At 33.2% G+C, this 139,565-nt stretch overlaps 18 protein-coding genes and 2 pseudogenes across 26 annotated transcripts; 9 read left to right on the top strand and 11 right to left on the bottom strand.

Moving 5' to 3' along the window:
* Nucleotides 1-3,605: 3,605 nt before the first annotated feature.
* LOC106778251 (15-cis-zeta-carotene isomerase, chloroplastic) lies at nt 3,606-6,578 on the bottom strand. The gene is made up of 4 exons (XM_014666194.2): nt 6,092-6,578; nt 4,771-4,917; nt 4,419-4,628; nt 3,606-4,115 (listed from the first exon to the last, which is right to left on the bottom strand). The coding sequence occupies exons 1-4, from the start codon at nt 6,509-6,511 to the stop codon at nt 3,780-3,782; spliced, it is 1,113 nt and encodes a 370-aa protein (XP_014521680.1). The 5' UTR covers nt 6,512-6,578; the 3' UTR covers nt 3,606-3,779.
* Nucleotides 6,579-7,305: 727 nt separating this feature from the next.
* On the top strand, nt 7,306-8,825 carry LOC106778277 (rho GDP-dissociation inhibitor 1). The gene is made up of 5 exons (XM_014666220.2): nt 7,306-7,663; nt 7,762-7,828; nt 7,939-8,157; nt 8,245-8,369; nt 8,451-8,825. The coding sequence occupies exons 1-5, from the start codon at nt 7,412-7,414 to the stop codon at nt 8,529-8,531; spliced, it is 744 nt and encodes a 247-aa protein (XP_014521706.1). The 5' UTR covers nt 7,306-7,411; the 3' UTR covers nt 8,532-8,825.
* Nucleotides 8,826-11,222: 2,397 nt separating this feature from the next.
* Nucleotides 11,223-15,645, bottom strand: LOC106778294 (MACPF domain-containing protein At1g14780). Of its 6 annotated transcripts, none has more exons than XM_022776137.1 (9): nt 15,526-15,645; nt 15,318-15,406; nt 14,991-15,227; nt 13,549-13,787; nt 13,168-13,372; nt 13,008-13,085; nt 12,723-12,906; nt 12,303-12,469; nt 11,223-12,179 (listed from the first exon to the last, which is right to left on the bottom strand). In XM_022776137.1, the coding sequence occupies exons 4-9, from the start codon at nt 13,785-13,787 to the stop codon at nt 11,484-11,486; spliced, it is 1,569 nt and encodes a 522-aa protein (XP_022631858.1). In that variant the 5' UTR covers nt 14,991-15,227; nt 15,318-15,406; nt 15,526-15,645; the 3' UTR covers nt 11,223-11,483. The 6 variants fall into 6 exon arrangements, with proteins under 6 accessions (XP_022631858.1, XP_022631860.1, XP_022631857.1 ...); XM_022776139.1 differs by having other exon boundaries at nt 14,991-15,158; XM_022776136.1 differs by having other exon boundaries at nt 15,503-15,643.
* A 3,408-nt stretch (nt 15,646-19,053) lies between these two features.
* On the top strand, nt 19,054-20,328 carry LOC106778296 (oil body-associated protein 1A). The gene is made up of 3 exons (XM_014666237.2): nt 19,054-19,215; nt 19,454-19,857; nt 19,940-20,328. The coding sequence occupies exons 1-3, from the start codon at nt 19,082-19,084 to the stop codon at nt 20,125-20,127; spliced, it is 726 nt and encodes a 241-aa protein (XP_014521723.1). The 5' UTR covers nt 19,054-19,081; the 3' UTR covers nt 20,128-20,328.
* Nucleotides 20,329-20,477: 149 nt separating this feature from the next.
* LOC106778295 (30S ribosomal protein S1) lies at nt 20,478-26,472 on the bottom strand. The gene is made up of 10 exons (XM_014666236.2): nt 26,107-26,472; nt 25,678-25,837; nt 25,059-25,120; nt 24,506-24,665; nt 24,297-24,417; nt 23,475-23,556; nt 23,013-23,116; nt 22,239-22,317; nt 22,084-22,134; nt 20,478-20,740 (listed from the first exon to the last, which is right to left on the bottom strand). The coding sequence occupies exons 1-10, from the start codon at nt 26,377-26,379 to the stop codon at nt 20,657-20,659; spliced, it is 1,176 nt and encodes a 391-aa protein (XP_014521722.1). The 5' UTR covers nt 26,380-26,472; the 3' UTR covers nt 20,478-20,656.
* Nucleotides 26,473-27,405: 933 nt separating this feature from the next.
* Nucleotides 27,406-30,626, bottom strand: LOC106778272 (probable pre-mRNA-splicing factor ATP-dependent RNA helicase DEAH5). 2 transcript variants are annotated; one of them, XM_014666215.2, is made up of 3 exons: nt 29,041-30,626; nt 28,179-28,869; nt 27,406-27,988 (listed from the first exon to the last, which is right to left on the bottom strand). In XM_014666215.2, the coding sequence occupies exons 1-3, from the start codon at nt 30,551-30,553 to the stop codon at nt 27,604-27,606; spliced, it is 2,589 nt and encodes an 862-aa protein (XP_014521701.1). In that variant the 5' UTR covers nt 30,554-30,626; the 3' UTR covers nt 27,406-27,603. The 2 variants fall into 2 exon arrangements, with proteins under 2 accessions (XP_014521701.1, XP_014521700.1); XM_014666214.2 differs by having other exon boundaries at nt 28,179-30,626.
* A 2,058-nt stretch (nt 30,627-32,684) lies between these two features.
* On the bottom strand, nt 32,685-39,922 carry LOC106778315 (phytoene dehydrogenase, chloroplastic/chromoplastic). The gene is made up of 14 exons (XM_014666265.2): nt 39,689-39,922; nt 39,226-39,588; nt 38,753-38,841; nt 38,569-38,626; nt 38,144-38,299; nt 37,443-37,591; nt 35,438-35,557; nt 35,112-35,325; nt 34,907-35,009; nt 34,668-34,715; nt 34,187-34,232; nt 33,670-33,857; nt 33,223-33,385; nt 32,685-32,948 (listed from the first exon to the last, which is right to left on the bottom strand). Exons 2-14 carry the CDS (start codon nt 39,548-39,550, stop codon nt 32,889-32,891), a joined length of 1,719 nt encoding a protein of 572 aa, XP_014521751.1. The 5' UTR covers nt 39,551-39,588; nt 39,689-39,922; the 3' UTR covers nt 32,685-32,888.
* Nucleotides 39,923-41,255: 1,333 nt separating this feature from the next.
* Nucleotides 41,256-50,822, bottom strand: LOC106778290 (DNA topoisomerase 3-beta). 2 transcript variants are annotated; one of them, XM_014666232.2, is made up of 15 exons: nt 50,701-50,822; nt 50,551-50,607; nt 50,045-50,148; nt 49,455-49,548; nt 48,271-48,370; nt 47,338-47,569; nt 46,238-46,400; nt 46,026-46,145; nt 45,703-45,782; nt 45,322-45,600; nt 44,617-44,785; nt 44,244-44,372; nt 43,962-44,174; nt 43,255-43,434; nt 41,256-42,216 (listed from the first exon to the last, which is right to left on the bottom strand). In XM_014666232.2, the coding sequence occupies exons 1-15, from the start codon at nt 50,728-50,730 to the stop codon at nt 41,575-41,577; spliced, it is 2,592 nt and encodes an 863-aa protein (XP_014521718.1). In that variant the 5' UTR covers nt 50,731-50,822; the 3' UTR covers nt 41,256-41,574. The 2 variants fall into 2 exon arrangements, with proteins under 2 accessions (XP_014521718.1, XP_022631853.1); XM_022776132.1 differs by lacking the exons at nt 48,271-48,370; nt 49,455-49,548; nt 50,045-50,148; nt 50,551-50,607; nt 50,701-50,822 and adding an exon at nt 47,764-48,251.
* Nucleotides 50,823-51,909: 1,087 nt separating this feature from the next.
* Nucleotides 51,910-58,576, bottom strand: LOC106778289 (kinesin-like protein KIN-12B). Its single transcript, XM_014666230.2, has 16 exons — nt 58,104-58,576; nt 57,878-58,015; nt 57,611-57,694; nt 57,389-57,505; nt 57,239-57,298; nt 57,097-57,150; nt 56,918-57,010; nt 56,376-56,471; nt 56,003-56,148; nt 55,460-55,609; nt 55,243-55,372; nt 54,163-55,152; nt 53,979-54,077; nt 53,734-53,886; nt 52,733-53,650; nt 51,910-52,462 (listed from the first exon to the last, which is right to left on the bottom strand). Exons 1-16 carry the CDS (start codon nt 58,395-58,397, stop codon nt 52,160-52,162), a joined length of 3,825 nt encoding a protein of 1,274 aa, XP_014521716.1. The 5' UTR covers nt 58,398-58,576; the 3' UTR covers nt 51,910-52,159.
* Nucleotides 58,577-62,600: 4,024 nt separating this feature from the next.
* LOC106778276 (cysteine proteinase inhibitor B) lies at nt 62,601-63,424 on the bottom strand. The gene has a single exon (XM_014666218.2). It carries the CDS (start codon nt 63,350-63,352, stop codon nt 62,960-62,962), a length of 393 nt encoding a protein of 130 aa, XP_014521704.1. The 5' UTR covers nt 63,353-63,424; the 3' UTR covers nt 62,601-62,959.
* Nucleotides 63,425-70,271: 6,847 nt separating this feature from the next.
* LOC106778299 (protein transport protein SEC23) lies at nt 70,272-76,363 on the top strand. The gene is made up of 12 exons (XM_014666240.2): nt 70,272-71,150; nt 71,236-71,409; nt 71,994-72,155; nt 72,740-72,882; nt 73,035-73,110; nt 73,258-73,430; nt 73,536-73,617; nt 73,955-74,032; nt 74,655-74,816; nt 74,900-75,163; nt 75,378-75,482; nt 75,660-76,363. Exons 1-12 carry the CDS (start codon nt 70,410-70,412, stop codon nt 75,804-75,806), a joined length of 2,307 nt encoding a protein of 768 aa, XP_014521726.1. The 5' UTR covers nt 70,272-70,409; the 3' UTR covers nt 75,807-76,363.
* A 1,354-nt stretch (nt 76,364-77,717) lies between these two features.
* On the top strand, nt 77,718-84,881 carry LOC106778263 (protein PRD1). Its single transcript, XM_022776142.1, has 9 exons — nt 77,718-78,321; nt 78,897-79,009; nt 79,115-79,290; nt 79,857-80,165; nt 80,487-81,450; nt 81,545-82,253; nt 82,876-83,156; nt 83,326-83,992; nt 84,334-84,881. Exons 1-9 carry the CDS (start codon nt 77,872-77,874, stop codon nt 84,574-84,576), a joined length of 3,912 nt encoding a protein of 1,303 aa, XP_022631863.1. The 5' UTR covers nt 77,718-77,871; the 3' UTR covers nt 84,577-84,881.
* A 91-nt stretch (nt 84,882-84,972) lies between these two features.
* On the bottom strand, nt 84,973-87,206 carry LOC106778307 (pentatricopeptide repeat-containing protein At4g14190, chloroplastic). The gene is made up of 2 exons (XM_014666252.2): nt 86,752-87,206; nt 84,973-86,267 (listed from the first exon to the last, which is right to left on the bottom strand). The coding sequence occupies exons 1-2, from the start codon at nt 87,127-87,129 to the stop codon at nt 85,140-85,142; spliced, it is 1,506 nt and encodes a 501-aa protein (XP_014521738.1). The 5' UTR covers nt 87,130-87,206; the 3' UTR covers nt 84,973-85,139.
* On the top strand, nt 87,007-89,269 carry LOC106778308. The gene is made up of 2 exons (XM_014666253.2): nt 87,007-87,108; nt 87,391-89,269. The coding sequence occupies exon 2, from the start codon at nt 87,814-87,816 to the stop codon at nt 89,005-89,007; it is 1,194 nt and encodes a 397-aa protein (XP_014521739.1). The 5' UTR covers nt 87,007-87,108; nt 87,391-87,813; the 3' UTR covers nt 89,008-89,269.
* A 2,747-nt stretch (nt 89,270-92,016) lies between these two features.
* Nucleotides 92,017-93,910, bottom strand: LOC111240663. Of its 2 annotated transcripts, XM_022776144.1 has the most exons (5): nt 93,813-93,892; nt 93,651-93,693; nt 93,408-93,527; nt 92,701-93,147; nt 92,017-92,588 (listed from the first exon to the last, which is right to left on the bottom strand). In XM_022776144.1, the coding sequence occupies exons 1-5, from the start codon at nt 93,813-93,815 to the stop codon at nt 92,338-92,340; spliced, it is 864 nt and encodes a 287-aa protein (XP_022631865.1). In that variant the 5' UTR covers nt 93,816-93,892; the 3' UTR covers nt 92,017-92,337. The 2 variants fall into 2 exon arrangements, with proteins under 2 accessions (XP_022631865.1, XP_022631864.1); XM_022776143.1 differs by having other exon boundaries at nt 93,651-93,910.
* A 5,803-nt stretch (nt 93,911-99,713) lies between these two features.
* LOC106778306 (xyloglucan endotransglucosylase/hydrolase 2) lies at nt 99,714-101,199 on the top strand. Its single transcript, XM_014666251.2, has 3 exons — nt 99,714-100,035; nt 100,353-100,546; nt 100,665-101,199. Exons 1-3 carry the CDS (start codon nt 99,772-99,774, stop codon nt 101,029-101,031), a joined length of 825 nt encoding a protein of 274 aa, XP_014521737.1. The 5' UTR covers nt 99,714-99,771; the 3' UTR covers nt 101,032-101,199.
* Nucleotides 101,200-105,614: 4,415 nt separating this feature from the next.
* Nucleotides 105,615-107,475, top strand: LOC106778252 (crocetin glucosyltransferase, chloroplastic). Its single transcript, XM_014666195.2, has 2 exons — nt 105,615-106,860; nt 106,974-107,475. Exons 1-2 carry the CDS (start codon nt 105,838-105,840, stop codon nt 107,358-107,360), a joined length of 1,410 nt encoding a protein of 469 aa, XP_014521681.1. The 5' UTR covers nt 105,615-105,837; the 3' UTR covers nt 107,361-107,475.
* Nucleotides 107,476-109,807: 2,332 nt separating this feature from the next.
* LOC106778303 (receptor-like kinase TMK4) lies at nt 109,808-113,468 on the top strand. Its single transcript, XM_014666244.2, has 2 exons — nt 109,808-112,224; nt 112,818-113,468. Exons 1-2 carry the CDS (start codon nt 109,968-109,970, stop codon nt 113,327-113,329), a joined length of 2,769 nt encoding a protein of 922 aa, XP_014521730.1. The 5' UTR covers nt 109,808-109,967; the 3' UTR covers nt 113,330-113,468.
* Nucleotides 113,469-116,389: 2,921 nt separating this feature from the next.
* On the top strand, nt 116,390-123,059 carry LOC106778293 (annotated as a pseudogene).
* Nucleotides 123,060-126,338: 3,279 nt separating this feature from the next.
* On the bottom strand, nt 126,339-129,350 carry LOC106778292 (annotated as a pseudogene).
* Nucleotides 129,351-139,565: the final 10,215 nt, after the last annotated feature.

Here is a 139,565-nt window from a genome sequence, read left to right as displayed (position 1 = left end):
AGAAAGCGATTGAGGGAAAAAAAGTCAGAATTATTTCTTTTTTGCAATACTGAGTCATGCACAGAAAGAGAAAATGAAAAGCGAGACAATGGTATAATTAATTTTGAGATGATAAAAGTGATGTTAGAACTTGCGAAGATGAAGTTGACCGGTCTGAATTCTTCAGTTGAGTGCATATAAATATCTAACTACAAAATCAAGTGAACAATATATTCTTCATAAAAGCTGGAAGGCATAGTGAAGACCCACTGTGCATTTATTTTCATGTACATGTCAAACGATTCAGTATGCATTACTTTTTAATAACAGAAATACTTAGTTAACAAGTTTCAAATTGGACCACATTACACATATATTTGCATAGTGGCTGTATATATATTTGCAGCAGTTCTTCACTTCATGACTTGGAATCCCTTACCACATGTCATATCATACCTAAACTAAAATCATAACATGAATGTGATTAAAACAAAAATAATAACTTTTGTGGGTGTATAGTTACTACCTAACTCACAAGCTTGCGTATTATAAATCTGATGCTACTGAGCTTAGCACCAGTCCAGATGATGATAACGATGATGGGTATAAAATCATACCTTATCACATGCCATCATACCTAAACTAAAATCATAACATGGATGTGATTAAAATAAAAATAACAACTTTTATGGGTGTATATTAATGGGTGCGGATCGCACCTGGGTTCTATTTTAAGAGAGCTTAAAACAAGAGTGCAGGGTTCTCATGTTTCTATTTAAATTAGTTTTATGAATTAAAAGTTTATTTAAAGAAAATATATTTTCACACACTATTACACTCATTTTACATAAATTTTTTTTTCATTCCATTATTATAAAAATCATAAAATCATCTCATATGAGTATAAATGTGTCGGTCGGTCTATCATTGTCAGTGTATTTAATATTTTAACGAATAAAGTTTTCTACATTGAACCTAATTTATTTTACTAAATTTTCTTATTACCCTTGTGATCAAAACGCAATATAAATTTCCTTTCTCTTTTCATGTTTCAGAGTAGAGTGAAAAGCTTAAGAGAAGAACCATGTTTCGTATAATTATTTTATCCAAAAAAATGTAAATTTTTGTTTAACAGAATTTAATTTCAAATACAAAACCAAATCTTTTATGTTTTTTTTTATCTCAAATTCATCAAAAAGTAATTCTTCACATGAGATATCTTTTTCACTGAAACTGCAAATGAAAAGTGAAAATTATAGCCTCCAGATGCATTTGAAGATGTAACGGTGATGCATAGTTTTGTTGAAGAAAAGTTGTAATATCTGTTTTTCTTGAATGGTTGCTAAATTAGCTGACCGTTTGGATGATGAGCTTAGTAAACTAACTCTAATTGATTTAAATTAAAGCAGAAGAAGAAGTACACAACATTACTTCACATGTAGAATGTACAGATTATCGGGGAAGTTCGTCCCCTTCTAATTTCTTCTTTTTCTTTCATTTTTATGGCGATGATGATGAACGCTAAAAATGATAGCAGAATTTTACATAATTTTTATGAGATGGACAATTCAAACATTGTGGAAGTGCCTTCGGTAGCTTACCATCTTTGAAGATCTTGAGAAAGGCTCATCGTATGAATGTTAATGTCATTATTTTCTTCTTGGTGGCTGGTAGGCTTCCATTCCTTTACTAGAGGAACCCAGACATTGACTGCATGACTCATATCAAAAGCAGTGCAATGACGTGCCAGTTCAGCCACTTGATATATGTTTTTCATGGTTTCCTCGTTAGGATCGAGGGTTTGATCAACAGCCTTCTTGTTAATCAGCACCCTACGAAACCAAGAAACCAGGTGAGACCTTTCTTCAGGCACAGTATTGTCCAATGCCTTTCTACCTTCTTCTTCTTCTGTCGTGACGCCCTTCCACTAACAGAAGCTGGTCCCCGACCACCAGGACAGCGTGGGACTCAAGGCTTTGGCGAGCTTGGACATGAACGCGGCATCGTGGGCAATTGCAATGGCGGTGGAAAAGAGAGAGTGAAAAAGAAAAGAAAGAGCTGACAGACTGGAGGTGGCCATTTAAATTTGGGAGAAGGGGGAAGACTAATGGTTTGATGCGTTTGGTTGCTTTTGAACTCGGCATCCTCGGCAATGGCTTTCTCGTGCATGGCTATGGTTCAGTGCACAAACTCAAAACAATGTTTCTCTCCCTCTCTGAACATCTGTCAATACAAAACTCTCAATTTCACACAACTCTCTCACGATGGTTTTCTTCCTTTCTTCTCTCTACACCTCTGCCTTCATTTTATAATGAATGAATGAATAAAAGAAGAGAAGATGATGAAGTTTACAGCTAGGCATGCCTCACTCCACCAAAACATGACAGCTGTGTCTGCGTGTGAGAATAAACCACTCGTGCAACCATTAATATATGAATCCAGATGTGAAAGACCAACTAACTATTGGCCACATTGGAGTATTTACTCCCTTATCAACCAACCACATTTCATACCTTCTCTATTCATGCATTATGAGATTAACTCTCACATTAAACTACACCCATACTTAGTAAATATATAATTTTTTACCTTCTAATTACTTTATATAAAATTAAGTTAAATTTAAAATTCCTCAAAACTTAAATCTACCTTCATTACATTACATTACATGCTAATAACAGTTGATCGTCATTACATTACATTACATGCTAATAACAGTTGATCGAACTGTCAACGTTTCTAACAGATTCTCTCAAAATTCAAAAGACATTGTCACAATTAATCGTTAGTTTAATATTTCTACATTTGACCTGAAGTAAGAAAAGTTTAGCCATTTTTGCTTCTGGGCATTAATAATCATTCCTTTTTATCTTAAATTACTCATCAGTGTACAAGACGTGAAGAAGTGCATGATGAAGGGTGTGATGTAACTTATGAATATGAATGTTGGAGTACGTTGAGGTGATGAACAACGAAGTGAACAATGCCAAATTCAAGATAAAAACATGATGGGGACCCACCAGTCTACCACTCTGCACTGCCATTGTGCATGGGCCAAACAACCTGATGAACGTGGTTGATCACAGTGTATTGTGAAAGTGATTGAGAGATTGGTGTTGGAAGAAAGATGGAAAAAAAAAAAAGAGAGAGAGTTGAAAGTTGAATCCAGCATGGGCAAAGCAGCATAGAGATGTGAGATGCTTTTCCATTTAAAGGTGAACAACATCTGCATCAATAATAATAACACCTACATAGCATTCCAAATTTGGCATTGCCATTTAAAGATGTCACATTTATGTTGCAGAGTCTAAGATGAAGCAGCTATGTTGATTTAAGTGTTTGTATTCTTAAAAGTGCTTTTACACAAAAATAACATGAAATAAACTGAAGAAAATCTGACAACTAACACGTTCGTTAAAGCAATTATTAAAACAGTGGTGGATGCAGTATTATGATGTTCTGAATATCCCTCTCCCTATTTAATTCTGTTTAATTCTGTTTATATTTCTATTAAATAATAATTAGTTATGATACTGAGTTCTCAGTCACACTTCTATTAATTCGGGATATTTTTCAATATGATTGATTGCAAATTGAGAACATTTAACATTTTTAGGGAAAAAATATTGAAGGAGCAGTTTAGTATGCACTGCTAGCGAACATGTACATTTACTCCGTATAGTTTTTCAATTCATTTCTTTTATATCCTTTTATTTTATTTGATTTTTTTCTTTGATCTCTTCATCTGCGTCTATAGATAAACAGTAGATTTTACATAAAAGGGACAGGATGTGTTGTGTCTACCAATGAAGGTTGAAACTAGCAGCCTGCATAAGCGGGTGTGCAAAGTAAGCTCCTAAGGTAAGTGCAGTAATTGTCAAGTATGGCAGTCGAAGAAACTCCTTGTAGAAATCTTGAGGTAACTTTTGTCTGCCATCAAGAATTGCTGCAAAAGGGACAACACTTGTTCGACTCTTAACTAATTCAAAATCCTCCCCAAATTTTATAGCCAGTCGTCTGTCTCCATTCCAGACACCAAACAGATGGTGTGCAATTAAGCCAAATGAGGCTGCAACGGCCACAGAATTTCCAATCCAAATCGTATGAGCAAGACACCAGATAACCTGCCCAACCATCTGAAGAGCAAACGTCAAGTGCAAGAAATGTATCTGAAGTAAAAGTAAATGGGGCAAGGGTTTACATTGCGCAAGACAGAATTAAGAGGGTGTTTTCAGAAGATTTTAGTGAGGTGTTGCCACTCCAACTATATTAGATTATGCAGCAAGAGAAAAAAGAAAAGAAAAAGAAAAGAGACGCATTACCAAAGAAAGAAGAAAGATTTGAATCAGAAAAAGTTTATTCATTGGCTCAAATTATGAAAACAACAAAAATCATGAACTTCACAGAATTTATCAGTGTCAACGGTATTAGATGGATACCTGTGGATGCCTGGTTATTCTTATGATCCCAGTTTCCCATAGATGTAGTTTAGGCTTGTCAACAGCTGCTACCTCTAAAAGATTGAAAGTTGAAGGGTATAGGAAAAAGAAAGAAATGAAATTTGAAATCCACAGAAGTTGATGAAGCCCAGGAGCATCCTGGACCTGCCAGAGTTGAAGTCCATCATATCTGTGATTAATAAAATACACCTGTATCATGACAGAAAATAAGCAAAGTAATTTAGTTTGAATCAACTTCAAGCTTTCTCTTATTACAAAAATATGCTATAAATCTAAATTAAATAAAAAGAGATGGACATCAGTTATTAGGGGATACAGAGCAGTAACTCACAACAGTACTGACAGCCAAGGGTAACGATAACCCTGCAAAGAGTACACGGAAAGGTCTTTCTCCAATGAGTTTCTCGCCAGTGTTCCTGAAGCTAGCCAAGCCACTGTGGACACCAGCAAAGATGAGAATCAGCATTAGCATTACCACCTGCAGAATACCATGAAAAGAGTTAGTAAACAACCAAGCACTACTGCAACCTTCAAATGTGTTATTTAAATGAAACAGATACTATTACATCTTTGAAGTGAGTTAATTGAATGATACAGACAACTAGACAATCCGTACAACTAAAAGAAAAACAAAGATCTGCTTATGAATTGTGTTAAGAGGGTGTGTGGCTACAAAATAAGCACCTTCGTAATGATCTCAAGCCATTATGTAAAAAACTGGACTTAGCTCTTTACGTTATACATGGTCGTAGTTCCACCCACCTTTTGTAGGCTCCTAGAGAAAAGGTTGATGGTACTATGTTGTTTCCCTTTGGCCATGATTAGTCCAGTGATACTGTCAAGTTTGTATTGCAAACTATTTTCACATGTAGAATGTACAAATTTTCGGGGAAGTTCATCGCCTCCAACTGACACACTTTACTTTTACTTCTTTTTTCCCAGGCAAGTTGGCGTACTTTTCAACAAACACCTTTCCACTTTTTCTTAAGGATAAACAAAAATTACCAGTGGGTGAAGAGTAAGAGCCAGACTGTATAAACTTAACAAACACTTATAGGAGAACAAAATAAAATGAATTAAATTTCTGCCACAAGTTAAAATCAATATACCTAGACTTGGGAACAAGGTCAAAGAAGGAACTTCAGAAAAAACTTGAGTAGCACAACTTAATTATAAATTATAGGGAATTTTGATTCGTTTTCATCCTTGATTCATTTGACTTTCTTCTCCTCACAGTGCTCGTTAAGGAGTTTTATTCAAACTGGCTCAACGACAAGGGGAAAGGTCTTCCAAATTCAATCCAATTCCACGACAAGCTATTCATTTGAGCCGTGTGTGCACTCCACTCTCAACAATTCAAAGAAAAAAAAAACATGGACCTTGTTCAGACCCCTTTGAGTGCGGAAAGAGGCGGTCATATACATTAACATCACTTTTACAATTGAAAATGAAAAGTCAACCCACCCTTCCTTTTCATTGATTCTAAACACATCCATTCGCGCAAACATACCCAAATTTCAAAGAAAACAAGAAATTATCCGTTTTTATTTCTAAACACACTAGGGACTGGTAAGTAAGCTACCTCGGTTGTAGGAACAGAACACGGAATACAAAATAGTGGAAATTGTTGGAAAAAATTAAACGACCGTAACCTCATGAGAATCGGAAAGCGTTGAAACGGCGTCAATGAAAGCTTTGCCGTAGCCAGTTGAATTGTCAATCCATGCGACGTTGAGAACATAGAGAACCACTCCCAGAATGGCCGAGAAATAAATCCACGAAGATATTTTCTGTTCGCCCAATTGAAACACGGCAGAGTCCTCCCCAACGAGCCCTAACTCCGTCTCGTTCTCGCTCTCGCTCTGTTTGATTGAAGTACGGAGAACGAAGTGGCGACCATAAATCGGCGATTTTGAATGGGAAAGAAGCAAATTGGAAAAGCATTGAGAGTTAAAATTTAGGTTTGTTTTGGGGATTGAATTGGAAGAAGAGAGAGGAAAAAAGGATGGACGACGCTGGGCATACTTGGAAAACAGAGAGACTGAAGTAGCCACCACAACAGAGTTTGCCATCTTACTTCTCTTCTTTTCCCCTCTGTTTTCGGAACACTACTTCGATTTCACTCACAAAGATAAATAAGCAAACAAATATAATTCATACTCAATTTAACTATTTCCACTGTCAAATTTAAAAATGTCATATTTATACAATATTAGGTTCAATTATTATTGATATCGACTTAATATCTTAATATGTAAAACAAACAGTATCTCAATAATAATTTATCTTAATGAAAAAATTAAAACCGAATAATATTAAGTTGATAAACTTGTTAAATGTTCATGCTATCATAACTTCTTTTTCTTAATTAATAATTTACTTTAAGATCTTTAATTCTAGTGAATAAAAAACTTAACATAGTACCTTATATTAAATGAATATTAACACAGTCTCAAAATCTGATTAATCTCTTGTTTTGAAATTATTTTAATTTTGACATAAGATATACCTCTCTATTTTGATATATGATATTTTTTGAGTCGCTGTAATTAAAGGGTGTTGTTACAGAGAGTGAGAAGATGTAGGTAATATTCAGGCTCAAAGTTTATAAAATTCCTCGTATCAGAGCGACAGCAATGATTCTAGCAGGAGTATATAATTGCGAGTTATTGACAACTTACCTCGGACAAAATAAATGTAAATGATTGAATGATAAAAATGGATCAAGTTTCTATGAAATCTGATCTCCACCATCAGCGGTTTTTATCTCAACTGCTTTTGGTGACTACTATAACATTCCCGGGCCCACATCGGCATGTGTCCCTTTAAATCATTCTGTCATTCATTCATTATATAAGTGTAAGGACAATGCTCATACATTTCAAATTCACAATCCGTTACTCTCAATTCTGTTGCCCATTCCCTAGTTTAGCAACAAAAAGGGTTTGCTTTCGGTGTCTCTTACCTTGAAAATGTCTGCTGCTGTGTCTTCCACAACTTCTCGTTTTGTGGAAGAGCTCAAAAACAAACCAAACGACAACGACAACAGCAACAACGTTGTTGGTGGCGAACCAGAGCAGCCCCCGTACGGTGATAGTGCCAACTCTGATGTTGCAGAAGAGACTGAGCCAGAGGAAGATGATGATGATTCCAAGTTGGAATCTGACAGAGAACTGGATATTGGTCCCCAAATCACCCTCAAGGAACAGCTTGAGAAAGATAAAGTGAGAGCGTCTTTTCCCTTTTGTTTTTGAATGTTTCTTCACACCCTTTGGTTTTGCAGCTGTCTTTTTGATGAAAGATTTTTCTTTTGTGTTCAAAGGATGACGAGAGTTTGAGAAAATGGAAGGAGCAACTTCTGGGCAGTGTTGATATGTCTTTCGTTGGAGGTGGTGCTTCGTTTTTCTCTTTAACTCTTTCAAATTCTTCTTTACCAATTCCATCTTTATTATTTCACCAAGATAACCCTTACAGTGATTAATGTTTGGTTGGAATGCAGCAACTAAAGACCCTGATGTGAAGATTTTGAGCCTCACTATTACAAGCCCAGACAGGCCTGATCTAGTCCTGCCAATTCCATTTACAAATGATCCTAAGAAAAGCCTCTTCATCCTTAAGGAAGGAAGCAAGTGCGCCATGAAATTCACCTTCTCTGTCTCCAACAACATCGTTTCTGGTCTCAAATACACGAATGTTATTTGGAAAACTGGCGTTAGAGGTCTGAGACAGTATTCCTGGTGTTTAACTTATTTTCTTTGGGTGGAATTGAATAATGTTTGACAGTATTTTTCATCTCTTGTAACAGTGGCCAGCAGAAAAAAGATGTTGGGAACTTTTAGTCCCCAGAAGGAACCATATACGTATTCATTGGAAGAAGAAAGCACCCCTTGTGGCATGTTCGTCAGGGGAACCTATGCAGCAAGAACCAAGGTAACACATTCGATCAAACTTAAAAGGTTGAATACTACTGTATAACAAATAGTATGAACTCACTAAATTTTCTTGTTTCAGTTTGTAGATGACGATCAAAAATGCTACTTGGACGTTAATTACTACTTCGAAATTCAGAAGAATTGGACAAAACCTGAATGAGATTTGACCTTGAGCAACTTGGAAAATTATCTTTCCTTTGGCCTTTTGTGTGTCTCTTTGGAACATATTGGAACCCAACTTGTTTTAGTTGTTAATCAAATTCAGTTAGCACGAATGTAAACGTGCGTGCCGTATGCTTGTGTTACCATTTCAATCCTTTTCCTTTTTCTAATGCCAAGATGTGACAAATAAAATCACTCTTAATTTTTACTGTGAAAGTTGCACTCATTGACTTAAGATTCCCCGTAGAGTAGTTAATTGATTGGAATGTGAATGAAGGTTGAAGCGATAAAAGAAAATTGAATTACTATCTCTTGGAAATCTACATGATAAGACGATTTATAAATGATTGCAAATTTCTCTTTATAAGTCTGTTCCAAGTCTTTTTTATAAAGTTGAATTAAGCTTAAAAATTATATTTTTGAAGAGTACTCTCAACTACCTGAGTATTCTCAACTACTGCTGCATGTGCTTTCTTATGCAAATGGCCTAAAGGTTCGTAAGTTCTATTGGGGCCAAAAGCTTTTCTCATCATATGAATGCCCACATACATGCCTCAAGCACTTTACTAAAAAATGAAAAATAAAGGAAAAGGCAGAACTACTGATGAAACTAAAAATGGGCCCCTAACCCGCCGATGATGATGGACCAAAATTTGAATGCGTGAACACTTTCCTTTATACCATTTTGTGAGTGATTGGAGATTGAACTAATTTTATGATCTCATACCAATTATGATTTATGTAATCAATAATTGCTTATAGCATAGGCTTTGCTAACTTACTGTTAGTTTGTTGTGTTGGCTGATTTGTTCTTTCAATTGTCATAAAATATCCTACTTCTGTTTGTCTTGAATCTAATCGATGCCAACTCATTTTGAATCAGTGCGTAATGATGGTGGTTACGAGTTAAAGAAATTCAGAATGCTATATTGCTAGCTATGATTGCACACATGGGGTGGGTCACATGAAACCATTTCCTTGCAGTTTTAACATGTTCTCACACTTCTCATTACTATGCTCACTAAATTCCTCAGTATCATGCTTTTCCAGAAAAATTAATGTATCAAATCATACAAGTGTTGGATAGGATGTATCTGTATTATAATTACAAGAACATTCTATTATGACGTTGATTACAGTTAAATGCATAATTTGACCATTATTAACCGTAAGTGTAAGGCTAGCTATCTTATATTTTCTGACAAATCATGAACACTTTTAACTGTAACAAAAGAAAGCTGTAAAATTATATGCATACATTCAGAAGTAAGTAATTCAAAAGCATCTTCATTATATTTTTGTTTCTTTGAAAAAGCAACAAGAATGTAGATAGCTTTTAGCTTAATTTAAAATGCATACAATGTTATTATACCAACACTTTTAAGGAGCTTTTTCCAAAATATGCAGTTGCTACTCTGTGGTGTGCAGTGTGCTATCATTACATGCATGCCCTGTAGTTGATGATTCCTTCGGCAGAAAAGAATTATGTGGAACTGGAATGGTGTTAATTCACTGATAATCTTTTTGTGATTGTTGTGATAATGTGATGTCGGGTATGGAATAATTTGAGCAAAGGTAAAGGACATTATTTAACCTTACTTTCGTTCAAAGTAAAGTTGCTTAGTAATTACTGACATTAATCATTTCATGAATCACAAGCACAAGCCATGCAGGAATGACACTTTAATAGTTTTCAACATTACTTAAATAACAAGTTAAAACACTGGTTTAGGGTCCAGGCATACTTTTCATATTAAGGAATAAAAAGTATTCAGTTACTGAAAACAATGAACATGTATACTAAACGTTATTCAAATTAATAATGATAACCAAATACTAAACAATTGAATTGAATTGAATTAGTTTTGTTTTCCATTTTAAATAAATGAAGCAGGTTGACTCACCGATAGTCTATAAAGTGAGTAGAATCGATTGTTTTATGGTTAGTAAAAAAAGTTACACAATCAACTTTTCTTTGGAATAATCTGTAAGGAATTGTGATGAGTGGAGTTAATTGAATTTGACCGCCCTAAAAAAAAGCCGAAAAATGCATAAGAAAAACTTCTTTTTAACAACATTTTTTTTAACAATTTTTTGACAACACATACGTGATAGCTTGTGATTGGTCCGTTTTAAATATTTTTTAAACATAAATTCAAATAGACCAATAAAATGATGATACGTGTCCTGTTGTAAAAAAAGTTGTCAAAAAGTGTTTGTCAAAATATCATTGTCCAATGCATAAAACTATGTAGTTTGGATGAGATTTTTCTCAATCGTTCAACATCATTTATCGCCTTTTTGTTTCCATAACATAATGACTAAATAAGTGCTTGAATTTTCAAGAAGCGAAAATCGTGTTTGAGTTTGACTACAAAGCAAACCAAAGGTCATAGGAAGTTGGTTTGACATACATTGCACGGCGCAACCCAACAACATAATGAAGTCAATTATGGGTTCGTTCTAGTTGACCTAAGAAAATTAAAATGAAAGTTTTCTTCCGTATATTCGTGCACGATCGATTTGGTTTTGTCCACGTAAAACTCGAACAGAACCACCATTTCATGTTGCAATAAATTGGACCATGAAATTCTATGATGGGCCATCATCATGATATGCCTGGATTCATTTGCAACGAGTTGGAGTAGTTGGGGTTCCCTTACTTTTGTTTTTTTCCTTCAAATTTTTCACAAGTTGGTAGAACGTCGATTAAATTGTAAATTAAGACCCCAAACCAAGCCAATGCATATAGCCACATTTTAATTTTGTATTGGCCAAAGTTAAACACCTCTCATTTTTGTATACTGCACTGTACAAAGTGATTAGAAAGCATATGCCTATGTACATGTGAGCTATATAAGTTCACAAAAAAATTAAGCAACAAATGAATCTACCAATGTTTCTCTACTCTCTACGCATCCATAAAAGAGAACTAACTTGGAAAGAATAACTAGTAGTCTAACAGTGCAAACTTGACCTGCAATCCAATCTTACCACCCTCAGTCACAAGCTTAGCAGCTGTTACCAACCAATGTCCAGGAGCATCATGTGGACCCCTCAGAACCTCGCTTGTATCCACGTATTTAAGCAGTTTTCCAGAACGAACAGGCACAGGTGGACCATCTGGATAAACACCAGAGTCAAGTAAAGTGGGAGCCTGCTTCTGAGGATAAGTAGTCACACTTTGTTGTGTGAATGAAAATGTCGTGCTTAAATTTGTGAGGAAAGATGATTTTCTTGAAGCCTCAGGTGCACCACCCCAGTCTGACTTCCTGATACTGCAATTGGCTATGTGGGTATATTGGAGGCGCAAGTGAAGCACATTTTTTGGCCAATTCCCTTTGCTAATGAGCTGTGCACCGGTTACAATGTAAACACCCCCACCCCCACCTGATTCTTGCAACCAGTTAGGGTCGTGTTTAACCACTGCAGTGCACACGTTTGCAAATCCCTTCCACCTTATTGGTTCCAGAAAGGTGTCACAGTATTCATTTTCATCAGATCCTCGCCACAAAGATGCGCCTGAAGAGTGGATCATTGTCTTTGGGAGGCTTGAAAGATGGTGTACATGTATTGCAAGTCTATTACATTTTCTTCCTTCCAAGTACAGACGGAGGCCTACCACAGGCTTTTCTTCACTCACTACCTGACATTGTTTCGCATAGAATAAAATGTCATGATTAACAAACAATCAATGCACACATAATTGATGTCAATTATAAGCACAACTTTGCTCAAATAGGAGGAAGGGTTAGGCTAAGAGAAGCACCTGTGTAGAACTGACATGAAGCTTGGGAGACATGAAACCAAATTGCAGGGAAGGGGAAGTACTCTTTTTCCTTTGATGCCTCAGAGGTAGCTCATAAAACATGGGTGCCCATTGCCTTGGAATTTGAAACTCCAAAAAGCATTGTAAATCTTCGGGAAGGGGCTTGTCTGTAAAGCACAAATGAATCAATAAGTGTTGTGTTCCTTAAAGGTAAGAAAATCCTAGATGACTGTGTGCAAGAAATTATGGCTTTGAAACACATGTACTTTAGTAAAGGGTGCCAAGGATAATGTTAAGTCCAAAATAGTTAAATTGTGTTAGTGGTTATCTTCCTAACGGTTAATCATTGAAACAGTATAAAGTGGATACGTATAAAAGTAGTACATCATAGAATTATTAGTCAATCTGAGAAGAACGTACAGCGTAAATACAAATTGATTGCATGAGTAAGATAGCCACTTCCAGGAATTCCTGTGAGAAGTGAGGAAATAGGCACAAACTTGAAGAGGATAGCTTCAGGACTAGAAGCCACTGTCTGGAGCCAATTTGAGTGACCATGCTTGAACACATCTCCTCCTCTTTTTGAACAGATGATAGTGAGGCCCTATTCCAACATAAAAAATTAAGACATTAACAACTTCCAAAATTTTAATTCTTATTCATTTTAAATTTCAAATGGCAAATATTTCTCTTTTTGTGACTTACATCCTTGCTTGAAGTTTCTGAAATGCTGGTGAACTGCGTTGTGTTTGATTGCATCACTTGATTGAAGACCTCAGGAACCTAATGAATAAGAGAGACTGCATCAACAGATAAGTAACAAATTTGTCAAAACTATAGAAAATAATGTGCTATATATCATTACTTTGTGTTTGGCTTCTGCAGAGGTGTTTGTCTGTTGTTGAGAAGGGCTTCTTAAATCTTGAAATAAAAAATCTCCTAGATTCTCTAAATTTCTTCTCAGATCACCAGATGAAACCTTTGAAGAATGCTTTTGTTTGACACATATTACATCTTGACCTCCAACAGCCATACCTGTTATTATGTGTGTTCCATATGTTTGAATGAACCTGCCTTAACAAAATTGATTAGTAACATTACTTAATAATCCAAAATCGTGCAAGATTCTTAAGCCAAATTGTGTGCCACTTAAGTTCAACGTGTTTCCCTGCCCCCTTTTACATAATACCATGAGACTTTTGTTTTATCTTTCTATGGTGAATTGTTGTTGTGGCTTTGTGCTTACCTGGTTAATGAAGCTGGGTCCCACTGAGCTGGAACAGACTTTTTCACTTCCTCTTGCAGTGTGAGGTGTGAAGCAGTAAGGTGCAGATAGAACAGGGAAATGAAATAACCATCAAAAGCAAGATACTTGACGTTATGAGCATCACGATACCAATCACCAGTCAGATCAAAAAGAGCATTAAAATAGCCAGAAGGAATTTTTCCCTGTATTGCCGACTTTTGATTTAGCAGCTCAGACATCTGCTAGTAAAAAAAGAGTCATGTAACAATGCTTAAATTGCTTATCTACAAAAATTGTAACAAATTGAATCAATTAATTCAAAGTCATATCTTACAGACTCAAGCAAGTTTTTTTTTTCCTACTGTATGATAGTTGCGCCTATAAAAGGAAAATAAAAGAATTTTCACTTCTAACATACTTTAGTCCTATGTAGAACAAGTAAAAAGAAAGAAATAGTTTCATTCTTATTATTATAACTAAATAGGAGCCAAGTCATTCTCAAAATACCGGTCCTAAAATATCATTCTTACAAATATACGTATAAGTCAAACTGAACTATTATTTAAATGAGCTAAGTTTACAACTAAAAGTTATATATTAAGAGCTCATAAATATTATATATATATATATATATATATATATATATATATATATATATATATATATATATTCTGGATTGTTGAGTAGTCTACAAGGATATACTCTAGCAACTGGTCAATTTGTTCATTATTTTCTAATCTATTGAAGTAGTAAACATAAGTAACATTTTTAAAACTCCACAGAACATAAATAAACTAAACATGTTTGTGAAAAAGTCACATGTGCATCGTCACTGGCACAGTTTTTGAAACATGACACACATACGAATTCAACCGGATAAGTTTTGCAGAATTTCACAAATAGATTGAAATTCACGCAGTGTGCTAGAACATACCATTCAGGTAAGAAAAAAGTCCCAATCCATAAACTAAAATCATATGAGACATAAAAATTCAAATCTTGTTTGCATTTCAGAATTTGTAAACAGAACATTCAAAAGCTTTTTTTATTGTATTAAGAAGTTACGAGAGAGGGTGCATTAATCTCTATATATATGTTCATAGCATATTCTCATTAAGAAATCACTGCCATAGATAACTAGCATCAAGCCAATTTTCATTTATATTAACCTCTGCCACATCTCACAAACGATTTCTCCACTCAGCAATTTCACAAACAATTTCTCTACTCAGCAATTTCACAAACGATTTCTCTACTCAGCAATTTCATGTTCTTATACACCAGAAGAGACTTGTGAGGTAAACTCTCCTTCTAACAAAATACTAACTTCTAATTCATAAGAAAATCATGAAAATCTATTATATATTATGGATGGACACTATATACTTGAATTAAATTCAACAAATATAATCGAAAATGTGAACAAGAATTATGGAGAGAACCTGATTGAATTGAAGAACATCAGATGTGAAACGAAGGCGATCCCCCTTGTCACAGCGAATATCCTGGGAAACATCGGGAATGGTAGCAGCAGTACCAGGAACAGTAATGTCCCTCCTGTTCTCTTCATCAACAACCACCAATCTTCTACTTCCTTTTCCTTTGGCAAACTTCAATCGGAAATCACATGTGAAATCAAACCCTTTTCCCAGACACTCTATCGGATTTGGAAACACACTCTCCATGGCCATCAAACATGCACTCGTTAATTCTCAGCAAGATATCATATAATATTAAGAGTAAGGCTTATCATAGGCAGGTATAAGTACCTAATGAACCTTAATTAATGGGTCGTCCTTCCCTACGTGACTGCTATACGGTAGTGGCGGTTTGACCTTGGACCACTCTGCTTTCTCTCCTGCAACACATTAAAATAACAAACAAACTCAATTAATACTTCAAAACTAGCACATCTATTTCTAAAAAAGCACTATAATTCATGCGTTAATCTAACCATATAAGCTGTCCCAACAATACCAGAGATTGGCGAAATGCGTGTTGGTGTTCAACGGAAGGAAGCTTCGAGGAAGGAGAGAGAATAAATTAGGTTTGAACTTTGATAGAATGAGAGTACCCGCCACTACTATTATCAGAATCAAACAATCCTTCTATTTTTGCCAAACGATTAACCAATATAATTTTTTATTTATTAAACATAATCTTAATTAGTAAATTATTTTTTAATCATGGTCAAAGATTCATTATCTCTCCAAGTCTGACTTTAAAAAGTATCATTACAATAAGAAAGTGCGTTATTGATTTTTTTAATCAATGATACTGGATATATGCAGAATTAATTCATACTTCATTTATAATTTTTAGCATTTTCAAACAAAATAGAATTTGAATATTGTGTAGAACACTTTCAAAGATTTAGCATTTTCAAACAAAATAAAAGCATATTAACAATTGCCTTTGAATTTTAGTTTTATCAATAGTGTTTGAAAATAAAAACTGTGCAATTAAAAAAAAAAGGTTTATTAAATGCATTGACCAAGTAAAAGCAGATAATATTTAAATAGAATTATTAATCCATATAATATAAAAGTAAATATAAGTATTTTTGATTAAAAGTTAAAAAAGTCCTTGGTTTTGGTAATTAAAGAAAGAATTAATTGGAAAGTGAGAACGGAATAAAAGAAGAAGAAGAGTCAACTTTAACTTAGTCGTTGGTCTTGGGTCTTGAATCAGCCATGCTTTGAGCACGAGATCATCCTCCCTTCTTCCATTACGTCATATTCATAAATTTATGATATCATTACATTCTAACATAAATAGTATCATCATTATGTATTAATTATTAAGTTCATATTCTAATAAAATTTATTACATTCTAACACAAATAATACGATGACTGTGTATTAATGGTTAAGTTTAAATTCTAATAAAATTTATTAGACATAAAAAACCTTTATACTATATAAGTAATTGTGAATTTCAATTTATAAACTAGTTTTTTTTAATTAAATTAATTTTAAAATTTATTTTTAAAAATTATATCAAAATTATTCAAAATATATATTATTTTTTTGGATAACATTACTATCAAAATCATTATTGATGTTTAAACTTCAACATTTATATATCTTAAAGTGATAATGTAATGTAAATTTTAAATCAATTAGAGATAAAATTTATTTATAATATACAAATGAGATTCAACCTTATTTTACAAACTAATATTTGTATCATTAAATTAGACTTAAAATCTTTTTAAAAATTCTCTTCAATAATATTTATATTTGATAGTTTAATTCTTAAATTGATATATTTTATTTGAGAATTTTCAATTCTTTATAAGTAATTTAACAAACTTTTTAAGGTTTGAAAAAATTATCATGTAATTTTTATTTTATTTTAGAAAGTATCCTTTAATAGAAAATAGTGAAACACCACCATACAAATTTCTTTTCAATTCTTTTTTCTGATTTAAAAATAGAGAAAGTTAGTCTCTATTTGATTTTAGTTAAACAATCAAAATTAAAACACTATAGCAGTTAATGTATTAATATTGACTAATGCATTGAAGAATTAAGTAAATCATATTAAGAAATTTCTTTTTTGTCTTTTAAGATACTTATATTGACTACAACATATCGTTTTATAGGTGAAAAAATAAAACATAATGGTCAAAAGAAAACTGTTGACAATGATATTTTCACTGTTAATATGTTAGATTAGAAAGTTGAACTAAAATTACTAATTTTAAAATATTAAAAATTAAACAACAGGGAAGCATCAAGCAGTGAATGACGGAAAAAGGAAAATGACAAAATAAAATTAGTAATTAATTAAACCTGCTTGTGATGCTTAATTCATATCTATTATTTTATGAGTGTGTTTCAGTAAAAGTATGAAAAAGAAATTGTTATAATATGAATCTCTGTTCCTCACTTTCAAGAAAGAAAGAAAGAAAAAAAAAAAAAAAAACTTATTAAGGTAGCTTGAGCTATAATATTAACTAGACTGAAATTAGGTTAACTACTTTGTTGGTAATTTCTTGTCTTCTTGAATGACTCAGTTGGCATAAACAAATAAAGTAAAGAATAGAAAATTAGAGAATATAACTCAAGTAATTTACGTACTGTGTGTTTTAACCCGTCATTTAAAATTATAAATACTATTAAAAATTAATTATTTTTCTTATGTTTATATATATAGATATTAAATTGAAATGTAAAAGAAGTAACACTACATAGCAGCTTCGTATTTAGTTTGGTGACATGATCTGCAAAAGCGAGTCATGTACTCTTGAGCTTTGAATTTTGACTTATAACTTGGATTCCCTACCAAATTGGTAATACTTAATTTGATGATCAAAGTTTTTTTATAAATAAGTAAATTTGAACTTTTTCGTTGAATTAGATAGATTTTCAAGTAAGAAAAGTTATTTTGAATAATCTTTTGAAGTTGAGATTAGTTTAGTTATAAGGTTGTACATGTATAAATTTTGAATTAATATAACATTTTGGTTAAGGTTTTAATTGTCTCTTTAATTGGTGTATAATCTCTACTTAATTGTGAAATTTGGACACTTTGAAATATTTTGGAAGTTGATGAAATTGTGATTGTGGTGATTTTAAGTTAGTTGAAGTCGAACATTGGATTTGATTTCTAAAGTTTTTTGTTTGAGTATTTATAATTGTTTAGATTTATGAACATGATGGATGATTGTTGTGATAGTGTTGATTGATGAATGTGTGGATTTCATTATATACTTGAAACTTAGTATGATAGTTTTTAATTTTGGTGATCGTTGATTTTGTTTACACGTGAAGTTCTGTATAATTAGGGTTAGTATGATTAATTTGATTATGATGATATAAACTTGAAAGTAATGTTTTAAGTAGTTGATATTGATGATTTTGAAAATTTAATAGGTGTAATAAAGTATTTTAAATTGTTATAAATATAAAAGAATTTGTGTTTTAAAGAATAATATGTTTTGTTTTGTATAAATTTGTGAAGTGATTAGAGTAATAATATTTTAAATTTATTATAATAAGTTAATAAGTAATATTTTCATGGTAACTCACATATATTCTTTCTTTCTTTGCAAAAATTAATTTTTCACAACGATTTTAGGAAGGAAATGAAAAAAAAAAAAAAATAGAATCAATGAAATAGGAAAATGGTTTTTCAAAGTAGCACGGTTCTTAACACATGACATGTTATTCACAATTTTAATACAATTGAAATTGAGATAAAAGAATTGTATTTATTATTTTTAAAATTTAAAGACTAACTGATGACAAAAATAAATTTTAATTTTAGATCAAAATTAAGTAACTAAAAATATATTTAATTTTTAGTTTATTTTAATTTATTTTAGTTTGTAACATAATTTCGAGCATGACATGAAACGTAGTATAACATGAAAGAGCCACGTGCGATGCCACGTAAAGTTTCGGAACCACGCGTGAAGCTGCATGGTTCGAACGTTGTCAAAGTGCCATGTACCAGTTCCTTCATCATCTACCTATCTATATAACTAAAACCATATCTCAAAGATTCAACACATCAATCTCAAAAAATGTCGACCAACGACGGCCACCCACAAGTTCTAGACGGCGAGCCAACTCAAACAGGCACCTACCTCCGTGACACTGCCACATCTGTTATCCAAAACTTCGACCCCATAAACAAAATCCACCAACATCTTTGCGCGTGAGCAAATCAATTTAATATTCCTTTTCTTTTCTTTCATTACATTTTTAGTCTTTTGGGTACTGCCATCACTGTTACGTGCACATTTCAGATTTTCTATTTTGCTTATGAATTGACGTGACTTGACTGCATTTCTGTCTCCTCAACAATACCTGATGAGACATTGTCATGTCATGACAGAACAGCAGGTGAAGTAACAAAGGTGCTTAATACGGTGTTATGTTATGTGAAAATGCAGGTTTCACTTTTACTCTCATGACATGACCCGACAAGTGGAGGCACACCACTATTGCGCGCACAAGAACGAGGAGATGAGGCAGTGTCTGATATACGACAGCCCCGAGAAGAAAGCGAGGCTTATAGGGCTTGAGTACATCATCTCAGAAAACCTATACTTGACACTGCCAGACGAGGAGAAGCCTCTCTGGCACTCTCACTTGTACGAGGTCAAGAGTGGTCTCCTCTTCATGCCTAAGATTCCTGCTCCCATTCAGCGCCGAGACATGGAGACAGTCTGCAAGACTTACGGCAAAGTTTTCCATTTCTGGCAAGTGGACAAGGGTCACTCCCTCCCATTTGGGATACCTCAGCTCATGATGGCTTTCACTAGAGATGGCCAGATCTATGATCACCTAGTCAAAAGTATATGCATATGTTCGTTTACTTTGTAATTCTTGGTATAGGCCTTCCTGTGTCTTCTCATGGCTTCTATTTACGATTGTAGGTTGTGCAGAGCGGATGGGGATAGACTATGATGAAGAAAGAAAAGGAAGGGAATATATAACAGGGCCAGAACATGGAATTCATCCATTGGCCAATGGAGGAGGTAAGGGTCTTGAGACTCGCCTCAGGGAGGTCGACCTCAACGCCGATTCTACTCCGCCGTCAGCCACCAGGGTCTCTGTTGTCTGAAAAAATCCTGTGTTTTCTAAACATGTTATCCTTAGATATACAAGGACACCCTTTCTGAACTCTATTATAAACATAATGTAATATGTTTTAATGTCATATCATAATAAAATGTTTTATCTATATGTTTCATGTAACTGATTCTCTGTCGTCTATAACATGTATGAAATATGTTCGGATTTTGATGATATGTATTTTTATACATATTTGTCTCTGGGTGAGCCTTCAATTGTTCATATTTGTATTCATAACGTTCTCCCTCCTTTATTCAATGGGAAATTTTCAATTTATATTCACTCTTTTTATTTCTATTCAATGTAAAACTTTGAAGTTATATGATGAACAGAAATGTGTTGAAGCAAATGTACGAGGAGTATTTTATCAATCAATTCTTGAACATTTTTCGAATACGTTGAGGAAGGAGGATATATATCAGATTTATTATAAATACCACAATAGCGTGTCTTAAATTTGTGAGATGTAACTGTACAAAATAACTGAATGTGTGAAGAAAGAGCTCAGTGGATCAGATTCAGGGGACACGCTCCAACACTCGTTGTAATGCCTTCTTGATACCTTCCTGGTCGAGAGACGTAGTCAAATGTATCTCCTGCACCTGCATCACATGAGAAAAGCATATGTCACATTTTGTATACATTATAAATATAGGTAATATATTCGAATTATGTCAGGAAAAATAAGTGAAGATAGAGACACAATATATTAGAATACTTTGAGCTAAATTTATTATATTTTAACATTTCCTTAAAAGCGTGAAAACAGATAGTCAGAATTAATTAAGTTTTAAATATCTCAGTTTTAATTGAATCTATTAAAAATATTTTGTTGATTTTTCTATTCATGGGACGGCCTAGTCATTATTTCTGTCTACTCTTCCAACTTGTTGGTCCACAGAGAAAAGAAGTGAGTTCATCAACAATTTGGAAGAGATGGGAGAGGAAAGAAACTAGTTTATCAATAAGTTAGAGACATGAAGACAAGAGTAAAGGTTATGTCATCCGCTTGATGGCAAAAAATCAAACAACAGAGTACTTACAGGAAATTAAAAAAATATTTTGAAAACTAAATAAAAAATATTTTTAATAAAAATTTAATTAAAAATATTCAAATTTATGAGGTGGTAACATGTACAGTGGCTTGGAGACATAAAAATATCTATGATTTAATCTTTTGTTATAGTAAAATAGAATAATAGTTCCATTTTTCTGCATTTCTTTTAAGAAAAATAAATTCATAAAAAATGGGATTATGGGATATGGTTGTTGCAACTTATTTGTTAATAAGAATCAGTGTTTTATTTTTTCTTCATGTTAGATCCAAACACTTACCATCAAACTAAAACACTGTTACCATCAACCTAAAAGATTGTAGTTAATATTTCTATTTAAGAGAATAGAATGCTAGACTAAAAGTTATAGCTAATAGTAAATATTGAACTACCTAGTACCCTCACATGACAATTGATGCAACCCACAATACTTCATGAGATCAATTGATATCTTCCTAAATTGAACACTCAGTTGACAGCGGTGGTTGTAAATTGATCAATAACTGTACCATGAATTGCTTCTCATATTACCAAGTGAGTCCCTCCAATATTATCAGAGAATCTAATTCAATCATCTCGTACTTAAAGGCCAAAATTGTATGTTTCTTTGACATCTAAGCACCTGTTTTGTAGTTTTGAGGAGCATTTCACTTGCATAGGGACAAAATTCCTACAAAATTTAGGTTACTTGGTCCTCAAGTAAGAGTAGGTGACTTGCTCCTCACTTATAAGGTCAGAGACTATTATAAATTTATTTATTCATCAAACAAAAATAGCATTAAACCTATTGCAAAATGTGTGTTGCACATTCCTTTAACTCTGTTTCATTTTTAAAAATATAAGGTGGCAATTGAGATTGAAAGTGTTATGCATTAAAGAAAGGAAAATACCTGTCTTCCAGCACGAGCAAGTAGAGTAAACCTTTGGTTCGTGGGAGGTGCCTAGGATTCAAAAATTGGAAGAAACGAAAACCATGACCAAAATAAACAAGTAAACAAATTGGCATCTTCCATTACTTGAGAAAGAATTTTGAATGAAAACTCACATTAGAAAGCCACAGTTGCAAGTCTTGCGAGACCACTCGTTTTTCAAACCCTTGACGGCTGATTCTTACATCATATATACTGTGACAGAATGTCGTCACACCATAGAAAAAGTCATAATGCATTCATTCTAACTCGTTTTTTGAAAAGTCATATAATTGATACTGCCATTTAAGTAAAAGTATTAACAAAATGAAGGGCACGAAATACACGATTTGGATACAAGGATGAATGTCACTTTTAAAATTAAAATATAAAATGCAGTTTTGGCGGAAAATACGTGGTAATAAGCATTTATGAACAAAATGATAAATGGCATGCTGCAAATGTTTATTTTTAATGTAATAATCCAGTCACTAATCTTCCAGTGATTCTATGCACAAAACCTTCAAGCAGTAATATAATTACTCAAAACTCGCAATAAAATTAAAAAGAGTCACATTCTTTCTTCTTTTTTCACACTCCAAAATCAAAGAGTTAATAATTTACCAAGTATTCTATATTTAAATGTTTGTATCCTCCAAATTCCATCCTCCTACATTGGTCAAGAACACTAGTAATAACCATTTGTATTCTCTTTCACCCCTACAAAGTTTTTCTAGTCAAAGTTGTGCTTCACAGTGTGCGTGTATTTTCAAGAGCATGTGGGACAAGAATTGCCCTCTTTTTCGTTCTACGCTCATGATCGTTTCTGGATGAATTTCAATTGCTGAGACTCTGACTCTGATTGCCAATATTTCAAGTAGTTAAAATTTTCAAATAGTTTGCAAACATACCCATCTTCCTGTTGTAGCTCTTCAAGTATTGTTTCAAGCCCTGGAAGAGGTTCAATACTATCACCCTCACCACCGCTCAGAGAATCAAGATCAGCTGAACCATCCTGAAATATAGAAATTATTGATCAAAACATTTCCTTCCGCCTGCACATGAATGTATAGTTCATGATTATACATGTTTGATCTTATGTTAAAACCAATTGGCTTGAAGCGAAGTTGTCCCACAAATGTATAAAACACATTTCATTAATTGAGGCAGGCAATGTTAGATTTCTCAACACCCCACTTCATAGTTGTTTGCCACACCAGGCGAGCTTACGTTAATTATTCTAGAACTATATAAACTCTGATATCGTGTAAAGCATGTTAAAGCCAATTGGATTAAGCAAAGTTGCTCAACATATATATAAGCTGCATCCCAAGAATTAAGGAGACCAGGTGAGAGTTCCCTACACTACAAACCTGAGGTATTACTTTGTCCAGAGTTTCTAGAAGTGGATCTTCTTCTAGCTGTTTAATTGATAAAGTGAGCCTTGATTTTACACTGCAAGAACTTAGATAAGTCAAAAAATGATTTCCATGAACGCAGACGAAAAGTATCAATATAGAAAAATAACAATGTTTGATCTAAAATTCATTCATGTGGTTCATCAAGTTTTTATAGTGTTAATCCATGACATGGTATACAAGCCTCTATAACTATGAGGTTCATAGTTCAATCCTTGTTGTACTCTTGGTTGTAGACAAGGCAGTGTATTTTTTACATTTTTCATGCTTCAAGTCCTAAGAGCTCAATGCTAATGCTTGAAGGGACATATTAGATATAAAACGACATGTGCATTCATCCAATGGCTTAAATTTTTTACATAGTTTGTTCACAACCAAAGCAAATAGCTTCACTGCACTTAAATCCTATGATTTCGAAGCATGGATTTAGTCAACCAACAAGAATATCAATGAAGTTTTTACACAATGGTTAATTTGGTTCCTAAGTTTAAATAAATAAATAAAAATTTCTAAAGGTAGTTTTCTTCTTTCGAATTCATCATTTATTTTAAGTAAATTCTTGTACGCCATTATTAATATACAATTTATTCTTTGTATGAAGAGATTATATTTCATTTTAATGGCAACATAAAAGAATTATAAATGTGAAAAATAATTATTTTTAGTTTACTAAAATTCAACAACTAACATAAAAATTGTCATACACACTTTCGAAGAACAAATTGATTACTCTGCTTACAAATTTCCTTTAAAAATCATAACCATTGGGAATCTCACCCATCAATACCGACAACTTTGACCCTCACTTGATCACCTACTTTTAAGATATCTCTGACATCCTGAACTAGATCCCATGACACCTCTGAGATGTGTATTAGTCCAGTAAGGTGATAAAGACCTGCATCATTCTGTGATGTCACTAGTAACTTGTCCATGATAAAGTGAAAAAGAAAACTGTAGACATATGAGCTATGCACGGTAGTTACCGTCAGGGAACCGCAAATGAACAAAAGCACCGTAATCCTCAACATAACCAACTTTTCCTTCAAAAATGTCCCCTACATTGATCTGTTTTGAAAATTTGGACCACGCACCTTCCTTTTCAGAGAATATCAATCTTTTGTTATCCTCATCCGCTAGAATTACCTAAAATTGGAAGAAACTGCGATTATTTATAAATTTTAAACAGTCCTTCATATAAACATAGCTAACATTTTGAAGAAAAGGACTACTATAAACAAATTAAGAGTACAGCCAAAGATTGTGATGTTAAACTGATGCAGGAAGCACTAAATAAATACTTCCGTGTGCAAACATCTAAGAATTTGTTATTTTTCAAGGTCCAGTTAGTTCTTGAAAAGTTGAAATAGCTCAGAACTAAACATTGTATTAGATTAGCAGCAAAAAATTGCAACAGTTTTCAAGATTCAAGGGATAATGGTTTTTCTAGCCAGCAGCTTCGGGACTAAATATTGTGTTAGATTAGCAGAATAAAAAGTTATAACATATAGTACTCATTATTTAAATTATTAAATATACCTTTGCCGATATGACTGAACCAACTAAGCCTCTTGCAATTTCTTGGATAGGTTTCTCTGGTTCTACACAAAAGAATCAATCCTAAAATAAATCAGCAATTTCAACTCCATATGCTATTATCAATACGAAGCACCTAAAATAAATCCAAACAGATTATTAAATGGCTTGCTTAGACAGGCAAACATGGCCAAACACTATACAACAAGCCATAGGAAACCAGATAATTTTTATTTGTATACTATTATGGATTATGGGTACCAAAGGATGGTAAAAGGGCAGCCATGAACGTCAATGACTTTAAGATATGATCATTAACTAGTGTTTGACAAACACGAAGATGCTGAAGGGAAAATGTAAGCAATTTTCGACAATATAACAACTTTTATGATATTACAAGAAACCTGTTTTATTTACATATGAAACTACAGTTTCTAAAGTGGCTTCTTCTGTGGGATGGGGGAGGATGAGCTCTTCAGCATAAAAACAGAGAGAGAGAGAGCGCAAAATGAGAGCGTTAAGAACCAACTTTTAACCCTTCAACTCCGCCTTAGATTTTGGAAAAAGGAAAAGAAGAATAATGTAAGAAACATTGACGATGAACATGTGGATGGATGAATACCTTTACAAGTATGCACTGGACTCAATTCGGGGAATGGTAGAAACCCCAGAATAGAATAAAACCGAACCCGCAGGCCTCCAGAATTATAACCTTCAACCCTACCGTTATAAATGAGCCCACTATCTTTATATGCCTTTGCAGCCTTCCAATCTGATGATCTCTACTTCATTGCAGAAATCAAGTATCAGAACAAAACATACATTGATAGAAATTAGCATCAATCCAAAGCTTAACCATTTAAATAGAGCATGGTGCAGCAATAATCGATTGAAGTTTATATTCCCTTTAAATAATGGCTTTTGGGTATAACAAGATAAAGAAAGATCTTGTGTTGCATTTATATCTATAATATGCAAGAAGTAATAAATTGGTTATATGATAAAACTAAAAATAAAAATTGCGTAAATGATATGAATAAGAATGACAGACCCGAGCAAGACGAGCGTCATCCTGTGGGTCTGGAGGAGTAGGGCGTTGAAGAAGTCCACTTTCAAGATTTTGGTCAATTTGGGTGTTGCCAGAAGCAGAGATTAAGAGTTTATGAGTGTGGTAGTGATGGTGCTGCCATTGCCACGGTGTCTTCACAGTAAACTTATGGGAGAAATTGAGGAAAGGAGAAAGGTGTGATTGCGATTGTGAAGCTGAGAGGAAGGAGATGGAAGTGTAGGAAGCGAACGTTGCAGTTGCAGAGAAAATGGGCATTATTGTTTGTTGTTTTCTTCTTTGACATAAACTCAAAGAAGTTCAGGTCTCACTGAAACTGAAAGAAAGAAGATTGAATTGGTAAATGGATGGATAAAATATAAGGCACGGATAGATAGATTGGAACAACCTAATGGATATGTTCCAAGTGTCGCTTCTTGCACCGCTAATCTCGTATGCTACCCCTCCTACCTCGTAAGTAGTAACTTGTGGTCGTGGCATGAACACGCAGAATTGTGTTTTCTTTTCTTTATGACTGACATATTCTTTAAAAAAGCATAATATTTGATAATTCTTAACTAAGAGTGAACAAGTATTAATAAAACCTATTTCCATTATTTTCTTTCAATTAGTTTACACGATCTCATCTTTTATCAATTTATTTATTGATGGTTTAGTTAAATTTTTAATCTTTTATAAAAAATATTTTAAATTAATGTATGACAACATTTCTAATTTGACCAGAAATTAGACAATATTATAAAGGATTTCTTACAAAAATTTTAATTCTATTTATAGAGCAATTTTTACTTTTTACTTGAATGAGATCATGTGATGTTATTTCTATTTTATCTTTTTTAATCCGAGTCAGCTGATTGCCAAATAATATTACCGAAAACATTTATCCTATTTATTAAATTTTTCAGGCATTATCTTTATAGATATTATATATATATATATATATATATATATATATATATATATATATATATATATATATATATATATATTATATATTTTGGGGGAAAGAACATGGCCTTGCTAATCGAGAAATAGATACATGTAACATTATTATTTTTTGAAAATATGCTTACTCATATAAAGTTGAAGCTAAATATTTTTGTCTTCCTTGGATTTCCATGTCATGAGAAACCTTGTAGAAGAGATATTTGCAAGGGAAGACTTTGTAAACCATCTGCAACAACTGCTGGTAATGGCTATAGATGTTATTAGTTCAGTAACGATAACAACATCCTACAATCAATTTTTACAGAAGAAGCTGAAAGAAATTATCTACCTCGGTGGGAATTCAATCGAATTACATTTGGAATTTAGCATGGCATATCGTATATTAAGCTTTTGGAGTAACAGTACAAAATGAAAATATTTATAAGTTTCCGTTTATATCATTCTTCATGGAAAATTTCTAAGTTTTAAACTATATACAATTATATATTACAGTATAAAAGACATTGCATCAAGAGGAAGCAGATAAATTACATCTCATGCACGGCGTTTACTCAAACGCCATTGTTCCGATGCACCATGAAGTGGTTGTATACGTTCTTGACGCTTTCGCTTGCTCATCTTTGTGGGATCTGCAGCTTTGAAAAATCTTGGAGCCAATTCAACTAACCATTTAGGGTCTATGGCAGTGACCTCACGCATATATTCCTTCGTTGTCATCACAAGCTCGTGGTAGATGATCCAGTCTGGCTGTCTGTGGAACAAAGCTGAGCTTGGATGGATATATACAGACTGGTTCTCAACCAGGGTTCTGTAACCTTCCTGAGGGTCCTTTCTAGCAGCATGGAAAAAGAATCCTGCTGTGATAGCCTTCGTCACTTTGGTGAAGTTAATTCCAGCACTCGCAACATCTAATTTGTACCTGGATTATGAATATTCATACAGCTGATTTAGAATGCAATTTCATATATAATTAAAGGATTATACATGAGACTATGGTAAACATAATATCTAAAACCGAAAAACTCAAGCATTGAATACACAGCAAAAATAAATAAATACTGAAACCGAAGCAAATAAGAAGTATTTATAAGAATATCAAGATATCCTACCTATCCATGATAGTGAGCAGCTGTTTCCTGACATCCTGGACTCTTCTCAACGAACGAGATTGAACAAAGTTCTCAGAACACCACGGTCCTGAAAAGTTCTTAGCTTTCCAAGCCTCGTAAACAGCAAGTAGAGTAAGATGGTCACCCTCTGGCTGGAAAAACTTTGCCCTCTTCTGATCTGCTGGGCCTTGCTTTTCCCTTGGCCTGTAAAAAATATTTCCGGTTTGAATCATGGCAATTATGGTCAAAATCTCATCACTGCATCCAAGATCCACACTGGCAAGTAGCATCTTGGACAACGGTGGATCCAAAGGAAATTCTGCCATTTTCTTCCCCAGTTTGGTTAACAAGCCCTCTTCATCCAATGCTCCAAGACTGTAAAGCTGTTCCATAGCAGAAACAAGCGCCTGAGGGGAAGGCGAATCCATAAAATCAAAGGATAATAGATCGTTTATCCCCATAGATTTCATATTAAGAGTAGTTGTTGCAAGATTTATCCTTTGAATCTCCGGAACTGTAGTGGGAGACATCTCATTCCTGTATGCACTTTCAGTGTAGAGACGATAACACTTCCCAGGTCCCGTACGCCCTGCACGTCCTGCTCTTTGTTTGGCTGATGCTTGTGAAATTGGAGTTATTACCAAAGAGTCAAGACCTTGCTTAGGGTTATAAACATTCTGCTTAGCAAATCCTGGATCAATTACATAATATATCCCATCAATAGTCAAAGAAGCCTCAGCAATGTTAGTAGCCACAACCACTTTCCTTTTCCCAGGTGGAGCAGGTTCAAATATCCTGTACTGCATTTCACTAGGAAGAGCACTATAAACCGGTAAAATGACGAGCTCTGGAACATTCTTACCTAATTTCTTCATTTTCTCAACAAGAGTTTGGCAAGCAAAATCAATCTCTTCTTGACCAGTTAAGAAGAGAAGAATGTCTCCTTCAGGTTCATTCAAGTGGATCTGCAGAACAGTGCGTAAAGATGCATCTAAATAATCACTCTCAGGCTGTGTATCATAAAGTATGTCCACATGAAAAGTTCTACCAGGTATTGTAAAGATGTTACAGTTAAAGAAATACCCTGAAAACTTCTCGGCATCCAGAGTAGCAGACGTCACGATCAATCTTAACTCAGGCCTACGCTTCAGGAGCAGCTTCAGGAGTCCAAAAAGAACATCAGTATAAACAGTTCTTTCATGGGCCTCATCAAGCATAATAACAGAATACCGTGATAGAGTCTCATCCATTAACATTTCCCTAAGAAGCATACCATCTGTCATGTATTTGATGAGAGTATCCGGTCCAGTGCAATCCTCAAACCGAATGGCATAACCAACTTCCTCCCCCAATCGACAACCGAACTCTTCTGCAACCCGCTTTGCAACAGACACTGCAGCCGCCCTCCGTGGTTGAGTACATCCAATTTTCCCCTGTGTGGTGTACCCCGCTTCAGCAAGATACTGGGTAATCTGAGTAGTCTTCCCAGAACCAGTTTCTCCGATCACCACCAACACCTGATTATCATGCACAGCCTGAACCAATTCATTTTTCAATCTATAAATTGGCAAACTCTGCCTCTGTTCTGGAATAGAAAGCTTTGATTTTGGCCCAAATGAAATGGATTTTCCGCTGCTCCTCTTCCACTCCGGCATGTCAAATGCAGATAAACCAACACCCCTAAGCTCGTGAGCAAGGTGTCTTTCACCTTTCTCTGGCATAGGGTCTTCCCAAGCTCGATTGAGATCTTTTGGAATTGAATCAAATAGTGAACTGTGCTGCTGTTCTCGCACTTCTCTTCGTTCCTTAGCAAGTGCAGACTGAAGCGCCGCGCTGCGGAGCAGAGAACCTTCTGGATTCTTGAAAATCTTGAGAGGAGACATGTCCATTGAGTGTTTGGTTTGCCCCTGCAAGAATGCAGGTGCATCATCGTTCAACTCAATCTCGAAATCTTCATCATCATCATCTACTTGGCGTGGCAACCCATCTCCCTCCTCGTCCTTATATGTAGAACTCAAGTTTCCGGCGGCAGTGAACTGTTTTGCTTCCCCTTTTTCAGGAGAGGAGACTCTCTTGAGAGGTTTCAACGAAGAACTGCCACTGTCCTCTTGTTTGGCTTTGGACTCTGTCTTAACGGGTTCAAGAACTGCGCGAACAAGGGTGAAAAGCGTTCGGACAAGGTAATCAGGATAAAAGGCACCGTTGTCGTTGAGTACGGCGTTGAAGTGGTGAAGGTTGTCGGATGAACGAGCCAAATGGATGATGAACTCGGCGAGGACCTTGTCGGCGGCGCCGGTGTGGGACTCCAACTCGACGCAGACCTTGGAGAGAAGCGACAAGTATTGAAGCGTGTCGAATCCATCGTTCGCAGCCATCCTCAGAATTGAGATTAAGGTTTGTGTGTGGTGTGAGATGAGAGCGTAGGCCACAAGAAATTGACTATCCTAGGAGAACCGTTACCTCCACAATCTCGCGCTTTCTACACTATTTATATACAATTTGAATTTCAATAATTTAATATTCTTTTTTATGCTTCAATTTTCAAGAACACGTATTGTTTTCTTTTCAAAATAATAAACACCTTTTTTTTAAAATAATAATAATAATAATAAACAACGCGTTTTTTAGTAAGTAAAATGAGCTTCTTTTTTTCTTTGAAATAAAACAACACGTTTTCATCTTATGTTTGACTTAGTCAAAAAAAAAAAGTTATACTCTTCAACTCATTGCTCACCACAATTAAATTGTTAAAATGATGTTCAATATAAAGTATTCTCATATTTTTAACATTTAGATAGTTTGATAGATATGTTACAGAAAACGTAAGTGTTAAGAAAAAAAGATTAAAAATATTATTAATTCTCACAATTTTCTTAACATTTAGAGAATTTGCTAGACAGCTTATATACTATCTATTTTATTTTATACTTGATTAGATCTAATATCAAACCGTGATATAATGTGCGTGACAGTATGCCTTTTATTATAATTACTTAAATTTAAAAGATATGTAGTATATTTTAATTTCTTATATAATATTCATTTTTAAAATTATATAAAAACAGTATCTTTAATACTTCTGTTTTGAATTTGCCTGTTATTTCATTTTTAAACTGAAAAAATACTTTCAAAGTTTAACTATAACATAGAAAACATATTTAACGCAGAAGTTGTGATAGCATATCTAACCACAATATAATATTTATAATTTTATTATCTTTAATATTATTCTTACAATTATTTAAAAAGGTATTTGTTTATTTTAATTTATAAGTCTATTTTTATAAACATGTTTAGTATATTATTTTAAACGCAAATCTTTTATACATTATATATATATATATATATATATATATATATATGGGGTTTGTTAATACGCGTACGCCTGTTTGTCAGTTGGTACGTTTTAACAATGTGTACCGGATTATAGCAGACAAAAATACCCTCATTTGTCATGGATTCTAAGTTTTAAGGTCAAGGATATTTAAATAATTTTCATTTTCAACAATAAAAAAAGAAAAAAGAAACCCCCAAACCCTTACTCACCTCCCTCATTCCTCTCAACCCTTTCTCTTTCATCTCTCTCACTCCAACATTTTTCTCTGTCATTTCTCTCACTCCAACATTTTTTCTGTCATCCATATTGTTGTCTAATTGAAAAAAAAATCAGAAACTCTTTGTCATTAGAGATATTTTCTCTCTCATATCAACATTCTCTCTGTCATCACTCCAACATTTTTTTTTTTTCATCTCAACTCAATTGAAGATGGTGGTGGTAATTTGAATCAGAGATATTTTTTAAAAATTGAAAAAGTTTACTCTTTTATAATCATTTTATATTTATTAATGTGTGTAAAATGAATATAAACTGTCATTTTATGTTACTCTTCTCAAATCTCAAAGGTAAAAAATGATTTTATTGTTTTTTATCTTGCACAGTGGTTAAAGTTTATTCTAAACGCCTGTAGAAGTTGATTCAGTGATAAAAAAAGGACATAAGGAAATTAAAGAAATAGGTATAGAAGAGCTCCCTAAGAGTACAATTCTTTCAATTCTAGGTTGTAATCTTACCTCATGTATTCCATACCAATAGAGAAAGGAAAAAGAAACACTGTGTAAAGAGAAAAGGACAAGGATTAGAAGTTTCTGATTTTTTTTTTTCAATTGGGGCAATAGGGATGACAGAGAAAATGTTGGAGTGAGAGAAATGAAAAAGAAAGGGTTGAGAAGAATGAGGGAGGTGAGTAAGGGTTTGGGGGTTTCTTTTTTTTAGTTTTGAGAATGAAAATTATTTAAATATCCTTGACCTTAAAACTTAGAATCCATAATAAACGAGAACATTTTTGTCTACTATAATCCGGTACACATTGTTAAAACGTACCAACTGAAAAACAGGCGTACGCGTGTTAACAAACCCATATATATATATATATATATATATATATATATATATATATATATATATATATATATATATAGTTATATTATTGCATTTGCTTAGATATGTGGCCTTCTGGAATAATTTGCTACTGAGTAAGAAATGTAAAGAAAAGAAAACTTTGATGTACAAGTTTGAATAATGTGAAATTTGATTCCAATAAAATATTGACACATGTCATTTGTTTCCTATAGATTATTCTTCCCTTGGTTTCTTACTGCTCCTGTATTTATACCATAATTTATTTTCAATTCTTGTTTCTTTTGTTTCTGTCAGACAACACTCGTTTGAGCCATTCTTTTCTGGCCTCGACCAGCAAGTACTTCACAATCCTGCACAATTTGTTTAGCAACCCTCAGTGACACCAATGTCATGCATAACACAGTCACGGCAACACAAGTTTAGAGGATAAATGAAACTTAAAAAATGTTTCAACCAAAAAATGGAAAATGTAGAGTTATTCAGCCAGCTGAATTAATGATAATTAAGACAAACAAAATCACTGAGGAAGCACATATGTATATATATTATAGATAGATAGATAGATTATCACTTTCTTACTAAATATTTGGTGAGTTAAACAGATAACTTTATGATAGATTTTACCTGTACAATTGCTTGTGCACACAGCTTCCCTGAAAGAACAGCACCTTCCATTGAAGCTAAATATTTTTGTTTTGTGTAATCTCCAGCTAAATAGAAACCTTCTATAGGAGATCTTTGAATGGGTCGACAAGGTTCACAATTTGGAACAGTTTTGTAAACCGACCTGAAACAATGTAGCAAGTTCCACTAGGATTCAGAACCCACTGAATGTAATGGCTATATAAATTTCTTTATTAGTTCTATTAAGAAAAGAACTTCAAACTTAATTTAATCTTATAAAACTGATTTGTAAAATAAAATTTGTATCTACTTATATATTATGAATTTGATTTATTTCTAGTCGATATAGAACTTCTAAAAAGTTCAATAACAACAAAAATGCTCCCAGTCCATGTTTACAAATGAAGAAAAAACAAATAATCCACCTATGTGGATCATCCGTCAAACCTTGGTGTTTTAACAACATGGTACTTGAGAATCTTAGCTTTGCTTTGGTCTGCAGAAATTTCATCAGGAAAGAGTTTGGCAAGCTCAGACATTGTTGCTGCAATGATATCTTCATCACTACGTGAAATCCATTCTTCAGCTGGTGCAAAAACCAACTCTAACATAGACCGGTTTGGGTCATAATATTCCTGCATTACATCGTAAAACAGAGTCACCCAAACAACATTCCAACATTTAATGATAACCAGACAAACATGCAGAAGAAATTCAGCCTCAAACCTTAAAAAATAATTACATAAATTTCTGAAAACATAAATAATTTGAGTTGAGAGGGTTTCCTGTTCATCTGGAAAGCACTATACTATCTCCAATTCAGATAAGTGTCTTTACTTACATAGTACTATTACTGTTAATATACAAAGGGCTGTGCTAACCCAGACCACATGCAGGACACAACTTTTGCATGTGTCAGAGGAAAAAAATCAGTGCAAACCAATGACATGAAAGAAGTGCTTACCTTGCAAGTTACAGACATGTCAGCATATACACTCAGAAGGGGACTTCTGCACGTAGAAAAATACAAAATATATGAAATGTGAGGTGATGAAAATACTTTATTTATTATCCAGAAATGCCATCAATAAATTCTTAAACAAACTCTCAGCCAAGTTAAGCAAAGAATGGAAAAGAAAGGATCCCGTCCACAAATTTTTTATTCCCTTTATCACCTTTTTTCTTCAGTAAGTTATAGCACTCTGTCTGAATATAAACATTAGGTCAAATCATAAACCTCAATACATTGGAGAGAAGACATCTTATATACTATTTTCATACTACAATATTAAGTTCTGTTTCTGATTGTCATACGAGCCCAATGTCTCAATTTATTAAGCACAAAAAGTTGGCTCGTATTATGCACTCGTGTATCAGTAAAACGGAGATACATTAAATGAACAGTATTTCTAGACACTACTAGCGTTTAAAAGTGTGAGGGAGACCTGCTAAAGAGAAGGTGATCATATGTGTTCTTCAGTTTTCTGTCAAACCTGCAGACAGGATGCAATGCAGCATGTCACCACAACAGTGGAGCTTACGATATAAACAAACATCACCACAAATACTACAAATTAATTTTGATTTTGTTGACAACAAAATGAAATAATGGTGGCTGTAATAGTTTGATTTAAAATTAAGATGTGCATGGATATAATTTTTAACATCAAAAGCCATTACTTACCATATGTGAACATTTATGACTGGGACTCCAACTAATTTGTCCAATCTCTGGAAATATGGAATCCCCTTCCAGTTGTCAGGTAAAAGAAGCTTCAGAATATCCACTGTTTTCAAGAAAAAGAAATCCTCAAAAAATTGGAGAATGGAGATTTAAAATACTAGAAAAACAAATTGATTAATACAATGGGAAAATAAGAATACAAAACCTGGAGTTGCAAACACGTAAGCATCCCCCTCCATCACCTTCCCATTACTTAGTAAGAAGCTCTTCACTGTTCCATCATCATTTAGCTCAATTTTTTTAATGCGTGAACTGAGATGAACTTCGCCACCCAAGGACTGAATATGATCAACTATTGGCATACAAAGTCTTTCAGGGGGATTACCATCCAAAAATGCCATCTTAGAACCATGTTTTTCCTATTGAAGATTTAATAATATAATATAACAATTAGTTGAAAGAGAAAAAACTATATCATAAGTTCCACAATAATGCTTGTAGAACAGTGCCTAGAAAAGAAAATGATCACACCTGAAGGAATCGGTTTAAAGCAATCAATATACATTGCATTGAAAGTTCATCAGGATTAATGAAGTTTAGTGCCTTCGACATTGCTATGAACACCTCATCAGTTACTCGATCAGGAACACCCTATCAAAAGGTGAAAACATTTTGTTATACTCAAATTATGGTAGATGGAATCTATTTTAAAGCATTATCAAGTGATACAATCTAAAAATTATAACTATAGCCACAGATATCCTTTCTCTGTTTCCCAATAAAATATATTACTGCAACTGCCAGCATTAAATTAAGAGGTAGATAAAAAATACAATATAGAAAGTTTGTTTATTCTTCCATTCTTGGAGCACAGGAGCCCCTTCACCACACTCTGGACCAAAATGACCAGTATTTCAATTCAGAGATACATGGCAAACCTGACAAAACAACTTCATCTATATCCCAGTAAGTCTCCAGCACATAAATTTTGTAATGGTAAATAAATTAACTACACTAATAAAGGCATGCAGACATAGACAATTCTCCTTATGTGGATGGAGGAAGAAAAAAGAAAGTACTTTTTTATCTTCCCCCTCCTAAAAACAAATTTCTCTTATTTATTTCTCTCCTAAGTTTCCAGAAAGACTATGAGCATCAGTTTTAATTGATAAAACTAAGTTGGAGGGGAATAAATTAATTTTATAAAAAAAAAAAGTTAAGTAATACCAGTTTTAGTACCGCACTTCTGTTTATAACAAATTCCTTTTAGGGTAACAATGATCGAAGAAAATTTAGCCACATAAAAGATGAAATTCGAAGGTATTGTTAGAAATAATCAAAGTGAAAATCTAATCATGTCATCTATAATGAAGTGTTGGAATCCTTTAAAATAACTATGGAGCAAGGACTTTTTTCTCCTTTGAAGGAGAGAGATAGAAACCGGGTATCTTAATAGAAAGAATAAGGGATTTATCCTCTCAATACAGTATCCAACGTGCAGAGCTTCGAGTGTATGCACCTCCCAAAGCCCAGGCCCCATTGACTCAAATAACGGAACTATCTCTACCTCTCAAACCCTCTTATTTATAGACCATATGCCTTATTTCTTCAACGGTTCAACCAACTAACCTAACTAATGCCATTTCTACCAGACACATAACTAACTCCCAATGAGTATCTATCAATGCTCCTCTCCTAAAAGAAAATGAACAACTGTGGCAGCTACAAATAACTTTGAATCCTCTTCAGTCAAACACAAATGAGTTCCACCATAGAAAAGAACTAATCTTAGAAAATGGCTACCCTTTACAGAATTCTTATTCTTCTCTTTGATTCGTCTGGGCTTGATCCATGAATTTAGAAAAAAAGAATCTTAACCCCTTCTGATTTCTCTCATCCTGAACCCATTACCTTGCCTCATTTTGTAGGCCTCGAGTGTTTGGAGATGATCAACTTAAGTTGTTGGGGCCTTGTCCATTAGATAAAAAGTAGATCAACTTTGAGTAATACAAATCCTACACTTGTCTCAATCACCTCACCAGCAACATTTCTACTTTTGAGTTCGGAAATGACACCCACCGTAATCCTCATCCCTAATTCCAGCATAAGGGTTGCAACAGATACACACTCGTACAAAATTTCAATTATAAATTCTACATATGAATCATTAATTGATTCATTCTAAGTGCTGTAATGAAAACATCTCCGTACATTATTTCATACTAATATAAATATCTTAGTTTGAGTTTCAAATTGATAACTATGTATAGCACTAAGACAGTAACATGAGCTTCATTTGAGTTAACCAATCAAATTCTAATGATAAAAGGACCCATTATTGACATCATCATCAAGTCACTTGAAAGTCTATTCCTAAATCACCCCATTTCAGAATAGTCATAAGATGGTCAATACTCCATCAACAGCAAACAAGACTACTCTGTGCAATTTTTAAGTCGCATTAGGTCATGACCGGTAATATACCAAAGTTACTTCAATCTATCAATCTACTGGTAAGCTTATACAACTGCTATACCTGTTTTATCATCCATTCTTTAACAGAAAGACCATCTTGAGCCTCAACATATGCCTGTCCACCAAGCATAGCTGGCAGAAGCCCAATTGCAAATTTGACTTTCTCTGGCCATGTCAGCATCTCATTGTTCCTTAATATAGCCCAGATTCCTGTTATCAGATTCATGGCATGCAACTTATAAATACTGATTAACATTTAGCACGTAAGGTACAATGAAACAAAATACTGGTTAACATCTAACAATCAGTTGTTTATTTTTAGAACAGAAAATATGTTCCTGTCCTGTAAACCAGACTGATGAAGAAAGGGATAGAGATAAGAGAGCATGAGAATATACAAACCAAGCTAAATTGCTAGTTCTCTTTCGCTTTGCAATTTTTAACTTACATAAAATGGAATCAATTTAACCCTTCTGGTTCCAATGATTATTGAATTCATTGACATATATTCAAAATCAAAATTTGAATAGAAAGTTGGGTTAAAGCCTCCAAGGAAACTAAAAATACGGGATTCTAGATTTTGAGGCACTACCCATAGCATATACAGGACAGTTGCTAGACAGTATTACAAATTTGGTAGTAGACAACTGCAAATTCTGCATGATAGGCTTTCCAAAGATAAACACATTCAATGTACAGCGACATTCAACTTCAGTTAGATATATATAAAAATGCAGAACTATAATAAGTCTTACATCTTACCATTTAACGGGGATGGAAGGACTTCGAGAAAATCAAATCGACTAAACTCTCCGGGCTTATTTGGCATAGCAAAAATCATGGAATGCTCCTTCCATTGTAACCGATCATTAATGCCAAGTTCTCCAAATAGGTTCTGCACATTAGGGTAAGCCCCAACTGCGGGAAAGGGGAAAAGGTTATGAAGAAAAGATAACTACAAAACAAGGATTCTAATAATCAAAACATGTTTATTGATCAAATAATATGATTTATTTTGTAGTTCTAGAAATATTCCTGATCATCCAATTTTTTACTCTTCTTCTAATTCTCTTTTGTCAAATGGAAAAAAAAATTATAAATAAAGTCACGATATTATTAACTTCAAAGAAGAAATATTAAAGAAAGAGTTGAGGAAATGAATGCTTAGCAGAAATTGATGAACTTACAGAAGATGTGGAGACCTGTTTCATACCAGTCTCCATCCTCATCTTTCCATGCAGCAACCTTAGAAAATGAATAATAGTATAAACACAACAAATTTATTATCTAATTAAACAGCACGCTAAAATGAGGAACAGAAGTCGTAAACAGTGACAATTTATTGACAAAGGGGTTAATTAGCAAGAAAACCTTTCCACCTAGAACGTCTCTAGCTTCCAGCAATATAGGCTTATGCCCAGCATCAGCCAAATATTTTGCAGTCGATAAACCAGCCAATCCTGCACTTATTTGAAACATTCATAAGCCCACCAAAGACAGAGAGATCAAAACTAAAGTCCAAAGATTACTTTACATACTAGTTTATCTTTAAATATCAAACATGATATCGGGGTACCCCTTTAATTTGAAATTTCACCAAAAATTGAAGATGCTGTAATTCCATAACTTTTTTTACTTTTTTCCTGATGCCTGTCCCAAGCAGGCTCCTAAGTTTAACACGTCAACATTAAAAGACAATGCATGAAATGAAAAGGGCATAAAGAGGTCCTAATCTGAAACACCCAGAACAACTAAAGCAAGAAAACCTACAAAATTTGGCAGCAAAAACACATTTTTCATGCATAAAACGAAATATACAAGCATAGGCACAGCTTGCTTATTACCTGCACCGGCAATAACGACCTTCAACGGTTCTAGTGGACGCGGAGAAGCACGAAAGGTGGAAGACAAGTAAGCAGCTTCGACGAAATTAACGGTGTTTTCAAGCTCTGGTCGTGGATAATCGACGCAAACGACACGCAGAGGAGAGAAATGGTTCCTTTTAGGAGCACGAATTGAAGCGGGTCGCACATTAACGCCCATAGAGTCGCTCCCACCAAACGACAACGAAATTCTGGCATCTGCAGAACCCAGCTTGGGATTGGACATGTGTCTGGCGCCAAGCAGGCAATTCAAGTTGGCAGCAGATATATATCCAGAAGCAGCCATTGGAGCAAAGAACCCCAAATTGATAAACAAAACAGAGCCTGAATTAAAAACATGCATGTTAAAAATACTGTAGCGGAATTGAAACGTATGAAACTGTGGTTTGAAAGTTGAAGAAGTGAAAGGAGTGAGATTGAGTACCAAACGAAACTTGCAGTCTGAAGAGAGAGAAAGAAAGAGAGTAGTGGAGAGAGCACAGACGCAGCGCTTTGAAAGGGTGGGTGTTGTGTGGTGCGTTTTAAGAATAATTTTGCTGTCGTGAGCTGAGGCTGAATGGAAAGTGGGAAAAACAAGGACAAAATCCAGATCATAAATGACAATAATACCCGTTACGTCTCTTCTTATTTATGTGTTATTTTGGCCAACACAACATACAATATTCTGGTATATGTTCTTGAGTTAGATAATATGGTTGTTCGGTTCTGCAACCTGAGAACAATGAAAAGATTCCTAGTCGGAAACTGTTAAAACTTCCGTTTTTCAAATTTTCATATATTAAGGATGTTGTAGTAATTTAAGATAAACCAGCATAAAGAAAAATTATATATATATATATATATATATATATATATATATATATACCATTTTCGTATTTAACTTAAAATTTTATATTATCCGTATTTATATTTATATTTGCTTAATACAAGGATTTTTCATTAACATTAGAGTGTGTTAAAATAATACTCTAAAAGAATTTATTTGCCATCTCTAAACTTTAGTTTAAAATATTGTGTTCTTTTTCCACTTCTCCACAAGTGAATATGATTTGAAAAAGAATAAGAAAATCAACATGTGAAAGAAACAGGACAAGAAATCATGTGTAATTAAGACACCGATAAAAAAATATTAAAAATATAAGTGAATTTTGTGAATATATAATTTTGAAATCAAAACCGCTTCATATAATAGAAACTAAAATTATATATTTAATCCTATATATATAAGTTTATTTTTTTTATCAGTTTAAAAAGTTAAAGATATTCATACTTATAATTGTATTTATTAAAACAAATATTTCTCATCAAAATTTATTTGACTGATTTTTTTTTTTCACCTCTGCCCAATTGGATATGCTTTGAAGAAAAAGAAAACTGAAAAATATAATAAATACTGTATCAGTAGAAGAGATAATGAAGGAAACAAGGAGATACTATTATACTTTAACAAGTGTTTAGGAAAGAGACAAAAATAATAAAAAATGACAGGTAATATCAGTTACACTTAATTTTAAGTCTTTTAATTAGGATAGTTCTATTTCAAAATCAATAATTAAACAAACTCAGAATTAATTAATATCTCTTTATGTACATTAAAATTAAGTTTAATTAAGTTTTTATTACGTGATAAATGTGAGACTTTTCAATTAATTTCATAATAAATTTTTATGGTTTATTAAATTTTAATTAAATTAAAAACTTTTTAAGTATTTGATGTTCATTTTTTTTAATCAGGTGATTGAAAAGGAATTTTAAGACCTAATATGAAAGAAAAATAATTTTGACATACCTAAAATTTTTTATGTTCATTTCATATTATTATTTTTTACTTTTTATTTCTTTTTTTCTAAATATAAAAAATTATATTTTTATAATTATTTTACTTCTTTGTCTTCTATGTCAAATCAACATAAAAATATATTGTTACCATTCTACATTGAAGAAAAATGTTGACTTTTTCATTATAATGTAATTAAAGTCTTGCAAAGATGTAGAATAAACCCAATCCACTACATAACCTAATCTCTCTACACATGTATACTGGGATTTCAGTCATTACATTTAATCATAAGTTATGAAGATTAAAATAGACGCATATCCCCTCTCAGCAGATACGATTACATAGTTTACGGCGGGCATATTGTGTACACTATCTCAAATTTTGTAACAAGCCTTCAATGAAAGTATTTACCTACTATAAATATTTCAAGAACTCTGTACAAAAATACAAATTATTTCTTCAACAAAACCCTAACTGTAAAACTCTAAAACATTCTTCAAACAACACTGTGTTGAAGAACTGGGCATTACTTAAAAATCTCGGAAACTCATTTTCGGATCCATGATTTTTCCACCCCCGCGTCCTCTGCCCCTTCCACCTTTTCTTGCCCCTCTACCTCTTCCTCTTGAGCTCATGTGCTTGAAACTTCTACCATGTTTCATTTCCACAAGGGAATGAAGCAACTCATCGCATAGAATGCAGCCTCGGTGCAAGGTTGCTCCGTCTTCCAGAGGAGTTGTTTTCTTGTTGAAGTCTACTTCTATGATTGAAGAGTCACATTCACCGCACCGCTCTTTAGTTGTGGAGATTCTGTGAGCGCCTTGTGCAAGAAAAACTAGGCAATTACACATATTACAACAAAGTTTCCATCTGGGAGCACTTATTGGGTCTAAGACAAGTGTTCCACTGCACTCTGGACAAGCACATACACCCTGGGAAACCAGAGAATTTGGGCAACTTGGATGAGGGCATAGGCTGCAGGGCATGCCGGATCCCTTGCCAATCTTGCCAACACTACCAGTTTTAGCGGTATTGATGAGTGCTTCAATGCCTTCGAATGGGGGATTACTGTAGCAGTATGGGCATAGTGGGAATGATTTACCATCTGGACCAGGCATAGAGCAAATTAAAAGCTCAAAATTGTCTAAAGGACAAGACAATTCTTTGTACAGCTGCAGAAAAAGTTGAAGAAATGTGAATGACTGGCATTTGGCACACCAAACAACATAGCAGCAAAAAAGACTAAATGAAACAGTAAATATCCAATGGGCAGCACATGTATTAGGAGAGTAACAATTTTTTAATTAGTTTCTTACAACTGCATTCTGTTTTGCCTTAATTTCTAGAACTGTGTTCTGTATAATTTTTTTTTTTTTTTCTTTCAGGTTGTATCTTGTATAAGCTACTGACTCTGTATTTGTGAAATATATCAATCATTCTTGCAAAATATTATTACCACGATTCCTTCTCAACTACTTCTAACTTTCCCAAGTATATTTACACTCAATCCGCCAGAGCAGAGTGTTTGACAAATATTACCCCAATCCTCTTCTTTCTTATCTTTGTTCCACATCTCTGAGGGAGAGAAGCCCAAATAATAATGATGATTACAAGTTTAGACAAGTTAGGAGGAACTGAATGGTGAGAAGGTACACTAAAAGTCCTCTTGCTCGTGATCTAATAATAAACAGTGAAGCCACTGTGCATGATAGCATACATAATGTAGGTCCGTAGGAATCTTAAAAGGGATGTTTATGTAGTCATCCTCCAATTATATAGATATGGTAGTTATTAAATTAATGTAACCACTCCAAGTATGAAAGCTATAACACATTCTGAAAATGAAACGGAAATCTCTCAATAGTTTTCTGACAGAAATGACATTTTATGCCTGCATATCAGAGGTCTGAAACTCGGGATTTGTTATATGATATTGTTTTGAAGGAAAAAGGCACGAATGGTTGAAAGGAAGTCAGCCCCAATAACAAATTAGCTTAGGACAAGAAAGTAGAAGGAAGAGGAGATAAATTGTAAACAGGGAAAAATAGGAAGACTTTACTCTTCCGAATAAGGATGGGGAGAAATGTTAAAAAGGCTACTTGATACAATCACACAAAATACTCCAGAATCAAATTCACAGTAATATTAATTTACCAAAATTCAACAGTTTGTCAAGAGTCGATATTATTAGACAGGCTATATAATACTACCTTGATGTTTCCCTTCTGTGGGAGATAATAAACCTCCTCACATGTACCACAATACAATCGTGGAGGCTGAGAAGAAATGTACTTCATGTATCTCAAGCATTTACCACATTTACTCAGAATACGCCCTGAATCAGTAAGAGTAGAAAACTGTGCTTCAAATAATGCATCCATATCTTCAATCTGACCAAGATAGAAAGCAACAGAATTAGTATAACAATGTAACCTACATCCATGTGCAACTTAGTAGCAAATGTCACGGGGACTCTTTATGGACAATATCTTAAAGGAAAGAATATAGATTTCTACTCCGGATACATATGGAATAAATCCAGTATGCATCAACTCATGGATGCATTCAAAGGAGAAGTCCAAAACCTCATAGCCTTACAAAAGCATACGTTATTAATAAAAGGTTTGACAAACAACAGTAAGCATAGATTGTAAAACCAAAGCAAAAGATGTAATGAACCCAGGGAAATACAGGATAAACTGTGACCGGACCAAATTAGAGAGAAAAAAAGAGTAAATTTTTACCCAAACAAGTTCAAAAGAACATGATCTTCAGGTTAAGGTTGGAGAAAGGAGAATAAACAGAAATTATTTAGTATAAACAAATAAGTCTAATGTGTTGTGAAAAATGAAAATCAATTGTACACAACCATATTATCACCAACACAAGAAGAAGTACTAAACCAAAATTAGCCAACCTTTTTGACGAAGTAACTAAACTTCTGCGTGAACTGTTGGATTACATGCTGCACCACATGTCGATGATCCACCTGACCCTTGGCAATAAGAGTAATTTGTTGCTCAATGAAGCTACGAATATCGGGCAGGCAGAGATCTGGATCTATAGTTTGATAACCTCTTACTAATGTAATGCCTAATGGGGTTGGGACAAGCTTTCTGCCTGCTTGTACCTGCAATTTGACTAGATGAATATCCACACAATGATGCTTCTATATAGGCTAGATGTCTATATCCATTACCTGCACATAATTCCGTTCACATATGTTGTTAATATGTACAGGAATTGAAGCATCTGTTCCTATTCCATTCTTCTCCATCAGCGATATCAGCTCACTTTCAGTTAGGTAATCTGGAGCACTGGTACTCCCCTGTAGAAGTTGTGGGGTTAGATATCCGTAAAATATACAGAACTCTAATGCAAAATGGCTTTCAACATTTTTCTTCTTCCCAGAAATGGATATATGATTCAACTATCTATTTGAATATAAAACTGAACAGTTCCCTTTAAGGCCGTACACCATCACCAAAAAAGACTAGAAATGGCTAGAAGTTAGGAACAAATCTAAAATAATGCATACAGAATCTGAATGAGTCAGGAGGCACCACAGTTACCTCATAGAGCTCCAACTTTGATATTTCTATTTTCTGGCCTTTTACAAATGATGGAATATTTTTATCATTTAAGGCCAACCAAGGCATTATAGAAGTAAATCCTTTGGTGACAACATGCTGCCCTGTACAATGAAAGGACTCTCCACCAATGGAAAACTCAACCTTTTTCCTGGAATGATGACAATAATGTAAGAAAAAACTAAATGTTTATCAAGTCCATTTTGCAAGGGCATGTGAATATTTGCAATAGTTTAGGCAAAGATTAAGTTAAGAAGAAAGAAGCAGAAATATGATGCCAATATATTCTGTAAACATTATATTATTATGATTATGACAACAACATGGGGGAAGCCACATCCTGAATATTCTACCACGTGCACTTTGATACAGTTGGACAATAAGATATTGGAAGAGAGAAAATTCTAATATATTGCAGAGTCTATCTATTTTTGAATTTATGAAGAGATATTACCCTGGTTTAGTACATTGTTATAAAACGTTTGACATTTATACCCAGTCTGCAGTATTGCTAAAATTATCAAAATGTTTAATTATCCAAATAGATCCACAAATAACATAAATTAGCAAGATTTCCTCAGATAAAACAATCCAAACAAAAGGCACATGACAACTGTGGAAACACTAGAATGCTGTCAAAACCATAAGGCGATGATCAAGAAACGTAGAAACAGTATAAATGTTTACCTTATATACTTGCAGTCCGGAGAAACTGTACCTATGAAGTGTTGACAAATATATTGGTACAGCTTCCAAGCATCATTGCCCAGCATATCTTCTGCTGCTGATCTCATTGGGGTAATGGGAGGATGGTCACCTGCATCTGTTCCCAGACGAGGTTTTTGATAACCAGTGGTAAGTAGCCCGTGTACATAATTACCCCATGTTGGATTATTTGTTTGTGCAGAGAGCACACCACGAAAGTCAAACGAAGGAGGGTATGCTGTGCTTTCTGTGCGTGGATAACTTGAGAAACATTGTGCAGAAACCAATCAAACATCAGTACATCCTACAAATTAAGAAAATATAACATTATTAATATTGAAGACCAGGAGATTGTGAGAAAACCTGATGAAACCTTGAGTATATAACCGTTCCGCTAGTTGCATAGCCATCTGAGGTCCAAATCCTAGAGCACTTGAAGCAACCTGAAAAGAACATTGTACCCAAGTTATTTTGCATTAACTCAAGAAATAAACACTGAATTCGAAATGAAATATAAAAACAGTCTGATTTTTACAGCAGATTTGAGAACAAACATTAAAAGAGCTCCACAGAATAAAGCATCATTACATAATAGTGGAATTTTGCATCTGATATATAGAAAGAAAATTCAAATGTATCCATTATTTAAAGTTTAAAAATGTTATTTTCCGCATGTGATTGTTAACCTTTAGAAGGTTCACTGTGTTTAGACCAACAGGACGACTTTTGGTTTCCTGTTTTTCTGATATTTCAGTAACTTCCAAAAGTCCATCTTCAGAAACAAGCTTTTGAAACATCATAGCAACCTGAAATGGAATAAAAGTGTCAAAAGGATGTCCTTCATCTGTTGGTTTGAGACAAAGAAAGAACACAAATATAAAGGAATAGAATTGTTCACATTTATGTCAAACAATCTGCCACGATGCCATTCTAGCTGAATTTCATAGCCATTTTGAATTATGTAAGGGTGCAAACTCCAAAACTTTTCTGGCTTGAAAGTGTTTATTTGTAAATATCGCTGCACACAAAATCCTAAGGTTGGAGTCTGACACGGACCATAGCTGAAATAGGCAACAATTACCCCAATCAATAACTTCATCAAAGTTTAAACAAATAATGTTCAGATGCAAGTAGATCTAGAGAAGATATTGCAGCTTGCATTTCTAGGAGGCAATGCATGCCAAGCCTAGGAACCTAACCAATCTCAGGTCTGGAATGCATAAAAGAACAAGAATATCATAACAAAACAAAATAAAACACAGCAAAGACATAATGATAACATAGTCATTAATTTATTACAAAGGGATTAATTGCTACTTGAATAAAAAAAATTAAAGAGAACTAAACTAGTATCACATCACATTACTAATTGTTCCAACAGCTTCAGCTACAAGAAAATGGATTCATGATATAGACAAAGCTGATCTTGAAATCAACAGTATCATTGCAAGAAGAATAGTAAGTTGATCGGTCTCTTTCTTTTGGGATTTGCAGAAACAGAATGAGGCTTTAAGCATTTTGAACTTAAGACATTATTAGCAGCCTTGTGTGGTTTAGAGGTCTCAACTGTCTGACCTTTCTCTGGCAATTAACAAGCCAAAAACTAAGTAAACCCTCACTGCAATCAACATCGAGTAGCTAATTTTTTTATTTTTGACACAATTCCTGTGGCAAGGTTTAGTTGAAGCACTATAATGCAAATCTCTATTCAGCTCTTGCTACTCTGGGATATGCACAAGTTACATATTCTGTTTTCAAATAATTCTAAATAGAAAGATATGACTATGATTCTTCTTCATCATCATCATCGTCAACAACAACAAAGTCTTATCTCATTAGGTGAGAGAGATTGACTGCATGGATCACACAATATCATTCGACGCGGTTAAAAATCAAAGGCTGTCATTCTTCACAAATGAAATATCAAACCAAAAATGGCAAAACATAGAAAATACAATAAAAATAAATAAATAATGAAATACAGAGCAGAAAACTAACGAGATGACCCTGGAGTCTAGGTTCCCATATTTTCCCTGGAAATAACTCGTTTGAAATCGAGTGAACGCAACTCCAACTTTCAAATCTATCTCTTGCCTAGCATCTACAGCCATGGCCTCATCTTTATTTGGTCTCACAAGGTTGTCTAAGGCCTTCACAACATCTTTCTCAGTAACAGAAGAGAACCGTGCACGGTAAGTGTCATTTGTTTTGAAACCAGTACACTGTATAACTGCAACAACATTCAATATTTTATATGGTTCAAAATATGATTTGAAATTTTGGAGTTGATTAACTCATTCCAAAAAATACTGAATTTGAAAGCATAATCTGCAGAAAAACAAGATGCTCCATTATAACACAAGGCTAGATTATATGTTCATTGCAAATGGCAAAGGGAAATTTTGAAATGTAGGGAAGGCCAACCTTTGGTGGTGTAACCGATACACATAAAGCACGAAAAACAAAATAGAAAATATTAAGTCTCCTTAATATAAGCAACTTGAAATATTGCACAGAAGGCCACTCTTAGCTGGCAATTTCGTCATAGTACCTTAAGGAGAAAGTAAAACAAAGAAAGGATAAAAATATTAGATGCAAATACTAAGCTGCCAGTATTAAACAAACCTATAGAATATTATTGACTAATAGTCTTTCTAAGAGATAGAGATTGGGCTTAAGAGTTTTGTTCATCCTAAAACAAGGGTACTGTGGCAGCCTTTTTTTACATTTTAATATTCAATTTATTCTTTCTGCGCAAGCTACCTTAGACAACTACAAGTAGATTTGTTCTAAGAGCTAGTTTTTTTTTTCAATAACAATAAAAACTCACATCTACTAACTTTGCATTGCCAAAATCAACAAATATAAAAAAATAAAGAAGAATAACAAGGGTAGTGACATATATGTTAAAATGAAAAACTATACAGTTACCCTCAAAACATATATTTTCTCCTTCACGATCACAATCTAACCATAATACCAAATAACGACATCCACGAGCTTCTTGACTTAAATGTCTACAAATATGTGCCTGAATGAAAAAAAAAAAAAAATGTGTCAGTAACTGCAGGAAATCATCACAAATAAGTCAATATAATCAGGCCTTTACAACACCCTGTGCAAAGCATTTAAAACAGTATCATGTCTCGTACCACTGACATAGAAACTGCTAGAATAAATAAACAAGATAGCATATAAAATGAGCACTTATGACCCTTGATAAGAGTCAAGATCAAGTGAAACTTTGAAATGATACCAGACCTTCTTTGATCAAGCAATCTACACCCAACAGCTTAGTTCAAACTCAACAAAACTGTGAAAAGTGCGTGCACTGCCCACTTTTGGATGCCACTATATTCACTTAATAGGATATTTAGGAGTTAAAGCAACTCTTGGCTTCATTTTTTTTTTCCAAGCTTCTACAACTTTGCATCTAAAAGGAATGTGTCTAAAAGTTTATGAACTGAGTTAACTTTTCTCCAGCAAGCTGAGGCACACAAAATGACCTTCCACACCCCTACCTCTATCCCTTTCCAATGACTTATGAAAACCTATTAATGATACATGTTACAAATACGTAATTATTTGTGATAGAAAGTTATATTTATTTGCCATTGGAAAAAAAAATCCCTTGTATGCCTACGACCTGCAGCCCTTTTGTAGTATTCAAAGATAGAAGAACTCAAAAACACATAAAAACTATAAAAAAAAAAAAAAAAAAAAAAAGTTCCAGAACATTTCCCCCTTGTGAATTTCTAAGCACATTTAGAAAACATTAAGAAAACCGCCATCAATCTTTAGGAAATGTATATAGACAGATAGATCACTACCAAAAATTTAATGTTATTGTCTCCTCTAACTTCATACCAACTGTGAGCATACAAAGCATCATGAAATTGGGTTTCGGTTTTAGTTAGGAAAACAAACACAGTAATCTATCTTGCTACCGATTACTCCAGATAATGTATAAATGATTTTATGAGAAGACATAGAGGAGCCAGTGCAACAACAACTGAGCCTCTTCTACTGTGATTTGTGAATCATGTCCACCGACAAACAACAGATCTGACAGAAAAGCAGGAAATAGTACTAGGAAAATATATGTAAAGGAATACCTTTGGGTTTGACTCATTCTTTATAACCTGAGCCTGAAAAAGATCTAACGGATCTGTGGCTGTCCAATCTTGATATTTAGCAGGAAAATCTACACTAGATTATCAACAAAATATAGAAAACCCAGAGTGAATACTCAAAACACTCAGGATTTAAGACATGTGTATCGTGCAGTGAGACCAAATAGCATAGTTTGCATCATAAACTGTTCCAACCTTCAAAAAATTAGTAGAAAACAAGACACTTGCTACACTTTCAATGACAATGAAATTAAACCACAAAATAGATAGAGGTTCATGTAAAACAACTCCAGTGATTTAATCATATATTATGCACTATCCTTTGGTTCCTTTGATCATATGGAAGTTGTGGAACAGCATCGTAATATAGAATTTCTTGCTTTGCATGCCACTCACTGAGTTTCTACAGTATTACTTAACATTTAATCTAACACAACTTCCATTTCAAAGAGAGACATGACAAATGGAGTGCAAATGCCTCATAATATTTCAAAAGATATACAAAATAAAAAATAAAAGCTTAAATGAAAATCTTTATAAGTGATCTCCTCGAAAAAAGATAAGAAAAATACCTGAATACGTGCCCAATAACTGATGTTACTTTAAAATATGCAGGCGATCCCAGAAACTTCCCGTCAAATTCATGAACTTCCGTACTTCCCCTCCTCGTAAACATCTGCTTACATTATGTGCTTCAAAAAGTTTAATTTTACGTACAACTAATATTTATACTCAGTGCAAAATATTTACACTGAAAATCAGTCACATTCACATATCATCTAAAGTATGTGTAATTATTAGAAAAGTTAACAAACCTATCACACTTGACAATATGAGATTAGATCAGACTAAAAACTGTCACTGCGTTCTGATTAAATTATAAAAGTAAAAAAACTATCATACATGGCAATATGTGATTGAATAACAGTGTAAAAATCTGCAGTGAATTCTAATTAAATAATAATAGTAATATGAGACTCGGTTGCATTGAGGAAACATCTACATAGGATTTGAATTGAGGAAACATATATAGGTTTTGAAGTAAGACAGTGTGTATACGAAATGCGAAAACGTGTACCTGAGCGCGAGAGAGAACAGAAGCAATAGAGAGAGCGATGCTCGGCTTCTCTGCCACCTGAGAGGAAAATCACAAAACAAAAGGTCAGAACAACAACACCAAGAACACCGCATGGAATCAATATCCATGAGAGGACTGAATTTATCTGACCATCAGAACTTTCGGAATGGGAGGCGCCATGCTTCTATTCAACTTCTCTCTGCTTCAGCTGCGCGAAGAGAGAGTGAACAACAAAAAAATAGTATCGTTTTTCAAACGGGATTGGAAATCTGTGCCTCGCACGCTATAAAATTATTTTAAATAATACACATTAATAAAGCTAACTCAAAATAATTTAAAATATAAAATACTTTTGATTATACTGTATACTTTTTAAAATTTAATTCAAATGTTATGATAAAATAAGTTTAACGAAATACATAATACAGTGTTATCTAAAAGTTCAATATGAGAATATATATCTTTTACGCTTAACCTATGTATCTTCAGAACTTTTTACTTCATTTTTTATGATCGTTTGAATTTCTTTCAAATAAATCTCAATATATTATTATAACTTTTAATTTCGATTATATTACATAAAGGTTTTAAGAAAATTGTAGTCGGTATTAATTTTTCACAAACGCGATTTTTTCTATGATTTTAACTTTTGGGAAAATAGTTATAGCGTTTTTTTTTTGTGAACCTGTTCATTCAAATTTAAAAATTTAAATTTATTTGAAAAATGTGTCCTTAATAAAAGAAATGTCGTGGATGATTTTCAAAACCACGTATACAATTCGTGATATGATCATAGTTATATAGTTTTCTTTTATGAAAAATATTAAATTGCAAGTATAAGAAGATTATTGAAATTCTGAAAAATATTTATTTAGTTTGCTTTTATAAGAAGTATTGCGAGTATATGATTATTTAATATATCTTTTTATAATGTAATATGTTGTTTTAAGTAAAGATATACAGAGATTTTTTTCTTCCTGTCATCGTTTTTGTAAAGCCTAGTCTATCAATAAACACGTTGTATTTATTTTATTAAGGAAGTTTTACAGGAGAAAAAAATCAACATTGATGAAGCTGTTTATATTATTTTTTGTTATTGTTTCGTTTAGTATGAGCTTTAATATTAAGATGGTTTGACTAATAATACTTTAAATAATACTTGAAAATTCATTTCGAAAAACAAGTTCATTATTTTAGTCTTATAATGTATGTTAAATGAATGCAAATTTGTCATCCATGACTATTAAACTATTAAAGAACATGAATACTACAAGGCAAAAAAGTTATATTAAGTTTATTCAATTCAATTATTTTCCTTCTCCAACCCAAATTCCAGCTATTAAGACAAAAAAATGGAAATATGTTAATAATATAATTTCATAAATTGGAATTAAGAATAACAAAGAATGACGAGCTGCATCATCTACTTTGCAACCGACAATCGCTATCAGGTAAATGTTGTCTACTCAACGTGCTTCTGCAAGGAGATAAATGGGGAGATAAACTCGTTTATGCTCACAAAAAGTAAGAACGAAAGAATACAACCTTTTTTTTCAAATCATATATGGACAAATTAATACAAATGACACACTGTAATGAGATGATATATTTATATGTTACATCTATCGTAACCAGAGAACCATGATGGTTCTGCTAGTTTTGCAAGCTCGCCATACTCTGCATTATTATGAAATGGCTCAAACCGATCATTAAAACTGTTTGGTTCCTTTGAGTCGTCATAACTGGGCATGACGACATCGTCATCATAAGTTGGTCGTACCGATTCCTTTGGTAAACGTGCTTCTGCAAGGAGCTCATTAAGTGTGATGATCTCCTTCTCATGTTTCTTCTTCAACTTGTCAATTTGTTTGTAGGCCTTGGCGGCTTCCTGTTCTGCATCCATAGCCCGTTTCTGCAAATTACATGTTAAAAAGTTAGGCTCAGTTAGAGAACCGAACTGCAGCGGTTTAAAAATTTCACCACTACTAGATAAAATATTGATTTCCAACTGCAGTAAGTATAAAGACTTCAATTTCAAAAGATAATCATATCATAAGATTCTGCAAATTTCATGTAAAAAGTCCGGCTCAGTTAGTGAAATTACAATCACAGCAACTAAACATAATAAAAAGTCATCCAGTTGATAAAACCAAACATGGAGGGTATTTGAATTGTTGCTAACCTGTGCAGCAGTGACAGTTTCTTCAGCCTCTTTAAGCCGCAAAAGCAGTTCACCAGCAGCTTGTACTGCTTCCGCAGTGTCCTTCAACTGGGACTGAAGCCCTTTATTTTCATCCCTTAAGATTCTTCGTTCTTTTTCTCTTTCCGCTTTTAACGCTGAAATTTCAGCAGCAAGGGCATTAATGAACTTAGATTCTGCACCTCTTACTCCTGCTCTGGAAGCCGCTTTCTTGACATCCTCAATTCCATCTTGGATCTGTCTATGCCTTGCAAGCAAATGGATGTGTTTCTCTTCCAAATCTGCATATTGTTCTAAAAGTCTTGCATGCCCATCTATAGCCATGTGCATGGCTTCCTGAAGCTCCTGAGTACACTGCCTCTCAGCATCTAATTCCTGCTTCCTCTTTTCAGATAGCAACCTGCTACTTTCAAGCTCAGCTCTAAGTTCTTCAGAAAGACAAATCCACCTGCTTTCTGCCTCAGTCCATTTAATTCTTTCTTGTTCAAATTGTGCTTCAATATCATTCTTGGATGATGCTAGAATTTCATTTGCTTCATTATTGTTCTTGGAGGATTCTAGAATTTCCTTTGCTTCAATATCGCTATTGGATGATGCTAGAATTTCGTTTATCTCCTCTCTCTCATCTGTCAACTCTGGAATGGCAGCGAGGGTTGCTGCCGTACTGGGATCAGAGGACAACGTCAATTGCAATAGAGGATATTGCTTCCTTGATGATGTTGATGAAGAGTCAATATAAAATTGAAGCTGGCTTCTCAAACTTTGTATCTCTTCCATCAGCACTTCTCTCTCCCCAAATTTATAGAAATTTTGATACTTTTCCAATTCATCTTGCACCTTTTTCAACTCTATCTTCATTTCCAAAACTTCTGGATGATTCTCGTACTTATCCTTTAACAACTGTTGATAGTAATCACACATTATGAGCGTAAAATATCAGACTACTGTTCATAAATGTGAAGGGCAAAAGAACATATTTCTACCTTGTGTTCATGGTTAAGAGCCACTAGTTCTTCTGCCATGAACTCTTCGGTGGGTAGAACACCATCCATGAGGCTCTCAAGACGAAGAATTTTATCTTCCCTTGTCTGTGTAATTATAGCATTGCATTCCCTCTCATGCTTGTACTGTTCCACCTACAAGTACAAGGGAAGCATTCATTAATAACATCGTACACAAAAAAAAAAAAAAAAAAAATGAGATGGTTGTAAATAAGAAAGAAATTTACCAGGCGATTAAGATGCAATATCTCAGAACTCTGCTTGGCACAAAACTCTTCAAGTGCCATTTCTCTCCTTATAGATTCTGCCAAAACCTTTTCTACTGCCTAATTAACAGAAGTAAAACGAGTTATAACCGATATAATGAATGCAAGTTCTACAAAAGAAATGCAACTGAATTTTTACACCTACTTTGAGCACTTGTTTCTTTGGCCTATCAACAGACCCAGGACATTCAAACGGTACTAACTGTAGGTTTGAGTTATTGTCAGTCTCGTTGGCCTCAAGTTGTGCTCTGCTTTTACAATTACTACAGGTGAATAAAACAGAATTCTCTCCAACATTATCATCAAGAGAAGTCTGCAGGCCCACATCAACTTTGTCAACTGGAAAAACTAATCTAGATTCTCTTGGCCGTAAGGAAAACCTGTTTGCTGACTGCCTCAAAGCTGAATTGCGTTGGTAACTATCAATAACTTCAAGACCATGGCGTATGCTTGCTGCTAAATTTTCTGTTTTACTAATGAAATGTGGAGCTGTCTGACTACTACAGGCAGAATAAGAGTTTTTCTTATTGCTAGTTCTAATTCCCAAATCTTTTTCAACATGAAGATCGCTCTCAGAAGGAGACAACCCTGTTGATGTCCTCAGACTTTTTCTGCTGGTACTGATTCTAGGAGAAACACTAGGAGCTGGGGATTTAAGGATCGGGGACAAATCACACTGAACTATGCTAAGGCTGGCAGGTGAGACACAATTCATTGCTGCACTAGGAGACTCACTGGGCACATCTGGGGCTGAAAAACCGGTAAAACTTCCAATGTCAGATTCACCCATTGGACATGATGGTTCTTCACTGAGACTTTTACTGCCAGGTATATTTTTCTCCTCACTAGGTTGAGCTAAATCCTGATCATCAGTGTTCATTCCATTGTCATTATCAGCTGCAGTATTACAATTACTCGGCAAATTGGTATTGCAGGAAGCTTCATCATGGTCCTCAATAACTTCCTCGTCAATTTCCATCTCCTCATCGCCATCTTCATCAACACGAGATAATGGTGGAGGTCGATTGAGGCTGGACTGTAACAAATTCAAGCTTCGCCGGATCCAAGCTGCTGAATGACCTCCACTTGAGCCCATTGGGTTGTAGCCATTTTCTTTAATTCGATGGAGCTCATCCTGTCAATATCATACACTTCTAAGCTACTACAAAAGCAAAATGAAGAATGGAAAAACAGAAGGTGATTTAAAATTATCACAAAAATATACCCTTAGTTGCCGTATCACTTGTCGCAAGTGCTTCACATCTTCTTCCATAACTTCATTAACAACTGCCTTGTTCTTGATAGCTTTTGCACGTTGCGCAAATCTCAGTGTACTAAATGTTTCACTTCTACAACTACACAACCGAGACATTTAAAAAATTCTGTAGTACAAAAGAATTAGAAGGTAAAACATTTCGAATGAGCAGTGCTTCACATACTACCTTTGCGCTGGTGAAATAGCACAAATCATTGCTAATTTTGCATTTCCTCCAAGAGACTCCTGCAACAGAAATGTCAGCCTCGAATCTCTATATGGTATATGCCGCTGCTTTCCCGATTGAGAGACTTCCGCAAGAATATTTATCAAATTCCTGCAGTACAATTTAACCTCAGTAAAGTACTAGCTTATAATAAAGAAATCCATGATTCCAAAAAACACTTGCATCTGTGCCATAATCTAGTTTTGCCATTTGTTTGTTTTACTGGCCTAAATTACGTTCATAGTGTCCTAACATTAAGAAAATGTAACTTTCAGTGCTGAACTGTCTTTGTTAACATTTATCCTAGCACCTGAAGCTGGCACTTCAGGATACTGTGATATTTGGCTTATTTCTGGGCTTTCGTTAAAGCCTCAACAAATCACATACAAGATTTTCTACTTTCTTGTGTTCCTGGCTTGGTATTCAAAGCTTTAATTCACCATTTGTAATTATCTTCAACACTTATTTGCTCTCAATATAATACACTCACAAGTTAAACCATACCCAAGCTGTGAGAGTGATCTATTAATATTCCCAGCTTCTTTCAATCGCTCTCCGGCAGCGCCGGTTGATTTTTGTCTTTCTGACCCAGCTAAATCAACAAGATTGATCCTACTTGTTTTAAATCTGCTCACACCATCTGCTGTACTCTGCAAACATGAATTTACTTCAAAACACTGCAAAGTTCTTTTGGCAAACTATTGTTGAGAAGAACAAAAATTCAGGATGAACAGATTTCTTAAGCTTTCATATTAGCTTAATCAAACACTTTCAACTGTCTGCATTAACATAGGATCTATTATTCTATCATTAATACCAGCAGTCCACTCATCATTACTAAAAGTGCACATTATAGACACTTGAGATAGTGTATCACCTTGCATCGAGATTCAACTACACAAATTAAAACAGTGTGTGAGCGGGAACTCTCTGAATTTATACTGGTTGCACCGGTTCTTCTGTTTGATAGTCCCTGCAATATGAAATGCAGATATCAGTAAAACACTTTACATCGAAGGGGATGTTGTGGCATTCTCTACAGCCATAAGACCTACATTGTATTAAATTTGTTTAATTGAAGCAAAACAATAATAAGCGTTTGAAGCAGAGTTTCTACATAAATGTTCTTTAAGAGTCTACTCTTCCAGAAAACTTTACACAAGTGAAACCAAAAGTTTATTATTTAATTAAAATCATAGCAATGCATGACATAAAATCTCTCCATTTTCTTCTAACAACTTCACTGCTTTCCATTGAGCATCATGTTTGAAAGCATAAGAAAATAGCTGCTGTACAACACCAGGCTAAAACTAGTTAATGAGGTTAATGATATTGCCCCTTAAGACAATGCTCAAAACTGAGTCATAAAATAAAGAGAACATGTGTTAATATAACACCGGTGGTAATTGTGACAAATACCTTTATTAAAAGCTGAGTTACATCCTTAATTGAAGACACGGGCTCCTCTGTAAGATTTTCAACATAGACACCAGATTTGACATCTTCTCGAATCTGGACAAAAGACAAAACATCAGTTCCAGCACAAAATTGCTAAGCACGAGAAAAGCAATTAACACAAATGGTGTTTTAGAATTTACCTGTAGGTTTTTCAGACTTGGATCCAATAGATCCATGATTTGCTCATTGTATATCTGCAAAAACAAACTTTGTGTCAAATGGACTTACTGACAAGGTTAAACAGGTCTCCAACAGGGAAGAAGCAAGTTAGAGTTAATCAACCTCAAGAAAAGAACAGTTGCACTGATAGTTGAGTTGCTTGTCAGAATGCTTAGTTTGCTCCTGTGCAAGAAATGCAACAGTTAGTAAACGTCACGAAAATGGTGCAAACACTTCAAATAATTTTACAAGAAACCAAAATTGAATATTTACTTCATTTATGCGTGCAAATAGTTGCTGAAAAACACGGGGTGCAAGTCCTTGCTGATCGTTTTCTTCCGACAAACAGTTAGCAGGACCCCACATCGTATAAGTCTTCCCACTCCCCGTCTAGCAAGTTCAAAAACACAACATCATCAAACTCAACAACACAGGAGCGGCAGCAACAGGACAAAACTAAAAGTTAAATTAAAAGTCAACGGGAAGAAGAAAAACCTGTCCATAAGCAAAAACCGAACTATTGAAACCAGCCAAGCAGTGCTCCACCAGTGGCGCACCAACATGTTCGAAAATATCCAGCTGAAAAACAAGATCCCAAAGCGCATCAAACACCGAAATCAATAATTCTGAAGAAGATAAAACCACGGTTTTAAATTAAGGTTTGATCACAGTCCTTGTGGCGAAAAATCGCGTTAGGGAACATCTCTTTCAAACAAAGGATAAAAGAACGGTACTGAGCATGACTAAAAATAGAAACCCTGCCTGAGTAGCCGCAGTGTCAGCAACGGAATCGAAGGTGAAGTTGTGGCCATTGATGGACAATGAATCATTGGAAACCTTCTGAACAGTGGGATCTCCTTCGTCCTTGTCGGGACAGAGCGGCCTCATCCTCACAATAACCTGCAAAAAAGGCAAGAAGCGAGAAAGTGAAGTCAGATAGAAGACATTAGAAAGTAAGAAGTCGAAAAGAGTAATAGGCGAAAGCAACCTTGACGCCGGAATCGGAGGATGCGGGGAGGGAATTGTCGGTTAGGGCATCGGCAGCCATGGCGAGCTTTCGCTTGAGAGGGTTGGAAGCGGGGGGTCTCGGAGGCAAGGGACTCTTGAACTTAGCGGGGGAAGGAACGGCGAGATTGGGATCGGAGGGAGGGTCATTCTCTTTGGAGTGTTTGTGCTTGCGAGAGGGGCGGGTTTTGGCGGAGCTAGGAGAGGCGGCTGTGGTGGCCGCGGAAGCGAGTTCTGCGTCCCTGAGAGGGTTTCTTGGGAGCATGAAGTGCTTCATTTTGGGGCAGAGAGGAGAAGAACACAGAAAGCGAACGAAATGGGGAAAGGTAAGAAGAAAGATGATGGGGTTTGGAAAGAGCCGTTGGAGGGATAAGGATTTGAATTATTAGAGAGAGGAGTTGAGTTGACAGAGAAAGGAAGAAAGAATAAAGAATGAGATAGAAAGATAATAGAGAGCGAAATTAACTTTTTGAATTTGTGTTGGATCTGGAGCGTCTCACTGGATCCGGAAACCCGGAAAACACCAGGATCCGATGGAACTCGGGTCTGGACCCTTTCTTTTTCCTTACCGACATTGAAAACCAAACTGCTTGTTATCATTATGTGTATCATTAAATTATTACTAGCTTAGACTATAGTGCTTAACAAAGTCTTAAATTCAACAATATTAAATAAACTTCACTAAACAACTTATATGATCATCACTTTAATATTAATGGAAGTGGATTTTTATAAAAATCAATTATGTCACTACTTCTAAGTTAAATTTTCATAATGTTGAAACTTTCATTACCTACTTAAATAACTCGACAATAACTAGAAAAAAATCTTAACAACAAAATAACATTTAATAATTTCAATATGATTATCCAATTAAATAACATCAATGTTCATCTCATTAAATGATTCTTATGATCATAATTTTGGAATTATCTTGTGACAAATAACTTCAGTAATTTCTTAGATCTTTAGAAACTGTCCAAATTTAAATCACGTAACCCATGATTAAATAGGAAAGTAATAATCTTTTAAAATTGAAGTATTTTCATAGTTTAAAGAAAAATACATTTAGGCATAGTTATATTATATGTAATAATTGTTTAATGTCTTTCACATTTTTTTTACTCAATGTGATTCTATTATTTATTAAAAGGAGTCAGTATTATCATATTAATAATGTTAGAGAATGATGAGTTTTCAAAATGATATGAACATTTTGTCTTATAAAACTTAAATGTACAAGTATATATAGTCAACACCATTTAGAAGTGTGAATAGACTCCTCTTAATAATATTGAAATCATAGGTCAAAATAATTAAAATATATATATAATACAAGTATTAAAAATATTAAAATTAAAAATAAATAGTAAGCCTAAAAATAAAATTTCTGATCAAACATAATTCTCAAGCGGTGTAATCAATCCCATGTTTCGAGAACCACTATACAAAAGATGCTTAATTACGTATAATATTATAATAAAATAATAAATGAATGTTTTCGAAGGTATAATATAATAGTAAAATCCACGTATATACTAAATAAATTTTAACGAGCATAATTTTTTTACTATTAAAAGTAAACTAATTATTATCTGTGTACCTTAAATAATTATAAGTTGGATTAAATATGTTTTTAGAGGCGATTTTAGTTTTAGTTTCTTCTTTAAATTAAAAAACAATTTAGTAAAAAAAATTAATAAAACAGTAAATAGAATTAAAAAAATTTAGTAAAAATGACTAAAATCAAAATCATTTCAAAATATAGAGACTAAAAACATATTTATTTCTTATAAATTTATTAAATAAAAACACACGCATTCACATGGTATAACTAAATGTAATTTTGTTCTTTTACTAATTGATCACAGTCATACTTGTCAGTAAAAAATATCATATTTTAAATTATAAAGAAGCATTGTTAAATATAGTTATAGTTTAAAATGGGTAACTTTATATATATTTTAAATTATGACTTTATAATATTAGTAACGAAAGTTAACTAATTTAATTTACTTTTTGTTATCATAGTAACTTCACTATTTGCTTGTAATATACACGGAGATTTATATAAATAATTTGTAATTATTAACAATTAATGATGTTGAAATTTGCTATGCAGATCAAATAAAAAAAAAAAAGGAAATGAAGATTACCATGAATATATTATATTAAAAAACTTTGTGATTATATATATATTCCCTGTCTTACTTACAGATTTATGGTATTACATACGACTTTTTGATGAACTTTTTCGCTGTATTACAGATTTATGGTAGAATTTAAGATTGTCGGTACGAGTGTTTGCTAGCCTTTCGCAACTTGGAGTTGGCAAAGCAAATTCCAACTAATAAAATAAAATATTTGTTTTGATCAATAACAATAATATGTAACTTGTCTACTTTCTGGTCAAAGGATTTGGCAAAAATATTACATAAATAAGTTTGCGCTAAACTAAGATTATTTTTAATATGTTTTTTTTATAATACTTAATAAATAAAAAATATATATTTTAAATTGTGATTATGTGAAAACCACATTTGATGTCCAATGTAAAAAAAATGAAAAATGATATTTTAACACTAATTTTTGACACTATTTTGATATTACACACGTGTCAAAATGTGTTTGGACGATTTCAAATTAAAAGAAGTTGAGACAAGGTCATTGGAAGAAAAAAATTAAAGTTTTTTTTTTAATTTAAAATCGTCTAATTATATTTTGACACGTGCACAATGTCAAAATTTGGTGTTAAAATACCATTTTCCAAAAAAAAAAAAACACGTTAACTACTCTTCATCTGGAAAAATTGACTTTATCTAACTTGTCAAATCTAAAGAATGTTTGGAATAAAGATCCTCATGAATTATACGAATTCACCATCTACAACAAGTGCATGTTACGAAATGTAAAGATCTTACAAGCGTGTTTCCAGCATCAGTAGCCAGAGATCTTTGGAAACTGGATGATGTAGTACAGGAAGACTGCAAGAGATTGACTGAAAATGATGAAATGAATGTATACACAACTTGACGAAACTGGATTATCCACAATGTTGTTTCACCGTTTCATTGTTTTTAGATGTACAACCCTGCAACCTTTGCTAACCTACCCCTATCCAAGACACATTACAAGTTGAATAACAAACCTATTGATCAACTATGAGAGTATAATATGATGTTATGTGAGTTGAAATGAACTATGAGAGTATAATATGATGTTATGTGTCGTGAGTTGAAATAAGTATTGATTATTTATATTTAGTGTCTATGTCAATTAGACAATTATGAATGTGACTATTACATAATGAAATATATGTATACTCTTATTTGTATAAATATTACTATAGTTACTATTCATAAAATAAGATATTAAAAAATTAAGATTCATAAAATAAGATATTAAAAAAATTAAGATTCATCTCCAATGAAAACTTCTAACGGAAGGTTCAGAAGGTCCAGACATGGAAGACGTTATAATTAAGCGAGTTTCTTTTATTTTAAGTATTAATAAATTATAAAAACTTGATACAATGCAGTGAAGGTTATTGGATTTAATAGCTCCAGACATTGCAGTGGATTTAATATATGATTTGATAAACAATTTGATATACAAATTATATATTAGACAATTTCAAAATATTTGAAATGAATTTTATTAAGTTAGTTTTGAAAATGAATTCATTTCATTCGACATATTCTATTAAGCATATCCCCATAAGTGAAAATCTATCATAAGTTTAGATTGAACCTATTATGATATTATTATGATATGTGAAAGAAAAAATACGCTGACCATAAAATGCATACACCCACAATTTTTCCAGTACTACTACCCCTCCATTCTATTTTATATTCAGTTTTTTCTCTCTTCTTTCTCAAATAAACCCTTAAGACCCTGTCAGATTTCTTCACCAATGTTAAAAATATACTTCATTCATAATTCAGTATTTTTGACTTAATTACTTTAATCTAATCTAATTAGTGCCTTAATAATTATAGTTTTTTCCCTCATAGATTAAAACCAACATTAACTACTTCATTTATTGAACCAATTTTATTAAAATATCATTACTCTCTTAATAATCAATAATTAATGTTCCACTTAAAACTAACAAATCAAATTATATAATGATTAAAATCATAATTCAATCTTTTCGCTTGATTGAAGTTTTTCTCCTTGATTAAAACCAATATTAAATAATACTTTGTTATTGAAGCAATATTACTGAAATATAATAATTAATAATAGAAAAATTCTTTTAATAATTTTAAATGAAACGTATCCTGTAAAAAATTGTTAAAAAAAAAAAAAAAACTAATCTTATATCATAAGGCATCCATGAGATAACCGAGAGGCAGAGTTTTGACTAAACAAAGATGTTAGAAGCTTCAGAAGCTAAGATATTACAGAAGCTATCGGATGATTTATGGATTTCAAAAATTAAAAATGTAATATATAAAAAATGTAATCAAGTATATAGTGGAAAAAAACAACTGCACTTGTTGTTTATAAGGTTCCTAAAACCCATGATGTCACAAATAAACACTCAAACCTGGTCCCAGTTACATTCACTACAGAACATATATTCAGAACACTTTTCAGGACACAAACTTACAATAATTATATATTAATACTCATATTTTCTCTGGTACACATGATTAGTATTCATGTATATATATATAGATTTCAAATTTTAGTCGAAAATTCCCGTTCTCCCCACACACACCATACAAAAAGTACATGTAGGAAAAAATTATTACCATGCATATCTAGTCAATAACCTCCATGGTTATTATTCTATAAGGATTCTCTCTCTTTCTCTCTCTCTTATAATCTTCACTGGTCAGTGTCGGTGGGGGATGCAGGTGCAAAGTGGAGGAGCTTCTTGGAAGGAAGCCATGGCTTTACCACCACCACTGAGGAGAACATTTTGTGAGTCCCTCTATGAGTAGCAGAGATCTTCAAATAGTACTTCAACCCTGACACCACTTGTTGCTGCGCCTCCACCACTTCTGTAAAGCTCAATTTCTCTCTCTCGTTATCGCTGTCGTTCCCCCACAGCTTCAAACCGTTGTTGTACTCCTCCACCGAGAACCTCCCGAGCTCTTGCACTTCCCTGTTTGTCCTCACGTTAGGGATCTCCGTCTTCCCCCCAACCAAACGAGCACACGATGCAGAAGAAAGAACCGAGAGCAAGGTGACCAGGATCGTGAGAGTCACAGCCATCATCCAAGTAATTAACCTTAATACTTTTTCTATAACGTTTGTTCAACTTGGTCGAAGTAGAATGTAGAATATGAGAGATATATATAGAGTGAGGTTTTGCATGTGTTTGGTTTGGACACGTAAGAGCAAAAGGATGTGGTGCCGCATTTTATGCAGGATGAGGTTTTATGGAGTTGTTGATTAAAGAGAATAATTGAGTTATCTATATCTTATTGGGTTCTGGTGCAAGGCATGGGACATGACAGACAAAATATACATGGTGGTGGTGCATGGCGTGGTCCTGCTCCATGCATCAGCGTAACATTGTGAATTTGGTGGTTTCGTGAGAGACTGACAGATAAGCCACCATGTTCTTGAGAGACTGCCACGTTTGGAGGATGCATGCATGCAAGCACTGCTATAGCTAGCCATGGTGTCACTATGTGATTCTGATGATGCCTTTAAATTCATTATTGCTTCAGCTGATTAAGATGTTGGTGTCACTATGCGGTTATATTCTTCCATGAATGTTCTTTAGTGAAAAGTTTAATGTTTTTTTAATATAATATACTATTCTATGTTATTCCATCGAGAGTGGTACTGCTCTGGATTAAGAAAAGTGGTATATACGGTTCAAATAAAGAAAAAAGAGGATTACGATAACAAACCATGCGAATAAAGAGAAATGCATAGAAAAAGAACGGAAAATGATATATATATATATATATATATATATATATATATATATAAAGAAGAGTTCGAACGGTGTGTAGGACAATTAATTGAAGATTGTTTGTACGGTAGTTGAAATTTATTAAAAATTATAATGTTTATTAAATATAATGTGATAGTACATTTTTATGAATTTTAGTATATCTAAATCATAAAATGGAATATATTTAAAATAATTGCAATATTTTTGGGAACTGTGGCAGGTCATTGTTTTCTGCTTTTTATCGACATTTACAAACAAGTTTATTACGGGTTCATTCTAATCGACCATCGAATTACGTTTTTGTTGGTACTAAAATTTTGATTACTATTTTGTGCTTATATTTTAGACTTTGATTTGTTGGTTTTCATATTTTTGTTATTAAATTTTAATTCATTTTTCATGTGTTAAATTGATTTAATTAATTTTTTTTGTTCAGTGTGATCTTTTATAATTTACAAAATTGACAATTAAGTTTATGTATTCAATAATGTAATAAATAAAAATTAAATTTTTTAATAGAATTATGATATTTTAATTTTTTATAACAAGATAATGTCATTATTTTATTAATCTATTTAAATTTATTTTAAAAAAATATTTGAAACGGACCAATCACATACTATCACACAAATGCAAATTTGTAAAAAAAGTTTTTTATAGAAACTTTTTCCTTTTTAATATAATGGAAAATGTTTTTTTAACAACTCTTTTTTGACAACGCATACATGACACTTTGTGATTGTCTATTTCAAATATTTTTTAGAATAAATTCAAACATACCAATAAAATAGTGACATGTGTCTTGTTGTCCAAAGATTGTTAAAAAAAATTATTAAAATATCATTATATAGGATAATATAGTTATTTTTACATTTGAAGGGAATGATTTCGATTTGTATCTTCACATAAGAAAAAGTTTGAAAAAAAAAAGATTTAGAGTTACTGCAATCACCTATTAATAATGTTATCATTAATTTCACCAGTGTAAACAATATAAAAATTCAATTGAGTATAAAAAATAACACAAATGAAATTAGTAATTAAACTTTTTATTAGATTATACATGATTACGAATACAAAAAAAATCAAAATAAATATTTCGGAAGACATTTCAGAATCTAAAAATACTTTCTAAGATATCCAATCTATAAAATATTGAAAATAAGGAAGTATAGAAATTTTTATTATACTTTTGAACCATAGTTTGAGAAGTACCATTATGGGTGAAAAAAAGAAAACAGAAAAGTACATATAAAAGCATCTAAAACTTAATTGAACTAAAAACAAATAATAGGAGAAAATGAATTAAAAGCATATAAAGACTAATCAAACCTTACTAAACATCCATAGACTTTACTTCTTGCACCTTTATAATTTATTGGCGTATCGGCTTGAATTTTTAAAATGACTGTTTTATCTTTTATAAAACTAACTTTCGAATTATCTGTTGTACAAAATTTTCAGAATAAGATTTTTTAATCAAAATTCCTGAAATATATAAAATACATTCGGAAATAAGTTTCTGGAACACATTATGTGATTTAAAATAAGTTTTCTAAATTATCTTTATATGAAATGTATTTAGGAAAGGGTTTTCTGAATTAAATGAAATAAATTTAAAAAAAAAAAAGCTTTCCAACATATATGAAATATTTTACGGAAAGAACATCTCGAATTGAGTTTTTATTTTTTCCACATTTTCTGTTTTCTTTTTCTACAATAGTCTTTCTTTCTTGTTATTATGGGTTCAGTATATTGGAGGTACAAAAAGTAATAATCAACATCCATTTAGGTAGAAATAGATAAACCCATTTAATAACTTTTAACAAGTTTTGAAAATTAGAAGAAAAAAGTGACTTGGGCCTAACTTATGATGGAATAGTTGGGCCGGGCTAATAAGTGTGTACAAACTGAAGCCTAACCATGGACTTCTTCACTGCACCGTTACCTTCGCTGCTCTCTCCCCTTTTGACTCCTTCCTTCCCGCACCCTCATTCTACTTCTGCTCGACCGGTTGGGTGCTCCGATTCGCGGTTCTGAAAATGGTGTAAGAAGATGGTTTATCTACAATCTCCATTACTCTTTCTTTTTCAATGAAACTTGATTCGACTTGTTGGATCATTTCATCAATCATCCTTTCCGAATAATCTCAAATTTTCTTCATGTTCATTTTTTTATCTCCCACACTTTGTCTGATGTGAAACATTTGAAGGATTACAGGACAGTGAGAGAAATTAAGGTAAAAAACTATGAAAAGAAAAGAAGAACGCATTGATCATGGTTAGAGGTGTGACACCCGGACACAGACGAGGGCGGGGAGTGATCGCCGGTGCAAGAGGCATGGTGCAGGGGGACGGACAAGGAGCGGCTCCTGGCTTCGAGTGGAAGGGGCACATGGACGAATCGAACATACACCGGAATGAGAGGGATCTGGAGACTGTATAGGTATGGGACTATACAGTTGAAAGATAGCTTAAAGGAATTGATTTGACTACCTATATCACCAAAATGCATTTACTTTTCGGTAGCCTAACCCTTAAGAACTCCATGGTTAAGCGTGCTTAGCCTGGAGTAATTATGGGATGGGTGATCTTCCGGGAAGTTTTCCTGGAAAGTGTGCGAGTGAGGACAAAGCACACTGGAAAGTCTCGTGGTGATTTGTGGGGGCAGTCAACAGTCCCTGTAAGTTGCGGGGGTGTTACAGATGGTATCAGAGCCTAGCCTCTCCCAGTACGATGTGGTTCGAGGACGAACCAGACGGAAGCTGGTGGGCATGTGACACCCGGGCACTGACGATCGCCGGTGCAAGAGGCATGGTGCAGGGGGCACGGACAAGGAGCGGCTCCTAGCAGGCTTCGAGTGGAAGGGGCATGTGACACTCGGGCACTGACGAGGGCGGAGAGTGATCGCCGGTGCAAGAAGCATGGTGCAAGGGGCACAGACAAGGAGCGGCTCCTGGCAGGCTTCGAGTGGAAGGGGCACATGGACGAATCGAACATACACCGGAATGAGAGGGATCTAGATACTATATAGGTATGGGACTATATAGTTGAAAGATAGCTTACAGGAATTGATTTGGCTACCCATATCACCAAAAAATGCATTTACTTTTCGGAAGCCTAACCCATAAGAACTCCATGGTTAAGCGTGCTTAGCCTGGAGAAATTCTGGGATGGGTGACCTTCCGGGAAGTTTTCCCGGAAAGTGTGCGAGTGAGGACAAAGCACACTAGAAAGTCTCGTGGTGATGTGTGGGGGCAGTCAACAGTCCCTGTAAGTTGCCGGGGTGTTACAGGGCACATGGACGAATCGAACATACACCGGAATGAGAGGGATGTGAAGATTGTATAGGTATGAGACTATACAGTTGAAAGATAGCTTAAAGGAATTGATTTGGCTACCCATATCACCAAAATGCAGGAGAGGAGAGGAGGGAATTCCGTTTCGAAACACGACAAAGTCTATGAAAGTGGAAGTTTGGAGTTTGAAATGGGAAAGATGGAGAGAGGGAAGTTTGCTCATATGATATTTTTATATTTTTAGTGACTTAACTACAACTCTGATCCATATTTTTGTCTACTTTTTTTCAATTTGGTAATATTTTTTTTAGTATTCAATAAAATCATAATGTTAATTTTAATTAATTTACTTTTCTAAAGGTGTTTCAATAGTTAACACAAGATAAATAATGTGTCAAATATTTCTGTCACATATAAAACTGTGTCACGTAGCAGTGACATTATCACCTGTTAAGATAATATTAACTTATCATTATTTATAGAATGTGTTAATATTTCATATTTAATTTAATAGTAATTTTTATTAATTTTGTTTAATTTAGTTTTATTTTTTCACTTTCTAAGTTGACCAAAACTAATTTTTATATAAATGTTATGTTAAAATTTTTATTAAAATTAAATATTTATTTAATCATTTTAAACTAACTCTAAATATATAGCTGGAAAGAAATGATTAGATTCATGTTTAATTTTTTTTAAATGTAAAAAGTAAAATTATAATTAATTTTAAAGTAGAAAAAACCATTTATAAACTAACTCTAATCATATTTTGTTTTTATACACAGCAAAAATCAAACATAAACCTAGTAATTATATTTCAATATCATAATTAAAGTTGTCTTAAAACTAATGAAAGAAATATTTAATAAAAGGGTTAAATATGTTTTTAGTCTATGGGTGATTTTGATTTTAGTCTATTTTCAAATTAAGGTACAATTTAGTCCTTCAACTCTAGAATACTCTGGTTTTAGTCCTTTTTACCAATTTTTTTTTTTAACTTTATTTGTTGTTTCAAACGCGTTTATCAGTTAACATTGAAGTAAAAATGTGTCAAACAGTGTAAACAATCCAAATGCTATAATGAAACGTGCTTGAAACAACTAATAAAATTAAAAAAAAATCGGTAAAAAGGACTAAAACCAGAGTTTTTTAAAGTTAAAGGACTGGATTATACCTTAGTTTGAAAAATGACTAAAACCAAATTCGCCTCAAGTATAGAGATTAAAAACATATTTAACTCTTAATAAAAATATAAATTTTAATACAAATTTTAGTATAATATTTATATAATAATTAAATTTGATCTTAATTTGAATTTACTTCTAATTTTAAAAGTAAATAATTTTTCTTTCAAATTTAAATCAACTATCACGTTATTTTTTTTTATGTAAGCAAAAATTAAACACAAATTTAATGAAATAATATAGGTATAACTGATTTAAAAATAATAAAATAAAGATTTAATAAAACTATGAATTTTAACAAAAAAAATTAGTATAATATTTATATAAAAATTAAATTTGGTTTCCATATAAAAAAATAAAATTAGAATCTAATCGAAGAAAACAAACCAAAATTGATTCTTCATTGAAGAAAACGAAAATTATGATTAAATTAAACAAAATTAACAAAAAAAATTTAGAGTGAGTTGAATATCCATTGACTTTATATTTGACACATCATATTGAAAATTGAAATTAAAAATTAAATTTAAAAATTAAAAAAAAAATAACGAACCAACACTCTATTAAGTTTAAATTTTATTAAAAAAATATCAAAAAGATAAAGACGTATATAAACTATAGATGTATTGAAGTGATTTTTAATTGCATAGTTAGATGTATTGGAAAAAGAACAACCTGTATAGATGGTTAAGGTACCTACTCTCTACAAAAGTTAAAAGTGAAAAAAACAAAACAAAAAACCTACAGAGACTTCAACGGTTTGACCTTTCATTGCCAAAACAGTCCCATTGTCACCTACCCAAACATATAATTGCATTTTACATTTTCTATTCAAATATTATATTTTTTTGTGATATTCTAAATTTTTTTTTCTGTTTATTTTAATTCGTGTAATTTTCTTACATGTGATTTTTAGTGGGCTAGTTTATAAACATTTTGAATTCAGATCCCAACTTATAAATCTTAGGATAATGATACATAGATAATATTTTCTTTTTACAACATTTGAACATTATCATCTGTATCATTGTGTGATTAGTCAAAATGACACCACATCAATCATACAATGACACGTATGATAATGTTTAAATGTTATTAAAAAAATGTTGTCTAAGTATCTTTATCCTAAATCTTAACTATCTTATACTACTAAATGCATTGTAAATGGTAACTTAAGCTATACAATAATAATAATGATGGAAAAAATAAATAGTTATTTGCATATTATCTTGCAATTTAATAACGATTAAAACTATTTAAAAATAGATACATTTACCAGCATTGAAATAAATATTTGTTAAAAAAAAATAACACGTGACGTTAACTTAATTCATATAACGACAAAAAATAAAAAAATTTCCAAAAGCGCATTTAATTTCTATGTTAGTACTGAAAACCCGTATTTTAACATTAAAAAAGTATTATTGTAAAAAGAATTTATAAAAGATAATAATAGAAATAAATCATTTTTATAACTGTATTGTGAGTAAGTTTTAATTATTACTACATAGACAACTTTTTCTATTATAAATAATTTAAAAGAACGACTATTGAAAAAACTATTTCTTTTATTAATTTTGTAGATGTATTTTATATAAAAACATATAAATTAAAAGATAAAGGTTGTAAAAAAGAGTAATATTTGTACATAAAAAGTAAAATTTAAACTGAAAAAACCCTGAAAGGTAAAAAATAAAAAATGGATGTGTGAAGTTAATAAGAAGAAGAATAGAGTAATAAAGGAGTTGAATGCAGAGAAAAGCAGAGCGAGTGAAATTGGGATTGTTAATTGTAATTAGAATTGAAAATTGAAGGAGAGAGAGAGAGAGAGTTGTTTCCCAGGGAAATAGAATTGCCGGTGCCGCCGCGGGTGAGTGATCGAGGATGTCGGAGATGGCGAGCCCAGATCCCGAGGGAGTGGACGGAGTGCGCATGACGTGGAACGTGTGGCCCCGCACCAAGGTGGAATCGAGCAAGTGCGTCATCCCTCTGGCAGCCACCGTCGCCCTCATCCGCCCCCACCCTGACATCCCCCGCCTCCAGTACGCTCCTCTCCGCTGCAAGACCTGCTCCTCCGCCCTCAACCCCTTCGCCCGCGTCGACTTCACTGCCAAGATCTGGATCTGCCCATTCTGCTACCAGCGCAACCACTTCCCCCCTCAGTACCATGCCATCTCAGAAACCAACTTCCCCGGCGAACTATACCCCCAATACACCACCGTCGAGTACATCCTCCCCCTCTCCAATTCCCTCAACCCATCCCCCGTTTTCCTCTTCCTGCTCGACACCTGTCTCATCGAGGAGGAGATCCAGTTCCTCAAATCAGCGCTTCGTCGCGCGATTGGCCTTCTTCCCGATAACGCACTCGTCGGCTTCGTCTCCTTCGGCACCCAGGTCCAGGTTCATGAATTGGGCTTCTCCGACATGTCCAAGGTTTATGTCTTCCGCGGTTCCAAGGAGATTCCCGCCGATCAGGTTCTCGATCAGCTAGGCCTTTCTACTCCCGGGAGAAGACCTCACAAGGCCTCCACTGGGGTCGCCGGCGCCGGTGCCGGGGGATTACCAAGTTCCGGCATCACACGCTTCTTGCTGCCTGCTTCTGAGTGTGAATATACTCTCAATGCGGTATTTGTTTATGGATTTTACTGCCTCGTGGTTTCAATGCCGTAGATGGTTTACAGATTCGTTATTTGTGCCTCTTTTTTTGCAGTTGTTAGATGAATTACAGACGGATCAGTGGCCGGTTCCGCCTGGGCGCCGCCCTGCGCGCTGCACCGGGGTTGCTTTGAATGTTGCTGCGGGGTTGTTGAGTGCTTGTACTCCTGGGACTGGCGCTAGAATCATAGCTTTGGTTGGGGGGCCGTGCACAGAAGGACCTGGGGCGGTAAATTGCTGTTCTGTTCTTTGTTGTATAATTGGATGACATTTTCTCTGTTAAGGTTGTGAATATGGAGCTGGTGTTGGGGAGGTCTTCTGCATTTATCAAATTTTATGTTAGGAGTATGACCGTAGGAAGGGTGCGGTTTTGCTGTGATGCTATGTGACTTGGCAGCAGTTAAGTGTCACGGGGGGTGCTTGTCTTTGGAAGACACTACTCTTAAAATTGGCTTATGGTGTGCAAATTTTGATATTTGTGCTTTGTCACTTGCTAGAAGCAAAGTATTTTGAAATATGTTGAGAACTATAGAAATAGTAGTTTTAAAGGTAGTAAGGAATTAGGCATCCTGCTCTTACTGTTTCTTAGGATATTCCTAAGATTGATTTCTTCAGTCAAGTGTTCATTGGGATTTTGGACAAAGAAAAACTGGGGGCAATTCTTGTTTCTCTGTCTTAGTCTAGAGCAGAAAGGACTAAAGATTTTATGGGAAACTTTGAATACGCAGAAGGAACTGTTGTTTATGCTATGCATGCTTTTGTGTATATTGGGTGTTTCTGGTGATTTATATATCACTTTTCTTTCCTATGCAGATTGTTTCAAAAGATCTGTCTGACCCAGTGCGCTCTCATAAAGATCTTGATAAAGATGCAGCACCATACTTCAAGAAAGCAGTCAAGTTTTATGAAGGTCTCGCTAAACAGCTGGTTAGCCAGGGTCATGTGTTAGACATTTTTGCATCAGCACTTGATCAGGTTTGTTCCAGGATATACTAATATTCTCATACCTTAAGAATTCTTTCACTTGCAGTGCTGCTGATAGATTTCACAAAGTGAGACTTTGAAGAACGTAGTGAGTTCTGATAATCAAGCGCCTTTTTCCTTAATTTAATTTCATCAAATGCCGGACATCTTATTTTACATTGACGGACTAAGTAGATTCATGTGGTTATGCAAAATTTTTCACAGGCTTATTTGATTAGATATTCCTAATTAAATTCGTTTCCCTGTCACTGGAAACACCTGGCTACATGACCTGTGAAGCTATATTTCAATGTGGTTAATTAATGTTCACTTCCATCTATCTGGGTGATTGTATGATGGCATCATGGTTTTCATTTATTTTTCTGCTTAAGAGAAATTCTGGTTATGTTTTAATTTTTTATTTTATTTTATTTTTTGTGATTGAGTTTATTATGGGTATGCAAGAAAGTTCTTGTTTATTTTGTGCAGTGGGTATGCATGAATTTGAGTTTGTAGTTTTGTCAGAATGTTACATTGAAAATCAATTTGGATCTAATTCTGTCCCGTGCTGAATTGTGAATGCTTTAAATATAAAGGTTGGAGTTGCAGAAATTAAAGTTGCGGTTGAACGAACTGGTGGTCTTGTTGTCCTGGCTGAAAGTTTTGGTCATTCAGTCTTCAAGGACTCTTTTAAACGAGTTTTTGAGGATGGGGAACAATCTCTTGGTCTTTGTTTCAAGTGAGAATTCGTTCATTTTAAATGCTATACTGACATTTTCCTTTTTGTGAACATGTTTTCATTTTTCTCCTGCCCTGTCTCTTGTTTTCTGCAAACATTTTTTCTTTATCTGTTATCAGATGTACTCACTGCCAGCTTTATTTATGTTTCAGTGGAACCCTGGAGATAAATTGCTCCAAGGAAATCAAAATTCAGGGGGTGATCGGGCCTTGCACTTCCTTGGAAAAGGTTGGATATTCTTTTGTTTGAAACTCTTAATTCTGTGTTGCTTCTTAACTCTGGAGTTGGAGTTGGTAGTTGGTCAACCAAAGTAACAGAACTAAGACTGAATATATGTGGTTTTTCTGGATTTTTATGGTGACAATCGTACTGCAGAAAGGGCCTTCTGTTGCTGATACTGTTATAGGTGAGGGAAACACAACAGCATGGAAGATGTGTGGCCTTGACAAGAGCACATGCTTGACTGTGATGTTTGATCTTTCATCAAGTGAGCGGACAAACACCCCAGGTGCTGTCAACCCACAATTGTACCTACAGTTTCTTACAAGGTTATGTCACATAACTTCTAATATGATCTCGCTCATATACTATTTTGTATCTAGTTGCACTTATGCACTAGGAATTGAATATTAATGCTCATCTTCTCATTGCAGCTACCAGGACCCAAGTGGTCAATCAGTGCTTCGTGTCACAACAGTAACTAGAAGATGGGTAGATAGTACTGTTAGCTCGGAGGTAGTTTCATCCTTTTTTTGTATCTTTAGTGGATGCCTGTCTGTTGTCATTACAATTATCATGATATTAAAGAAAGCTTTAATGTTTTTCCCTTTACTCTTGTTTCTTGCTGTCAATTGTCGAGTCCAACTCTCATGTTATGTCATATTCTGATACCTATCCAAATCTATTTACATTTATGGGTGTTCATTGTGCATATCTATGTAATAGACTGAACTGAGTTAGTTTAGTTCCTACATATGCATTATTTTCTGTGCAGGACAATTATTTATTAGCAATGAAATTGTTAGATTGATAAGCACATGGTTTTAATTACTTTTATCATTTTTCTCTTCAGGAATTGGTTCAAGGATTTGACCAAGAAACTGCAGCAGTTGTAATGGCTAGATTTGCTTCTCTAAAAATGGAGAGTGAGGTATGTCACAGGTTGTGTTATTACTCGTTTATTTGGTATTCCTAAAAGAATTTAAGACCATAAATATATTTTTTTGTCAAGCTTTAGTAGATTATACAATATCTTCATTCGAATTTGTGATTGCTTTTAGGACAACATAAAATTGGGTGAATAGGTGTATATTGCTGGTTTGATGAAAGGTGTAAGTGTATAAATGTGTGTTTCACAACTCGCTGCAAATAACCAGTTTACCAAATTTGAAATCCTTGGTTGTTGGGCATGTAATAGTTGCTCTTAGTAAATAACTTATCTTGTATTAGTAACTATTTATTAGTTCTGCATTAGAAACAACATTATGGTAATTCATAGAAAACAATTGATGAAAGTTATGTATTATGTATTAAGATATATCTTATGATAGTGGTGTAATTAGGCAACTAAGTTGTAATTTGCAGTTTGTGGACAAAATATACTGTTTCTGGGACTGCAGTTGTGTTTCTTTATTGAGTGTGGTTTTTATTTTCAAAATTAAATTTTATTAGTTTTTGAATTGGTATTCTATCATATCATCCGTGGCAAAATTTCTTTAGTTGAACTTCCTATAAACTAATCCCTTGCTGACCATTCATTTTTATTTGATCAGGAAACATTTGATGCTACACGGTGGTTGGATCGGTTTCTCATTCGTCTCTGTTCTAAGTTTGGTGACTATCGCAAGGATGATCCATCATCTTTTACATTAAACCCATCATTTTCACTTTTTCCTCAGTTTATGTTCAATCTGCGCCGCTCACAGTTTGTACAGGTAGTTTTTGTTGTAATTTTCTTCCTGTCCCGCTTTTCAAACTTTATTTAACTTCTTTGGTGTTGATATGTGTGCGTTGGCAGGTCTTTAACAACAGTCCAGACGAGACTGCATATTTCCGCATGCTGTTAAACAGGGAAAATATTAGTAATGCTGCTGTTATGATTCAGCCATCACTGATAGCATATTCATTTAATTCACTCCCTGCACCAGCATTGTTAGATGTGGCTTCCATTGCTGCAGACCGGATTTTGTTGCTAGATTCATATTTTAGTGTGGTTATTTTTCATGGGATGACAATAGCTCAGTGGCGCAACTTGGGATACCAGAACCAGCCAGAACACCAGGTTTGTACTTTGTCACATCCTGCCAAAGAAATCATTTTTACGTGCAAATTATGTCTCAAATCGATTTTCAGATTTTATAATATATTTTTATATTTTTCTAGTTACTATTTTCTAGTTACTATTTTCAGATGTATTTTAAAGTTATTTTATTCTGGGCCATTTTTCTAATTACTATTTTTTCTTGCTTTGCTGATAACTTTAATATATGGCGCAGGCATTTGCACAGCTATTACGTGCCCCGCATGATGATTCCCAAATGATAATTAGAGAACGGTTCCCAGTTCCTAGATTGGTTGTGTGTGACCAACACGGTTCCCAGGTCAGTATAATTTACCAAGACCAGTTTGAGTATATGTCTCAATTAACTGTTACGGTTACTTTTCCTCCCATTTCACCACATAACATATTAACAGTTTTTTTGTTCATTTCATTGATTCACCAAGGTTAGATTTGTAGTCATATCGAAACTTACTGGGTTCTCATTGATGTTTAACAGGCAAGATTTTTATTAGCAAAACTGAATCCCTCAGCAACGTATAATAATGCACATGAGATGTCCGCTGGTTCAGATGTAATATTTACTGATGATGTGAGCCTACAAGTTTTCTTTGAGCATCTGCAAAGGTTGGCTGTCCAATCTTGAGGACAGATAATAGTAGAGATTGAGATTTTATGGGTTCTGTCTGGACTTTGGTTTGGGGAATTCACCAATCATGTTTGTGTCCTGCGTTGTGCTGTTGCATTCAATACTTTTCCTTTCTTCCCTTTGTTCTTAAAAAGGAGAAGGTCGGAGCCTACATGAATTGAAGAATAAGGAAGACCTGAAACATGATTCTTTAAGGTTCTGGTCGATTTTTCTTTTTGTGGAGAAAATAAAGGGTTGGAAAGTATGTTAAGTTTGGGTATTGTGCGGAAAGAAAAGATAGATAATGGAGTTAGGAGACCATCTATGCGACAGCAGCTTAGCAAATGAGGGATATATTTTTGACTCAGTTTTTTCTGTTTGTTTTGGCCCAGATCTGAATTTTTGGGTTCCTCAGCTGGTTTAATTTATATAGTTCTTTTACTTTTATATGTTCCCCAGGTAGCAAAGTAACGAAAGTCATTTTTCTGATGTTGAGTTTGATATCATTCTCTTGATACTGTTTTGTATTGTATATTGTGAAGTAAGCTTATAGGACCTCATCTCTGAAATTGATACTTTGGCTGCCCTCTGTTCTATTGCTTCCAATCCTGCATGAAGAGGGACGTGCTTAAATATGGTTTTCTTTGACTTCAAATAAAGTTTTACAAAAATTTCTAGATTAATTTAGTTCTTATTAATTTTTTAAAATCTAAAAAAATGTTATAATATCGTGTCGTGACATGTATGTCATGTTAGTGATTGTACTTTGATGTGGTACATGACATTTACGATTTAGACGCTTGTCTAGAAAATAGTAAGTAGAATTATTTTCTGAACTTTTAAAATTTATGAATTCCAAAATTACTGCAAAAAGATTGGACGATTTAAATGCAGAAAATGAGAGCCGTTTTTACTTGAAGCAAAAATAGGAGTTCTCTAAGGAGACATTTCTCAAAGTTTTTGTACATTCAAGAAAGTGATACGAATAAAAGTGAGAAAATGAAATAGATTAACAGTAGTGATTTGTTGGTATGTTTATAGGTGAATTGCAAAACTGGCCTAAATTGAAAATTAATTCAATCGAAAGCTACGATATTGGAACTTTTCTATTTGGGTTTTGTGCTGATGTTTCTATTCATGTGACATTTACTATTTTAAACTTCCAATTTATTTTTATAAGTAATTTGAAATAAGGAATTTAAAATGTTTTTTTTAATAATATGCTATTTTAGTAAAAACTTTAAAATAAATTGAAGTTATAAAAGTTTATTTGATAAATTTAATTACTTAAAATTGTAGAATTTTAAATATTATTTTAGAACTTTATTTCTTTTATATATTTTTTTTCATAATTGTGTCTCTTTTGTTCCTATTTTTTTATTGCAAGGTTATTTGTTTGTGATAGAAGATATTATCATTTAAAATTATTTATTATTGTTTTTAGAATATCTTATAGTATTAATTGTCTAAAGATTAGTCTAAATCATAGTTTTACAATTATAATGACAACCTAAAATTAACACGAGTAAAATAAATACAAATCAAATATATTACGAATGAAATTACAAATAAAAAATTGAATAAATAATATCCCATTATTCTTCTCACTAAGACTTGTGACAATAAAGTTATAATTAATTAGAAATAGTATCGAATAGGTATAATATTGATGTACATTTATTTATTTTCTCTATTTATGATCTACACGAGTAATGAAATAACAATTTTATCTTCTAGTTAAAATAGTGGTATTTACTGTTGTTATTTGCTTGAAAAAAAACATTAATTGAAATATAAGACAACTAAATTCATAAGAAATAAATAAAAGATTATTACAAATACAAATGATGTAATAAAATCCAAACTCTGAACGTTACACATTTATAGAATGCCGAGAGGAAATATGAAGGTGTAGAAATAATTGGGCTTTGCAAAGTGGTGTCTTCGACAGGCCCAATTTTGCCACGAAGCTCATTAGAAAGAGCTTAACTAACTACCAGTTCAATTTAAAAATCAGCTTGGCGCCAAAACAGCGAAAGCATTAGCAGCAGCGTTCTGGTGATTGGTGAGTACAGAGAAGAGAATGTACTGGTGCAGCGATTCACGCAATGCCGACGTTGTTGACGCTGACGACGAGGGATTTCCAGTTTCATGTTCTCAGGGCCACCGATCTTCGTTGAATCTCCAAACTCACGACGGCGCTTCCATCTGCCTCGTCTGCTTCTCCAACCTCCTCTCCAATCCTCTCTCCCCAACCGTCCATGTCTCCTACGCTCTCTCCCAGATCTCTCGATCCCTCTCACTGCCTCACTTTCTTCAACCGCTTCTCACATTCCATCCTCATTTTCTTCTTTCGCCTCTCGTCGCCGCCCTTTCCTCCTTCCACGACGAGCCGATCGCTGCACAGCTCACACATCTCATCCTCGCCCTCTCTGCGTCCGCAGACCCTTCCGTTTCCTGCGAATTCGTCTCTAGGATTTCCGATCGCATCACTTCCGGTGCTTTCGGTTGGTCTTCCCCTCAGCTGCACTTGGTGATTTTCATTTCCCTTACTCAGTTTTAATATCACTTCTGCATCTTTAGAAGGTCAAATTATCTGTGGAGATTCACATTGCTACATAACTTTGGACAATAGCAAGAGGATCTGTACAGAGTCGAGATGTACCATAAAATTAAAATGTTACTCTAAAATGAAGAGTTTAGTTTTTTATACGTAGCGCCATCATAATTTTTTTTTACTTTCTCAATTAACTGTTTGAATAAATTTTTGTTTAGCCCTTTATGACTAGAAAGTAAGACAACGAATAAAATGAATTTAGCTTTCTTCGTTAGCTAAAAATCAATTTATATAAATACTATTTCATAAACTGAAGTGCTTAAGTATATTTTAACTATATTAGAACATTTAATTCATTTTTTAAAAGTGTTTTATAGGACTAGTTTATCCAAACATAACTTAAGAATCACCCTAGATATCATTACCTTTAAGGTTATTATTACAGAAGTTAATAATCTTATTATACATAATGTGCTAGTCTTTATATTCTAATTAAATTCTAAAATGAAAGGAAATTTTTATGGATTGTTTCTACTGTTCCGAATGGACAGCTTCACTGCCTTGGGGCTCTTCTGAATGGTGAGAATGGAGATGATCTCCATAAACACATAAAAGACATTGGTAACCTCATTTCTGTTCTTGTTACGGGCCTTCAGTTGCCGAGGTATTGTTCACATATATTATGTATTCGATGCTATATTGTCGACTTTCTGTACCGTTGAATTTAAAATTTATTTCACGTGGTAAGTCCTTTGCTCGCTCGGTGCAGTGAGGAGATTCGAGGGGAGGTCCTCTTTGTCCTTTATAAACTATCTGTTCTTGAGAGTGCTTCAGCAGAGGCAGATGGAAGTGATATGTTGATTCCCTTTTGTCCACAGATCTTGTACCTGTTGGTCGATGTGCTCATGAAGACTCAAAATGACGATGTTCGCATGAATTGTATTGGTCCGTTATCAAGTTTATTTTTGTTCCTTGGAAAGAAAACTTGAAACTTCTTTTTGGTTGTCTTGTTCGTTTTAACTTTTTCTTTTCGTGAAGCCTATTTTGGACCGATAGAGTAGAGATTGACATTAGGACGTTATGTCAAAAGTATTTTGTTATTTGACTCATGGATACTCTACTACAGAACTACTCAGTAATAGATAGAAACAAAGGTGATATAGAACACCAGACTTTTAAAGGTGCAATTGCATGTTGACAATATGAAGACAAAAAACACTGACATGCATTGCATCACATCTGATGTCTGTATCATGAATTTCATGGAAAGGTTGATTATCTGCTCGTATCTTTCTCTTCAAGAGTTTGCATCCTTATCCTACATCATTCGAATCACCAAAGTTGCTGGCGTAATGAACGAGTGGTTAATGTTAACAATTCCAAGTCTGGATAAAAGTCAGTTTGGCCATAGTTCAAAGTATAGATATCATTAACTCTTAGATGCTGTAGTTTACAAAATACTTTTCATTCTAGTTTCTTTTATGAATGACAGTTACATTTTTTTTCATTAGCACTTTTGACTATCCTGGCTCGAAGACATTTGCTCAGGGAAGAATGTGCATATGATACTTATAACATCTCTTCCAATGAAAGAGTTGACACTAAAGAAACTGAAGATGGCACCAAGGGCACATCTCTGGTAAATCTGTTTGCTGAAGCCATCAAGGGCCCATTACTTTCGTCAGACAGTCAAGTTCAAATCGGCACTATAGATTTACTCTTTCACTATTTGTCTTCAGTCAAAACTTCAGACTATCAGATTCGAGTCTTAGTGGAAGAAAATATTGCAGATTATTTATTTGAAATATTAAGATTGTCAGGTGAGGACCTAGTACTGAACTTGCCAAACAAGTCCTTCTCTCGCCTACATGAAAGCAATATTGATTTTGCTGTGTAGAATACTGTGCATACTTTATAGCCTCGTTAATTGCCACAATATAAAACGAAAGCGTTTGCCCTACTTTAGATTCATTTCTGATTGAATGGAATTCAAAGTTGGTTATCTGGTTGTAGTTGGTTTTATTAATCTAATTTAGTTTACCTCGACTTTTTCTATTATGTGCTTGTGAATGCAGAACTTCATTTTGACCTTTCTGTTATACCTTGGTAGGTAGCTTACTTATTATTCTTTTGATGAACAGAGTACAAGGACCCAGCAGTGAAGATGTGCCTTCAGGTATTGGACCTTTTATCAACTGCTGAGGAAACTTTTAAACCAAGACTCGTTGTTGGAATTTCAACTCTTATCCCAGCATTACATTATGTGGCGGAAATTCCTTTTCACCCTGTCCAGTGTGCCACACTGAAGCTCATTTATGAATGCATTTCTGAGTGCCCTGGATCTGTATCAATTTCTCAACTAGAGGAACTGATTCTTGTTTTGATAAGAATGCTTCGAAAGCATTCTGGTGGAGAAATGGGAATGATTCCCGAGACCTTTATAATGGTCTGCTCCGTCTTTATTGCTCTTATAAGATATCCATCTGGTAGTGGAGCTCTAGATCTGTCAAAATCAATCGGGGAAGCAACAAGACATGCCATTTTAGCTTGTCTCTCTGTCTCTGAAAGGAATGTCAACCAAATTCTGCAATGCTTGTACCTACTTAAAGAGGCATATGCGTACAGTCACGATGGAAACTCCAGTAACTCTAGTAAGCAGGAACTTCAAAGCAGTATTCTTGATACATGCAGTGCCTATTTACTACCTTGGCTTGTAATGGGCATCAAAGAAATGGAAGAGGACATTGCCCTGGGATTGCTGGAAACTTTTCATTCGATACTGCTTCTGCAGTCTAGTATTAATGCCACGGAATATGCAGAGACTTTGATTTCAGTCGGTTGGTTCAGTTTTTCGTATGAGTGCCTGGGTTTGTTTACAGGAGATAGGATGAAAAATAGAATATACTTGTTGCTAAGTTCCCTCATGGATTCTCTACTAGGTAATGATTCTGGACAACCAATTAGAGAGGCTGTTCTACACCTCTCTCACGATCCTATCGATTTACTCTTTTTGCTTGGGCAAAGGAGTTCTAACAGTTTGGATTTGCCTTCTTGTCAATCTGCTGTTTTGCTGATTTTGTACACCAGTTCGCTATATGATGAAAGGTACTTGCATTGCCAAAATTCGTACTCCTATTCCCCTGATTAGCAGTTCACCAACAACTATTTTCCCTAACAGTTTTCTGACTTTAATTACCAGACTTGCAGATGAGAAGTTGATTTTAGCTTCTCTTGAACAATATATTCTTCTCAATAGGAGTGATTTTCATCATCGGACCACCGATAATATGACCGTGACACGACTGGTGAATCTTTACAGTTTGTTAAGGGGTCTTGACAACGCGAACTACCCAATTCACTACAGTCGAGAAGCCGAGGAGATAATATTCCAGCTCATAAAAAATGATGAATGGGACTTACTTTCAGCAAGAATTCACACAGTATCATTGAAGTGGTTGTTTCAGCAAGATGACGTAATCAACTCATTATGCCATCAGACTTTGAAATTTTGCAGAAGCTATAACTTAGAAGAGACTGACATAATTATTGGAAACGATAATCAAACTGTAAACGTACAGACACTAGCTGAGCTAGTATCAACTGAAGATAACTACGGAGCAAGAATTTTCGTGTGCCTATTAGCACAGCTCTTGCAGGCAGAAAGCCATGAGCGTGACGCAGTATGTGTTCTTAATGTTGTGGCAACTATGGTTCATGCCTACCCAACTGCTTGTGAGCAATTATCTTTGCATGGAATAGCGACAACAATCAGGAGTTGGTTTTATTTGAGTAATTCTTTGTCGACAACAACGTACGTGTCCATCTTGATTTTGGTTTTTAACACTTTGAGTTCAGTGCATCCTGAAACACTGTCTGCTGATCAAAGTTGGGTTGCGGTAACCATGAAGGTGTGAGTAGCTGAACTTCTATTTAATCACATTGCATCCCGTATGAATTCAAACATTATCATGATTAGAAAACAGAAACTCCCATTTTAGGTCCTATATTCCTCTTAGAGTGGCCTGCTGACCTCTACTTTTTATCTAGTTAGAGCCATTTTTTGGTCTCATTTTCCTAATAGTTGTCTACTGACCTCTGTTTGTTGTTTTTGTTTTTATTTGGTTAGAGTACAATTGTTGTCCTGTTAATTTACTCTAGCTTTCGACTTAGTCCCTGAATTTTCTAACGTTCCACCTTACTCCTGCTCAGAATTGATGTGAGGATTGAGGAATACAATGTCCATGCATGCAAAATCATCTATTGTACATTATAATGGATAACAGGCCACAAACAACTATTTGGAGATGTGTTACAATCATTATTACGAAATATTAGAAAAATATAGATACCTTCTTACTACAAGGACCAAATGGAAGTAGATTACAGCCAAACCATTGTTACATATGAGGTGGAAAAATAATGTGATCTGAATTACAAAAAGTTTATAACCGATCAACTATCCCTAAACATACTAGAAAACAAAATGATTTTGTTATTGATTGTTCTCACACCATGTTACCACTTCTACAGATGATGGAATATTCAATTCCACCCGAAAAGGTTGATATTTTAAGTGACGAAAGTCTCTTCGTTATTGGCATTCTTTCCTTAATTTTGCATCTTTCCACCAAGAAAACACTTGAAGAGACTTCAAAGACCATTCTTTTTAACACTTCTATAATCTCTATGGTCAACACGGTAGTTTGTGCTGCTTCTGCGAAGGGACATGCTTTGGTAGACCACGACGAGGGAACAAGCACCGGAGAAGCTTTAATATTTTTGCTTTTGCTTCATTACTTCGCCGTTAAAAGGTAAGCCGGTTGACATCAGTAATAGAAAGAATTTTTTTTTGTTATCCTCTTCACTTTCTGGCCAATTGATTGTAGCATATTAACGTCAGAAAATTACATTTTACACCCCTTAATGGTCTTTTCCAAATATTTAAAAAATGAGCTGTAAATCCTAAATCTTCGATTCTAGTTTGCATGCTATCCTACCAGGGTTTGTGGATTGGCAAAGCTTCCTTGTTTCAACGAAACCATCGGAGCCACTGGCCTTCATTGGCATCCGTTGCCATGACTTGTGCAGACTCCTGCATTTTGGTTCTCCTGCAATCAAGATAGCTGCTTCTTATAGTCTGTTGGAGTTATTTAACAGAATATCAGATCAAATAAACAGTAATCATGAAGAGCTGAGATGTACTGTTGGGTACTTAATGTCCATAAGGAGTATATTGGAAGGGCTGGTCTTCTATAATGATCTGAGAGTGGCTACAAATTGTTGCCTCTGCCTGTCAATGATTCTGGGATGGGAAAATCTGACAAGCAAAACCGAACTCTTAGAAGGGAGTAGGTGGTGTAGATTGATTATTGAGGAGATGACAGTATCTTTTGCAGCTCCTGCTTTAGCATCGCAATCATTCATGAACCAACAAAGTCCTCAAGTACTTATAGCTATAGCTGTCCTGAAACTGCGTAAAATCCCTCAGTGGATGAGATCTGTGTTTGATAGTTCAAGTATATCTGGTATACTGGAAAATCTTACTGCAAGTAACTTGAGTTTGGAGATTTTGGTTTTATTTCGAGAACTACTGAAATCCAACTTCTTAAGTACAGAGCAAATTGCAACTATAAATCAAATTCTCCAGGTAACTTCTTTGTCTTCGATTAGGTTCGCATAGTTAGTTTATGCTTTATCCATGCTTTCACCTTACATACCATATTTTCCTTGTATTTTGTAAAAGCACACACAATTCTTTCATGCGTATAAATTTTGTAAGGTGATTCAGTAAAACGAATAATGTGAAAGAAGTATTTTTTTTACACTCCTTGGAATGTATATACCGTCTTAAGGAAGACAAGAGAGAGGGGAAGAAAATAGATGAAGAAATAAAGTGCAAAATGGTTATAGAAGTTAGAATGTGAAAAACTTATGGTTATTTAAATTGTATATACCCCTTAGTTATGCCATATCTACTAATATTTACAGGAATGCAGAAAGCGCGTTTACACTAACAATGCTCAAGGCGATCTCCCAAACGAGGCGATAAAGAAGGTCTTCACCGCATCGTATGACACGGGAGACATTTGTGAGTTTCTGATTGATTTAATGACATCAGAGGCATACATAGACACGGTTTCCTTGGGATTTCATACGGGCAGTGAAAAGATCTTGGAAGAAATAGAGATGTTTTACAGTTCCTTGTCTGTAGATAATGGTGGTTGTAGGTAGCTTTAGTGTTTGATCTAATCCATGGGACACTTGAATTTTATAGAACTATGAAAGTGATAAGAAGAGAGAATAATGTGCTGAAAGAATAATTATACGTGTTATACGGCAGTAAGTAATATTTAAGCATACTAGACTGAACACGGACTCCTTTCAGAACATTGGAAATTTAGAAGACTTGAAAGCAAATCATCATATAATTGAGAGCCTGATCTCAGGTCATCTGGTCCAACTAGTTCAGAGTACAGTACGTACCATCACGGAGGTATTTGGATCTCACTCACATAATTCAATGGAATACATGCTATGGTAATATCGAGTGTAATGTAAATATGAGATAGACAATAACAACTCAGTTACAAAGTTAGTTATAGCCAAATCTTATTAAATATTTATGCAAAAGCATTTGATATTGACAGTGCAAAAGCATTAAATTAAATTTAAAAGAAAAGAACAAGCAGAAGTGAGAAGTCACTATTTTCTTACATTTTCTTTACTTCATAAAAGCAAAGATGGAATAACCAACTATCTTGGTTTCATAAAGTCATGCTACCAGTATGTTTGCTTCATGACAATAAAGCAATGAGATCATTGTAAGTCCATTTTTTCCTTTCTCTGTCCTCAGGGTGAAGAGAAGAGTACACTTCTTCACAGCTTTTAAGAAAATGACCTTTCCCAAACGCAGTAATGACCAGAGAATCTGTATTCAATTCTACTACTCTGTCCAGATAGCCCATTCTTCTCCATGATTCTAAAGCTCCTCTACCATCAAAACCAATTCTACTGGCATCCATTACAATTCCAACAGTGACAATATCAGGCCGCACCCGGTAGATTGGCAGTTGAGACAGTAAAATTCTCAAATGCCTGAAATCTTTCATCTTCACATAAGCCAACATGATAATATTTGCAACAGCAACACTCCAATTGATCTTGGAATCTAGCATTTCTTTAACTACTATATCCATTCCCTTTTTACTCAAAAGACATGCATAAGAAAGGAGTCGGAGACACCAGACAAGATCACTCTCACCAAATGCCGAACATAAATCTAGTGCCAGGTCTTCCAGTCGAGAAAACATGTAGTTCTTGATATAAACTTCAGCCATTTTTCTAATCACATCATCCTCTACACATGTTTTTGAATTCAAGACTTTCCTGTAAAATTTTTCCATCTTTTCAACAATCCCAAATGTGGTGTAAGCCTTTAGCATTGTAACAAAAGTATAAGATTGCAATTTCATTCTCTTTGAAAGCATTCTCTGGTATAGCTTTTCCATTCTCTGGAGTAGCCCACCTCGAGCATACTCCCGGATAAGTATATTATAAGTGATATGATCGGGAGGACATCCATCCAACTCCATCTTTTTCAAACACTCACCCATCTCATCATACATTTGAAATTTCCCATAGGCTCCAATCAAACCATCATAGGTTTCAGAATCTGGCTCTAAGCCAGATTCTTTCATCTCATCAAAAAACCGTAAAGCATCACTGAACTTACCAGCTCTGGATAATCCATGAATTATCGTATTATAAGTGTCCAAAGAAGGCTTCATACCTTGAGCTTTCATCTCTTGCAATGCAGCTAACGCCTCTTCCATCGTTTCATCTTCGCATAACAAGCCTATTATCTTGTTATAGTTGAACTCACTAATCCGAGATTTCTCAATGTTCTTCCACATGTCAAACACCTATTAATGCAAAGTGCTGAGAAAGTAAGGATTCAATTCACAAGGGAAGAAATGATACTAAAAAAAGTGTCATAAAACAGGATCGAATGGAATAAACCATAAATTTGGTCCTGAAGTGTTACTCTTCACTTTCTAAGTAATTTCCAAAGTACCAAAGTTATATAAGTAAGTATCAAAAAATTCAATATCTACCAGTTTTTTTCCTTATGTTAGCATATTTTACTTCCGTTCAGGGACCAATGAAGGGTTTTCCAATGCTTGGAAGACTACTAAGCAAAATTCCTAAAACTTGGGGATTGTTTACGTAGTTTTTTTTCTTTTACTTTTAAACCCATTAAGAGAAAGGCTGATACTCTACAATGAAATTTAAGGTTTATTTGGAACAGAAGCAACAATAAATTCAACGCTCGGAGCAATTTAGCTCCTTTTACGCAAAGTTATCAACTTTGTCACAAAAATTAAACATTGGCATAAGGGTCCCTACCTGAAGGATTTCGGCGAACCTTGTGGCATGTTTAAGGAACCTAACAGCAGCCCAAAAATGGTCTTTGGACCAATCTCCATCTTGGGCAAGTATGTTGACGGGGTTGGAATCCTCCCTCTCAAGCTTTACAAGTAGGGCTCTGAGGCTGCCATGGTGATGGTAAGTCTCAACCAGAAGGGTTCTGTGCTTTGTGTCTGAAACTGTGTCAGCAAAAGGTAATCGGTGGAAAGAGGCGTGGCAAATTTGAGTGGTGAGGGATGGGAATGTGGCATAGGGTTTTGGGAAGACGCTGCAGCTGCTCTTGCTCCTTCTGCAATTGGGATTCAACTTCAACAACAGCACACACTGATTCTGACTGTGAGTCACAGCATTCACCATTTTTCTTTAAACATTTCAATTTTCAACCCTCTTGCCTCCTTTTTTTCTATATAAAAAACTAAACCCTTTCATCCCACCCCTAATTTAAAACATTAAAAATATTAATATTTTGAAATATAAAATGTTATTAAAGAATAATAAAATTATATATTTAAACCTGTTAGATATAACAAAAAAAAAAAAAATAAGTGTTCCTACTCCAAAACGAGTCATCCCGATTGAATTAAGACAAAAATATACTGAAAGTAAAAGTGATTGCAGAAGTTTATTGGAAGAAATCAATTATTCTCGATCAGCTAGGCCTTTCTACGGCCGGGAGAAGACCCCACAAGGCCTCCACTGGTGTCGCTGGCGCCGGTGCCGGGGGATTACGCAGTTCCGTCATTTTCTCCCTCCTCATCTTCCAACGTCTCCACACAGTTTCCTGCTAGTAAATTTGCACGAAACTTAAATTTAGGTAATGTTTATCACAGTTCACATTTGATTGAATTTGAAGACTCTCCACATTCGCGCCACGTTTATTCTTTTTCCGCTTCGATTTCGCCGAGTAAGTGTTCGACGAAATGTCCCAACCATGCACTTCCTCACTGCACCGTTACTCGCGGTTCTGAAAATGGTGTAAGAAGATGGTTTATCTACAATCTCCGTTACTCTTTCTCTTTCAATGAAACTTGATTGGACTCAATGGTTACTTTTAAAAGCTATTTGACTTACAGAAGAACAGATAACCCTTTCAAAGTCTCCAGATTTCGTAGCATTTGCTTTTTCTCACTAGAAGCTACATGCTGGCATATATACGGTGGCTTGAGATATTATCATTCTGGATCAGAATGGGGTAAAAATCAGAAATTGAATCCAAACGAGAAGCCAAACAGGGTGGGGCTTTTCTGGGACTTAGACAATAAACCACCCAATGCAATCCCACCTTTTGATGTTGCCAATAAGCTGAGAATAGCTGCATCTTCCTTTGGGATTGTTCGTTACATGGTGGCTTATGCAAATAGCCACACTTTTAGTCATGTTCCTCAATCTGTACGGGAGAAAAGGAAAGAGAGGGAACTGTTGTATCGTTTAGAGAACAAGGGTGTCATCAAGCCAAATGAACCTTATCGTTGTCGGGTTTGTGGGAGAAAGTTTTATACTAATGACAAGCTTGTCAACCATTTCAAGCAACTGCATGAGCGTGAGCACGGGAAAAGGATAAACCAGATTGAGTCTGCTAGAGGGAGCAGGAGGGTGAAGTTGGTGGCTAAGTATTCTATGAAAATGGAAAAGTATAAGAAGGCTGCAAGTGCTATTCTCACACCCAAAGTGGGGTATGGTTTGGCAGATGAGCTCAAACGGGCTGGGTTTTGGGTTCAAACTGTGTTGGATAAGCCGCAGGCTGCAGATCGAGCATTGCAAAGCCACATTGTGGATGTCATGGATCATAGGCGGGTTGAGTGTGTGGTTCTTGTGTCTGATGATTCTGATTTTGTTGATGTGATAAAGGAGGCAAGGTTGCGATGTCTGAAGACGGTTGTCATTGGGGATATTGATGATGGTGTCTTGAAGAGGACTGCCGATACTGCCTTTTCTTGGGAGGAAATTCTGATGGGGAAGGCTAAAAAGCAGGCTGCTTCGGTTGTGAAAAACTGGAAGGATCGTGATATTTTGAAGAGGTTAGAGTGGACATATAACCCTGATGCAGATAAAAATAAATTGGATGTGGATGATATTGTAGCTGAAACATCTGAAGATGATAATATTGAAGATACCTCTGATGAAGTTGACGATGTCTATAAGGATGACAGAGGTTCTTGGTGGGAATTAGATTCTGACAATGATGTCTCAGAGGGACAGTCGGGCAAATTATCCGATTTATCTGTGCATAAGTGAACACTTGACCTTCTACTTGACCGAGTTTGGTCATCGAATATCTATTTATTAGTTGTCTCGTTTGCTTCATAGTCTTTATCAGCTCGCATTGTTTGATTAGTTCTGGTTCCTTGTTATGGATGTCTATTTGATATGTTTCTTTGGTGTTCAACTCAATAACAGCTATTTGCAGTTAAAATCAGGAAAAAGGACTTTGTATTGTATGTAATATTGAAATATTGTGGCCTTGTGCACCCATTTTTAAAATATTAAATTTGCAATATATTATATTTTCATTTATGTGTGGGGATGTTCATGATGACATCGAGGATCGAAGAGTTCATGTTGACGACGTTTAGGAGATTAGTGATAATGATATGAATAGGGTTGCATGTTTGTTATTATGTGGTGTTTAATTGCTATTCATATATTGTATTGTTATGGTTGGTTTTAACGATAGCTTACTCTATACTTGTTTGTTGTTGTTTGTGATTGTTACTATGATTGTATAATGATTTATACGTTAGCAGAGGATATTGCAAATGTTCTAGATGCATGATAGAGACACGAGAGGATGGAAAAGACTTGGGATTGTTAAAGTTTTTTTTTATGATTAAACTTTTAGAACAATATAATTGGGTTTATGTTATTTGGTTGTTATTTTTTATTAATTCCGAAACTATGTAAATGGGACAATGATTTTGGAACTGTTATGACTTTGTTTTAATTCTGCTTGTTTTGAATACTGAAGTTTTTATGAATACGTTTTTTGCACTACAATAATTTTGAAAAAAAAAATTGGCTTTATTACGACTTTGACACTCTGAAATTTGGGGTGTCACAGTCTGGTATCAAAGTTTGGTTTGTGAAATTCTTTTGAGCTTAAGGGGAGTGAGTTTGTTTAGTTCTGATGTTTAACTCTGGTTGTTCTAAGTGTTTCATGATGTGAATACTTTATGGAAATGTTAATGGATTCCTCGCATTGTTTGGTTCTATGCTCGACAGGAATTGTATTTGGACTGCACTATTGTGATGTGTTGTTGCTCCTAATGAGGTAGTTGTCATTGAAGTGGATATTCTATTATGAATGTTGACCTTTTACTTCCTCGAGTTCTTTGAGTTTTGTTTAGTTCATTGCCATATTCTGACCATATGATAATTTCAACTCTTACTGGAAATGGTGTGTATTATGTATTTTCTATTCACATCTACAATAAGCGATGATTGTTGGTGGTTATTGTATGATTCGGATGCTTCATAGTATTGGTGATATACCCTGGAAGTGAGTGGCTTGTAAAATTTTGTGATTTATTTCTCTGCTGTTTGTAAGTGCAGTGGCTGTATTTAGTGTTCATTAATTAGTGAAATTGAATGTCTAAGTGTTAAAATTAGTTTTATCATAAAATATAAATTCTGGAAAACTTGCCTAGTGCAGTGAAGTGTTCTAGTATGATTAAAAGATGAAATGGAGATCTTAATTGAATGGAAATGAGAAACTTGTAGTCTAGTGGTTAAGTTGAATTTGGTGTTGGAAGGGGATGCTAACTAGTTTTAATTCTAGAAAACCTTAGAATATAAGGGTTCTGTAATTGCTTGGCTGTTTTTGTTTTCCTACTCATGTTGATTGATTGGAAGCATCCTTTCCCTTTATTGTCGATGTCAATTAGGGGTAGTCATATGTTATTACAGGGCAGCAGCCCGATAGGTAAATATCCCCCTAATTTATTAGCTTATGACTGTTATCTGTGTCGAAAGTTGAGTCTGGAATATCTGGTATAGTATTTGAGTTTAATATGATTGTTGCTGCTGTTATGGAGATTGTTTAATGGATTGCGTTGGTGCAGCATCAAGCGTATTGAAGGGAGGATGCATTAATTGTTTGATTCTAATGTTGCTTGTTACCATTGCTTGACCAATTCACTGCTTATTGAAGGGAATTCTGGCGTGGAGAGTCTATGAATCTGTAATTGGTTGTAGGGCTGTTCTTGCTTGAGAATGTAAGATTTTAGTGTAGAATAGGGAGGATGAATTATGGTACTTGCTGGTCTATGTGTAGTGGCTAATTAGAATTATAAATTTATACAGGTGGTCTTAGTTGGAGTGCATAGGTGTTTAGACTAATAATGTATCTGAATTGATGTGCTGGTAATCCATGAATGCGTGAACCGAGAGACAGGGCAGCGTGGTGATTTTGGATCATAGCTGGATTCGGATATTAAAACTTGTGAGTAACCGTGAGAGGAGTAAAAGGTAGGGAGCATTCCTGAACAAATTCTGCAGTTTCCAAACCCACCCAGTATGAAAACAGTAGAGGTCCAATGCAGTAGACTTTTAGGCTAGTAGAATTCTACAGTTTTTATGGCCCAGTGTAGCATTAAGAATGGTTTATCATGGTTAGGATTTCAGAGGGAAAATTCTACAAGTCCTTATCAGGTCCAGATGCATCGTAAAATGGTCCAGGTTAAGGGAGATTTCAGGAGCTAGCTTTGGAGTCTTATACCCAGTCTAGGTCCACTTTGACAATACCTTGAAAGGATCTGGTTTTCTAAATGTATGGTGGTGGATTGTCCTCACCGTGTATGCGTGTCTGTCATGGTTAAAGTATAGGAATATTTGAGTTTGTTTGAGCTGCCAACCACTTTTATTGTACCTTAGGTTTATCCTAGACGCTTTTAATGGTATATTGCAGGACTATATTCAATTATTGACTGGTTTATAATTTCCTTCTTTATGTTTTATTTCTAGTGATTTATCATTTTATTAACTAATTCTTTATGACTAAAATGCCAAGCTCTTAATTTCTTTTTTGTTAAAACTATACAAAAGAATGACGTGTTAATATAAAATAAGTGAGAAATTCTATTAATTTAATTTCCTTACAGATGATTTTCTAAGTTTATTATTCACAAATAAAGCCTGTAATTTGCGCGTCACTTGCTATTCTTAGTTACGTAACTTATTCCTTTTTTAACAATTGTTAAAAATTGTCATTTTCTTTGTCGTTGAACTATTAAAAAAAGTGACAAGCAAGTCTATTCCTTTTTTAGTATTGTAATTTTTATATATTTCGTTCTTTTAAAATGAACAAAGTGGGTGAAAAAGTAGTATTTGAAGTATAACCCCCATTTCCTTGAAATGTAAGATAGTAAAAAATCTGTAGCATGACATGAAATGTATACCTAGTTGCTAAATTTGTTCAAAATGAAACAGAAGATTGACATGTAAAGTAAACCAAAGATCCTCAAGATATACAACCACAGAAATCCACAAAAGAGTGACCAAAGAACAATTGATAGATTGCAAACAGTATATCGATGTCAAAATTCAGAGTGAAATTGGAGACGAACACAGCTACCGATCTCCACCTAAGCAACAGCATAGACATGATGCCCAATTGAATCCTCTCCTCACTGTGGCATTTTCTGAGTCGGTAACAGTAGGAGGATTTACAGCTTCTACTCTCACAGCTTCATTTGCAGATGACTCAGGCTCATTACTTCTATTGGCATTTCCCATCGGTATAAAACTATGTACAGGCGAGTGCAGTATGATACCGTCGCTGTCTGTCATCTCAGCAAATATTTCTATAACCTCTATTGTCCCTAATCAAATTGCATGAATATAATTGTTAAGATGCATGTGTGTTACTGATAAAAACAAAAAACAAAAGGGGTGCATGTCTGTATTCTGCTATAAAATAATGAATGTGTATACCTGAATCAGAGCCCTGGTTTCCGTCCAAACTTCCACGGTTGATACCATTATCGTTAAAAGTGTGAGGTACAGATGAAGGAGGTAACACATCACTATTTCCAGACAAATTCTCAACAGAAGGAGTATCGTCACATTCTTTGTTTGCTCTGGAACTTGTTCCCATTTCATTATCTTGAGCACCTGATAGTGTACTTTTATCTGCGTTCTCGTTATTGTCCAACCTGATACCACCACTTGTTTCAGTTGTAGGTAAAGTAATCTGTTGTGAACTTTCACAAGCATCATCAGACTCTACTTGAACATCATTTGTAGATTTATGCAGTGTCTCCACATGAGAGTCTGGCTTTTCTGCTTGCAACTCCGGCATCTTTCCTTTCCAATCCCTTTCTCCTTGCAAAATACTAGGATCTTGCATTTGGTCATCATCTGTTACTTTTACATCTTCGGCTTTGGAACATGTTAAACGGGATAGAACAGATAAGAACAAATCTTAAGCAGCAAAAATTAAACATAAACACATTGGACCAAGAAAATCTTGGAGCCCGAGAAAATTTAACAAGATCATGTTATTTGTAATTGTCAAGAATGCTCCTTTTGAAAAACAAGTGTGCATTATATCCTAGAGAAATTTAAAAATAAGTTTCGGATCATTCTTTAAATCCACTGATACGTGTTTATGTTTTACTAAAAAATAGGAGACTCGTTACCTAGTGAGTGAGGATCATTATCAGAAAGGTGTTCCTTATCTGAAGGGTTGGAATCTTCAACGGCTCCAGAGCTGCCGCTGTGCCATGCATGAACTCCATGATCATCATCACCCTTGAGACCTGGTTCCAAGAAACCCAAGAAAGAGAGAGACTTTTGAACCAAAGAAACAAAACTGACTAAAAGAATGACTACAGATGCATAAAGGGGAAGAGATAGTGGTTTAAACTTCAAAGAAAAAGCACCTGGAGTGCGTGTGCGAGTTCGTCCCTGATCTTGGTTATCCATCTCCAATAGGAAGACGATGAGCCAAAGAAGAAGAAAAATATTAACAACAAATAACAGATATAGCATATTTTTACAGAAGCAGCTAACTAATATATAAAGATTATGAAAAATGAAATCACCATTTATCATTCCACTCAACAGTTATTCTGTTCTCTTCTCGCAACTGTCACACCACACTTCTAACGACTTTTCTGCTTTTAGTACTTTTACAGTTGCAAAATCCTGATGACGACAGTCTCTATAATATAGAGTAAATAAATAAAATAGAATCATTCTACCACGTTCTTTTAAATTTTTAAATATTATCTATATAAAATAGTAGTTTTCACATTTTTTTAGTCACTCGTCTTCATTCAAGTATGGAAAATAATACCTCCTAAAAAATTCACTCTCACTTGACAACCCTGTTTAATAATATAATAATATATATTAAAAAATTAATTAAAAATAAAATAAATATATAATTGAAATATTGTTATTTTAAGTTACTAATAACAAGTTATAAATACTTGAAGTACTAAAACTGAGTGTATTTTTTAGGACTTATTCCTTCATTTTAAGAGATTTTGAAGAAGTATTTTATTATACTGAAGAGAGGTAGATGGTGTTAAGTTGATATTGCATATATTTCCCTAATTGCCTATGCTCTCTACTAAGTCTCAATTACTTTTGCAAAAATTTCTAAAATAATCCTCCAACTTCATTTTAAGACTTCATCAAACATAATCAAATCATCTGAGTCTAATTATCGATAAAAAAAAAAAAAAAAACTAAAATGGACTCATTCATCAAAGTGAATGATCATAAAAAGAAAAACACTTTCATTTAAAATTAAAGAAAAATGAATTGTGTGACTTTTTGTGAGCTTATGAATATCACAATACAAATTTGAAGTGTAAAGTTGATCAAAATAATTTTTTTATGTAATGTCCTAAACGTTTATGTCACAGCAAAATCTCTTTGCCTTTTCTTACATCGCAAGATTCTTTTGTTGTTAATATATATACCTTTTTATTTTAATTTTTTTACAAAATATTCACCTTTTATGAAAAAAATATAAAATTATTTTAATCATAACTATAAAAATAAAAACAAATATCCTATATAATTTTATTATGGGTAATTTTTATTTATTTTGTAAGAATTTTTTATTATGGATAGTTATTTTAGTTTTTGAAAAGTAATTAAATTAAAAAAAGAGTTAAATTGGAAAAGATTAAATTTAAAAGGAAAACAAAGGGTAAAATTGATAATGTAATTATTTTGGTTTGATAAATTTTTATTTAAAGAATAAAATAAGAAAGAGTATGTGTATACTAAAGGAAAAATCTCCTGTTATTTTAGTTTAAAAATAATTAAATTTAAAAAAATCAAATTATAAAAAATCATTATTTAAAAAATAAAATAAGAAATAAAATGGGTATACTAAATAATATTTTTTTTATATAATGGTATAAAATAATCTAGTATCGTGTACACAACTAAACAGCATTAAAAAACAATTAAATAAAATAACATATTTTTTATTTACATAAAATGAAAATTTGTGATGGAATAATTTAATTGATAAAATTTTCAAGTGTATAATTAATTAGCTAACATTATTAATATTCACACAATTATATGTATGAAAATATTAAATAAATAATTAATAAAAGCGTAACATTACCAGGCTGGAATTGTATTTTCAGTAAATAATCTTAAAATTTAATTGATATTGCATGCATAAACAAGACCAAAAAAATTCAACCTGATTCATTCTATTTCTTTATACCAAAATAAACAATAATGTAATCTAGCTAATTTATCATACAATAACAACACGTGGGATTCTCAGAAATAATCAAAGTAATTAAATAATTAGCTTTTACCATTTTTATAAACCGAAAAGCGTATGTATGAGAATAAAGATTTGGTTATTTTAGATTTTTGGAAAGTTTGATCTAATATAATATACATATTTCTCTAGAATCACATGTTTGAAATAATTTTCCTAGCTTATACATTTAATAATTTTTTAAACATTCATAACATATTAATATATTACTAAATAGTTAATATAAAGTATATTTACAACGTTATCAAACATTATTGTTAATCATTTTACAAATCGAAGAAAAAAGGAAATGTTAATAATAACGATAAATAACTATTCCTTTATTAGTCATATAGATCTACTGTTATATTTATAGTTTTTTTATAAAATAATAAAAATACTAGTATTTGCTAAGATAAGATATTTTAGGTATCTAAAGTTTAAAATAACTTACCCCTAAATCACACAATCGATGAGATACGTGTTTTTATGTAAAAATGGTACTTACTTGGAATTATAAACTTTTTTATTAATTTATTAAGGGTTAAATATGTTTTTAGTCCCTATATTTTGGGGCGATTTTGTTTTAGTCTCTCTTTCGAATTAAGGTACAATTTAGTCAAAACTCTGATTTTAATCCTTTTTACTAAATTTTTTTTAACTTTATTTGCTGTTTCAAGCACGTTTCATTAGCGTTTCTCAGTTAACATTGAAGCAAAGATGTGTCAAACAGTGTAAACAATCCAAATACTATAATGAATGAAACGTGCTTGAAACAGCAAATAAAGTTAAAAAAATTTTGGTAAAAAAAAGACTAAAACTAGAGTTTTCTAAAGTTGAAGGACTAAATTGTACCTTAGTATGAAAGAGGGACTAAATCAAAATCGTCCAAAAGTATACGGACTAAAAACATATTTATAGTCATTTCTAATCAAATTATATATTCTAAGTTGAATCGTTGACCTTAAAAATTCATTATTCTTCGTTGAAAGCAAAAATAAAGAATCTTATTTTATATTTATTTTTAACTAAAATAAGTTCATACAGCATCTTTAACATCAGTTATCATATTTAAAATATTGTGTATTTTAAAAATTTAAGAAAGATTTTTATTTTTAAAAAATATTTTGAAGCCATATCTCAGGATAAGGAAAAAAATATTGGTATTTAAAATTTGATTTTAATATTATTCTATTTTCCTGATTTGAAGAGTTGGATAATCTTGGCACGGACCCACTTTAACTGTGACCGATACGTTGCCGCGTGGCGTTGAGATGCACCCTTTGATTAGTACTCGTCAACCCTAATCATTCAAAATTATTGTTCAGCTGTATCATTGCCATATTCTCCAACCAAAATCTTTTTTTTTTATATAAAAAATAATTCATTATCCAAATTATTTAATGTCTAAAACAAATTTAATACTCTACCAATCTCGTCTTGTTTATCATTTTAGATCATTTTTAATGCCAGTAGATTACCATAATCCTTTATATTTAGACTATCAAAATTTGTTAAACATGATATATTACCTTACTTAAAAGAACTATGCCTTTGAATGAGAAAATTAAAAAAATATATATATATTTGAATTTTTCATCTCTCTCTGATTTAGTTTAATTTATCAAGATTTAAAAAATATTATTTTTTATTTCAACAGCCAAAAATGACAATAATGTTGGGTGCGCTTTTTTCAGCTGAAGAAGAGACAAAGCCCACCGATAACACCCATCACACGATTCTTGAAAAAGACTGAATACGTACCACAAGTTGGTGCGTTCACAAGATCAATAATTTCTTCAGATTTTATACATTTTTAAACAATAATTTTCTCTTTTTATTAAATTCTCTATAATTTCCTCTTCTCTTCTTTATTTATTTAATAAAAAATAAAAATTATCATTTTCTTTTATTCTGTTTAAATCCATTAATCTGAAAAATGTAAATACTTTTATTAAAATTATTCATAATTTTATCATTTAAATTTGTTTCTTATTACAAAATTTTCAAAACAAATCTTTTAATTAATAAGAATTAAAAAAAGGGATGCGAATTAAATTATATATCAGGTTGTTTTATATTGTAAGCCATTAGAAAAATCTGAATTGGAAAATCTGTATTTTTGTGGTATTACGAGTTAAGTATTATTTTAAATGAAAAAAATCGTTATATTATCATATTATCGTAGTTTTAGTGAGGTCAAATTTTCAAATGCAACGATAATAACTGGTAAAGTTAGAACAATTAAAAATTATGTGAAAGAAACATGAGTGAAAACGGTAGAACAGAGATAAACTCAGTACTCTACATGATTATTTCCGAATTATCAAAATACAAAAGTACTACCCTACACGACATCAATGTCTTACTAAGTATAATGTATCGTTTTATATGCCAATTCGAAACGTGTCATTCTTCTTCAATCATAACACTGCCTACAAATTAAATTGTACTGTTATCAATTATGGTTCATCTATGATGTTCAATTTCATATTGTTACACTCAATTAAACGTTGATTAATTATCAGAAATAATATGCATATTCATGATTATCAGAAATTTTAGTTGCATCCAGCAATATCATCTCATTGTATAATCAATTGTTTCATGAACAATGCCCAATGCTTCAATAATATAATGAAGAGAGACTGATTCTCATTCCAAAAAAGTTTCTTTATTAAAAAGGAAAGCATAACATTATTGCCGAAAGCATCAATTATATGTAACAACATTGTACTCGCATTCTTGTTTTCTTACTAAAATTTAAACAACAAACAAATTAAGAAACACGCATGCTGGAAAAAAGGATGAGCTAATTCAATTTCCCAACAACCCTCTGTACATTATAATCTCCTCCATTATCTTCAAACTGCTACATCGTATAAAAATTAAAACACATTTAAGTAAGGTAGCATCATTTCAGAGGTCCAAGATTCTGTCTATTGCTAGCTGGATTCCCATACCCATTACCTATCTTACACTTTCAAATTATTCATATTTTTAACTTTTAAAAACTCTTCACAAATATCTAAGCATATGCTAAATATGTCCCTCTTGTTGCCCATTTCACAGTAAAAATTACACATACAAGTTTGATTACAACACAAGTGCATTATTTTCATTTTAGAACAACTAATACAACACAATTTATCTGTATTTAATATTTTAAAAACATAAAAACGAATTCAATACTTCTATAAAGATAGAATAATTGGTAAAAGCCAATGTTTCCTGATAAAAGAAAAAAAAAATACAGTTTATTTTGCCGCAATAATTTGCCCTGTCATCATTACTACAATCTCTGACACTGTACGGCAATGGATAGTTTTCGAATGCTACCTTTTGGAGAGCTATACCTTGTGTGATCTTATCCGATGTTTAGTTGAGTTATCTGAAAAATATATCGCTATCAGGCGCAGCTTAATCACAGTCACGTAATACAAAAGCTTTCCACTAAATAATTAAGAATATAAAAAACAATATTACCAAGATAAATATGTACATATACAGTACTTGTTTTCTTGGTTTTCTTTATTTCACATTCATAGTTGTTGTCAGTAACAGACAAAATTGAAACTCAAACCTCAAGCTATGTGGCTGCAAGAGTACAAGTACCAGCTAAGGGATAAGCATACCATAACACCATTGTAGGTCTCGTGAAGTTCTGAATACTGTCAGAACCTTTAAATTCATTAACTCTCAATTACTTTGCAACGGATAAATTGGAGGTGAAGCATTTCTCCTGCCAGATGGCATCATCTCAGATTATTCACAATGCATTATTACAAGACCAATGGACAAGTAAAATACTACTTTTTCCTCTTATTCCCCTTTGATTCTTTCCGTGATACAAAATCCAGTTGGCATCCACCGCCTCAATTTTCTCATAATTTCTGGTTTTACTTTCCAAATCATACTCTAAAATGGGACCCAGGCATATATATATTATACACACAAGCACAATCATGATTTGGCTCTTCACTGAACTCATAACATAACTCAAAAACTCGAATACTAGCGTAATTAATAATCTAGCTTTCAAACAAAAAGCTTCCAGCTTTCAAAGCTTGCAAAGCTGTCACCAGTAATCAATTCTCACGCGTCCCATCATCCATTCCCACCATACGCAACACAATCCATATTCCAAGTCCTGTTTCCCTCACCTGTCCCTTCTTTATCGCATATATATATACACGCCTCCTTCCAACACATTCCTTCACATCAAAACACCAAACAAAACCTCTTCTTCCTCTTTCTCCAGCATGGCTTCTTCAACTTGTATTATGTTTTACGCCCTTCTGCTAGGGGTGGTGGCTAAATGTGCTGCTAACTTCTACCAAGACTTTGATCTCACATGGGGTGACCACCGTGCTAAGATATTCGGCGGTGGTCAGCTTCTATCTCTTTCGCTCGACAAAGTCTCTGGCTCTGGCTTCCAATCCAAGAAAGAGTACTTATTTGGGAGGATCGATATGCAGCTCAAACTCGTCGCTGGCAACTCTGCCGGCACTGTCACTGCTTACTACGTATGTTCATTCCTTTCTTCTCCCCCTCTCACTATATATATTCTTCTTTCTTTTTCAAAAGCAACTTTAACATCACTTCCTCGTGAGACGTAACTCACTTTTAAATAACACCATTATTGCATCGCTTGCACATTTTTGGCATCAACCTTTCAAACGCAAGTTACGCAACATTCATTCGTTGCCATGCTGGCCAGAGCATTTTACTTTTCACAGCAACTGTTACTTTGTTTTTCAATCCATGATGCTTTCTTCACATAATAGCACAGAACCTCATTCTTTGTGTGTAGAGTCCATAACGGTAGTATTTTGTGATGCAGTTGTCATCTCAGGGACCAACCCATGACGAGATTGATTTTGAATTCTTGGGAAACGTGAGCGGCGACCCCTACATTCTCCACACAAACGTGTTTACCCAAGGCAAAGGAAACAGAGAGCAACAGTTCTACCTCTGGTTCGACCCCACCAGAAACTTCCACACTTACTCCATCATATGGAAGCCCCAACACATCATGTGAGTAAAAACAAAATATTTATGTTTTCTTCGTCTCTCACTTTCCATGGTGTGTGCCTTTTCCCTTCCGTAACCGGCATGGAACAAACCAAAACTTATTCATTTATCTGTTGTGCAGCTTCTTGGTGGACAACATTCCCATAAGGGTGTTCAAGAATGCTGAGAGTGCCGGTGTTCCTTTCCCGAAGAATCAACCCATGAGAATCTATTCTAGCCTGTGGAATGCTGATGACTGGGCAACTAGAGGTGGCTTGGTGAAAACTGATTGGTCGAAGGCACCATTTACAGCCTACTACCGCAATTTCAAAGCCACGGAGTTCTCGGTGTCTTCCAATTCATTCTCTGATGCTGCATGGCAGAGCACGGAGCTTGACGCCTATGGCAGAAGAAGACTTAGATGGGTTCAAAAGTACTTCATGATCTATAACTACTGCAACGACCTTAAGCGATTCCCACAAGGCCTTCCTGCTGAGTGCAAGCGCTGAGAAACAAACGAGTCTTTGTTTTTCTTTGTAAAATATGTTTTATTATTATGTGTCGGTCTTTTGATTCTTTAATTTTGTGTCTTCCTCTCTATTTTGCCTTTTTCTCTAAGTTCATGCTTTATGTATGATATTCATATTCAAAATAAATTAAATTCGTTTTACTACCTACCACTTTGTTATATCTCAATATGAAACTTTAATTTTACATCTCTTTTTCCATTTTCAAAATCCTTCCTATCTTCGTAGTGGTTGCGTTTATTGTTACCAGTTTTTCTCATTATCACTATTGTATAGTGAGATCTTACGTGTTTCAATATTGAACAGAGGATTTTCTTTTTTGCATTTTAAATTGTATGTATTTTCTTATTTAGGCTAAAATGCATAGAAAGGAAAAACGTGTCCTTTTTATTGTTCTCTTTACTTCCATGTTCTTAAAGATTTTACTTAATTGATCAACCAACATGTTATTTTTTACTTTTCTATTATTAAAAACATATTTTTTACTTAGTATAAAAATTATGTGAAATGAAGTGATGGTTGAGACATCATTTTTTACTCTTATTATATTTTTAAATAAAAAATATCATGTTCAATAATGTTAAATAAGTGCATTAGTGACAACCTACCATTATCGTAGTAGTAGGAGTAAGTGTATTGTGGTAAATGTAATGAAAGAGAAAAGTGATGAGAAAATTGTTTTCATTTTTTCTTATAAATTAAAATAAGCTTTAATTTGTTGAAGATATTTCTTTTTTTTGTAACCTTTTTCTATATATGTGCTTGTGAAACGTGCAAATGGAACCAAGATTTTTTCATAATTAAAGAAATAGAGTGAAGTTATTTTATAAAGGTTGTGAGATTTTTCTGAAGAGCTTATTGAAATAAGTCCAATAGTAACATATGAATATATTTTGAGCTGTTTTTTAAGTTTTCTCAAAAATTAGTATCAAGTTTACAAAATTAAAATTTTGTTTAAGAAGAACTCAGTGTTGATATATATACTTTTCACTTTTTATTTTTAACATGAATTCATGTTTTCACTTTTAATTTTCAATCCATTATAAACAAACAATAATTTTTGTAATTGTTGAGAAATAAATTCGTCCATGAAATAAAATTTATCAATAAATTTTATTAACAAATTTTATAATTTTAATTGTTAAAGAAAATATAAGTAATCAAATCATTGTAACTTTTTTTTAAATTTTATATTTATTAATAAACATTTATAAATTTTTATTATAAAAAAATTAATTGATAAATTATGTCAATAAAACAACGCTAAAATACTTTTAACAAATCTTCTAAAATTTATTAATAAAATTAATCTGTAAAATAATGTTACGTTCTCCTTTTAGATTTTAATCAATTTGTGTAAAACTCATTAGTAAAATATATTGATAACTATATTTCTTAAAAAAAGTTAATAATTTATAACTTTTATTATTGATAATTTTTTTTATTAATAATTTTGTCATTTAAGAGAACAACAAATATTCTTTTCACTCTGATATTTTTTACAAATTAAGTAACACTAGTAAAAAGAATAAGAGAAGGGGTAAAAATAAGGAAGAGAAGCTAATTCCAACGGAAGAAGGATAATAGAGACTAGACAACAGTAATAATTGCAAACGGAAATAGTGGACAGGATAAATAGAAAGGATAATGTTACTTAGACAACGTTTTTTTTTACAACATTTGAACATCATCCTACGTGTTATTTTGTGATTGGTCCATAGTAATGTATGATTATTATTATTGATTGTGGAGTAATTTTAGATTAATCACAGAATAATACGTAGAATGATGTTCAAATGTTGTCAAAAAATGTTATTTAAGTATCATTATCCAAACAGGGTAAGATGTATAGAAAGAAAAGGATAATAGAAAAAAGAGAGGAGTCAGAAATTACTCACACAAAAGAAGAAAATGAAAAAGAAAAAGAAAAAGATCTAAATATGAAATTTATCTACAGATTTAATTGATGACCAAAGTTTATAGTAATTATAAATAATTATTGATAAATATTTACACATGCACTTAGGTGAAAGAGAAATATCAAGAGTTATTTGCCATCAAAATTAATTCGTTAATAAATACTAACAAATATTTATTAATATATTTTTTGTCGTCATAAATTATAATTATCAATAAATTTTCTAATTTATTAATAAAATTACTATAATTTTTTATCACTTTTAACCTCTCATAAATTGAAATTATTAATAAATTTTGTACGTCAACAATTGACTATTTTTTTACAGGGGTATGTGTATAAAATTAAGACTTGTATTTCTACAATTTATCCATTTTTATAATTGGATTAATTTTTAAATATAATTGTATTTATTATTAGTAAATTAAATCTAATGAAATTCCAATAAATGTTTAAATTACACACTTAGGTTTATTTTTTTATAATCACATGAATTATATGTATTAAACTTTCAACTTGTTGCCATTAACTTTTTCTACGTCCAAATAATATAAGTATCACCGTGTTTGTTTCTCAGGGTCAACGTTTCACAGAGATGGAAAAAGTTAGACGAACTTTATTTGTCTTTACATATTTGATGAAACGATGAAAATAGAAGAACAATAGCTTCAAAGTCTCGAGTGTTGTAAGGAGGAGGTGACTTTCACATATTTAAACTTATTTTTTCTATTTCTCCATGCATTTTCAAGCACTTGTCAACTATGAATGCCTACCACTTTAAGGTGTAATCGATTATAGTTTTGATAGAAATCGATTATAAATTTTTTAGTTGATTTTTTTTTATACTTTATACATAATGAAATAATATAAATTGAAACATAATTTTTAATAATTTATTATTAGTTATTTAAATTAAGTTTAATACAAGAGAAAGCTAATAATATTACAAATCAATTAAATCTTTCATAAATTTTCTTTTAGTTCTTCATATACTCTACCTTGTGCTTAGTCCGCAAAATCAAAATCTCAATTTTCTCTTTATTTAGACAAAAAAAAACGGTTTTTGATGTAATTTATTTGAAAATTATTAAAATGGACATATTTAGAAAACAATTAAGAAAATGGATAAGTTGTGCCACAAGATTTTACTTTGAAGAAACTAAGTGTGTCATCCTAGTACAGTTTCAGTTTAAAATGCATTAAATTCAAATTATACAGTGTACAAATTTAATTTAAAAAAATTCTACATTAAAATTAGTGTAATAATGAAAAAAATATTTTTAATGAAATCATGCACAACTTATTTATATCCATAATTTTTTTAAAAATTTACTCATTTATTATATCAGAATGGTCCTTTTGCTCCTCGTTTCCGTTCATTTCCTTTTATTCATTAATTTATACAAACAAAGGCTTGTGTGTGTTATGTTTGAATGAGATAATTTAGAAAGATATTTAATTTATTTAAAGAATTTAAAATCATTTACACTAAAATGATTTGTTTAGTTAAAGTAATTAGAAATAAATTTAAATTTAAGGATTCTTAGAAGATATTTCAAATGAATAAAGTGAAAAAGAAAATCAAATATCCTCAAAATATAAGAAATTTAAAAACTCACTTTCCACTCCATTATCATTACACTTACGAAGGTTGAGTCGAGTCTGCTTATGTTGAAGGTATAACTGAGTCAACTTGTGTCGATGGTCGTGTCAAGATGGTTAGAGTTAAATGTTGGCTTGAGTTGGTCCAGATCAAAGTTGAGTCGGGTCGAAGGCCGAGCTGGGTTGGCCCATGCCAAAGGTCAAGTTGGGTCAATCCGAATTGAAGATCAAGTGGGATCGGTCTAGGTTGAAGGTTGAGTCAGGTCGACCAAGGTTGTTAAATTGGTTTGGCCCGAGCTAAAGATTGAGTCGAGTTGGTTATAGTTAAATGTAAGTTAGGTCAACTTAGACTAAAAGTTGAGACAAGTTACCCTGGGCCAAATTTCAAGGCAATTCGGTCCAAACTGAAGTCAAGTCAAGTCGATGTGGATTGATGGTCGAGTTAAGTCAGTTTGAGCCAAAGGTCGAGTCGAGTCGGTCCAGGTCGAAGCTTGAGCCGAGTTGATCTAGGTCGAAGGTTGAATTGAGATGACATAGGTCAGAGGCTGAGTAGATTTGGCCCTGGTAATAGTAAAACCGAATTGGCTTGGGCTGAAGGTTGAAGTTCAAGCAGAGTTGACTCTCACTAATTCCTAACACAATCGATTTGGGTCGAAGATTGAAATCAATCGACTCTAGTTAAAGATTGAGACAAGTCAATTCAAGTTAAAGATGAGATCTAATTCATTTAGATTGAACTTTTAGAAAATAATCAAAATAAAAAAAAGTCAAAATGAATCATATTGAATCGAAATTGAACTAAGTCAATTTTAGTTTAAAAATAGTGTTGAGTTTGACTTAAAATAAAAATAAATTATTTTATCTTGTAAACAATAAAATTAAAATTTAAGATACTCTTAATCATTCAATCTAAATAAATTATTTTAAAAAAATAATTATAAATAATTTTATACTATATATTTCAATTTCAATTTATTGAAATCTTTAAAATCTCTAAAATGACAAAGAAACAAGAGAGCATTGTTAATTTTTCTTAATTTTTTGTCACCACATACCATATCACGAGAGACAGAACTCAACCTCGTGAACGGACATTTCCACCAGCCCTACCCTTTTCGTCACCGCAAACGTCACTACTCGCTCTTCTGGCTTCCTCCACTCTATATAACGACCCACCATGTTACTTCTCTGCCTCCTATGTCACTCGTTTAACTAACCTTTTCTTAGTAAGTAATATCGACTCTGCATTTTCACGCGCCACCGTTACCATGGTGCAACCACGCTTCCTCCTCATAACCTACCCCATCCAAGGCCACGTAAACCCCTCTCTTCAGTTTGCCAAGCGACTCGCTGCAATTGGCGTCCACGTCACTTTCGCTACCAGCGTCTACCTCCACCGTCGCATGCTCAAAAAACCCACCGTCCCCGGCCTCTCCTTCGTCACCTTCTCCGACGGCTACGACGACGGTTACAAAACCACCGAGGACTCCCACGTGAACTCCTACATGGCCGAGCTCAAGCGCCGCGGCTCTGAGTTTTTGGGAAACATCATAACCTCCGCTAAAGAGGAAGGCAAACCTTTCACCTGCCTCACCTACACCCTCATGCTTCCCTGGGTCGCAAAGGTGGCGCGTGAGTTTCGTATTCCGGGGGTGCTCCTGTGGATTCAACCTGCCACGGTTTTGGATATCTATTATCACTACTTTCACGAATACAGGGACTACATTAACACCATCCACAAATCAGAGAACTCCATCATCGACTTTCCAGGTTTGCCCTTTTCGCTCGCAACACGTGACGTTCCTTCTTTCCTCTTACCCTCCAATGCCTACTCTTTCGCTATTCCTTCACTCGAAGAACAGTTTAAACTTTTCGACGAAGAAACCAACCCTAGAGTTCTTGTCAACACCTTCCAGGACTTGGAACCCGAGGCCTTGAAAGCCATCGATAAGCTAACCATGATTTCAATTGGGCCACTGATTCCCTCCGCCTTCTTGGACGGTAAAGACCCGACTGATACTTCCTTTGGCGCTGACATCTACAACGGGTCAAACGATTACATTGAGTGGCTGGACTCAAAGCCGGCGTTGTCTGTGGTTTATGTTTCGTTTGGTACCCTTGCTGTGTTGGGTCAGAGGCAGATGGAGGAGGTAGCACGTGCGTTGCTGGATTCCGGGTATCCCTTCTTGTGGGTCATAAGAGAACCCAATGGAAAACAAGAAAAGTTGGAAGAACTGAGCTGCAGAAAGGAGTTGGAGGAGAGGGGGAAGATTGTCAATTGGTGTTCTCAGGTAAGAAACTATTAGATACCTCAATATGTGGGATATACATGCAGGGTTGGGAGAGATTATTAGATTGTATATTTGTGTAAAAATAAATGGAGGTTTGGAACTATGATTTTCAGGTGGAGGTTCTGTCACATGGTTCGTTGGGTTGTTTTCTGACACACTGCGGATGGAATTCGACAATGGAAAGTTTGAGTTCGGGGATTCCTATGGTGAGTTTTCCGCAGTGGTCAGACCAAGGGACAAACGCAAAGCTGGTGGAAGATGTATGGAAGACGGGGGTGAGAGTGGATGGTAAAGCGAATGCGGAAGGGATAGTGGATGGCGAAGAGATTAGGAAGTGTTTGGAAGTGGTGATGGGGAGTGGAGAAAAAAGAGATGAGCTGAGAAGGAATGCTGAGAAGTGGAAATGTTTGGCTCGAGAAGCCGTGAAGGAAGGAGGCTCTTCGGATAGGAACATTAGGACTTTTCTTGATTATGTCGCAGGATTGGACAGGATTGTCTGATGTAACATTCTTGTTTTTTGGGTTGATTCTTGTGACGTCTTAAAGAAGCACAATGTTCCAATTCAGCTTTGTTGTAAACCTTATTTTCGATACTAAAAAGCAAAACTTCCACAAACTCTTGGTAAAGTCAAGTGCATCCTACATATCAACTTTTTAAATCCAAAGCCTTTCTAATATTTTTCATAGTTGACTTCCATAAATTTTTACAACTATCATTTCATATTTTAACTTTTTTATAAATATAAAAATTAACTTTTTTTTTCTAAATGATTTAAATCCCACAAAAAGTAAATTGTTGAGTTATGCATAAGATATTAAAGAAACTTTTTCCTATTTACTTAGTCATGGTGATGAGTTTGTTAGATTGTTACTTTTTTAAACATATTAATTGATTTGAAGAGTAACTATATATCTTGTACTATAATTTTTATTTAATTTAATAAATATAGAATTTTAACATTTTTTCGTAGAATTTTGTTTGAATAAGGATGAATAGAACGAAAAATATTTTATGAAAAAGTGATGTCATTTGAATTAAAAAACAATTGACGTAATATATATATATATATATATATATATATATATATATATTAATCTGTAGAAAATAATTTGAAAATCAATATTTTTTTTTTTAAATATTATCTTTGAATTGTACAAATTAAAAGTTATCTTTGTCTTGTAAATTATATGATCTGAAAGCTATTTTTAACTTTTGAAAAATAATTTGTAAATCGTATAATCTGTAGAAAATAAAAATGAAATTTTTTATACGGAAGTGTAGGAAAAAGATTATGGAGGTGTAGGAAGAAAGTGCATGTCACCAATTGTCTCGTACCAAATGTAGCTATTAAAAGAAAAGTGGGCCAAGAAATTCGTACTCTTAAAATGTTGAGAAGTCCAATATCTGAAGTCGTATGTTTCTTTCTCTACTTTCTGAGAATTTCAACATAAAATGCTGTCTTGATGAAATTTAGTATTGAATATAATGAGCAATATTCAACAAAAACAACTTTGTAGGTTCCTTTTGTTTTGATTAGTAATTATAAAGAGAAATTCAACGTGAATGAACTAAAAAGAAAACATAAAAGTGTTTCATTAAATCTATCAGAACATATTAAAATTATAAATATTAACAAAATCATTCAATTGCGATAAACCTATTTTATACTTACTTTTATAAATGGTTTTTATTTTTTTTTTAAAATGAATGTAATGTAAAAAGCATAGATTTTTTGAATACGACGTTTACATATGATGTTGGTAAAAAAAATCGATGATAAAAATTTAAACGTAAAACAAAAAAATATAAAATGCAAACTTGGTGAAGGATAAAGAAACCATGTTTAGAAGTTTCCAACAGGAGAGCATGTTGTTGCAAACATGGAGTCCAAGAATCCACAACAGAAGCCCAACGTTGCCACCACAGTTCAAAATAGCATCATAACCGTAAATTAAAATAAAGTATATCTAATGGCTGAAAAGCATTTACCCACGGGATGATACGTTGCACTTGCCCACACACATGTCCTTGGCCTTTCATGAATAGTTTATTGAAAAAACAATTAGTTTGTAATTAACATTGGCAGATAATGGGGTGGATGGGGGAAGCTTCCGTGGAAAGCGAAAAGGAGAATGATAAAAGGTTAAGACAGTATCAAAAGTAATTGAAAAAGGATAAAGAAGACAGTGTTTGGTATATTATTATTGTGATTACTTTTATTAAATCAATTAATTATTCTTGCCCTGTCGCTTCAAATCCGCCAAGTTACTAATGTACTAAAAAGGTATAAATAATTCAGATATAAGATATATATTCGTATACTGTTTTTAAAACATTATACTACATACGATTATATATACCTTGGTTTTGTTTCAAATCTCAGCTTGAGGGAGTCAATGGAAAGACAAACAATGTACGCCAAATCTAGTAAGCAACAGTTGGCATTAATGGGACCACTATACTGATTTGACTCAACCACGTATTTCTTTTCTTTCCCACATATATGTATCATATAAAATTATCTCACTTTAATTTTTATGTCATATGTCAATAACAATTTTAAATTATAATTATTTTACACGAATATATGCGAATTAAATTAAATTTTCTTTAAATAAAATTGTTATTTTTCTTTTGAGAGTACCTAATACAGCGGTTTCTCTGTCTTTTGGTATTGATTCTCCACTCTACTACTCTGGATGTGGGGCCTTCCCTTTCACTGTCATGGGCCCATGCTCCTTTTTTCTACTATCAAAACACCCAGCAAGTAACAAAAAGGGCACTTCGGTCATACTAATTGCCCTAAATTTGCGATGATACAACTTAATTTGTATTATTTTACCTGTATAAATACTTATACTTAATCACGTAGAGAATACAGAGAATTATTTAATTGTAAAATTGTGACATTATTGATCATTAAGTATTGATTTGAAAAAAAGAGTAGGCATAACCATAACTACTGGCACATGAGGTTGGCGCAGTTTTCAGCTTTTCCTCTCTGCTCTGCTTCCATTCTCTTCTTCTTGCTCTGTACAATAACTTGTTATTATCAAAAGCAACCAAACGTATCGAACGATTAGTCTTCCCCCTTCTCCCAAATCTGAATGGCTAACTCCAGATTAAAAACCCTACATTCTCTATGTCAACTCTTTCTTCTCTTTTTCACTCTCTCTTCCACCGCCATCGCCGACGATGGCGAGTTCATGTCCAAGCTCGCCAAAGCTTTGAGTCCCACGCCTTCGGGGTGGTCGGGGACCAGCTTCTGTCAGTGGAAGGGCATCAAGTGCACCACCAACCGCGTCACCTCAATCAACATCGCCTCGCAGTCGCTCACGGGAACAATACCTCCGGATCTCAACTCCCTCTCCCAACTCACCTCGCTTTCTCTCCAGGGCAACGCGCTGTCCGGCGCATTACCTTCCCTTGCCAACCTCTCTATGCTGGAAACTGTGTTCCTAGGAGGCAACAACTTCACCTCCATTCCCGATGGTTGCTTCAACGGACTCACTAGTTTACAAAGTCTCAGCATGGCAGACAGCTTCAACCTCGCTCCATGGAGGATTCCCGTCGAGTTAACTCAGTCCACCAACCTTGCCAAACTCGATCTCGGAAACACAAACCTCATTGGTACCTTGCCTGATGTGTTTGCCTCCTTTGTGAGTTTGCAGGAGCTTCGTCTCTCGTACAACAATCTTACTGGGGGTTTGCCAAAGACCTTTGCGGGATCTGGGATCCAGAATCTGTGGCTCAACAATCAAAAAGACGGGTTCGGGTTTTCTGGTACCATTGAAGTGCTTGCTTCAATGACCCGTTTGTCCCAGGTTTGGTTTCAGAAGAACCTCTTCACGGGTCCCATTCCGGATTTGTCAAATTGCACTACTCTGTTTGATCTGCAACTGAGAGACAACCAGTTAACCGGTGTGGTTCCACCTTCTCTCATGTCCCTTTCCAGTTTGCAGAATGTTTCTTTAGACAACAATGTGCTTCAGGGTCCTCTTCCTTCCTTTGGTAAAGGTGTGAAGGTCACTCTTGACGGGGTGAATAGTTTTTGTAGGAAAGACTCTGGACCCTGCGATTTTCGGGTAACCACTTTGCTTGATATCGCCAAAGATTTTGGCTATCCCCTTCAGTTGGCGCGATCCTGGTCCGGGAATGATCCTTGTGCGGATTGGAGTTTTGTTGTGTGTGCTACGGGAAAGATTGTTACTGTGAATTTGGCGAAGCAGAATTTGACCGGAACGATTTCACCGGCATTTGCCAATTTAACTGATTTGAGGAACCTGTATGTCAATGATAATCATTTGGAAGGATCAATACCGCAAGGCTTGACTAATCTGGGTCAGCTTGAGATTCTAGATGTGTCTAATAACAATCTATCTGGTGACGTACCAAAGTTCCCAACCAAGGTGAAGTTCAATAATGCAGGTAACCCTCTGCTTGGGCATTCTGGAGGTAGCGGTGGAACTACTCCTTCAAGCGATTCTGGTGGTGCACCAAGTGGAAGTCCAAATGCAGCGTCAGGCGGTTCTGCACTCTCTCCTGCTTGGATAGGAGGTATTGTTGTTATTGCTGTGTTTTTTGTTGCGGTAGTCGTATTTGTCTTTTGCAAGTGTCAAGCTAAAAACCGTCACGGAAAGTTTGGGAGGGTTAATAATCCCGGAAATGGGAAAGGAGAGGTTAAGATTGATATGATGAGCGTTACAAATTCCAATGGTGGCGTCCCAAGCGAGTTGCATAGCCAGGGCAGTGAGCGTAGTGATATTCATGTTTTTGAGGGTGGGAATGCTACTATTTCAATTCAGGTTCTTCGGCAAGTAACAAATAATTTCAGTGAGAAAAACATCTTGGGTAGGGGAGGGTTTGGAGTTGTTTATAAAGGCGAATTGCATGATGGAAGTAAAATTGCCGTGAAGAGAATGGAATCTGTTGCAACGGGGAGCAAGGGATTGAATGAGTTCCAAGCTGAGATTGCAGTTCTTAGTAAAGTCAGACACAGGCATTTAGTTGCTCTTTTAGGATATTGCATAAACGGAAATGAAAGGCTTTTGGTGTATGAGTATATGCCTCAAGGGACGCTAACACAACACCTGTTTGATTGGCGTGAAAATGGATGTACTCCGTTGACTTGGAAGCAAAGAATAGCAATAGCTTTGGATGTAGCTCGGGGAGTGGAATACTTGCACAGTTTAGCTCAGCAAAGTTTCATTCATAGGGACTTGAAGCCCTCAAACATATTATTGGGTGATGACATGAGAGCCAAAGTTGCAGATTTTGGTTTGGTAAAAAATGCACCAGATGGGAAATATTCTGTAGAGACAAAGTTGGCTGGAACATTTGGATATCTGGCACCTGAATATGCAGGTATATTTGGACCAAGCCTGTATTAAAATTTTTGGACTTTTTAATTTGTCTTCTTTCCTGATTATAACTGTCTATACGTGACTACAATTCAATATATTTTTTAAACTGGCAACTGTGATATTTTTCTCGTAATAATTGCTAGTTGTTAGCCTTTATTCCTTGTTTCATGATTTGTTTTCTAGTTAAATTTTTGTTTTCCTGCGCATCTGCTTGGGTTGATGGTTTGGGGATGTGCATTATAAGATGTGACATTTATAGAGAAATGGCTACAATTAAAGTAGCCGGCTCCCTATTACCTTTTTATGTGATGAATAAAACTTTGATTAGATTAAATCTTGGATTACTCAAGAGGTTTTGCTATATGTTTGCTGTTTGGTTCCTTGGTGCCTTGAGATTCTTTTGTTTCAAAATCAGTCAACCATGAATTCCACATTTCTACTACTTTGATGAATATTTGTTTTGTGTAGTTTTTGTAGAATTGCATAGTCTTAGCTAAGCCAGATTATTGTAGAATTGCATATCCAGTTGGTTGCTTTAGCTTTATGTTAAGCTATTCCTTTGCTTGTGATTAATGTGATATTGTTTCTTGGCAGCTACCGGAAGAGTGACTACCAAAGTAGATGTGTATGCATTTGGAGTAGTTTTGATGGAACTGATCACAGGCAGAAGGGCATTGGACGATACTGTGCCTGATGAAAGGTCTCACCTGGTTTCCTGGTTCCGTAGGGTGCTGATTAACAAGGAGAACATCCCCAAGGCTATTGATCAAACTCTCGATCCTGATGAGGAAACAATGGAAAGCATATATAAAGTAGCTGAACTGGCAGGTCATTGCACTGCTCGTGAACCGTATCAAAGGCCAGATATGGGTCATGCAGTGAATGTCTTGGTTCCTCTCGTAGAGCAATGGAAGCCTACCAGCCACGACGAAGAAGAAGGTTATGGCATTGACATTCACATGAGCCTTCCTCAAGCTCTGCAAAGATGGCAAGCTAACGAAGGCACATCCACAATGTTTGACATGTCCATCTCACAAACTCAATCAAGCATTCCTGCAAAACCTTCAGGATTTGCTGACTCTTTTGATTCGATGGATTGCCGATGAAGAAAATGATAAACAAATCGCTTCTCAGGTTAGAGGACCGGATGAGAACGATGTTAAGCTGTTTTGATCTCGCAACATCACCGAATTGTATCACAATTTATTTATTTTTTAAATGTTAATTTTTCTAATGTTCCTGCAATCTCCTTCTGCACGAGTTTGATGTTTTTTATTGATTTTTTCAAAGCTAACAGATTGGTTTAGTAAATGGTTGGTTTCTTAGATGAGAATTATTATAGAAATGTTAATTGTATGATATTTTTCATTATTTTTTTTAATCAGAAGAAAATTTATTACCATTTGGTTGTTTCGTAGCTAATTGAGTGAGTACTATATTTTTTGACCAAGTGTTTGTAAGTTGTAATATTTCACTTTCATTGCCAAACCAAAGCCGCGTAAATCAACAGCAATGAAAGAGATTGGGATTGGAAACAGAGGACAGCTATGGCATGAAGAGTTCAAAGTTAATTATATAGCATCGGCATAAAGAGGTCCCTTGAGCATCTTTTAAATTGCTTTTGGTTGTCATATTTTATTCTGCTATCATTTTCAGTGTTCCTCATCATCATCGACATAAAAATGAAAGAAAAAGAAGAAATTAGAAGGTGCGTGTTGATTGTGGCATCTGAGCTTAATTTGAGTTGAGGAGCTTACACGTTTGCGCATATTACGGTATTTGAAGACTGACTTTGTAAAAGTGTGGTAAGAAGATTGGTGACTTTGGTGAGAAAGCACATGCGTGGGCTCCATCACCACATCCCATCATTTCACAATCTGTATTCTACACCTCATACTAATGCTTCATGCTACTGCATACGTTTCCCAGTTACATTTTTCATTATTTTATACTCATCGGAGAACAATTTTTTCTACAAATGAATTCAGCACCAAATTCATTCTTCAAATGTTTCTGTTTATTCGGTTTCTGGAGGGTAGAATTTTCACTTTTGATTTGCAGTTCAGTGAAAAAAATATCCCATGTGAAGAATAGCTTTGAATAATTTGAGAAGAAAATATAAAAAAAATTGGTTTTGTATTTGAAATTAAATTTTGTTAAACAAAAATGTAATTTTTTTTGGTAAAATAATTATACGAATCATGGTTCTTCCCTTAATCTTGTCACTCTACTAGATGAAAAGAGAAAGGAAATTTAATTTTTTTTATCTCAATTTTAAACGGGATAATAAGAAAACTTAGTAAAATAAATTAGGTTAAATGTAGAATTTTATTCGTTAAAATATTAAATATACTGACAAAAAATGTGAAATGAGTGTAATAACGTGTCAAAATATATTTTTTCTAAATATACTTTTAATTCATAAAATAGTGATTTTGAGGTAAAAATTATTACTTTTTAAATATTAAATATGTTTTTAATCTAAAAAATAAACATTACTTATAATATTATTACAAAACAAACAAGTAAACTTTGGATGTATATTTTATTATTACAAATTTACTATAGCAAAAACTATATATTTTATCACATTTTATTCGAAAAAAAGTGATAGAGTGCTTTTCTAAAAAATTAGCGTTTTCACTCATTCAAATAAGTGATTTTTTTTTCATATTTATTTTTATCAAACCAAAGGATATATATTTTTATTATTCTATATTGATGATCTACTCCGTAAAAATAATGTACACTGACATACAAATAATAACTTATCAAACCAAAATTAAAAAGTAATTATTCATAAAATGATAACACATACATAACAAAGATTTGATGAGTCTTAATTTTTTTCTCAACATTCAAAAAATCATTTATCATCATACACATAATAATAAAAGTTCGTAAATTAATTAACTTCATTTCTAATTTTTTAACCACCAATAATAATTTTTTTAAAATTTATTCTCCACATTTTTAATTAATTATTTTAATTTACTTTCACTAAAATTAAATCTATTTTTTCTTATTTCTTTGTATTCTTTTTCAATTTTTTCTCCCTTTAGTCACATAAAAAGAAAAACTAAAAAATCCACCTATAATTTGGACAACTGGATATGGAATTCAATTTCGAAACTGCAAATCAGATGAGAGAATTCGGCTATTGAGAGAAATATAGTATACATTAAGTTAGTAATTATATTGTAACTGAAATAATATACAAATATAAAAATAAATAAATAAAAATTAACTTATATTTTTAGTTACTTATATAGTTTTAATTTTTCAAATTAAGTATTATTTTCAATCTAAATTATTTAACAATTAAACTAAATTATAAAATTTATTAGAACAGATAATAAAATTCTAAGATAATGTTATATTTAGTAACCAAATCACTAATTCTTATAACGTTTAAAAGATTAATTTTATTTTTGAATTTCTATGTCAAAACCGTAAATGTAAACAAAAAAAAAATTCTGTAAGCTCCGTGTTAATCTGTGATTGGTCTTACTCCATAATAGTTTTTATGATTATTATTAATGATTGTGGAGTAATTTGGGACCAATCATAAATTGACACATCATCAATGTTCAAATATATTTACACATAGATTGACACATAGATTGTCCAACATAATATTCTAATATAAATAATTTTTAACTATTTTTATCTTCTTTAAGATTTTACTTTTAAGAATTACCTGTTATTCAAATTCATTTAACAACTTTTTCTTATAGCCTCCGTAATAACTTCATTATACGTACCAGCATATCTCTCCAAACCCTAAGGCACCGCATATTAAATTTACATCAATATATGTTGAAATATTTTGAATATATTGAAATATGTTATTAAAAACGAGAGCTATATAAGTAATTTTTAATCTTGACATCAAGAAAATGTGAAATATTTCAAATTCAAGAATAAGTAATTTAGTTTTCTGAGGTTAACAGTGAATCATTGACTCTGAAGTCTAAATGTGACTACTAAAACTGGTATACTTTTTCATGACTTTTACTAACGTTTTACTGGTTCAAACTCATTCAACACGCAGCAATTAATAATGTGGGAATTATATTATTATTATTATTGAAAAAATGAGACAGAAGATGGGACAATATTAATAAATGAGTGTTTGTGAAATAGAAATAAATTGTTTACCGGCGTCCTACAGTTATCATATTCTCTTAAGTACTAATCTCTTACACGAAGTAACACCATACTGCATCCATGTTCTCAATCAAAATTCTACGTTCCGTCTCTAAAATCTTCTTGTCTTTCACTCTTCTGTGCACGTGCATAGCCATTGCCGACGATGCTCTATTTATGTCCAAGCTCGCCAAAGCCTTGAGTCCCACGCCGTCGGGGTGGTCGGGGACCAGCTTCTGTCAGTGGAAGGGTATCAAGTGCACGACCAACAGCGTCACCTCAATCAACATCGCTTCACAGTCGCTCACTGGAACGCTACCTTCGGATCTGAACTCCCTCTCCCAACTCACCTCGCTTTCTCTCCAGGGCAACGCGCTCTCTGGCGCATTGCCTTCCCTTGCCAACCTCTCCATGCTGGAAACTGTGTTCCTTGGGGGCAACAACTTCACCTCCATTTCCGATGGTTGCTTCCAAGGTCTCACTAGCTTACAGAGCCTGAGCATGGCAGACAGTTTCAACCTCGCTCCATGGAGGATTCCGGCTGAGTTGACTCAGTCCACCAACCTCGTGAAACTCGATCTCGGAAACACAAACCTCATTGGTACCTTGCCTGATGTGTTTGACTCCCTTGTGAGTTTGCAGGAGCTTCGTCTCTCTTACAACAACCTCACTGGAGGTTTGCCAAAAACCTTTGCGGGATCTGCGATCAAGAATCTGTGGCTCAAAGATCAGAAAGACGGGTTCGGGTTTTCGGGTACCATTGAGGTGCTTGCTTCCATGACTAGTTTGTCTCAAGTGTGGCTTGAGAAGAACCTTTTCATGGGTCCCATTCCAGATTTGTCAAATTGTGCCACTCTGTTTGATCTGCAGCTGAGAGACAACCAATTAACTGGTGTGGTATCACCTTCTCTCATATCCCTTTTTAGTTTACAGAATGTCTCTTTAGACAACAATGTGCTTCAAGGTCCCCTTCCTTCGTTTGGGAAAGGTGTGAAAGTCACTCTTGATGGCGTGAATAATTTTTGTAGGCAAGACTTCGGACCCTGCGATTCTCGCATAACCACTTTGCTTGATATTGCTAAAGATTTCGGCTATCCTCTTCAGTTGGCACGTTCCTGGTTCGGGAATGATCCTTGTGGGGATTGGAGTTTCGTTGTGTGTGCTACGGGGAAGATTGTTACTGTGAATTTGGCGAAGCAGAATTTGACCGGAACAATTTCACCTGCATTTGGCAATTTAACTGATTTGAGAAACTTGTATCTCAATGACAATCATTTAGGAGGATCAATACCGAAAGACTTGGTTAATTTGGGTCAGCTTGAGATTCTGGATGTGTCTAATAACAATTTGTCTGGTGATGTACCAAAGCTCTCATCCAAGGTGAAGTTCAATAATGCAAGTAATCCTCTGCTTGGGCATTCTGGAACCACTCCATCAAGGGATTATGGTGATGCACCAATCGGAAGTTCAAATGCAGCATCAGGTGGTTTTTTACTCTCTACTGCTTGGATTGCAGGTATTGTTGTTCTTAGTGTGGTTATTGTCACGGTGGTTGTGCTTGTCTTTTGCGTGTGTCATACCAAAAATTGGAATTGGGCATCAGGAAAGGTTAAGAATCTAGAAAATGAAAAGAAAGTTGTTCCGAGAATTGAGGGTCAACGTGTTACCATGTCAATTCAATTTCTTCGGCAAGTAACAAAAAATTTCAGTGAAGAAAACATTTTGGGTAGGGGAGGATTTGGAGTGGTTTACAAAGGGGAATTGGATGATGGAACTAAAATTGCTGTGAAGAGAATGAAATGTGGTTCTTGTAGAATGGGAAGTAAGGAAATGAATGAAATTGAAGCAGAAATTGCAGTTCTGAGTAAAGTGAGACACAGACACTTGGTGGCTTTTTTAGGACATTGTATTGCAGGTGACGAAAAGCTTTTGGTGTACGAGTATATGCCAGAGGGGACATTAACTCAAAATCTATTCTCTTAGCGTGAAAATGACAATATTCCTTTGACTTGGAAACAAAGGGTAACAATAGCTTTGGACATAGCACGAGGAGTGGAATATTTGCACCGCCTAGCTCAACATAACTTCATTCATAGAGACTTAAAACCCTCAAACATACTTTTGGGAGATGACATGAGAGCCAAGGTTGCAGATTTTGGTTTGGTTAAAATTATTGCACCAGGAGGAAATGATTCTGTGTGGACACGAGTAGCGGGAACATTTGGATATCTGGAACCTGAATATGCAGGTATACAGAAAGCTTTTGAATACATGTTTATCTTTATTTGGTTTTATTGATTAATCTGATGTTGTTGTTGGCAGCTACCGGAAGAGTGACGAGAAAAGTGGACGTGTACGCATTCGGAGTAGTTTTGATGGAACTAATTAGCGGTAAAAAGGCATTGGACAGTAGTTTGCCAGAAGAAATGCCTCACTTGGTTTCATGGTTTTGTAGAATTGTAGATAACATGGAAAACATATCACTGGTAATTGATGAAAATCTAAACCTTTGACGATGAAAGCATGGAGAGCATATGTAAAGTGGCTGAGCTGGCAGCTCATTGCACCGCTCCTAAACCTTATAAAAGGCCTGATATGTGGCATGCAGTGAATGTCTTGGTTCCTCTGGTGGAGCAATGGAACCCTGCCTGCACCCATGAACAAGAAGAAGAACAAGGTTGTGATGTGATCTACGAAGGACATTATGATATGTCCATATCAGAAATTCTCTCTGGTCGTTAATATGTTTTCAATTTTATATATATTAATGAATTCATTATTTGCTTAAATCGTGTGGATATGAGAAAAAAATTCATAAACACGGTGTTAAGAAATTTTAAATTTGATAAATAATGAGTCTATTTATGTGTTCTTTATAGTTGCAAGAAGTTTTCCTATTCTTAATATGTTTTTCTGACATACTATTGTAAGCTATTTCTAGACATCTTCTAAATATATAAAAAATCAAATCAAATCTTTGTCGCATGTTAAACACAGAAATGTGTTTCTGTTTTGGACCATAAAAATTAAACTAAAAATAGAGGTGTGTGCTTAGAAACAAGCAGGATGTTATTAACAAAGCCTTGTAGTGAATAATTCAGTGGTACCGAATCATGATTTGGGCCCAATCAGTACATGGGCTTTTTTCTCACCGTCAAGAATTTTATGTACCCCAAACATTGTAGACAAAAGTAATCTATTTTACTGGAAATAAATAGTCATAACAATTAAAATCATTGTAAATATTGATATAAGATAAATTTTTTGTCATAAAAAATCGTAATAAATCATCTTTATTATATATTTCCATCCTCACAAGTCAACATGAAAAATAGCAGTAGAACAAAAGCATATAAATAATAAAGAATGAAAAAATAAAACACACGAAATGTTAACAAATTCTAACTCATAATAAATTAACCGTGAAAGGAGTTATTTTTCTCAGACAGAAATACACAAAAGCTTTGGAGATTACATGTAGACACTCCACTGAGCTAAACTTTACTATCAGCATCTACTATAATGCTTACATTAAAATCCTAATTATTTATTCTACGAGTTTTGTTTATTTTCATATATCACCCATGAATTTTCAAATATAGAAATATTAAATTAACAATTAATTGTGACAATGTCTTTTGAATTTTGAGAGAATCTGTTATAAACGTTGACAGTTTGATCAACTTTTATTAGCATGTAATGTAATGAAGGTAAATTTGAGTTTTGATGAATTTTAAATTTAACTTAATTTTATAAAACATACAGAATAAACAATTATCTTTGAACAAATTCATTTTGGCAAATTCTCAAACTTATCTTCATTTTTAGTAAAGCATAGTAATAATTTGTTTTCCTAATTTTATTCACAAAGTACATATTCTAGTTAATTAAAATTGAAATACATTCATTATTTATAATTATTTTAATTAATATAATTATCTATTCTGATAAATTGAAAAGCCAACTATAATTGGCATATAAAATACAGTGTTATTAACTGATTATATGAGATATGTGTATATGACAACCTTTTTATATTTATATGATTAATAATTGAATTTATAAAAAAAAATATTTTTTTTGGTGTATAAATGAAATATACATACAAGGTATTAAATAAAATGTTATTTTAAATTAATTTTGTTACCCATGGATAGTTCCTCTAACACTGCAAACAATACAAACATAAGCATAAAAAGTTGATAAATTAGTGTTTTACAAATAAATTATATATTAACACTCATCTGTTAACATTAAAGTTTTAGTTAAAGAGATCTGATATTGAATTGAAAAGAGTTTTAATATTAGATTCCAACTAAAGTTCAAACTATCAATTATAATAATTAATTTTAAATTGAAATAATTAGTTTTTATTAGCTAATTTTTATAATTGATAGTATAATAATTGATATTAAATGAGTGGAGTTTATTCCTTTTTAACTTTTTTCAATTGGTTATTAATTTGTATATTTATACTATTACAGTCTAATAATCAAATAAAAAATTCATCCAAAATATTTTTTTATATAAACTAGTTAACTTGTATAACCATCAAATAAAAAATTCATCCAAAATACTTTTCTATATAATCTAGTTAACTTGTATAACCATAGTTAGAGATGCATTGCAGGTGAAAGTTTGGATATGGAATACAAAACTCATAATTGAAAGTTGGGTATAGAATGCAAAGCTTTATTCCACAAAAGATGAAAACAATTAATACAAGAAAATTCCTTTAGCCATTCTTAGAATCTGTTATCATAATGTTACTTTTAGATACTCCAATTATTCTCTCAATCAAATTCCTTTTTCTTAATTCAGAATGTAGGTTCCAACAATCGATATCTTTTGAAGGCTTGTTTCCCTTTCTTTCTCTTTTTTATTCATTTTTATTGATAACTTTTAGTCATTACTGAGAGATTTAGACGGTGAGTAAATTCTTTGTTTTTTTTTTATCTCTATAAGATAGAGATAACGGTGTTGCATCAGTAGGTGAAAGTTTTCCTTTCCCTTGTACAATACAAATACAGAGAGCTTTATTCCACAAAAAGATGAAAACAATACAAATAAATGAAAACCTTTACTCATTCTTAGAATCTGTTATCACATAACGTTACTTTTAGCTACTTAGGACTCTGATATCATTCTTTTCTTATAACTATTTCACGTATACAAGTTACTCAGAAATTATCATCGTGAAGAGAAAAAACTGTGTTGTGTGAAATTTAGAGTTTTGTATATGATATAAACACTTCTAAACTTTTGTTTAAATGGAAAAGAAAACAAAAGAAACGAAATGACCATGCCACCCTCACCAACCATCTTTGGACAATCTCACAGCAAGTTAAGCCACCAACTACACTACAATCCACGGGAGATCACAGAAATAATTTTCAGTTCCAAATTCCAGTAAAATTGAAAGCTTTCCTTGTGGGGCTCACATAGATGGTGTGACAAAAAGAAAAAGAAAGGGTGTGAGGGGTAGAATGGTAAATGAAGATATGAGGAGTGGCTTTTCCTTATTTAAAGGGAGACGGGATGAGATGAGAGTGTACACTTCTGCACTTCTTGCTTTCTTGCTTCTTCGTTTCGCTGTTTTCAGAAAGACAGCCAAAGGATGGAAGCAGTGAGTGGCTGGGGTAACACGCCGTTGGCCACGGTCGATCCAGAAATCCACGATCTCATTGAGAAGGAGAAGCGTCGCCAGTGTCGTGGAATAGAACTCATAGCGTCTGAGAACTTCACTTCCTTCGCTGTCATAGAGGCGCTGGGGAAACAAGTAAGGGTATGCCCGGCAACCGCTACTACGGTGGCAACGACTTCATCGATCAGATTGAGAACCTGTGCCGTTCCCGCGCCCTCGAGGCCTTCCATCTCGATCCCTCCCGATGGGGCGTCAACGTCCAACCCTATTCTGGTTCTCCGGCCAACTTCGCCGCCTACACTGCCGTGCTCCAGCCCTAGGGACTAAGACTATGCTGGTAGCTTCAATCAACAGCGCTTCGCAGTCGCTCAACGCTCCGGACCTCAACTCCCTCTCACAGGTAGAAAGGTATTGGCCAATACTCTGCCTGAAGAAAGGTCTCACCTGGTTTCCTGGTTTCGTAGGGTGTTGATTAACAAGGAGAGCATCCCGAAGGCTATTGATCAAACCCTTGATCCTGATGAGGAAACCATGAGAAACATATATCAAGTAGCTGAACTGGCAGGTCATTGCACTGCTCGTGAACCATATCAAAGCCCAGATATGGATCATGCAGTCAATGTCTTGGTTCCTCTAGTAGAGCAATGGAAGCCTACCAGCCACCAAGAAGAAAGCTATGATATTAACATTCATATGATAAGCCTTTCTCAAGCTCTGCAAAGATGGCAAGCTAACGAATTGTCCATTTCATAAAGAGGTCCCTTGAGCATCTTTTTAAATTCCTTTTGGTTGTGATATTTTATTCTGCTATCATGTTCAGCGTTCATCCCCGATATCTGTACATTCTACATAGTTTGCAGTACAAACTTGACAGTATCATTCAATTAACGCACTTCAAAGATGTAATAGTATCATTCCTCCTCACATTAAACTCTCCATCCTCATGAGGAAACCATGGGAAAGCATATATAAAGTGGCTGAATTGGAGGTCATTGCACTGCTCGTGAACCGTATCAAAGGCCTGATATTGTATTAATTTTGTTATCTCAATATAAACAAAGCATTTGTGTTGTTTCAGAAACATATAGTTTCAGCTCAGTTTCTCTCTTTCCTAATGTGGATAATGTATATATATAGATTGATGTTTAACTATGTAGTGTTATTGAATCCACTATCACACCTCACCTCAACAACTAACTACCCTATTATTTCAGTATATAAACTTAATTATTTTTTACAATCTACGATTCAACATTTCTAAAATTGTATGAAGGTCCTTCAATCTTGCTTTTTATCGCATATAGTGTTTTAAAATAGGATTGAAAGTGAAAACACTGGTATATGATCCAACAGTTTCACTCAACCTTCAAAAATAAATTTATAAATTTTAAAATAGTGTTTTTAATTATTTTTTTAATAATTAAAATTTAATTAAATTGCTGAGTCTTTTTAAAAGAGTAGAGATCATAAAAAGATATACAATTAGAGTTTTAATTTGTTTATTAATAAAACGAAGGAAGTTAATTTGAATAGGGGTAGTTGGGTAAATTTATGATGTAACATACAAACTAGCAGAAAATGAAGCCCTTTCCCACTTCATCTTTGGACACGTGGCAGTGTTGTGGTATCGAATGACCAATCATGATGATTACTGGTGACGGATCTTATTTAGGGTTTCTCCGATTTTTGCTTTGGCGCACTCTTTGAGCACCATACTGACAATAAATCTGAATTTCAGCATTTTCTTTCTTTGGATGGCTCCTCCGTATCATCAATGAAAGCACAGGTCACTCACAGGGGATGAATGTAGCAAATTAAGCTAAGAGAAAAAGACAGATAGAGAGAGAACAACAATGCCTTTTTTTTTTTTTTGTTTAAGTTCTTGGTAGATCTGGTTCAAAATCTTTTTCTGAATGTTTAATGACTATTTGACTATTTGGTGTGAACGTGCAGCATGCTGAAAACGCTAGAGGTATTTACGATAATGGATGAAGATATTGTAAACTAGGAAGCTCGTTTCCTGTTAGTGTTAAAAAAAAATGTTTTAACTGACAGTGCAACATTTTTGTCATAAAAAATCGTAATAAATCATCTTTATTATATATTTCCATCTTCACAAGTCAACATATAAATAATGAAGAATGAAAAAATTAAATACACGAAAAATTAACTAGATTCAACTACAATATTAACAAATTCTAACTCATAATAAATTCACCGTGAAACCAGTTATTTATCTCTGACAGAGAAATACAAAAAAACTTTGGAGATTACATATAAATATCTCACTTTCACAGGAGTATTGTTTGATTCTCAGACGCAGACGCAGTTGTCATGTTTTACAAATAAATTATATATGAACTCATCTTCTATTGACATTAAAATTTTAGGTGAAAGAGCTCTCTGATCATGAATTGGAAAGAGATTTAATCTTATTAGATCCCATTAAATGTGTAAGATATCCCATTAAAGTTCAAATACAAACTGGTTAAGTTGTGTGTAATCATAGTTAGGTGAAAGTTTACCTTTCCCTTTAATTGAAGAGTACAAACAAAACTCATAATGAAAAGAGTTGGGTATAGAATGCGAAGCTTTATTCCACAAAAAGATGAAAACAATACAAATAAATGGTAAAGATTAATTAATTAACCTTTTTGTTTTCAAAGATTCTACATTCTTTTAGAAATACAGATAAGGATGAAAATAAAAGATCAAATACTTTTGCTCATGGAGGAATAAGTGAACAACCAAAAGGGGTTTCCTTACCACAGAGCTCCATCACCGTTCACTTTCAATAAATTTAGTGAATAAATTTACATTGTTTCAATAAATTTAGTGAAATCACTTTCAATAAAAAAAATAATATCTTTCATCAAGTTGAATTGTGCAGGTAATTTCTAGGGAGTAATAACTAATAGATTGTGTGTGTTGTCACGAATTTTAATATCATACAAACAACGATGCTATTTTTATTAAAATTAATGACTACCTAAAATTACAAAAATAATTGACATGTTCTTGGTTTTATCAATTATTTACCAATAATTTATTATTTACCAATAATTTATTGAGATTCTTAATACATATGGTTATTGTTAAGAAAACAAGATGAAACAAACTTGAAAACCGAAATATTTTGTAGATGTCATAGGCAAATTCTTCTTACATTTCTCATATATATCTTGCATTCTTTAAATATTAAAGATATTAATTTCAACAAACTTGAAAACCGAAATATTAAATATTAATAATATGTTGTTTTTGTTTATTTTAAGAAAATTTTATTAGGATTTATCTTTTGAAAGTGGAAACTTACATCCAAAAAGAGAACCATTTCAAAATCCTTTCGTTCATAGAACAACACTTTCGTCCACCGAAAAGACCCATATGGTACAATCGCTTAACATTAACCAAAAACTTGTTTCTCATCCAACTAATAGTTATATATGTTGATATAGTGAGAAATCACCCATAAGGTATTCTTCATGCTTAATTTATTAAACATATAATATTTATTTATTTCATATGTTTTGGCTAAGTAAGGAAATTGACTATATAATCAAGAAATTAAGTCTAACGCTGGCTTGGTTAGCTTGGTTTCTTCCTTTATTTTCAAATGTCAGATAAATCAATAAAAAATTCTATGAAAATTATCTTAATTAAAAGAAATGAAATAAGTAAATATTATATGTTTAATAAATTAAGCATGAAGAACACCTTATGGGTGATTTCTCACTATATCAACATATATAACTCTTAGTTGGATGAGAAACAAGTTTTTGGTTAATATTAAGCGATTATACCATATGGATCTTTTCGGTGGACGAAAGTGTTATTCTATGAGCGAAAGGATTTTGAAATGGTTCTCCTTTTGGATGTAAGTTTCCACTTTCAAAAGATAAATCCTAATAAAATTTTCTTAAAATAAACAAAAACAACATATTATCAATATTTAATATTTCGGTTTTCATGTTTGTTGAAATTAATATCTTTAATATTTAAAGAATGCAAGATATATATATATGGTATATAGTAAGAAGAATTTGTCTATGACATCTACAAAATATTTCGGTTTTCAAGTTTATTTCGTCTTGTTTTCTTAACAATAACCATATGTAATTAAGAATCTCAATAAATCATTGGTAAATAATTGATAAATCATTTTGCTAGCAAGATAATCTTAATCCATAAATTATATTAATTTATAATTACTTATATAGATTTGAATTCATTTTGATCTTTTTAAGTTAAATGTTAATGTTGTTCGTCTCTACTTTTAAATCGTTTTAGTCCATAAATTATAAATTATAAATTTGTTTGACTTCAAGATAAAAAAATCTAACTATGTTAAAATTGTTAAAGGTAAAAAAAAAAAATGCTAACATGGTTAAAGTAATATCTTAAACTTTTCTCTGACTTCTTCTTCTCGCAGACCCAACAATCCTGGGTGACTTCTTCTCGCAGAAAGACACAATCCTGGGCTGGGACACATTTGGAGGTGACGCCGACTCTAACAAGGTCACCGCAAGGTTGACTTCGCAGCGACTCTCGTGGCACGTCTCGCAAGGGGTTTCTGTTCTTATTTTCGATTCTGATTTTGAAATTGGGTTTTCTCTGTTTTCCTGTGTGCAGGTGGTGTTTGGGATCCTTCATTATGTGATTAAGGTTTTAGGAATTGATTTAAGGAATATAAGGAATATGATTTAAGGCAACGATTCCGTGCAACGATTCCGTAACACTTAGCGAACCTTGTGGCATCAATGCCGCCCGCCATGGTGCCAGCCCACCATGGTGTCGCGGTGGCAGCTAAAGTTGTCCCAATTTAATACCGATTTTACACCGTTAACGAATAGGATTGATGTAATACAATTTTTTTTATCAGCGTACCAAATATTAGCAATTTGAGAAATTTGAGAAGGAGAAGCGTCGCCAGTGTCGTGGAATAGAGCTCATAGCGTCGGAGAACTTTACTTACTTCGCTGTCACAGAGACGCTGGGGAGAACTCATAGCGTCGGAGAATTGAGAACCTGTGCCGTTCCCTCCCGGTTCCCGCGCCCTCCCGCGTCCACCCCTACTCTGGTGGTTCTCCGCCGTCAACTTCGCCGCCGCCTGCACGACACTGCCACGATGCACGACACTGCCACGATGCACGACACTGCCACGAGCGCATCATGGGTCTGGATCTCCCCTTCGGCGGCCACCTCACCCACGGCTACTACACCTCCACATGTGAAGAAGATCTCTGCCTTCCTCCACATTTCTACTACTTTGTTTTTGTAGAATTGCGTCTTAGCTGTCGAGACCACAACTACCAAGATTCAACCGTCTTTTGTTTTGCTGCTGCTAGCTGCCCGATGTGCTTTTGCAGTCCTGTTATGGTACCTGCTTGATAAATATTTCAACTGATACTGATAGAAAATAAGATGGCAGAAAAAAAGTGAACAAGTATTGATGAATACATACAAAAGTTCAATTATGTTGATGGAACTACACTCGCCTAAAAGTTTACTTTTAATTTTTTTTGTTTCGCAAATTAACAGAACAAATTCGTGTAAACTGAAAACTGGTGTTTCCTGAAAACAACTGAAATGCCGATCAAATTCAGTTTTTTCTCGTAATTGTTGCCTCTCCAAATGAAATTGTTTGGTAACTAGGTAGTGGATAAACCAAAACCACGAGAACTTGGAAATAACCAAGAATGTTTTATATGCACAGTTGGTCAATGAAATAGGGTGTATAGGATAATCACCAATACCAAGGTTTCCTTTGTTGACGCATTGGCCTCGGGCGCTCCATAGTTACATTTCTGATACCTCTCCAACGTTTTCAGCATGCTGCACGTTCACATCAAATCGTCAAATAGTGATTAAAACATTAAGAAAATTATTCTATTTCCACAACTACACAGAACATGTAGACACACTAAGAAGTACTTATGCATCCGAAAAATGTATATATAGCCCTTCATGTGCATCTTCTTTCGATCTTCAAACACCGCTGTTGTTTTTAGAGCAGAAAAGCAGCTTTGGGAGATGCAAATTTTTAATGAGAAGCCAATATAATCTAGAAAGAAAATCTTGGTTCGTCAAACAAACCAGGCATATTGAAACAGATATGACTGATTGAAAAGTCATATCAAACAGTTTATGCTTATTATAATGGAGGAGATTGTGTAGACAAATTATGGACCAAAGAAACAAAGTGGTGAGCAAATTGTGGCAGAGAATTCGTACCATTACAGAACTTGATGAGTAAATAAATAAATAAATAATATAAAGATATGCTTAGGCAAATAAAAGTAGTTTCAAATGATACATGAGAAGGAAAGAAATGGTGGAAACAAAGAACTAATTGCAGGAATAAAATAAACCCTAGGTAGGGCCAAAGATGTAAATTAGAGAGTGCCTTGCCTTGGTTAAAAGAAAATGAAAAAGTTGACATGATTTAGGTTTTTCGAGTGAATGATAAAACACTGAAGGCAAAATTAGCAGACACTAGCTAATATTGTTATTATATTATATAAATAATATAAATGATACTTGACAGAAAAGATAATTAATGATGTGGTTCTTTTCCGAACACTTAATTGCATAGAAACAGAAGCCCGAGCAAAACCTTTCGAGTAAAAGATTTTGAACCAGATCTACGAAGAACTTAAACAAATGAAGAAAAAAAATAAGTTTCCGTTCGCTGGGTTGAGAACCGAAAGAGAAAGGTGAAGGGGCTTGAGGAAAACCAAAAATTAAAGAACAAGGAAGAGATAGAACAGTAAATACACAGTGATATCTCTCTGCGTTTCCAGTTGCAGATCTAACATAAACAAAGCCGCAGAAACACTGAAGATGCTAAAAACGCCGAGACATTCACAGAAACGGAAAAGCTCAAAACAGTGAAAGAAGAAAATAAAGTTTTGGTAAAAGTAGAATTGAGAAGGTGGCAAAGGGTAGCTGGTGTTCTTGAATCACAGGAAACAGCTAAAATCAAAGGAAGAGGTACCTTGAAGTGCTGCAAAACTCGTAAAACTTTCCTCTGGTGGAGAAGATGATGAGAGCAAGCTCGGCATCACAAAGAACGGAAAGCTCATAAGCTTTCTTTCTTCAAAAGCCCGTTTCTTCGTTTTGCAAAGGTCACTTGCCTGTTGATCTTGTTCTCAATATTCTCTTCAACTCCACTCTTCCCCTTCCCATCTCTCTCTTTCTCTCTCTAAACCTCACGCACACACTCAAATATGCACCACCACCACCAGAAGACTCTCTTTGTGTTTAGAAAATAAGATAGAAGTAGGAAATCAAGAGAGAAAATAGAGATTAAAAATATGTTTTGTGTGATGCAATTGGAATGAAATGAACTTATATTTATAAATATAAAAAAAAAAGACCGTTGCAAAATTCTAGCCGTTGCCACCCAACGGAAAAAAACCAACGTTCGAAAATAATATAATATAATATTGAAATGATCGTTGGAAAAGTTGATAGGACGTTTTGCAATAAAATAATAGTATTTTAGAACAGGAAGTTGTGGGGGCGCTGCAGCAGCATTGAGTGTTTAGCACACTACCACCAACCGAATTAGCTTTAAGCTCTCTATGTCAGAGTAATTCATGAACAATTGCTGCATTCAGAGATTTTCTTTTCTTTTTCAGTTATAAGATATGTTCTTCTTTGCTTCACAACACATTCTTTACAGCAATTTTTTTTATATTTTAAATTAAATGAAAGAGTTTTTGATGAAATATTTTAAATTTTCTTAAGAATAAAATTTTTAGAAAATTTTTAAACTCTGTACATCTTCCCATCAATCTTCTTCACGTTTATTTCTGAGTTTAATTTTAATACGTAAAAATATGAATTGTTATCAATTGCTCAGAACAACATGTAAATTTAGAAGAATTTTTATATAATTCTTTAAAACAAATTATCTTCACTTTAATGATAAAAGAATCTTTCTGCAAATTATGAATTTTAATCATCCTTTTTCTTTTCTTCTACTTATTTTCGACTGTATTTTTCATAATTTGCTTTAAATTGAGCTGGTTTGAATGAATATATTAGTTTGTGGATAAATATTATTTTTAATTATGCATTCGTAAAGTATTTAAATTTTTGCGATGGATTAAAGAAGTTTTTGTATTAAACTTTGTAAAATTTGTGCCTACAATATATTTAACGTTTATATAATGAAATTGAGGTGGATTTTGACACTACGTTTGACTAGTTATATGTTAATTTTCAGTGGAAAATACTTTAATATGAATATTCTAATAACATAGAGAGTATGATAAATCACCTTGATGTCACAGAAATTATAATTAAAAATTTCTCTAATTTTAACTAATAAATTAGACGTATTAAAACTGATTTACTGAGATCAATTATATCAGTCAAAAGTATATTTATGCTTCAGAGTTATATTTTTTTAACTTATATATTCATTTAAACTATCTTATCCTTTCATCTCCAATAGGATAAACCATTTATGTTTTTTTAAATGCAATGATTTATCATAAATTTTTTCTTTTCACGAGAATAACAAACTATCATTAATACGATTTCTTTTTTTAATTTAAAAAAATTATTAAGATTAAAAAAAAGTTAAATAACAATCATTACATTTTAAAAAATATCATTTTAAGGATGAAATTAATAATTTAATCATTTTAATTTTAAGGATGCAAAAAAATAAATAAAAAAATACATCATTCTTTAATATAATGTATGAAAACATAGAAAGATAGTTTTAAAAAAATATTTATAGAATATCTATGTGATGTTCCTATGTATACTATACATACGATATTGTATAATAATATTATTATTATAAACTATCTTTTACCACCCAATATTCATATAAAATTTGTGAGATTGTATTAATGATACGACATTATATATTCAAACATATCAAATCACTACTTAATATGTTTCTATTGTTAAGTGAGCATCCAAATCGCTACAAGGAAAATCACATTTTGGTAATATGTAATGGAAAAATAAATTTTATATTTTAAATTGATAAAACTAAGATGAAATTATAAGATATAAATATGATAAAAATATGAGAGAATATTTAAAGATATTATATTAATTAAAAAATTTGACCGAATAAAATATATTGATATTTTTTTTTCACGCGATACTTTATGTATGTGATTCAAATTATAGTTAGAAACTTAGATATCTCATAAAGCACATTCCATAATTAAATATTTACATTATATAACATAATTATTAAAAAGGGTGAATTAAAAATTACATAATTAACGCTCACAATTACCAATTTTTTTCTAAAGTATATAAATGAAATTATATACTTTAGAAATATAATTATTTTATTGAAATAAGATAAAAAATATATATATTTATTATAATTGCTGTAGAAATATGAACTGATGATAGTAGTAATTAGTAATTAAGATATATGGTTGGGTTGCATCTGAGCTTTCAGAAGACAACAGAGCTCACATAATCTGTCAATGGCAAACCCAATAATCCCATTGCTATGATTGTTGAGAGATAAAATCTGGAATGAACTGCCCGTAAAACCTTTATAGAATCTTTGATAGTTTTGAAATCGATACTAATAAGTAATGAGAAGTGAAAATAATCATTGATGTTTCTAAAATTAAATTGGTTGAAAATCAAATTAATTAAAAGTATATTTGAAAATAAAAGTTATATATATATATATATATATATATATATATATATATATATATGGGGTTTGTTAACACGTACGCCTGTTTTTCAGTTGGTACGTTTTAACAATGTGTACCGGATTATAGTAGACAAAAATACCCTCATTTATCATGGATTTTAAGTTTTAAGACGGATATTTAAATAATTTTCATTTTCAAAACTAAAAAAAAAAAAAAACCCCCAAACCCTTATTCACCTCCCTCATTCCTCTCAACCTTTTCTCTTTCATCTCTCTCACTCCAACATTTTCTCTATCATCCCTACTGTTGCCCCAATTGAAAAAAAAAAAATTAGAAATCATTTGTTATCAGAGATATTTTCTCTCTCATCTCAACATTTTCTCTGTCATTACTCCAANATTTTTTCTCTCATCTCAATCCAATTGAAGATGGTGGTTGTAATTTGAATCAGAGATATTTTTTAAAAATTGAAAAAGTTTACTCTTTTATAATCATTTTATATTTATTAATGTGTGTAAAATGAATATAAACTTTGTCACTTTATGTTACTCTTTCCAAATCTCAAAGGTAAAAAATGATTTTACTGTTTTTTATCTTACACAGTGGTTAAAGTTTATTCTAAACGCTTATAGAAGTTGATTCAGTGATAAAAAAGGGACATAAGAAAATTAAAGAAATAGGTATAGAAGAGCTCCCCTAGGAGTACAATTCTTTCAATTCTAGGTTGTAATCTTACATCATGTATCCCATACCAATAGAGAAAGGAAAAAGAAACACTTTGTGTAAAGGGAAAAGGACAATAGAGGGAAATATCTTGTTCTTTAAAAATATAATGTAATGTGATGTAGATGTGTAAATAATGTATGAAAATTTAATTGATTTATAAAGGTTTTATTTACATGATTTAATCTAAAAATGAAATGTAATAATAATAAGAAGGGAAAATATATAACACAACGAACAGAGCAAGAGCAACAAATTACGATGTCACAGGTTGTTGTGTGTGGCTGGGGGAGAGTATGGAGACGAGAGAGAAACAAATTGGATAAGTGAGGAAGGTGGATTAGGGTTAGGCAAGGGTTTCTGAGTTTTTTTTTTTTAATTGGGGCAATAGATAGAGAAAATGTTGGAGTGAGAGAGATGAAAGAGAAAGGGTTGAGAGCAATGAGGGAGGTGAGTAAGGGTTTGGGTTTTTTTTTTTTAGTTTTGAGAATGAAAATTATTTAAATATCCTTGACTTTAAAACTTAAAATCCATAATAAATGAGGGTATTTTTGTTTATTATAATCCGGTACACATTGTTAAAATGTACCAACTGAAAAAGAGGCATACGCGTGTTAACAAACCCCTATATATATATATATAGATAGATAGATAGATAGATAGAGAGAGAGAGTATAGGATAATAATAATAATAATGGTAATAAATTAATAAAGCGGTAGTTATGATATGTTATTAATCTGACGTTAGTTAAGAGTTTAAGTTAAAGAATAATTTAAATATATTTTATTTTTATTTTTTAAAAATAAAACTATGATAAAATTTTAAAACAAATAATATTTTAAATATTACGATTGAGTTTAAAGATATTATTTCAACAAACTTGAAAACCGAAATATTAATATTATCCATGGAGATAAAAATGATTTCAAACAAATTCAATTAAAATCTCTATTTTCTTAAGTTTCAATTAGAAAGGTTTTTCTACGTAAATTAATCCAAGTTTACATTATAATTTATTACACAAATCTTTGTTAAGATTAATTCTTGAAAATATCCAATTAGAAAAAATTATCTTTAAAATCTTATAAGTGGAATTATCTATAAACAAGTAGGCAAGCAAAAATTGCATATGATATTATGTAGAAAGTTTGTTCCCAAAAAAAAGTAGTAAGAAAATGACTTTCCACCTTATAAGTTTTGATCTTATTTTCGTTTTTGCTGAGAGTCCTCCCCACATATCTTTTTCAGGAAACTATGATTAAAGTAAAATTGGACCACCATCTATGACTAATATCTGTGTCCTTCTGCAAATCACTGCTTAAGAATTTAATATCTTTTATTACTTCTATAGCCTTACTTGTATTCCTTTTCAATAAAATTGTATAGAATAAGAAAAAAAAAACTAAATGAGATATTTTTTATAAATTAAGTTATTTATGAAATAAATTATTTTTCCTTTTTAATTTTATGTAAGGTTTTTTCGAGAAATTTTACAATAGTTCACAAAAAATTCAAGGGTTAATTTTTTGTTTCACATAAAACAAAACTTATCTTTGCTATATATATGTTGCTTGTAATTTTGCTTCAATCTTCTTATTTGCAAGAAAAAAGTTCTATTTTTTTAAATAATAAAAGGAAATTTGAATTATTTTTTATTTTAATTAATTTTGTTTTCAAATAGTTTAACTTGAATTAATATTTAAGTTTAGATTACAGAATCAACATAATATAATAGGTTGAGAAGAGCATTTTGGAAAGAATATTAAGAAGTGAGTAAAATTTAACCATTTGTGTGAAGTTGTGTTTTTTATATTTATATATATGCATGATGTAAGTAGAAGTTGTGGAATTAAAATAACAGACATAAACATGCATGCTTTTCTATGGTTATGGTTTTCTATGCAAATGGTCTGGTGGTGAAAATGATGTAAGTAATATTTTTGAACATCTACAAGACACAAGACAGTCTCCATTGTTGTTCTGAATTTGTGGTGAGGGGACCATTTTTTATAATATAGGCCTTTAATTAAAATGTTACCCTTCTTTCCATTTCAGTTTATAAATTATTTGGTTATAATGAGATATAGTACTCCATAATACACCCTGCTTCTTTAGCATCACTTTCACTGTGGAGAAAAATTGTCCCTACACACTATCAATGCAAAAAACTTTTATCATCTCAAATCGCTTTCTGTTGCTTATGAAGAGTTAAAATAAATGTATAAAATCTTTAGTTAATTAAACAAAAGGACTAACTGATGAGTTAAATAAATACCATACCTGCTATAGTTTTTATTTTGGGATGGTTTGAACTTTAATCAAACATATTTAATGTCCATTAAATGTCTTCCTAGAAATATCTTTTCTTTTCCATTTTTAGTTATCCCTTTTTATTATTATAATTTTTTGTTTAAGTTTGTGAATTATCATAAATACATTCCGAAGCACCAATGCAACTTTAATATCAGATTAAAAAGTAGCAACAAAAAGCGATTGAGGGAAAAAAGTCAGAATTTTTTATTTTTTACAATACTCGTACTAAATACCAGTCATGCACAGAAAGAGAAAATGAAAAAAAATTCTCCATGCTGGAAACCGTATTTCTCGGGAGCTTCGTTTACAGAGGTTTGCCAAAGAACTTCGCGAAATCTGGGATCCAGAATCTTGAGAATAAATCGTTGAGAATAGAACATGTATAAAGCAAGCTTCTGTCGTTTAACATGCAACAAAGATTTGATTCGATTTTTGTATCTGTGAGACTCTTTTTTATCGTATCAATGGCCAGAAAGAATTTCCGAGATGGACATATCAATGTCCTTCATAGATCACGTCACAACCTTCTTCTTCTTGTTGTTCATCGGTACAGGCGGGATTCCATTGCTCCACCAGATGAACTAAGATACCCCATATCAGGCCGTTCACAGGGTTCAAGAAGAGTGCAATGAGCGGTTGGTGGTGCACCTGACACCCTTCCACTGGCGAAGCGATGTTGATGCTGATTGAAGCTACCGGCATGGTCTCAGTCCCTAGGATAGGCAGTGCCATCACAGATGATCAGCTTAGGCAGGAAATCCAAGGCTTTCTCCTCCAACCTATCGTAGTCGATGAATCGGTGGTGGAACTCACCTTGTAAGGCAAACTCTCAAAGTAAATGGAGGTGGCAGAGATCTTCTTCCCACCGAAGGAGAGATCCAAACCCATGATCGGTGGTGGGGCTGGATGGAGCACGGCAGTGTAGGCGGCGAAGTTAGCCGGAGAAGCAGAGTAGGGTTGGACGTAAAAGATGAGGCAGAAGAAGAAAAGAAAGGTAATGTGTTTGTATATATAATAAAACACAGACCAACCCTTTGTTTATATAAGGGTTAGAAGTCTAATACAGTATTTCTCAGCTTTCATCCTCACGTGCAAACCACAACTCTCTCCGGCCCTTTCATCGGATACACTTCAACTTCAAATCTAAACAACCATATATCAATCTATATACACAAACTGAAATACTCATATATACAGGAAAATCATATTTTAACACCATTTTTTTACACCATTTTGACACGTCATTTTGACACTGCACACGTGACGTGTCAAAATGTGGTTGGACGATTTCAAATTAAAAAAACAAACTTTGGTTTTTCTCTTCCAAATATACTCCTGCCTCAACTTTTTTAATTTGAAATCGTCCAATCATATTTTAACACGTGTACAGTATGTCAAAAAATTGTGTTAAAATATCATTTTCTATTCTATATATATATATATATATTAAATCATAAATTATTTAATTCCAGAAAACTACATTTTACATCTTAAAATCTCATAGATCCAATTTTTAATATATTTTTTTCTTCTTCAATCCTTTTTTTTTTCAGATTTATCGTTTTGGCCTTTTTTTTTATATTCTTTTACAATATTAATTGTGAGAAAACCTTATATCTTAAATTTCTTCTATTAATTTTATTAATCAACATATGCTAAATTAGGTACGGAAGTATTATATTTTGTTAGTTTACTATTTTATAATGAACGAGATTGTATTTACTTCTTTTTTTCTAATAAAATATACAGCAGTAAAAATCAATTCAATTTGACATACCATACAATGTTGCAGTGTCGTTATTCAATTCATATTAATAAAAAATCATGTTAATTATAAAACTACACCATATTTTAATATTATATATTAGGTTTATTTTTTAAAAATTATGTGTTAGGTGTAATATTTTTTGTATATCTAGTATGGACATTGTTTAGTTTTAGTATCTTGATATTCTTTTTCGTTAATTAAGTTTCTTTTTTTAATTTATCAATTTTGGTCCTTATTTTTTAGTTTTATTCTCTGTTTGAAATGTAACCTTTTTTTTTATAATTAAAATATTTTTATTATAATAAATTGAATTGATTAGTTTTTTTCCGTATGATATTTTCAAAATTTTAAAATAAGAATTCTAAAAGAATATCTTTCTTCCAAATTTATGTTGACAACAAAAACTGGAATGAATTGTTGAAGGTGAAAATTAGGTGAGCCAAGTGACAATAGGACGGTGATGTTTGGGTTGATATTAAGTAGAAAGAGTTCTTCTGACTATCAGTTGTAGCTTACCGGTAAGCATTCTCCAACAACATTGACATTCACATACTGTCATATGCTTTTCCAACATATTCTCATATCCAAACCTGAAATTCTTCTCACTGGCCCTACTATAATTGTTTCTCTTTCTCTTAACACAACATTGTAATGTTATTGAGTATTCACTTGTGTCATTATTATGTAAAAATTTTACTTTAGTTTGAATGTAAAATAAAATGTGAAGTTTAGTTACACGTAAATGATATCTGTTTTCGGTGTTTTCACCAGTAATAGTGGATTAAGTACTTCACTTCAATTTTTATATTTTTGGTATTGGTTAAGGGAGATAAAGTATTAGTTAGTTTTTTTTTTTTCGGTTTGAGCTTGGTTGGATAATTTTGTATTATGAAAATGTATTAAAATTGTGTTATAAGATGTTTGGTTAGTGAGCACTATATATTATTGAGAGTATATATGGATTTATGATGTGTACATGAAATTATATTATTTTTTTTATTCAAATCGGTCAAGTGTGAATTTTTTATATTGCACTATATTGAGAATGTTAGAGTCTGATACAGAAACAGAAATTTGAGTGTAACTTGTTTTGCTCAAAAAACCTTCGGATCATGCTGAGTATAATATATACTGAGATGTGTAATATCGGTATTTTTACTTGATAAGTTACATATTTTATAGTCAACTTTGATAACAAATATTAATTAATATGTTATAATAAAAACGAAAAGAAAAGATTTTTTTTTTCACACCTTATTTTAAACATACTTTTTCGACTTGAATATAAAAAACTTACTTGAAATGATTTAGTTATATTACTATAATTCAAAAAACAGTTGTTTTAAGTTATCATCAGTTACAATTTTAGGTAACGAATAATAGGTACTTCTAAAAATAAAATATTAAAAAAGATAGTAATTAAAAATGATTTATATTAGAATATTATGTTTATTTTATTGGAGCATGCAGAAAATTCTTTTTTGTTTAAATTTACGGTTTTGACAAAGAAATTCAAAAATAAAATAAATCTTTTAAACCTTAAAAGAATTACTGATTTGGTTACTAAACATAATGTTATTTTAAAATTTTATTATCTGTTCTAATAGATGTTATAATTTAGTTTAATTGTTAAATAATTTAGACTGAAATAATACTTAAATTGCAAAATTAAAACAATATAAGTGACTAAAAATATAAGTTAATTTTTATTTATTTATTTTTACATTTGTATATTATATCAGTTACAATATAATTACTAACTTAATGTACACTGCATTACTCTCAATAACGGAATTCAGTTACAATATAATTACTAACTTAATGTACACTGCATTACTCTCAATAACGGAATTCCCCATCTGATTTGAAGCTTCAAAATTGAATTTGATTTTCAGTTATCCAAATTCTAGGTGGAATTTTGAGTTCTTTTACGTAACTAAAGAGAGAGAAAATTGAAAAAGAATACGAAGAAATAAGAACAAATAGATTTAATTTTAGGGAAAAGTAAATTAAAATAATTAATTAAAAATGCGGAGAATAAATTTTAATTGATTTGAGAGAGGGAAAATAAGCAATTTGGTTTGGTTTTGTAATATTCTAAATTAAGTTTTGTATTTTCTGTTTGTTGAAAATAATAAAAATATATATAAATTGAATTTTAGAATTTTGCATAAAAATACTACTATAATGGCTATTGGTGGTGTAAAAAATTAGAAATGAAGTTAATTAACTTACGAACTTTTATTATTATGTGTATGATCATAAATAATTTTTTGAATGTTGAGAAAAAAAATTAAGAGACTCATCAAATCTTTGTTATGTATGTGTTTTATTTTATGAATAATTACTTTTTAACTTTGTTATGTATGTCAGTGTACATATATAGAATAATAAAAATATATACCCTTTGTTTGATAAAAATAAATATGAAAAAAAAATCACTTATTTAAATGAGTGAAAACGCTAATTTTTTAGAAAACCACTCTAACTTTTTTCAATAAAATGTGAAAATATATAGTTTTTGCCAAAGTAGATTTGTAATAATAAAATATACATCAAAGTTTAGTTGTGTGTTTTGTAATAATATTATAATTTATATTTATTTTATGGATTAAAAACATATTTAATATTTAAAAAGTAATAATTTTTTTCCTCAATCATTATTTAATGAACAATAATCATAAAATAAAGTTCAACATAAAATAATAATATTTGACACACTATTACACTTATTTTACATATTTTTTTCATTCTATTATTATAAAAATCATAAAATCATCTCAAATGAGTATAAATGTGTCGGTCTATCATTGTTAGTATATTTAATATTTTAACGAATAAAGTTCTACATTGAACCTAATTTATTTTGTTTTGCAAAGAAGACAGCGAGTATTTTCTATATATATATCAGAAGATAGCAGGTAGAAAAATAGAGAGAAGAAAAAGAAAAAGAAAAGCAATAATTTCTGTTACGTAGTCTCTACTAAAGGGATAATGTCATATAGCTGGCAAAATCAACTGCATAAAACATATATTTCAGGGGCATTCCATTCAAATTCTACTTCTAGTCTCCTACGTTACCATCTACAAC

The sequence above is a fragment of the Vigna radiata genome, unplaced genomic scaffold (genome assembly GCF_000741045.1).
Source record: "Vigna radiata var. radiata cultivar VC1973A unplaced genomic scaffold, Vradiata_ver6 scaffold_246, whole genome shotgun sequence".
NCBI lineage: Eukaryota > Viridiplantae > Streptophyta > Magnoliopsida > Fabales > Fabaceae > Vigna > Vigna radiata.
Note: the sequence above shows the minus strand (reverse complement) of the source record. Positions and strands in the feature narration are given on the sequence as shown.

What these genes read in the sequence shown, in the direction of transcription:
- LOC106778294 (XM_014666235.2), bottom strand. Translation starts at nt 15,239, where the DNA reads ATGGCCATGGAGAGTGTGTTTCCAAATCCGATAGAGTGTCTGGGAAAA. An exon ending in ATGTTCTTCAATTCAATCAG is followed by an intron (nt 13,788 to 14,990) that starts GTTCTCTCCATA and finishes TTTTACTAGCAG; the next exon opens with ATGTCTGAGCTGCTAAATCA. An exon ending in CAGAAACTTCAAGCAAGGAT is followed by an intron (nt 12,907 to 13,007) that starts GTAAGTCACAAA and finishes ATGTTGGAATAG; the next exon opens with GGCCTCACTATCATCTGTTC.
- LOC106778276 (XM_014666218.2), bottom strand. Translation starts at nt 63,352, where the DNA reads ATGATGGCTGTGACTCTCACGATCCTGGTCACCTTGCTCTCGGTTCTT.
- LOC106778289 (XM_014666230.2), bottom strand. Translation starts at nt 58,397, where the DNA reads ATGAAGCACTTCATGCTCCCAAGAAACCCTCTCAGGGACGCAGAACTC. An exon ending in CGGTTTTTGCTTATGGACAG is followed by an intron (nt 57,506 to 57,610) that starts GTTTTTCTTCTT and finishes TGAACTTGCTAG; the next exon opens with ACGGGGAGTGGGAAGACTTA. An exon ending in TAGTTGAATCTCGATGCAAG is followed by an intron (nt 56,149 to 56,375) that starts GTGATACACTAT and finishes TCATGTTTGCAG; the next exon opens with AGTACAGCAGATGGTGTGAG.
- LOC106778272 (XM_014666214.2), bottom strand. Translation starts at nt 30,553, where the DNA reads ATGGCTGCGAACGATGGATTCGACACGCTTCAATACTTGTCGCTTCTC. An exon ending in CTGCTCACTATCATGGATAG is followed by an intron (nt 27,989 to 28,178) that starts GTAGGATATCTT and finishes TTCATAATCCAG; the next exon opens with GTACAAATTAGATGTTGCGA.
- LOC106778251 (XM_014666194.2), bottom strand. Translation starts at nt 6,511, where the DNA reads ATGGCAAACTCTGTTGTGGTGGCTACTTCAGTCTCTCTGTTTTCCAAG. An exon ending in CGCTTTCCGATTCTCATGAG is followed by an intron (nt 4,918 to 6,091) that starts GTTACGGTCGTT and finishes GGTATTCTGCAG; the next exon opens with GTGGTAATGCTAATGCTGAT. An exon ending in GAATAACCAGGCATCCACAG is followed by an intron (nt 4,116 to 4,418) that starts GTATCCATCTAA and finishes TTTGCTCTTCAG; the next exon opens with ATGGTTGGGCAGGTTATCTG.
- LOC106778252 (XM_014666195.2), top strand. Translation starts at nt 105,838, where the DNA reads ATGGTGCAACCACGCTTCCTCCTCATAACCTACCCCATCCAAGGCCAC. An exon ending in TTGTCAATTGGTGTTCTCAG is followed by an intron (nt 106,861 to 106,973) that starts GTAAGAAACTAT and finishes TATGATTTTCAG; the next exon opens with GTGGAGGTTCTGTCACATGG.
- LOC106778308 (XM_014666253.2), top strand. Translation starts at nt 87,814, where the DNA reads ATGGTTACTTTTAAAAGCTATTTGACTTACAGAAGAACAGATAACCCT.
- LOC106778303 (XM_014666244.2), top strand. Translation starts at nt 109,968, where the DNA reads ATGGCTAACTCCAGATTAAAAACCCTACATTCTCTATGTCAACTCTTT. An exon ending in TCTGGCACCTGAATATGCAG is followed by an intron (nt 112,225 to 112,817) that starts GTATATTTGGAC and finishes GTTTCTTGGCAG; the next exon opens with CTACCGGAAGAGTGACTACC.
- LOC106778277 (XM_014666220.2), top strand. Translation starts at nt 7,412, where the DNA reads ATGTCTGCTGCTGTGTCTTCCACAACTTCTCGTTTTGTGGAAGAGCTC. An exon ending in TGATATGTCTTTCGTTGGAG is followed by an intron (nt 7,829 to 7,938) that starts GTGGTGCTTCGT and finishes GTTGGAATGCAG; the next exon opens with CAACTAAAGACCCTGATGTG. An exon ending in TTGGAAAACTGGCGTTAGAG is followed by an intron (nt 8,158 to 8,244) that starts GTCTGAGACAGT and finishes CTCTTGTAACAG; the next exon opens with TGGCCAGCAGAAAAAAGATG.
- LOC106778290 (XM_014666232.2), bottom strand. Translation starts at nt 50,730, where the DNA reads ATGGCGCCTCCCATTCCGAAAGTTCTGATG. An exon ending in CTGTTCTCTCTCGCGCTCAG is followed by an intron (nt 50,149 to 50,550) that starts GTACACGTTTTC and finishes TAATGTAAGCAG; the next exon opens with ATGTTTACGAGGAGGGGAAG. An exon ending in GCAGATTGTTTGACATAAAT is followed by an intron (nt 46,146 to 46,237) that starts GTGAACAATTCT and finishes ATTCCATTTCAG; the next exon opens with GTTGCTATGATGTTTCAAAA.
- LOC111240663 (XM_022776143.1), bottom strand. Translation starts at nt 93,822, where the DNA reads ATGATAAATGGTGATTTCATTTTTCATAATCTTTATATATTAGTTAGC. An exon ending in TAATGATCCTCACTCACTAG is followed by an intron (nt 93,148 to 93,407) that starts GTAACGAGTCTC and finishes CATGTTCCAAAG; the next exon opens with CCGAAGATGTAAAAGTAACA. An exon ending in AAACCAGGGCTCTGATTCAG is followed by an intron (nt 92,589 to 92,700) that starts GTATACACATTC and finishes CAATTTGATTAG; the next exon opens with GGACAATAGAGGTTATAGAA.
- LOC106778306 (XM_014666251.2), top strand. Translation starts at nt 99,772, where the DNA reads ATGGCTTCTTCAACTTGTATTATGTTTTACGCCCTTCTGCTAGGGGTG. An exon ending in GCACTGTCACTGCTTACTAC is followed by an intron (nt 100,036 to 100,352) that starts GTATGTTCATTC and finishes TTTGTGATGCAG; the next exon opens with TTGTCATCTCAGGGACCAAC. An exon ending in TGGAAGCCCCAACACATCAT is followed by an intron (nt 100,547 to 100,664) that starts GTGAGTAAAAAC and finishes TCTGTTGTGCAG; the next exon opens with CTTCTTGGTGGACAACATTC.
- LOC106778307 (XM_014666252.2), bottom strand. Translation starts at nt 87,129, where the DNA reads ATGGTGAATGCTGTGACTCACAGTCAGAATCAGTGTGTGCTGTTGTTG. An exon ending in GGTTCGCCGAAATCCTTCAG is followed by an intron (nt 86,268 to 86,751) that starts GTAGGGACCCTT and finishes TTGCATTAATAG; the next exon opens with GTGTTTGACATGTGGAAGAA.
- LOC106778299 (XM_014666240.2), top strand. Translation starts at nt 70,410, where the DNA reads ATGTCGGAGATGGCGAGCCCAGATCCCGAGGGAGTGGACGGAGTGCGC. An exon ending in CTTGCACTTCCTTGGAAAAG is followed by an intron (nt 73,111 to 73,257) that starts GTTGGATATTCT and finishes ATCGTACTGCAG; the next exon opens with AAAGGGCCTTCTGTTGCTGA. An exon ending in ATAGTACTGTTAGCTCGGAG is followed by an intron (nt 73,618 to 73,954) that starts GTAGTTTCATCC and finishes TTTTCTCTTCAG; the next exon opens with GAATTGGTTCAAGGATTTGA.
- LOC106778315 (XM_014666265.2), bottom strand. Translation starts at nt 39,550, where the DNA reads ATGGCTGCTTCTGGATATATATCTGCTGCCAACTTGAATTGCCTGCTT. An exon ending in GGTCGTTATTGCCGGTGCAG is followed by an intron (nt 38,842 to 39,225) that starts GTAATAAGCAAG and finishes AAATAAGTGCAG; the next exon opens with GATTGGCTGGTTTATCGACT. An exon ending in CCTTCCATCCCCGTTAAATG is followed by an intron (nt 37,592 to 38,143) that starts GTAAGATGTAAG and finishes ATCTGATAACAG; the next exon opens with GAATCTGGGCTATATTAAGG.
- LOC106778263 (XM_022776142.1), top strand. Translation starts at nt 77,872, where the DNA reads ATGTACTGGTGCAGCGATTCACGCAATGCCGACGTTGTTGACGCTGAC. An exon ending in TGAAATATTAAGATTGTCAG is followed by an intron (nt 80,166 to 80,486) that starts GTGAGGACCTAG and finishes TTTGATGAACAG; the next exon opens with AGTACAAGGACCCAGCAGTG. An exon ending in CTATAAATCAAATTCTCCAG is followed by an intron (nt 83,993 to 84,333) that starts GTAACTTCTTTG and finishes TAATATTTACAG; the next exon opens with GAATGCAGAAAGCGCGTTTA.
- LOC106778295 (XM_014666236.2), bottom strand. Translation starts at nt 26,379, where the DNA reads ATGCCCATTTTCTCTGCAACTGCAACGTTCGCTTCCTACACTTCCATC. An exon ending in TCCAGTGCATACTTGTAAAG is followed by an intron (nt 25,121 to 25,677) that starts GTATTCATCCAT and finishes TCTTTTGTGTAG; the next exon opens with AACCAGAGAAACCTATCCAA. An exon ending in TTGCTCGTGCTGGAAGACAG is followed by an intron (nt 20,741 to 22,083) that starts GTATTTTCCTTT and finishes CATGTGATGCAG; the next exon opens with GTGCAGGAGATACATTTGAC.
- LOC106778296 (XM_014666237.2), top strand. Translation starts at nt 19,082, where the DNA reads ATGTCGACCAACGACGGCCACCCACAAGTTCTAGACGGCGAGCCAACT. An exon ending in ATCCACCAACATCTTTGCGC is followed by an intron (nt 19,216 to 19,453) that starts GTGAGCAAATCA and finishes GTGAAAATGCAG; the next exon opens with GTTTCACTTTTACTCTCATG. An exon ending in CTATGATCACCTAGTCAAAA is followed by an intron (nt 19,858 to 19,939) that starts GTATATGCATAT and finishes TTACGATTGTAG; the next exon opens with GTTGTGCAGAGCGGATGGGG.